This window comes from Cynocephalus volans, chromosome 8, assembly GCF_027409185.1.
Source record: "Cynocephalus volans isolate mCynVol1 chromosome 8, mCynVol1.pri, whole genome shotgun sequence".
NCBI classification, from domain to species: Eukaryota; Metazoa; Chordata; class Mammalia; order Dermoptera; family Cynocephalidae; genus Cynocephalus; species Cynocephalus volans.
Genome location: NC_084467.1, coordinates 75,534,637 through 75,655,974, shown reverse-complemented (window position 1 = coordinate 75,655,974; position 121,338 = coordinate 75,534,637). Strand labels below are relative to the sequence as shown.

The following is a 121,338-nucleotide window of genomic DNA, read 5'->3' as shown; positions in this document are numbered from 1 at the left end:
TAGATGAGAAAACTAGCCTAGAGAAGTTAGGTGACTTGCCAAAGGTCACAATCCATCAGTGACAGAGTAGATACTTAAATACCCAACAACCATCCCTCGACCCCGCCCTTCAGATTAACATATACAGGACAATTATGTGTTCGTTATGCATAAACTTTTAACCGTCATGAACTTTTTGCTGAACAATCACAGTGCTGGAGGGGGGAAAGCATTGCTGGAATCACCAATGGGCAATATTTTTTATAAAACCGATAATTAGCGAGAAGCATGCGATGCTTAAACTACTCAACTTCATATGCTGGTGTACAAATCTTAACATGAACATTAAGTAGACACACTGAATAAGATTTTTTATTTTTGCAGATAAAGTCTTGTTTTGCTTGTTCAGGAGTTTATGAACCATACCAGCTGGCTGTAGCACACATACAAAGAATTTGAGACCTGGAAGGCACCTTGAAGAACACCGTCTGGCTCCTTCATTTAACAGGCAAAAAACCTGAGGCTCAGGAAAGGATCTCAGCTACAGCCATACACTACATTTAAAACGAGGTTTCTCCCAGTCGTAAGTGCCTTTGCTTTTTCAAATCTCATCTTTAAAAAGCAAAATCAGGGCACTCCCAGGGCAAGCATCAGAAAATTCGGAATTGGCCTTATCTCGCTTTGTGGTTGAGCTGTTAATATTTTCGGCAACTACACACAAGCACTGCCCTTTTTGTAAAACAGATGCTTTAAAAAAAAAAGTTTACCCGAGAAACAAGGACGGAAACAAAGGGCCGGGCCCCGCCCCCTCACTCCTGCCGACAGCAACCACCGAGGCGCTCGCTTCCCCGAGGCCGGGCCATTGGGCTGCGCCGACTGCGGCCCGGCGGAAGGGGCGGGGCGGCCGTTGCCACAGAAGCCACTCGCCGGTTCCTAGCTCCGCTTTTGTTTTACTGGCACCTTGCTGGGCACTCTTCCACCGCAAGTAGTTCTAGGATTTCGTCCGCTCCCCGCGTCGCGTCCCTTGCCTTCTTCCTGGTCGTCCACCCGCCGCACTGCCCCCTGCATCCCGCTCCTTCCTAGCTGACGCAGGGCTGGAGGCCATAGGTACGCTTGCCGGGACTTCCACTAGCGCGGCTGAGCGTCGGCCCAGGCGGCCCCTCTGACCCCGTTTACCGCGCAGCGGCGGCGGGCTGACGTCACAGCGTCGTGCCGACGCAGCGGTGGGGGCGTGGGCGCGCCTTTTGGGCCGGGGGGCGGACTCTGTGTGGGAAGCTAGGCTGCAGGTGGGCAGTTACCGCGGGCGGCCCTTGGAGGCCTGGGGGTGGTGGTGGTCCCGGAACTGGAAGGCTGCCGCCCCCACCCAGAGCTAGTCCTCAGCGCCCTTCTGCGCATGCTCTCCGCTTCCCCCAGACTGGCCTGTACTGGGGACCGGTGGCGAGGCTTTTATTCCTAGGAAGGGTGTGGTCCCTGGGACGTCAGGGCAGATCTTAGCGCGAGGTGGGCTTGCCCAGAACGGACTCCTGACCGTGCCTTCTCCGGGCACGGCGGGGTTTCTTTCAGAAATTGAACTCTCAATCATTGTTTGGTTTTTAGGCGCCCACCATGTTATATACCAGATGGTGGGAAGCCCTAGGACTCCATAAACTCTAGGAATGAGGCGTATTCCAAATTTTAAAAGATAGCCTCGGAAGTAATTCCTTCTCCAGGATCCCTATAGGTGACCTCTTTGGTGTGTGATTGGCTTAGTGTCCTGGAAAATGCTAGAGGCCTACTTGCATTTAGTCCCAGCTCTGCCATTGATAAAGCTGTGTGGTCTTGGGCGGGTCACCGAACCTTCCTTGCTTCAGTTTCCTAGTTTGTGAAATGGGGACGATAATAATCACTTTGGGGTGGTTGTAATAAAAGGTTTAGTAAACGCAGTGCCATATAGGTAACCACCTATATGAGTGAGTGGTCCTTGTTTACTGGAAATTATGATAACCAGACTGTGGCTGGTGCTGGGATGAAGTCTGTTTTGAAGACAAAGTTCGCTATCACCTGACACGTAGTAAGGTTTCCAGTATTGTGAAATGAATGAGGTCCTTGGAGCAGTTTCGAGCACCTCTTCGTTAGTTATAGTTAAAGTAACAAACCTCAGGAAGCAGGTCTGCTTTTAAAATTAGTTCGATACTCTTCTTACAGTGAGAATATCATGATCATCATCTTCGTAATTTTATAACAGCAAGATACCCATTTTTTGCTTCTACTAATTTAACAATTGATGCTTATTTATTTGTTTATCCACAAATAAATACAGTTACCAATTATAAGGTGAAAAGCAGAAAAATTGTTTTATGATTTTATCTTGTGATAAAACTTAGAAAAGCTGTGTATGTAGTTGCCAATAGTCGACAAAGCCAAGTAAGAACTCATTTAAAATATTGCTACCATTTAAAATATTGCTACTGAATCTTATCTCATAAAATATTTTCTGCAAATTGAAGATCCCTGTCCTCTTACATTGTTTTTTAAAAACTTTTATTCCAAATATAGGAACCATTTTTCTTTTAATCCCTGAAAAGATGAATCAGGGGATGAATAAGTAAAAAACAACACTATTTATTAATTCATCCTATTCATTAGGGCTCTAAGCTTTGTTTCGTCTCCTTCAATCATTGCTTAGCTTTTACAAGGCTTTTAGGTGCTGAGGATTCAAATATAAATAAGATATTCTTAATTGAGATTCCATTCTACAGTGAGACAAATATTTAAACAAATGAATGGATGAAAGTTAAATACCAGTTCCTCTCTGGGTGGGGTATCTATTGCGTTGGAATAAATCAGTAGGTGATGGTTTTCTTGATTGCGGGTGATTTATCCAGAGCATATTCTTCTTAACCCTTAGGTTTCGGTTTTCATTTGATTTTGTATATCTGTATATTTTCAATTCTTGTAGACTGTAGATAGCTTAAATATTGGTATGCCCTAATGTTACGTATTTGGAGCATTCAAGTGGATCACCTTAGACTATGTGTAGGCTATTTAGCAGTTCTTTTTGGACTTCACTTGCTGGTATTTCAAAATTAGGAGCATATATTTCATTGGGCTGTATCCTAAATATTTGTCTCTGCAGTGTATAGAACCTTCAGACAAAAATAAGTACATTTTAATAACCCTTTGGAAGGTTTCTGAATTGCTGATTAAATATTGTGAATAATTGTCAAACTATCTTCACATCTACCCAAAGTATTAACAATTCTTGAACATAATGTGTTTAGTAATACAGAAATATAAAACTAAATCACAAAGAGTTCAATATCTAAAAGAATAAAGAAAACCTTATATATAACCTTTGATTTTTGTTTATGTGTAAATGTAAATGAAGTCAGGGAGACACACGGCCATATGTTTTTAGAGTTGTGAAAACATAGTCTTAATGGTTGCTAAAGCTCTAACTCATTATTTAAATGCAGCAGTTTTGAAGAAATTAATAAATATTCACCTTTTGAAAACATCTTCAAGTTTGAGTGAAAACAATTACATATTTAGTAAAATTTGGAAGGAACATCATCTATTCATTATCACCAAAGAATATCCTAGATTGAGCTCAGAATAGGAATAAATTCACTTTGAAATGCCTACTTTCAAAAGAATATCTTCTTTGTAGCTATGTTGCCAAGTATTTTCAAAAGTATGTTGAATTTCTACAGATTTAGGCATAAAATATATTTCTTATTGGATGGGCCTAATGGAACTGAGGACCATAGTTAACCCACGATTCTTATATGTTTTCTAGTCCTACAGGATTAAAACATTATTGTAATCCTTCAACAAATAGGCTAGTAAAAATTTCTACACTGTTGTAATTATGTAGAAAATAGCAGTAAACAACACTGTGGAAACGGTATATACAAACTGGCGATTGTTGAATGGTTGTGCTAAGCAATTTTTATACTATTTTGAATTAGTATAATAATGAGTAGCAGTTATAACTTTAATTTTGTCTTCGAAATGTTATTCTTTTATGCATTGTTAGGATCTTTGTCTTATATAGTATGGTAATGACAGAAAAAAAGAATCTCTACTGAAATAAGTTTAATTTAAATATTTTCTAGCTTTCAGCTTATGTGGAGAAGTTGTTGTGGAAGTCACCTATAAATCCACTTACTGAATTTATGGAGAAATCTACAAATGATGGAAGTCATTCAGAAGAACTATTTTCCCATCTTAAAAGTAGATCAGAGAATGATTTACCACGACATGCCAGTGAAAGTCATCTCAGCTGGTATTCTCATCAATATCAGGGGAAATCTAATTTTCTGATTTTAGGGTTTCATGTTTTGTCCATAATGAAATTATTTGAATCAAACACAGTATTCTTTTGAGAATTTTTATTTTTTCAAATCTAGTATGCATTCATTAAAATATATTTATTTAATGTGATTACAAGTGTAAGCATTTAGCAGAATTAGCTAGTTTTTTGGAATTTTAATGAAAGCAATTAAAAATGAAAACTATTAAGAATTTGTAAAGTAAGCTTTTTAAGGTTAATGGAAATATAGATAATATGGAATATCAGAAATGTAGCTTATTAGTACTAATTCACTGTCATTTGGTATTTTGCTGTATAACAAAATACTTGTCATATTTGACTTCTTTAGAGTGGGGAATACACTTGTTATTTATGTGAATCATTGTCCCCCAAAATGGCAATCTTAAAATGCCATTATTGTCACTATGGATAGTGTAGTCCAGCTTATAGTTTAACTTGTCATAAAATAAAATGATATTTTGTCATATATAATCATTCTTGACTTTCAGCATATGGTTTTTAATAAGGGACAGGTTTCATTTATAGCTGGAATCTTCTTAGGACCATTACTTTAAGCCAGTGGTGCTTAAGAATACAATCTAATTTTGACGTAGCCTCTAAGATGCTATTAATTGTTAATGAGCCATTACATTGTGTTCTCCAAAGGAAGAAAAAAGCTGCCTATTAAAGAAAGACACATGCTTTCTTATCACTGGGAATTTTAGTTATAAATATTGAAAAAGCTCCTTTAAACTTAATTATTCATAGATTTTTAATCCATATAATTCTTGTGATTCTAAGTGAAATAATTCTAAGTAAAATAAATTAGTTAAGGTATTCTCAAAATTTCTTTATACTCAAAGTCCAACTCTTTTGAGATACTTTTGGTCTCAAAGTTGTCCTTACTATTAAGAGTATTGGTGTTTTGTAGGAGCATCTTTAAATGAAATAACATTTTTTGTTGCTGGGCTCTTAATTACAATATAGAGCATGCCTGCTTTAGAGTCCTTCTTCTGGAATAATGCTAAACATTCCTACTTCAACAACTCCCTTATCCCCTCTCTATGACCCTTTGTTCCTAGGAGTTAAAAAAGTGTTGCATTTCTATCTCTGGGATATTCTTCAAAGCATTAGACATCCATTCTATAAGTTTTGGTGTGCAGACAAAGGTAACTCAAGACTGCCTCCTGGCTGACAAGGATTTTAAGAAGCATACTGATTTCAGGATGTAAAAATGTGACACCCTCGTGCCCCACAAATGTATCTTGCAATAATACATAGTAGTATCGAGGTAAAACATAATCAAGAAGGCAAATATTATCAGTTTTGTTTTGAATGATGATAAAATATTCCAAAGCCCAGGATGAAAGATTTCTCAATAGCTGGAAAGCTTTAATTTTTTGTGTTCCATCTGCAGGAAGTTTTTATGAAGAACAGTAAGTTTCAAGAAAAAGTTCGGGAATAAGGTCTAGAAAGACAAATCTTTTGGGTTTTTGGAATAAGGGAGAAGGAAGGGAAGAAAAAAAGACATATGTACATTCCCATAAATTGTTTTATGAGCCAACAAGAGGATATTGAATAACTATTAAGCATAGTACAGTTAAACATTTCTATTAATGGTCTTTGTGTTTTACATATCGTAACTTTTTAAAAACTGTCCTTCCATGTATAGAAAGTATAGAAAAATATGGAGGTGTAGGTGAAAAATGCACACATTTTCATTGACAATTTACTATTACATTTTGCCGAGCAATTTATGGAACTGTAATATTTAGTCAGGCTCTGTTATATAAAAAAGTATAATTAGTTTATGAGATAGGTTTAACTTAGTTTTATTTGTGTATTTGTAATTAGCATGAAGAAGGACATCATAAGTGAAAAGACTGAATTGGAAGCAACGCTTAAGGAAGCTGAGTTGGCAGCCTGTTCTGTGGAACTACTTTTGCCATTATTTAAGGATGCTATTGAAAAGATTAGTTTTGAAAATGTGAGTATCTGACTTGTGAACATCTAATAAAATGAAAAGCTAGTACAGAACTCAGTGTACTAACTGAGGTCTCATTTCGTAAACACATATGCTCACATGTGGGCATTTTATACACAAAATGGGGGTTTATCAGTGTTCTTTATTCCTATGTCATTAACTGCAGTTCTTTTCCTAAACGATAATCTCAGGCACACGCTACCACAAAGCTGAGCTACAATCTGTATATCTTGGTGCTTGACTTACCTGGACTTGACTTAACTAGAGTATCAGCTTTGCTCAAGAGTGAATTTAAAACTGAAATCTGAGAGATGAAATATATTTATTTTATGTAGTGTTGTTTGGAATAGAAAACTCTATTTTAAAATTTCAGCATATTAAAGTTTGAGTTAGGGACAAAAATTAGTTTGTACTCTATAATTTTTATTAGACTAAATGCTTGACGTACTTTTGGAGTTTAAGCCCTTATTTTGATTTGTTTACTTTAATGTGCTATATAACGGATCTTATTTACTATTAATGAACTTTGCAAAATTTACTATTTTTATATGCAAAAAAATGATTTTGTTACTAGGAAAAGTTATTCTTTCACAATAATAATATATTTTAGAATGTTTTACTTAATGCTGTGTCTTAAAATGTGTATGTGGTTCCTATATTTTGCCAGGCTAATCTTTCTGCATCCAATTTGAAGAAGATTTCTGAACAAAAGGAAATATTAACAAAAGAATTAGACACTTTTAAACGTGTGAAACTAGCTTTAGAACATCTTAGGAAGACAGACTACAAACAAGTAAGGCATCAACACTAAGCACTCAGTAGTGATTTTTCTTACTTGCAGGGTATATTTCTCAAATTTATAGAAATTAAAATATTGGTATATTTGAAATGGAAATAATTCTTTGAATTTTTGTTTGAAATGGCAATCATTAAACTAACCTCCACTTTAACATTTCATAAATAATTCTACATGAAAGCAGCATTTTTAATAGAAAATGTATTTTTATTTTCTATCTTAAAAACGTTCCTTATTTGCTATATTTCGTTTAGCTTACTACAATAAAATATACACTCTTAGAGTTTAAGCTCCTGTGTACCTTGTGTTTATACACACATATATTCTTTTTTTGGTAACAGCTTTATTGAGATATAATTCACATGCTGTATAGTTCTTCCATTTAAAGTATAAAATTCAGTGGTTTTTAGTATATTCACAGAGTTGTACAGCCATCACCACAATTCTATAGCATTTTTATGACTCTAGAAAGAAACTCTGTACACCTCCCATCCTACCTACCCCTCCTTAAAGGAGCTTTAGGCAACCATTATCTATTTTCTGTCTCTATGTATATGTCTATTCTTATTGCATATAAATGGAATCATATGATATATGGTTGTTTGTGATAACCTTTTTTCACTTAGTTCATTAGTACAATGTTTTCACATTTCATCCGTGTTGTAGCATGTATCAATACGTTCATTCCTCTTCATTGTTGAATAATATTTCATTGTATGAGTATACCATCCATCAATTGATGGACATTTGGGTTGTTTCCACTTTTTGGCTATTATGAGTAATGTTGCTATAAACATTCATTTATAAAGTTGTGGTGTGAATATATGTTTTTATTTCTTTTGGGTACATACCCAGAAATGGAATTGTTTGGCATACATATATTCTTGATACACACATACTTATACTCATACGCATAATTTCCCTTTGGTCTAGGACAGGGTTTCCTTTTGATTTAGGACAGTGCCACTCCACTTTTTTTCCCTGCCTCTACACATGCATAATACAATTTCAGCTCATCTCATCAAACATAGGGATAATAGAAGTGAAATGAGAGGATGTCACCTCATTATTGGGAAAAACTGATCTAGAGCTTCTGCTCAAACATAAACTTAAAAGCCTAAGAAAACTAAAGCCTAACTGTGTAAACACATGATCCGTATATTGACACAATATTGTATATTGTCAGTTAAAAATATTTAAAAGAATAAATTAGTACTTTTTTTTTCTCTGCTACTGTTTCTCATTTGTAGAATAAGGAAATTATATAAGATCAAGATTCTTGGGCCGAGCCTGTGGCGCACTCGGGAGAGTGCGGCGCTGGGAGCGCAGTGGCGCTCCGCTGCAGGTTCGGATCCTATATAGGAATGGCCGGTGGGTGCACTCACTGGCTGAGTGCCGGTCACGAAAAAGACACACACACACAAAAAAAAGATTCTTAACTTGACATTCTCAATCTGGGGTTTGCGAATCCCCTGAAATTTTACACAAAATATTGTGTGTATTGACTAGAGACCAGAATTCTTCATCAATAATTATTTCTTTGTGATTACTACTTCTTTTGAATCTTAGGACAAATGTACTTCAAGAAATCAACTTCTGTGATAGGCTGAAAAATCTTGAGCTAATGACAAAATCATTAAATTATTCTTCTGACTCCCTTTAGCTCTTTCCTATGATGACATTTTCTCAGAACTGTAAAAATTACCTAATATTAGGTTAACAGTTTTTGTCATTAAAAAGTTACATGCTCATTACAGAAAATTTAGATAAGCAAAGAAATATTGATAATTCCTTTGATATCAACACTTGGTGAAAAGTCACTGTTAAGCACTGTTAATTTTGTGTTGTATATTTCATGCAGTCTTTTGTTCCATTACTGTGTATGTGTTAGTGTATATATGCATGTCTTTTTAGAAAAATAGGGTCATATTATTCTCATTGTTTTCTAACTTGACTTTTCTACTTAACACATCGTCAATACCATCAATATTTTCTCATATATTAAATATTTTTTGAATAGGAAGGAGTCTTAACTTGAGCTCTGTGGATCCTTACAGAGTCCAAGGATGGACTTCATGAACCCTCTGAAATTGTGTGTACAATTTTCATTATATGTACATGCATATGTGCTTTTGCGTAAAAGGAATCCATAACTTTTTCTCATTCTCAACCAGGAGAATGACCCACAAAAATGAATAAACATGCTTCTATGGTCTCATTTAAAATGGTTACATAGAATTCTGTCACTAATTTGCTATAATCCTTTAAGACAATTCATATTACTAGAATTTAGGTTGTTTACAATTCTTGCCTATTATAAAGAACACTTTGTTGAGCTTCTTTTGTTTACAGGATGTTTATGATTTTTCAATGTCATTGGCCTATACTTTCTGAGGCATTCTTTTGAGATGAATTCAGTAAGTCAATTAATTTCATAAATTGTGGACAAAAAATGATTTGGAACACGGGCAAAAATCCCTCCTATGGTTAACTCTTTTAAAATTCTGAAGTGTATGTGCATAGTAGTTGTCATTATTAATTTCTTGAGTGATGCTTATTCTGTTTTTTACTTTTTGTTTAGAGAAATATAGTTTGTGAACACTGATTTATAACATCCTTTTTTCACAGACAGGAGACAATTTACCTAGCATGTTGTTAGAAAATCTAACTGATAATGCAAGTGAAAATACTGTAAGTCTTCACATTTTGTGTCCATTCTTTTGACATTTTTTATTTGTGTACTTCTTGGTTTTATAAAATTCACGAAAATTATCCAAGTTGTGAAACTTCTAACTCTTATGTTATATTTACTGAAGAGTCTGAAGAAGAAGGTGCTTGAAAAGGAGACCTACATTCAGGAACTTTCTTGTTTGTTTCAGAATGAAAAGGTAAGCAAATATTGAGTTTTAAGCTTAATTTATCATATTTTCTTAATATTGACCCCCTCTTCTCCTGGCCCCATGTCCTCAGAAATAAACACAGAAAGGTTTTTTGAAATTCTAGACTATTTGGATATTAAGTTTTATGTATCAAGTATAACATCTTAATTTTTTAAAGTTTTTTTTATTTTTTAAGAGTTGTATGGTGTTTCAGTCAAGATACTTGGCATTAATCACTACAAATTAGGAACTCTGTGTAAATTTGTATTATATTTGAATTTGGGGACAAATTAAGGAATTTTGGTGTTTGTAGGAGCAATTTAGATATACCTGTAATTTTACTTAGGAAGATAGGTGGGAGTTATTTTAAAAAGATAATTATCAGAAGCCTTTAAATAGAAGGTTGGGTGAGGAGAAAAATTCACCCTAATTGTACATGAAATACATTTGAAATAGGGGGACAGTTTATGTAAAGTAGTACTTTGCTTTTTGTCAGCTTTTTAGTTTGTGTCTAAGTCATGGTAAAGTTAAAGATACTGATGGGATATATCAAATAACGTTTTTTTGTTTTCTCTCTTCTGTTATAGGCAAATGCTTTGAAAGCAAACCGTTTCTCTCAATCAGTAAAAGTAGTACATGAACGACTACAGCTCCAAATTCATAAAAAGGAAGCAGAGAATGATAAGTTAAAAGAGTACATAAAGGTTATAAACATTTATCTATTTTTATGTGTTTTTTTTTTGGCACCTGGCTGGTATGGGCATCTGAACCCTTGACTTTGGTGTTGTCAGCACCATGCTCTACCAATTGAGCTATCTGGCCAGCCCCATTTTTATAGTTTAAGTGATAAAATTAATGAAAAACTATAAAGCCATTTCTTAATTCTGGAATTTGGTAGTTTTTAAAAGAATACAATTTAAGTGTTGCCATGGGAAGTACATATTTAAAATAAATCTTAATCTTAAGATTTCTGGCCTGCCTAAAGCTTTGGGTCCAAATTCCAATATAAAAATACTCTATCTTTTTAGTACCAATCTAGGAAGAATTTGTAGAGAATTAATTAGTTTTAAAATCTTTCTCATTATGCAGTTATGTTTATTGTGGAAATGTATAAAATATGGAAGATATGAAGGAAAAAATAACTTAAAAACACTGAAACCATTGTTAACTATTGGTGTATATTATTCTAGTTTTTTTTCTACATCTATACATAAATATTCTCACACATTTAATAAGCAGTCAATAAATGTTACTTTTTTTGTTACTAATCATATTAATTTTAAAATCAGCTTTGATGTTCAGATAATCAAGTAATCCCCTTGTTATACTACTTTGTAGCAGTATAATTAAGGAGAAGTTTTTGGTTTAATTATTTTAGAGTCAGTCACTTTGAGGTTACTACCATAATACAAGCTAACTGGACTTAGGTCGTGATTTTGCCAAATGAGAAGAACCATTGTTCCCAATTTCAGAGAAGTGTACAAAGACTAAACCCCATTGAGTGTTAGGACTTCCGGGTTAGATCTCAGTTTACTTTTGCATTCCCAAATCATAGCAGATGTCTGCAACCTATAGCATGTTTCAAAACTGCACTTGGGGTTTTTTTTTTCCCTTCAATGACAAAAAACTTTGGTCCATCAAGGGGACATTAGGTAGATTTATGGAGGATGTAAGTTTTGTTGTTTCTTCCCCCCCATATGTTCTTTTAAACACTTCCTCCCATATGTTCTCTGTGTCCTTTCCATTGATATCCTAGGGCACTGCAGATGAACTGGATTTGGTATTGCAGTGCTCTGTCTTGGTAAATTCAAGAGAATACATGTGATTTAACATTTCAGATAATCTACCCCAATTTCTCTTAAGCATTTTTTAATTATGTCCTCAAATAGCAGTTGGGAAAGTTTTTGAAAGTATTTTCTTAATTTAAAAATGAAATATTAAATGATTTTTTTAAAGGTAAGTTTAACAGTTATTTTTTATATCCATGATAATTTGGAGAAAGAACATAAGGCTAAAATCCTAAGATTTTGCTATATTATTCTCCTGTCTAATACTTTGAGATCAAATTCTTTTTAAAAAATGCTACTGTTAAGAAATGATGAAAAGAACGCTGTAGGTTATTGATTTTTCTACATTCCCTCTCATACACACACTTTTGGAATTTAAGGCATTAAGTAATTAGTGGTCATAATTTAGTTGTTTGACTTAGGTATAACAAGTTTGTTGTTGTTCTTGTAGTTGTTTCTTAGGAGTACAAAACTCAGTTTGGCAACATAAATCTGTTTTTTAGTGTTGTGGAGTCAGTTCATTGGATTGGGTCTGTTAAACATTTACATTGCAATTCTCTGAGAACCATCCCAAAGATACTTTGAACCATTTTTCTCCTATATCTTTGTAATGTAGCAATTAGAGTATTCTAATATTTTTAGAAGATATAGAGAATCATTATCTGTATAATACACAACATGTATATAGTTCTTTGGAAATAGGAAAAGGTGAATAATCAACTTTAAATATGTGTATTCATTTGGCAAATAACAGAGGGGTTTTTTATTTTGGAAGCATAAAAATAAGTTGATAGTTTCAGTACACTCCATGGTAGTGCATAAGTGTGGGATTTGATAAATCTAGTGAGAAAGACTTATTTGGAGCTTTGTTAAACAAAATTAATGTTTAAAAAGATTTTTTTCATTTAAGTGCAGCAGCTATTCATGGTGCGATGATGACACCCTGTGGCTTTTTTGAGGAATGACAGCTTTTTCCTGTGGGGTGTTCCTTTTTCTTATGTAGACTGACTTGTACTGTTCTTGCTTTTTCCCAACTATTTATTACAACCTTTCATGGGATTTTTTTTTTCTTTCTAGTTTAAGATATATTTTTAAAGACAATTTAAGAATGTGTTGCTTCTTCCCTTAGTTTACCTGGTCACTCTTCAAAGAGATCAAGTCTAAATCTTAAGATGTACTTCTTAATCTCAATTTTAGCAGAAGAAGCATAGTTTTTGTTGATCACACAGTTAAGTAGAAAAGCCCCATCTTTTACTGTGACTGCTTTGAAATTTTTTTTTTTTTTTAATATTAAAATGACTGTCTAGGGAATGGGATACTGAAACAGAAATTCTGTGATAATTTCACATTCTTTTCAATGTTACACAGCTTTCAAAATGTAAAAGCATTAAAATCTTAAGTCTTTAAATTCTTAGATACTAAATATTCAAATACTTTAAATAAAAATCTTAAAATAATTTGAAGTTTAGAGTTATCACACTAAATCAGATCCATCATCCATCCAGCCTAATATTCTGTCTCATTATGTCCCCAAGACATGTCAAGGAGATGGTCATGCCAATTAACAGCATCACACTCAATGGGTAGAAGCATGTCCGCAAACATATTTTTACTCTTATTAATCATTATTTTCTCTACACCTGTGTTTGGTCTTGGAATAATGACTTCCACGAATTTCTCACTCACTGGGTAAAACAGTACTGTACTTTTATCGTCCTTAATGTAATGTAACTCTTTCTAGTTACAGGGCATGCTACCCAATTCTAGTAAATTAAAATTTGATAAATAAGTCTATGTTTATTTAATTTATACCTTTCACAAACTATAGATTTTGGCCATATCTCCTTTAAGCCTTTATCTTTTGAACTAAAGAGTCCTAATACTTTTGGGGATCTACCAATTCCTTTGAGCTTTGCCTGTTATTTAGATAGTTTCCAGCTCAATTATGTTTTTTAAAAGTAGTTTTTTAAAACTAGTACTGTGTGTAATATTCTAGGTGTGAACTAAAAAAATGTTCTAGTTAATCACAGAAGTTTGAAGTAAGTTAGTGTTTGTATTAAATTTAATCACCAATATTAGTATCTTTAATAAGTAGCATTAGTTTTATATAGGATATACATTTTTTTATATATTTTAAATTTGGATTCTTTAACTGATTACAAAGAAGCATTGGTAAAATCACCTGTTGTCACTGTTTTGCTTTATATTAATCTTATGATCAATTGTTTTGACAAATCTGTGTGGAAGTTTATGTACATATTTTTACAAAGTTTACATAAACAATGTAGTTCTGAAATAATTTTCATTTTTGCTAACTTTTTTTAGAGTTTAGAAACCAAGATAGCCAAATGGAACTTGCAGTTGAAAACGAATAAGCATGAGGCTGTAGTGATGAAAGAAGCAAGTAGGAAAAAAGCTATAGCTTTAAAAAAAGCATCTAAAATTTACAAACAAAGGCTCGAACATTTTACAGGAGATATTGAAAACCTTATTTACCAAATTAGAGATCAGGTACGTATATGCATTCTTTTTTAAAGATATATTTTGTGTGCTTACTTTATGTAGTTAATGCTTAATAATTTCAATTTTCTCTTAATACTATTGATACTAGAAAAACTTAACTTTTTTGCTTTAATCTTTTATTTTGAAAGATTGCATAAAATGTCAGATTTGTATGTTGAATTATATCAGCGTTTTCTTGGGTACTTAAAGGAAATGTTAAGTGTGTCCCACTCAGGGAAAAAAAAAAGCTTCTATGGCCAACTCACTAAGGGTAAAACTATACATTTTACCCCTTAGAAAGTTACAGTGCATATTAACATATTAAAGGCCCTGAGAAGGCTTTCAGAAACACAGCATAATGAGGGGTATTGAACTAAAAGTTTCCCTCATTTAACCCCAGAACTCTTGTTTTACCCACAAAGTAGCTTTTGGAACTGGTTCTGAGGAACACCAGTTTGGGAAATGGTGATTTATGTTATTATACCATATGACTTTATTCAGTAATTCACTTCATTTAAACCTCTGTTTGCATTTAAAATAATACGCTGACATAAACACACCATGTGAAAGATATCTTTGGGTATTGATCAAAATTGAAAAGTGGACTTAGTGCTTCATTGTTTTTGACGAATTATTATATACAAGTATTTGTTTAGTTACCAGTTAGTAAAATATTCTTTTTAATGTCTCACTGATATCCCACCTCTTAAGAATGTATGTTAAGGCTTATAGAATTATTGGAGGCTTTTAGAAATGAAAACAGACTGGTATAAAAGCCTTCTGCAAACAAAACAACTTAATATTTTACATGCTTGTGTTAACATTTTAAGGCTCTAATATTTAGCATACATTCAGAAGAATTTAACTAGATAAAAGAATTGAAGACTAGATTCAAAGTCTAAAAGGTTGTAGACCTGGTTGAATGCCTGAAAATGTTCTTGAGTGGTAAAAACTAATGGAGAAGTTAATATTCCTGGGGTTTTCCTTTTGAAATAGCATCACCCACACCCCAGATTGTAGTGTACAAAGGCTCCTCCACTTGTCAACCTTGTGACTTCGAATAAGGAATTTAACCTCTCCAAGCTTCAATTTTCTTATCTATGAAACAGGGGACAGTAATACTGCCTATCTCATGTGATTGTTGAGAGGGATAAATGAAAAAACTTAGGTCAAGCACAGTTCCCAGCCATACATTTTTGCCATACTGTCCTCCTTTCTATTTCTCTAGTGCATGGAGTTTGTTTTGTTTTGTTTGGTTGCTGCTGCCTTTGGCTTTAATATTCTTCCCTGTCTCACAATAGCTGGTTCTTTTTTTTAATCATTCAGGTGTCTTTTTGAATTACTCCTGTAACAATCATATTAATGTCTTAAATTTTTTTCATTGCATTTATTACAATCTGATACTATCTCATTTATTTTTTAGTATACTTCTTTTTTGTTAACTGTTTCCCTCTAGAAAAATGTTAAGTCCTAGGAGGCAGGAGCTTGCTTATCCCATTCACCTACGGGTACCATTATTGTTTTAAAGCAATATCTTAAGTCCAAAACATGAACAATTCAGCAAAAAGAGCTAAATAGTCAGTAAAATGTCATCTCATACCTATACAATGCCTAAAATTTACCTACACAATGCCTAAAGTTTACCAAGTACTACAGAGACATCAAAGAAAATGAAGATTTGGAAGGGTCTGTGGTCTTTGGTAATTAGGTCACTAGTTCCTAGTTCAGGTGCAGTTTCAGTGCAGTGGGAGGAAAGGTAAAGGGGGCTTTTGCATTATGCCGGCATGTTTATAAGGACAGATGAAAGAAGAATGAGGACTTTGAAAGTGCTGGGGAGAACCAATCCTGACATTTAATGCCCAGAGGCTAGGATATTAAATGCCCTATAATTCTGCACACTGAATAATTATCTCATTTCCTTTTTTGAAAATTGGGCCTATCCTAATTTTGCTTCTTGTGGCTTAGAGGTGTCATTTCTTTAAAGCAAAGAAAAAAGGTAGGTCATCTCAAAAAGTCTTTCTAGAAAAGTGATTTCATCATTGACTAGTTCCTACATTCTAGGAATGTCATACTAATGAAGCAGGGAATAATTACACCCTAATATATAAATTCCTTTTTTTATAGGTAAAATTTCTAAATATCTTAATTTACATTATATTGTTAATTCACACCATGATTTATATTTAAATCCACTTTATATAAAATATGAAAATAGAATACTAATATTCAATATGTCAAAAATATTACTGTGAAAAAATTAAACAAAAAAAGTCTTGTACATAGTAGGTGCCCATTAAATACTTTTTAAGTGAATACATGAATGATGGAAGGAGAGAAGGAAGCACCCAATAAATGTTAACTATTGTCATTACTGTTTCTGGGTCTTCTGATTTGTAATTCTGGCACTGTCGCATTCTAATGAGTTTGCTTTTCTGTAGAATGTAGATGGGGGCACAATGGCTACAGCTCTTTAATGGCTACAGTTCTGCAGAGAGTCATTTATTGAGTGTCTGCCGTGCTCCAGGCACTATTCAAGGCCCTGGAAATACAGCAACGAGGAAAACAGACAAAAATCCCTACCTCATGGAACTCATATTTTAAATGGATAAGCCACTACTACCACTTTCGTCTTTTTGCTGAGAGTAGCAGTGTTTGAAGGCCGACAGGGGACTTGTAAAAATTGAGCTTGGCATCATTATAACAAAGATAAATGAGGCTGCATTATTAAATGATTATGGAGTTGTGGAATTGAGGGTAGTTTCTGTGTATACCATAGAGGGCTTCTTTCTCCTCTGATGTTACGTGGTTGTTAGCATCATCTGTGTATAGAATGTAAAATGAAAACTTCAGTAAATAGAAAGGAATTATCTTCATTAATTATGAAACATTGTTTAAAACTAGTTGCATTAACATACTTTAAAATGTTAAGTTGGATCTTCCACTGTGTACATATAAAATAAGAGTAATGCAGATATTTTTATTAAAGTTAACTTTAAAACTTTCCTATATTCAAAAGTTGTACACTGAAATTTTCTATAATAAAAGTATCATACTTTATTGGAAGAATGTTTCCTTGTTTATAATGTATTTGTGTTTAGGGCCCTGAATATAATAAAAACGTTTTTAAATTACAAGATAAGTGCTTTACATATTTTTTAGGAAGCCAAGTTGTCTGAAACAATTTCAGCTTCTGATGCCTGGAAAAGTCATTATGAGAAAGTTGTAATAGAAAAAACTGAATTAGAAGTTCAGATTGAAACAATGAAAAAGTAAGAAAAAAATTGAGAATCTTTTTACTATTTAGTTAAGAAATGTTTTTAGTTCTTTACTCTTTGAGTGGTTTAAATTTTGGTTCTTCTGGATTACATGTGGTAAAGGTGCTATCTATAGGATTTGATATTTTTGCTATTTATAATTCTATAAGCTTTTCTTACTCTACCACAAAAAACAGTAAAAGTGATTACTATTAAAAGTGCATTAGTGTTCACATTTTGAAATTTTGAACTTGTAGATTACTATATGGTATTCGAGTATGTGATATTTCTTTTTTAAACAGGAATGTATAAGTAAGAATATATAACAAAGTTTATAATACATAATGCTTTGAATATCCTAAAAATTGTTGTTCCTTAAAGTATCTTAAATGCATAACAAAGAAAATCAAAGAGTAAAACTACATATATATTATGCTTTGAAATTTATTACTGTTAACCTAACAATAACGAACCCTGAACATTTGCTTTTAAATGTTTTCTTTTCTGTGTATTCTCTTCAGTTTTCTCATTTAAAACTGGCATATACAATTTGCTTTTAAAGATTATAGCCGTTGTTATTGCCTGACTTGATTACTTTCTTTAACCATGTCCCTAAAACTGTGTATATGCATGTGTGGTTGTGTGTGAATGAGAGAGACAGACAGACATCCATACCTATGGATGATAGTTTAAATGTTTTATTGAGTAACAGAGTATGTGGTATAATTTTTTGTTGGCCTCATCAGGGGCTAATTGTTTCTAATCTAGGTTGCTCTGGTGGTAACCTTATAGATTACTTCTTCCTAGTTCCCCTGTTCTGTGAGTTGTATTTATATTTTATATCTTCCCTATTTGAAACAGTACACCCTATCAAAATGACTTCAGAAACACACAAAAAAATGTGTTATTTGAATGAAAATTTCTATGACTTTCATGAAATGCATCATTTATTTTATAAAGGCAAATCAATAATCTTTTGGGAGACCTGAAGAAAATGGAAGACCATGGAAAAAATTCATGTGAAGAAATTCTTAGAAAACTTCACTCGATTGAATATGAAAATGAAACTCTGAATCTTGAGAATACAAAATTAAAGGTACTACATATGTGTGTTTGTGTGGGTCTGTATTGTGTAATGATAACTTAGTCTACTTAGTAGAAGAAGATTGAAGAAACAGCATGTTTAGAGTAGTGCTCTTTTTGTCCTTTAGCTTTTCAGGGTATTATAGTATCATTAAAATAGGTAACTTCTAAATTCTGTCTATTTGTCTGTCTATTGTGTATACACATATGTAAATACATATGTGTATATATTTTTCAAAAATGGTTGTAGTTATATGCCCAGATATGGGTTAAAATTGTTTTCAGTAGTACTAAATAAGATTTATGAAGTTGATTGTCTCTTTGCCTCAACTTTAAAAAAAATTATCTTCTCTCAATTTTAGCAGTTAAGTGAATCATTCAAAATTACATTAACTTTAATGTATAAGATTATTTATAGGTGTCATGGTTACGATAGGATATATAACCTTGGGCCTGGTCTGTTTGAAACCAGAAAGTATGTTCTTGGCTGCTTCATAACCAGAAAGAATTTTCCAACTTACTGAAATCCAAGGGGTGATTGGTTTGTACATGTACCAGAGAAAAGATGGGAAAGAAAAGTAGCATTCTGAGAAAAAAGATATTTGAGTTCTTAATCAACCAGAGATACATGTAACCAGATGAGACTTAACTAAAGATGATGGTTTCGTTTTCAGTTCCATAATACTACTTTTGGAGAATAGAAAACAGAAAAGAATTTTTTTAAACCATGAGATAAAAGTTTGTGTGCACAGAATAAATAGCAATATATTTGTAGCACTATATCAGTAACATAGAGTACATTTTAGAGAAACTTGTAAAATAAGCATGTAACATTGTTTTCCTGTGTTTATAACAGTTTAATTTTATCACTGCATTTACAATTAGCTAAACAGTATACATTTATTCTATGCCTTAAGATGTCTTTTTTGTAGATAATTTGTGTCGTGCTTGAGAGAAAAGATTTATAATGTTAAGATAGAAGTGCTAATACTTTATTTTTTTGAGAGTTTTCTTTTTTTTTGCATTAGAAATGTACTTGTTTCTTTTTCTTGGAAAAGTTATAATTACTGACTGTTTAATATTATGTAGACATTATGTAAAAAATAGCAATGGGCTGTTTTTTATGGATTGGTTTTTTTGAATTTGTTTAAGAGAAAAAATATAATATTTACAAATTATCACCAAAGAAAATCATTTTTATAAAAAGATCACATTCCAGGCTTTAAGTTTCTAAATTGTTATTTAAAAAGATTATTTTCCAGAAGGAACTTGGAGATACATTCCAATGTCTTTTTACGCCTTCTAAGCCTTCCTTTATCTACATCTCTAGGATGTCTTGTACCAGAAACAGAATTTTATCCATTGTACATTTTGGCATATTTTCCCAAGGGCCAACCTATTTTTTAGGTACTGATCTGTCTTTGTGTGAAATATATGGTGTTATGCAATACAATGTTTAGTAATTAAAGGTTGCTGATTATACATGACAGAAAGGCAACAGATTGCCCAAGCCAGAAAGATTCCTACCCTCTGTTGCTTTGTAAAGTTGGTAACTTCTCACCGGTGTTCACTTTCACTTTCTTCAGTGGGCAAGGCAGGGCTCATAAATCTCAAGTCTGTTTTGTTCCAAATAGAGAAATTTGATTAGTTGTAAATGGAGGACTTGAAATTGACAGTCCCATTGCCTGTGGCCGTTTAGAAATGAGAGTAGGAAATGGCAGGAATCTAATCTGTGACACACATGACAGGAAGTATCAAGGTCCTACTTTTCTCATCTTTAACTTAGTATTACAATTATTTTGGCTACTTTTTTTCAGGGAAGAGTAAAAAAGTCAAAGTTACAACTTGTCTTAATAGTTACCTTTTTGGGGCTAGCAGTTAGCTCCCTTGGGATAGCATGGTGCTGATAGCACCAAGGTCAAGGGTTCGCATCCCCGTACTGGCCAGCCACTTAAAAAGGTAACTGTTTTTTGTTTTTTTTTTAGCAGTGATGTTCAGAGTTAGATTTTTTTTTCCTGTAAGAAATTTTGTATGTCCTTTATAGTCCTACATTCTTTTGCTTTCTTTATAAAAGAAATCCAACTAATTATTCAGTAAACATAGTTCCTCTAACTTCTGACTGTCCATTATTCAGTGTTATCTTTTGAGGGAAGAATCTATACTCATTACAGTAAACTTGGAAATTATAGAAATATAGAAAGGAAAGAACAAAATAATCCTTGATTTCATCACATTCCTCAAAGATAATAACCATATTTTGTAACTTTTCTGTTTTTTTATAGTTTTTATTAAATTAATATCTTGTTCACTTTAAAGTGGAAACATCTGTTAGAGTAATAATATTTAATATAAACTCTTCATAAGGATCCTTCTTAATTACTCTGTAATAAATATTCCCTGTAGAAGTGTTAGATAATTGGCTTAACTATTCCCTCTTTGTTGTACTTTCAGATTATTCCTAGTCTTATATACACATAATGTATATACTCTGATGAACTTTTTTGTACATGAGTTTTTATTGTATTTTCTTTAGCTTAGATTCCCATATATGGAATTACTAAGTCAAAGAATATGAACATTTATAAAATTCTTGATATGCTTTGCAACATTTCTTCTCAAAAGTATTATATCACCCATACTGCCATTAGCTCCCTATACCTCATCAGTACTGGAAATCAAATGTGTTTATTATTTGTAGTGTTTGCTAATTTGACAGGTAAAAATGGTATCTGTGGTTTTAATTTGCAACTTTTTGAGGAGCTAGTTTTAAAACTCTAAACAGTTTCTATTTTTGGTTCTTCTGATGGTTATCTGTATATCTCTAAATCGTATACCCCTCTTTCTTGATTATCAAATGTAGTTATTTATAGACTTCTTAATTAGTAGGGCACTAACAAAAATGTCGATCAATATAAATGCTAACACAACTAAAAAGTCATGTTAAATGCCTATTAAAGAAACACATAACTTTTTTTTTTTAAAGTTGAAGGTAGCTTGATGGAGGAAAGTTAAAAGGAAGAGTTAAGATTGTTATGGATGTAAGATTATGAACAGAAGGGCAATATACAATAAGCACTTCTGAAGGAGGGCTCATGAGCAAAGAGAAGAGGAAGCACATGGGATGGATGGGCTTTATGTACAGTGCTGTGTAGCTCTGTGGCTTGCTGTGTTTGGCTGTGTGAGTGCACTGTGTATTCAGCTGATGTTTTTTGATGGTGCAAACCATTAACAAGCTGGAAAAAAAATGCATGTGAACAAAAGTGACTTCTTTGTTAAACTGACATCATTCCCCTGACTATCAATACTGTAAGGTGAGCTTTACTTGACAGAAATGTGAGCTTTACTTGACAGAAATGTGAAACAACAAAATATCTCTCTTGACTTCCTATTTGGTAAAATAAGGGTATTTCTACTTCTCCCTTCCTCTGTCTCTTCTCTCCACCTTGACATCCCAATTTCCTTTTACATTGCCAGTGTTGTTAACATTGACAATTTGTTCTGTAACCGTAAGTGCTCCTTTTATAGATTGATTCTAAGCATGGACAGCAATGACTGTGTAATTGTTCTGCCAACTGCACAGTCAAATAATATATTTTATTGTTTCTCGGATCCCACGTTATTTTTCTTGTTACTTCTCATTTTGCTGAAATATATCTTCAAATAATCTTCCCTTAAAAAAGGGAAAATTGGAAGTAAACATTAAAAGTTCTTACTGTCTAAAAATGCCTTTATTCTGCCCTCATTTTGATTGATGGGTTTGGCCGGGTGTAGCATCCTAGATTGAAAGTAATTTTCACTCTGAACTTTGAAGTTTTGCTCCATTGCTTCTAGTAATCAGAGCTGCTGATGGAGCAACTCTTTTGCCAATCTGATTCTTATTCCTCTGTAATGACATTTTTTGTTTATCTTGAAATTGTAAAGATATTCTCTTTATCCTTTGTGTTTTGAAATTTCACACACATGTGTGTAGGTGTGGGTGTCTACTTGTCCATGGTGCTGAGTACAAGTCCATGGGTTTGTCCATGTACCCAAGCCCTTTACCACTGGAAAATTCTCTTGTTTTATTTCTTTGGTAATGCTTTCTCCCCTTTCCATTTCCATTTTCTCCAGTCTTTGTCTGGATGTACTTCTGATCATATTGTTGATTTGTTGGACCTCCTGGATTGATACTCTGTTTTCAATTTCTGGCTTTTGTTTAATTTTGGGGGAGATTTTCTTGGTTTTTATTTTCTGACTCTCCTTTAAAATGTTTAATTTTCAAAAGTTACTTAGTGTTCTCTGAGTGTTCCTGTCATCGAATATCTGAAGATACCTGTAGGAATAGTTATTTAAAAATTTTTTTTCAGTTTTCCAATTTATTTGTTTCCTCCTGGTTCATTTTTTTCTTTTTTCTTTTTTTTTTAATTAAAGTGATATGTGGGTCTTTCTTTTCATGTTTCTGTCTTTTGCTATAAAGGTCTGGTAACATTCAAGAATTTACAAATGAGACAATAGTAAAACTGAGACAATAGAAAACTAATCTGGACTTGTGGATGGTTTTTGTCACTTGATTGGTTTCACTTCATTTCACTTTCCTCAGCTGTTGAGAAACTAGCAATTTGCCCGGTGGCCCTAAAAAATGCCAAAAGATGTGCATCTTTTCTCTGGGTCACCAACACTATTCTCTGTCCTAGTTCCCTCCAGACGGGAAATTCAGTTTCTTTAGAGAAGAACATTTCCTGTTTTTGATCCTAATTCCAGGTGTTCTGTCTTGAGTGAGTCAGAGAGAAGTTAGAGAGAGGGTAGTGGTGGTTATTCACAGACTTGGAATTAATTCTTTTCAGCCCCAGGTGTGTCACTCTTATCCTCAGCCCTGTGCCTCTTTAGATTCTGTGGATGGATGAACTTCCTCCTTAGCTGAATCCATTCCTGCTTCATTAATCAGTCATCCGTTTTCCAGAAGCATTATGAATACTTTGTTCTTTGGCCCATTTTCTGTTCTCTTTAGTAAGTGGACTTGTAAACATTTTCATTTCTTTATGTTAGTTTAGTCTTGGGAAGAAAGGGAGATAAGCAAATGTGGTTAGTCTTAGAGCAGAAGTCTAATTTTATTTCACCCTAGGAAATTTTCTCTGATAGAGCACATTACTTAACTTTTTCTCCATTTTGCACTCTGTTTTTTTTTTCTCTCTGTATTGATTCTACATATATAATTGCATTGCAATTGATTGTTTGTATGATTTGGCTACCCCCTTGGCTATCCTTTCCTTCTTCCTTCACACACCAGGGCCAGGGATTATGTTTTATCTTCATTTTACTTCTAGTGCCTAGTACTGTACCTTGAACATATCAGGCATTTAATAAGTAACGGGAGAATAACAACAATAATGGCTACTGTTTATTGATTACCTTTAGTATAGGAGCCACTTAGATAAATGCCTTACATTCTTTGTTTCTAATTCTCAAATCAATACTATAATAAAGATGTTTTTCTCAATTATAGAAGAATACATTGAAGCTCAGAGAGGTAAAATAACTTGGACATCAATACATGGCTAATTTAGTGGAGAGCCAGGATTAGAATTTGGAGGAAGGAAGGAAGAAAATATAGGACATAAACTTGTTCACATTTTATAATTACAAATTTGGTTTGTCTCATCTTTTAAATTATGTAAACTGTGATAGAAATTGTATTGGAAACTTCCAGAGAACGAAATACACTAACAACTCTAGAGAAATATCTTTTATATTTCAGCAAGTCCTGTATTAAGAATTAGCTTCACTGTGTATCGTAGAAAACCCAATTTAAGTAGCTTAAATAAGAGCGGTATATATGCATCATGTCAAAGAAGTCCAGAGTTGGCAGATCAAAGCCTATATGGCATCAGAGAACTTAGCTTCTTTTTAGCTCTCTGCTCTGCCATCCCTAGGTTGTGACCCTTATCCTCATGAACGAAATGGCTGCTGGAGTTCAGCGATTGCAGTCAAGTTTTAAACAACAGGATGGAGGAATAAAAAGATGCATAATATCCTCTTTTTAAAAATCTCCTCCCCTGTTAGTAGACTTCCCAAAAGTCCCATGCAGTTTGACTCATTTACTTATTTAGGCACATGAGCTTCCCCACCTAGCTACAAGGAAGACTAGGGAATGTAGTATTCTAGTTATTCTGAGCTCTAGTCAGATATGAATATTCATTATTTTCTGCAATTGTCTTATGTTTTTCTGCATCTATTTCTATAGTTTTTCTATTCTTATACTTTGGAATGCTATTTTTCCAAGTATCTAAGTCCTACCTTTCTTTTAAAGTTCAGCTCAAATGCTGCTTCCTCCCAAAGTCTTCTCAGTGAATCTCTCCTTATAAACTCCTATCTTTGTGTGCACAGGGTGCCCAGGGAAGGTGTGACATATACTTGGCTATCAGTGAATATTTGTTGAATAAATGCTTAAATTGCTTTGTCCAGGAAGAGGAAACAATTTTATTTATTATGTTTATTTTCTTAATTTCCTCGATACCCTTCAAAGAGAAAGGATTAGAAGGATATTTCATTAATTATGAATCTAGTTTTTAATCATATGGTAATGGAATTAATTTTAAATTATGTAGACCATAAAAATCATTGAGATAAAGTTCACATCTTAGCATATTCTATAAACAATTAAGAAACATGTTTTTAATGCATTACTCTCTGGATTTTTTAAGGAACATATGTAGGTATGTTTGGAATGTTATTTGTGGTGTAAAATTGCCTAGATATTTGTGTTTTATTACTTCTAATTACTTTAGAATATTTTTAGATTTTAAAGTTTCAAATGAAAAAGAAACTAGTGATATTGCTTCTAGAGCCCAGTGACCTCCTCTATTAAAAACAACAAGTTTATGTGGAGGGCTTTTTGTTTTATTTGTTCATTATAGAAAGTTGGAGAAACAGCAAAACACAAAAGAAAAAATTTTAATAATCACCTGTAATCTTACAACTGAAAGATAACTAAAGTTAATGTTTTAAGGTATATGTAATTTTTGATATTATATGTAATGTATGTGCTACTTCCAGTTTTTTGCTATTATGAATTAAAAATGTGGATGGTTTTTTTGAGTCTTTTTTGCACATCTGTTGTCTTGGGATAAATTTCTAGAAGTGGAATTGTATGGTCAAAAGAGAGACCCATTTATAATATTGTTATATATTTTCAAATTACCCATCATAAGTCTGTCTACCAAGTGTAAGTGTCCCTATACTTGCAATTATAATTAGAAATTAAAAGTACTAATTTTAAAACAAATCTCTCCAGATTTGATAGATAATCTCATTTAGTCTGTGGCTTTAAATGCCATCTCTGTGCAGAGGCCTCTCAAATTTATACCTTTAGCCTAGACATTGAATTCTAGGCATATATTCTGCTGCCTTCTTAACATCTCCACTTGGATATTTAATAGGTATCTCAAAGTTATCATGTCCAAAATGGAGCTCTTTGATAGTCTCCAAAATAGTTCATCCTGCAGTTTTCCTCCATCTCAGTTAATGATAGATCTTTCTCTCACATCCTGCTTCCAGTCCGTCAGCAGATCTACCTAAAATATATCCAGAATCTGACCACTTCTCATCAGCAGCACTGCCATTTCCCTGGTTCAAGCCACCATCATCTCTCATTGTTACAATGACTTCCTGACCATTCTCGTTACTTCTGCCCTTGCCCCTGCAGGCAGCATTCAGTGTAGCAGTAGAGTAGTTCCTATAAAAATGCAAGTCAGACCATGTCACTGCTCTGCTCAAAACTCTCCAATGATATCTTGGTTAATAGAATAAACACCTACAAGGCATTATACCATCTGGTTTCCTTTCCACTACCTCTCTGATCTCCACTCCGTCCACTCTCTCCTTTGTTCTCTTCATTCCTGCCACACTGTCCTTCTTGCTGTTTTCCCCCTCACTGGCCAGGCCTCCCCCCACCAATGCCTTTTTCAGTGGGAATACTCAAAAAAGCCATGCTTCCTTTTGGTTTTTACTCAAGTCTCTCTAAGGAGGCCTTCCCTGGCCCACTCCCAACATGTCATTCCTATCCTGCTTTCATGTATGACATTTTACTTCTTATTCTTGATTTTTGTCTAATCTACTCCTCAAGCTCCATGAAGGAAGGAATTTTTGTCTTTTGTTCACTACTAGAATCTCAAGTGCCTGGAGCATTTTTTTAATGACTAGTGAATGTATTTGTTCATATATTAATTGATCGTTTATATTTGTGTCTTTTTGAATTACCTAGTTGTTATTCTTTATATTTGTCTTTTGTATTAATTAATATATAAGAACCCCTATATTAAGGATATTAATCTTATTTTTGCCAAATGAACAAATTGCATGTATCAAATTTGTCATAATTTGCTAATATTTTTTCATATTTTCCTCAAACTTTTTTTGGGGGGCTGTGAGATTTTGGAGATACATATATACATATATACATATGTTTTGTTTTTCTAATGGCTTCTGTTAAGAGAGACTCATAGTTCTGCACATCTTGCAAGCAGAGGCACTGACCACCTGTGATCCAGACTATCTTTTCAAGGATATTTGCAGAGCGAACATCCTTGGAAGATGGCAAAGGGTAGGTAGGCATGCCTAAGAGATTGGGATTCCCTAAACTTAAGTTTGCTGTCCTGTAATGCATCCCACTGCATATGCAGTTGTCACCTCGCCTTCTTTGTATTGTCCTGTGGGAACTGGGGCTCAGGAAACTGACTCAGATGCTGACGGTCTTGCTGTGAGTAATAAGTCTTTGGTCTAGGAGTCTTATGTCTTCTGCTAACACCCATGAAACTGTGGTAGGCTGACTGGTAAGATTGAAGGAGGTTAAAATCTCAGACCGTTACAGTTCTCAATATCTTCTTTTGATTTTATGCTTCGTGAGGTTTTTGCTACCTTAAAATGAAATACAGTTTTACCTGAATCTTCTTTAAAATTTTTTAAAATTTTATTTTTTTATAATTAATCTTTAATTCATTTGATGCTTCTTTAGTATTGGGTTGAGGCAGGCAATTAACCTATTTTTTTCCCCTCAGGGTTAAACAGTTGTCTTATTACCATTTACTTAGTAATCCATGTTTTCCTCATTAATTTTAAAATCCATCCTTTATCATGTACTAACTACAGTTTTTGTGTATTTTTCTTTTCCAGTGACCTCTATATTCTTGTTAGTATAATTTTAATTCTTTATATATTTTAATATTCAGTAGGTATTGAGATTCTCCACTTAGCATCCCTTTCGAAATTGTATTAGTCTTTCCTATTTAATCTTTCATAAGTTAATTTTGTCATATCCCCTCCATCTGTTATACTTTTAGTTGAAATCATAAAGTTTTAAATTAATTCGGAAAAAACTGCTATGTCAACAGTATTAACTCTTCCTATCCAGGAACATGTCTCTTTTCCAAGTCTTTTTTTGTCAGTGAATTTTAAAAGTTTTAAAAAGCATGTGTCTACATAGATCTTATTAAGGTTATTCATAAGTATTAGTCACTAACTTTTCAAAATTCCTAAATTTTAGGTGGTAATTGTATGCAATCAAAAATATTTTTTTAACTTTGTTTATAAATGAATTATGTTTTTATAATTCCGTATTCTAATGACTTATAAAATCTATTTATATATTCCTTGTTAGAGTACATTCGCTGCTTTGAAGGACGAGATTGTTTCTGTTGAAAATGAACTCTTGGAATTGCAAGAAGTAGAAAAACAACAGAAAGCTCTTATTGAAGTATATAAAACTCAGGTGATCCCTGCATTTATTTTAATGTTTTTAAAATTGGGAGACAATTTAAAACACTGTATTTGTCTGAAATCTAAATAAACAGCTGAAGAGAAATGGAGCTATCATTTTATGATATAATGTGATATATCCCAAACATTTCTTAAGGTCCCAAATATCTATAAATTGTGATTTCCTTAATTCAAACACTGCCTGTGGATGTATTAATTCTAAAAGCAGATTTAAAATTGATTACGTAGGTGTAATGTGAACCTTAATATATAATCTTGTTAATCTGGGGTTATATTTGTCATTTGGTATATTTAATAGTATTGATTTAGATTAATGACTCCCTTCTAGGGTCATTAAAGCCCAGTACTCCTCTTTTCTCAATAAATAAAGTATAATTCAGATTTATTCACATGAAAGACCTAGAAAAGAATATATGACAAAATGTATGAAATTGAACATGTCTTCAGTGGTAATTTATAGAAAAGCTTTATATTTTGGAAATGTAATAGTCAAATAAAACTTCATGAAAAATATGGGACTTGCACAGGTTCTTGCATCATGGGTAACGACTGGTTAATAAAGATCTTGATTTTATTGAAAGAGACAGTTTGAATTAAAGAATAATGAACTAAGGGTAAAAGTTTAAGAGGGGGCAAAGTGTAGGAAAGTAGGAAGGGGCTGCGTCTGGATGGATTAGATGGGAAAAGGGAGTTGTCATCCAGTTAGAATAGTTCAGTATCCAGGTCTGAGATAAGAATAGAAGCTATGTTGGACTGTGGACCCATAGTTGAGAATGGCATCAGGGTCTTGCAGCTGGTTGCCCAGGTTTAATCCCTCAGCGAGAATACTATGGATTAGTTACCATATTACAGCTGCTGGGCCTTGTATAAAATGCTCAGATATTTTTTGAGTAGATTTTGATTTGATGGGAAAATAATTGGAATGCGGGCTGGTGTAGACCAGAGACTGATTTCTTTTAAAGTGACATTTACATGAAAATAAACATCTCTGTAGTCTTCAGAGCATAAATAAAGAGTTTTGAAGTATTGATGGGGCAAAACAGGTAAATCATAACATGATTGTGGATTAGAGTAATTCTATATTTAAGGAAGGGTAACATTAGATAAACATACCAAGGGTATTGATGCAGAAATAATGATTTGTTTAAAATGAAAATTCAAACTTTTAGCCTTTTATTTCATGTTATGGTCCTAATAGTAAAATAAAACATGTTTCTCTAATATATTTTATTTTCAGGTACAAAAGTTGCAAGAAGCAGCTGAAGCAGTAAAAAGCAAATGTAAAAATTTGCTATGTGAAAATAACCTATTAACAAAAAACAAAAATAAAAAATTAGAGACAGTAAGTTTTAAATTTCAAATAAAATATTTGTATGTTTTTTACTTTATGAATTTTATACAAATTTTTTTATTTTGCTCATTTTCTATAGTTCATACGTAGAAATGGTCTGTTCTCAATCTCTGTAGAAGTTTGTTTTCTGAGGAAATAATGTTTGTTCCAGGCTTGAAATGTGTGTTTGTGTTGAGTGTTTTTTCACTTTTTCCTTCATATTTAGGAAATAGCATAAATATTTAATTTTTCTGATGTAAGAACAGATTTAAATAGCTCAAAAAAATGATTTATCACTGAACATCATTGACCATAAGTATGCAAACTTGAATACCTCTCATTTTTAACCTTATCTTTTTTTCTGGTTGTAAATCTTTTGTATCTAAAAAAGCAAAGTAAATGTTCTGTGCTGAATGCATTTTTGGAAGAAAAATAATATCTTAAAAAAATCATTTCCTTTTATTCACCCTATTGCAACAGAATGCGGGGAAGGATAGCACTGGCAAGTTAAGATGTCTCTGTGGATATTTTTAAGTTTTTAAATGAAACTACATCCCTTTTTGGGGTTTCATGTTGTTTTGGTAAGGAAACAGTGAAAGTCATAGGATGCTGACTCCTGACTGGAGAGGTCATGGGATGTTAGTTGTCATTTCCAACTGAGTATAATAAGATTACTGTCTCTGGATTGCTCCCATATCCAGAGATTGAGAAGTCAGAGTGAGGCACCAATGTGAAGAAGAGGTCGGCCAGAGCAGGCATCCTGCTTGTTAAACCGAGATAGAGAGCCCGCTGAATGCACAACTTACTACTTTTGTAGAATTATTTTTCACCTATTTTTAGCAGACCAGAGAAGACACCAATTCATGTCTTTTGGTCTCTTTTTCTCATGAGACTTACCAATGCAAATGTCTCCTCTTCTGCTAGGCAGCACTGTAAATAGGAGCCTGTTTCAAACACCTGTTCCAAAGGCAGAAAAGGCAGGAGCCTGTGTTTTCCAGACACTGAGGTCACAATGTTTTCTTACTGTTATTTCATCAGAAAAGTTTTTTTTTTTTTTTTTTAATGTTTTTTTCCCCTTTTCCACTGTTATAAGTCTTTTGATTTTCTCATGGGCCCTCAGATATGTTTTGGGGACACAGGTATGCTTTGTTCTGATTTTATCTTTTGTGATCAAGAAGGCCAGGTATTGCACAGAAACTATAGGTGTTCCCTGTCTCGGGAAAAGTCTAGGTCTTGTTTTTCCTCCTATGAAGATTCTAAATGCCACATCTGACAATTTTTCTTAATTAGCAGTGCAAACATTTCTTAAGGTTGCTTCTTGTTACAGCTCCACAAAAGTGCTACAGTGAGGAGCTGCAGCAGCCAAAGAGATGAATGTAGATAAAATTAGAGAGATTTATTTATAGTAATATTAATGATCAAATTAAAGTGGGAATTGATATTAGCTGTCTTGAAATAATATACAGTAAACCCCACTGATTTAGGCTAAGATGAGTGAAATAAGGCAGTTCTAATTTAGTTAAGTATCTGAGTTATTAGATTGAATGACTAAAAGTGACAGTTTCTTTAGAACTGATGGCTGGACAGTAGAAAACTACTATACCAGCTTTATGCTTAAATATAATAACAGGATTCAAAAAGTTTGCTTTCCTAAAGGGGTTAAACATTCTTCCTGCAAACTAATATTACCATATTCATTTGCCCAACAAAACTAGTTTTAGTTTGAAAACTAAAGTCCAACCCACTTTTTAGTTATCTGTTCTTATTTAGCAGAGTTTAAATATTTATTCATATGTACTTGGTTAAATCTTTGTTTAAAACCATTATACTTAAAATACTTATGTTACAGCATATCTAGTGTTTAAAATAGTAAAAATATTAATGCTGAATGCATGATCTTCCACTTATTTCCCCTAATGCCACAACTCAGATGAGAGGCCAGATGGAGTCTCATCTGAAGGAGTTAGAGCATGTCCGTGATTCCTTGACGGCGGCCGAACGGAGGCTTCAGGAGTGTCAGGAAAGTCTGCAGCGCTGCAAGGGGAAATGTGCAGAACAGGCACAGACCATTAGGGAGCTTCAGGGCCAGGTGTCCAGCGGTCGTTTTGAGTTTTGCTAGATGTGTTAAAGCAATGCTTTGGATTGATTTCACCAGTTGAGGGCACTCATGTCAGGGGTTGATTTTTTAATTCCCATCTAAATCAGTTCATAAAACAGTTTCATGCAGATACTGCAATATTACTTTGCAGCTATTCTTTTAGTATTTTATAGTGAAAAATTGGTAATTAAAATTGCTAATTTAGTGTATTCATACAAATCTAGACATATGAGGACACAGTAATAGCATGAGAGAAGGAGCAAAGCTGTGCTTACATGTGTGTTTCTTGATGTCAGGTTAAGGTAAATTATTATAGTGTACAAAAATTCTAATTTATTTTAATTACAATTGTGCATCAGGTTTATTGGGGTTATTTTCAGTCTTTTTTTTGATATATACTTCTTTACTTCATCAGAGTAGGGATCATGTGTGTCTTGTTAATCACCACTCAATCACCTTCTAGCTTAATGTAAGCACCCAATAAGTACATTTAAAATTAATTATTTTTTTAAATCAAAGAAGCATGTCCAAGGATAGTAGCAAGTCTTTTTCTTTACTTGAAAAACAGTATTAGGAAGGATTCCCTGTCTATCTTCCAAATATAATCTGGATTTTAATTTTTTAAATTGTTAAAAAAAATTTTTGTTTGGATTTTAATTTTGAAATGCATCCTGTTTTTAAAAACATGCAGACAAAATTTTCAGTGAATTAAATTTCTGGGAAGAAATTTTTCTAGGAAGATATAAAGTTATACAGATGAGCCTAAATTATGAATTGAAATTATGACAAAAAGTATATATATTTCTTATTATCAAAGCTTCTTAAGCTATTTAAATCAGCTTTTGAAGCAATGGGAGGAGGCATAGGCAAATGTGTCTTTGGTTGATTTGTTTATTTTGTTTCTTATAAAAATATGTTGTTTACTTATAGTGACAACTTCACAGATAATCAGTTATCAAGTGATATTTTAATACTGTTTAAAATTTTCATATTTCAACTTAAATGTCCTTTTTCAATAAAGTATTGTTCAGAATGTTTTAATTGCCATTGTCCAGAAAAATTTTCAGTTAGTGATTTTCCCACATAGGCAATATAGTTTTTTAAAATTTAACTGGAAACTTAAGAACTTGTATTTTAGCAATGTAACATTTGTTGGTGTCTGTCTCTGTAAGAGTAGTAATAATATTTATACCTTCTTATTCAATAACATACATAGATTTCTTTGGAAGTTGATTGTAAAGAAAACAACCAAATTTTGTACACAGGTATTGATATTCAAATCTGTATCCCACAAATATATATGATCAATTATGTTTCAGTTAAAAACTGTCAAAAAAAAAAAAAAAAACCAAGAAAACATTTTTATTTCCTTTTAGGTTGATGGAAATCCCAATCTTCTGGGAAAGCTTTCTCTGGAAGAGGAAAATTATCTTATTCAGTTGAAATGTGAAAACCTTAAGCAGTAAGTATTAAATTGACTTAAAATTAGTGTTACATTTTTCTCTACACACTGTAATTTAAAAATATATGTTTTCTGTAAAAAGAAAATTAGAACAGATGGAGACAGAAAATAAAGAGCTTGAAAAGAAGCTCGCAAACCAAGAAGAATGTCTTAAGCACAGCAATCTTAAGTTTAAAGAGAAATCTGCAGAATATTCAGCCTTGGCCAGGCAACTGGAAGCTGCTTTAGAAGAAGGAAGACAAAAGGTACAGGTGGCCTTCATTTAGAAACCTTTTAATTACTTTACCAAAGAATTGTCTTTTTAAACAGACAATATCTCATCTTGTCAAACTTACAATTATTGTTTTTATCCTGATGACCGTGAAAGGAGTGATTACATTTTTGCTCTTTACCTACTTTCTGTTTGGAGCAAAACAGGTATATTACTGGGCTAAAGTTACTTCACTAGATAAGTGGTGAAATGGCAGGGTAAAGGCCAGAGGTGGAAAACACTTTGAAGATGTCACAGCCCCCCCACCCCCATATATATAAAACCAAATTGAATGTGCAAATAATTGAGATTTTGGTTTTGATTAGGATCTGGAATGCTGTGAAGATAAAGTCCCTTTAGACAAATATTGTTGAATAAATACATACATGTAGGAACTAAATTCTAGTTAAATCCACTAGGTTAGCATTCAGTGAATACCTCCATGTGCATCAGTCACTCTGCTAGTGCTTGAGATGCAAAGACAAATAAGGCCTGGCTGCAGCTCTGAGGATACAGTCTGGTAGGGAGTAACATGCAAACAGACAAATGTCATCCAGCATGTAGGTGCTGTAATGAAGGATGGGTTCAAGGTACGCTGGTAAGAGTAGTTATTTCAATCTGGAGGTGAGAGGAAGACCTCAAAGAGGTAAATTTATCAAACAATTTGAAAATCTAATCTTGAAAGGATATAAGGTGGGCTTTGGAGTCCAACAGGAAGTGGATTTGAATTCTGGCTCTGACACATTGTGCTCTCACCCAGAGCAGATTATTTCTCTTAATTTTAGCTTCTTCATCAGTAAAATGGGGATGATGAGTTTCCTCATAGGATTTAGTGATGCTAAATAGTGGCTCTCAGATGTATATCTCTACCATGTATCTCTCTCCCCAGATGTATCTCTCTCCGCAGTGAAATCCAAATTCAAATATTTTGCTACTTACTTGGTATCTCCACTTAACATAGGCATCTCAAACTTAATATGTCCAAAACCAAATTCTGAATCTTTCCGATTAGACTGTTTTCTGTCCATGATCTTCCTCAAACCCATTAATGGCGATTCTGTAAAAGTCAGATAAAAATCTGATATTGAAATGTGGCTCTTATATCACAAGTGTCACATATATACTCATATTTTGATATTTTTAAACTCTGGGAAACCAATTTAAATTGATTTTGAGAGAGACATCATTGAATAAAAGCAAAATAATAAAATGTACTGCCAATGGTAGAAATGTAATACAGATTTCTCAGTGCCACCAGTCTTCAGGGGGAAAATTAGAAGTGACTTTATCTTGGGTGCTGCCTAAGTGGGCTTTGGAAATGCCAGGTGTTCTCAGATTCCTTCCCCAAAATGTTCAGAGTCTCTAGAGATATGTCTGCCTATTCCTTTCTCTCCTGCTGCAGTGGAATAGAAGGCCATCTTTAGTTTCTGCCCATGTGAGGGGGTACCACCAATTCTTCTGTCACCATTGCCCACACTGAGGGGACACTGTCAAGGGCATGGACGTTTGTCCTGAGGGTATTTCTCCCATAGCTTCAGATCCTGGTAGCATCCCTCGCACACAATCACCTTTGGAATTTATGCAGTAGATATCTTTGTAAATCACTTTATAATAACTTTGAGTCCATAGGAGTTAGGTTAGAGGACAGTCCTTTCCACTAACTCCTTGCTCCTGGACCAGTCCCTGCCTCTACTCTCGTTCTTGTGGCTCCATCCCAACATTCTTACAAGTAGGTTCCCACATATCTGAATCATTGGATGAATACTGCTAAGCTAGACTTTCTGCTAAAATAAGCATTAAGAGAAATATGAAAACTCAAATTTGGACCACTTTGGAAGTGAATGCATGGAAAACAAATCACGTGTGTGTGTGTATGTACATTGCCCCCCCCCCCAATTTTGTATATCCATATGTATAATCATCAGTTAATGAGAACATTCTATATTCCACCACCACTGTAGATACCATGGTGAATATAAATGTTATAAAAAATGGCATTTTCTCTCAGTACATTTTAAAAATATACTGTTGGGGAAAACACCTACTTAAGTCACAGAGCAGAGAGAATGTGTACACCTCTTCAATCTCAAGCTAATTTTGCATATATTTAATGCTACAAAGATAAGTACACAAACTTATACTATCTGTGCTTCTTCAAGATAGAACATCTTTAAACATTTCCTAATTAAATTGTCTAATTTATTACTTAATATCTGTTTGGAAGAAATGGGTACAGTATAACTGTATCAAAGCTATACATCATATTTTAAAGAAAGCACATTTAGTTATTTTACTCTGTTAATAAAAATTACAGGTTTCTGAAGAAATAGAAAAAATGTCATCTAGAGAGAGGGCTTTACAAATTAAAATATTAGATCTGGAAACGGAGCTTAGAAAGAAAAATGAAGAACAAAATCAGCTTGTTTGCAAAATGAACAGTGTAAGTATTAATATGAGTTGATGTCTTATCATAAAAAATACATTAGCATTTAACATTCTTACCGTGTGGTTTAGTTAAATAGTTGAAGTACAGAGTGAGAGGAATCAAGCCTCATGCTTTAACCAATATTAAAAAAACAATATAAAACATAAAAATAAAAATGTCAGGATCTTGCCAAAGAATTTATTATCCTGCCTCCTTGGTAGCATCTTTGGCATTGCCCCCAAGTCTCATCAGGCCCTTTTGCTGCATTTTACTTTTGCATGACAGCTGCTTAATGAAAGTTACAGACATGATCTACTTATTTTCTTCCTGGTATGAATTTTTCATTTTTTAAAGATAAATACAATTTAAACTATTATTATGAGTTAGATTTTTGTATCTGCCTTGAATCATGAATATTTCTTAGAAAGATATAATTTGCTATTAAATATTCAGTATTGTTATATCTGCATATGAGATGGATACTTTGGTTCACTCAGCTATGAAAAGAAAATACCAAATAGGCTGTGTTTAATTAGTCTTCTCATATTTTTTCCTGAATATTCATGAAATAGTCAATTGGCATAAGATACTCTGAAAGCTAGCATTAGTCGTGATTAAATTACGTAACAACTTTCTACTTAACAATGACACAGAGAATAATGACACTTTATTTTTTCTGGGAGCTACATACTCTATAAAAACTATTTTTTTCATTCCCAAGTATCTGACAAGTTGAAAACCTAAAAAGTTCAAAATATTGTTTTTGGCATGCACTATTTAATTTTATTGCCATCAAAATTTTCATGATAGTTTAATCAGAACAAAATATTTATCACTTTTAATTTAGCACAGGCCTTCTCTATATTTCTAAACTTTTTTTTAGTCACCATCAGAGTTTCTGATGTTATAAAATATGTGTGGTGTTCTTTGTGTAATTGAAGCCTCTGGAAAAACAAATTAAGGTAAACTAAGATCAGGTGAGATCGGCTATAATGTTCCAAGTAGTTGGCTAGAGCTATTAAACAGTTTTTAGATCTGATGTTTTGTTAAACCTGATTATTTTTGCACTAGTAAAAATCTAGAATTCTAAGCATAGATTTAGACATTGCTGAGAAATGAGTTTATGTGTTCTGTGCTTTCCAGGGGACAGTTCAGAGGGCAGTTTGGTATTTATATTATATATATGCTGTAGCCCCCATTGAATTGTAAGCATCCCGAGAGCCTGCCTCACAGTTGACTTTATCCCTGGTATCTTCCGCGGGGCCCTGACCACCCTGTAGGCCTTTTCTTATTTTCTGCTCGAGTACCCTAGTGGGGGATGGAGTGAATGCACAGGGTGACCTCAGCAGACTTACCCAAGGCTACCCTCCTGCAGCCTGAAATGTCTTTGAAGTGTTATGTATTATCCTATCATCAATTCACATTTTACGTTTTACTCTACAGTACCAGTGTGTGTGTTACTATTTTTCTCTCCAAATTGTTGAGTAAAATTGATGCTCCATAAAGATTGACTATATTCATTCTGCGACTTTGTGTAGCCCAGTCTGGCATGTTGCTTCATACCACCCCACTCCTCTGACAGGCATTGCTCAGTTTCAGGAGGTATCAGGTATCATTGAACACCTGATATGAAGGACATAAAAGATCTCGCTTCTCAAGGTCCTACGTTTCAGTTGGAAGCTGGATGTTATTTGCAGCCTGTCTTTATCTAAAGCATTTTCAGTGAACAGATCTACTTAGGAATTTATATGCAACTACTTAAGAATTTATATGCAACTTAAAAAAAGTATTGATTTTTAAAATTTTTTCCTCCTAGAACATCTATAATATTAAAAGTTCTTTTTATTTTTTAAAGGAATCTAGAAATAAAATGTTGACATTATCAAAACTAGAATTCTTTCAATTTTTAAAATAGCAAGTTTTATATTTTATGGCATAAAATATAAATGTGCAGGCAGAGAAAATGGCAAAAACTAGTGTGAAAATACGTCATGTTAAATGTAATGGAAACTGTGATGGTTTTAAATAAAACCCATTTATTAAGTTAATCATGTTAAAAATGTAATGTTCAGGGCTAAGTGAATGTGTATTATAAGAAACTATATCACAGTAGAGATCAACCATGTGTGTCCTTTAATTATTAATTTTAAAGAAAAGTGATGTCTAATATAATTTAATAATGGACACTTCAGATGTGAAGATTGTTTTAAAATATGAAAAATGTATTTTCAGTTATTATATACACATTTTATGTTATGACTTTTATCCTTTGATATAAGTGCCATTATTGACTATCTTTATTTCTTTTTTTTTTTTATTTAGAAAGCACAACATCAGGAAGTGTGTTTGAAAGAAATACAACATAGTCTTGAGAAGTCGGAGAACCAAAATGAGAGTATTAAGAATTATTTACAGTTTCTTAAAACTTCTTATGTAACGATGTTTGGATAAATTGTCAGATTTATTTTCTATAAGCAGTAGGTTTGTACTGTGAGTCTAAAAAACGATTAGGTAAAAAAATAAATGAATACACTACCATTTGTTTTACCTTATGACTTATGGGTGATAGTACTAGAATTTTTATATAAAGATTTTTGAAACATAATTTATTATCTAATTGAAACTTTAAAACAATATAGCTGTTAGTATTCTTTTTTCCTGGATAACTCTCATTTTGCTCTGATTTAATTCTTTTTTAAATTGGTTTTTAGAATATTTTTCTTCCACATATAGAAGTCAGAATCATTCTTTGTGATGTCTGTAGCCACCATTCAAGTGAATTTGTAATAAATCTAGGCCAAATATGATTTTAAATACTGTATGTAATTGTTTTATATTGTAATGTGTATAAATATAATAAAAATATTCCTGATTTTAATTTTTAATAATCGTATAATTATGTACTTTCTAAAGGTACCACGTCTCAATATACTTAATATTGCTTCAAGTATATGCTCAGTTGCTGTTATAATTTCTCTTAGGTTTTATATATAAAATTTTAAGTCATAGCTATTGAATGCCAACTGATGTGGCAGATGAAAACATGTTGGCAAGCATTGTTTCATTATAAAGAATAGACAATCAGGCTGTCCTATGTCTCTTGTTCAGTTAATATTAGTGATTATCTATATTATATACACATTCTAAAGCCCCTGAGTTAATTAAAAGATTAAAAGGGAACTTGTCCCACCCTTCCCATGACCAACTCACATGGGATGATCAAAATAAGAACTCTTAATATCAAGAAGCTTTAGGATAGGTCTTTATTATTGCAGGGAAGTTGTCCAAGTTGACCAAGAACTTGTTCCCTGTAATCTCCCACCCTATATGCCAAGGTAAGATACTCTAAAAGGGAATGGATGAATTTACAAGGGATCAAGAATATCGACTCTTCTTGGACAATGACTTGAAAGGTCTTTATTCAAAGAACACTCAGGTCTTAAAAGATCATTCAAATAGGCAGGCTGTGTACTACACAGTCCCAGCCTATGAACAGAGCAATCTCTCCAAGGTGTTTTATTCTCTTTTCTGATCAGAAATGGGGCCTGCTCGCCATTGGTCCCCTTACTCCTTAGACTGTCATATCATCCACAGGGGATTACTTCCTGATGTCCCAATTGCTTCATAGTATTTTTCTTAAAATAGCAAAATATACAAAATACAGAACGTCACAAATTGGCCACACTTTTTTGTCCAACAATTGCTGACAAGATTAGTGTTGCCTTTTTTTTTTTTTCAATAGTACTGCAAGTACTGAAAAAACATTATTAACTCTTACGGCCCTTTCTTCATCTCCTAAGGCAAAGGGAGCATTAAGAAATGCTCACAGGAAAGAAAACTAAGCCTCGAGTTATGCTCACTAACCTGTGAGCTCCTTAAAGGCAGAACTGTACCTTATTCATATTTGTATGTCAGCCCCTATACAATACATGATATATATATATAGTAGGTCCTCAGTTGATGTTTGTGGATAGATAGATGAAATTTGAAAGAGGGAGGTATTCATATTCCTGCTTTAGATATTAAAAATGTAAGCATAGAGGGATTAACTACCATGACTGCATTATAAAACTTATGTTTTTAAAGTTGGCAGATGAGCTTAAGTCTTCTGACTCCAAAATTAACGTTCTGTGTACCGTGCTGTCTTCCTATTGCATCAGCAGCAGCACCCAGCAGCAGCATTGCTATTATTTATTATTGATTGAGCACTTGGTATGTACTTAGAACAGACAAAGTTCTAAGTGTGATACATGGATTAACTCATTTGTTTTTCAGGAAACTAAGACATGGAAACAAGGTGACACAGCTAGTAAGTGACAGGCATCCAGAATTTCTGCTCTTAACTGTGACCATACTACCTCTGTAACCCTTTCATGGTAGTAGTTTCTTTTAACAGCAATGTATCCCATCCACAAACACTTTCTCTTTCTCATGTTTTTTATTTTTAATTATCATCAAAATAATTTGTCTATAGCATTTAAAAATTGGTTCCTGCAATGTTTTAGATAGACAGGAAGGAAAGACTACCAGAGTCCCTAAGGTTTATACAAAGCTATGGGAGCATGACAAAGGAAGTTGGCAGATCCTAGAAGAACTTCAACAATCTCTGTGCTTAATTCTTTGTGGAGCATGAAGCACACACATTGGGTTCTTCTGATGTGTGAACACCCAAACTTAGCGCCAGCGAGGCCCCAGAGTCAAAGTCCTGGTGTCCCTGAGTAGTGTTTCTGCTTCCAGCTTTCCACCATCCCAACAAGCCCATTTCCCCACAGTACTGAAAACGTTTGTAAGATTTTCCCTTTATGCTTGATATTCAGAGCCTAAAGCTTTTCTTAAACTATAAAAGTTTTCTTCCATTATCTGTGTTTTTATTACTTCTCCACATGTTCCTTTTCTCCTACTCGTTTGGTCTCCCGGATCTGACCTCCAGGTGACTTGGACTTCTCTCAGGGTATCTGTCACTGGGTTTCTTGTGAAGTATTTCTTTCACCTGATTTTTCTGACCACTAATGTGGTTTCCAAGGGTAGTCATTCTATTTCTCTGTTGAGTGTTGAATTTTTAATTAAGAGATTGTGTGTGTTTCAGTTTTGAAAGTCTTTTTTTTTTTAGTTGTGTAATTCTGTTACATTTTCTTATTAAAATTCTCTTCTGCCTCTTCCATTGGTCTACTTAAGTAGGTATCTCTTATTTCTGTCCTGCCTTTCCTTCTGAGCCCCAGAAGTGAGTTAATTTTCCCTGCCTACTCGTGGATGTGGTTTTCTCAACACTTGCCAGCAACCTGTCATGCATTTCTCTTGGGCAGTAGCAAACCAAATGGTGAAATATGTGATGGCTTCAGTTCCCATGGACCTGTTAGACTGTTACCATCTGCTGAGTTTCTATGAAGAATTGTTCTGCTCCCAGACTTTTTCAGTCACAAGCAGCAGTACTTTCCCAAAGTGATTGGAAAGTGATTCATTAGAGAGCCCCCTTCAGGGTTTTCTGGGGTCAGGAGGTCTGTTGTAGCAGACAGCAAGTGTAGTCCTCTTTGCAGGTGTGCCACAAGCAGGGTATGTGGTTGGAAAAATGTGCAGCAATTTAAAGAATGAATTTGATCTATATCTGCTGGCTTGTAATTTATTTGAGATTTTTCTTTTTAGGTGAAAAAGTCAAAATTATGTGTTCAGTATGTTTCATTTTTTGTAATTAAAATTCTATTTGTGTATATAAGTCCACATATGTTGGTGTGTGCATGGAGAAAGGTAGAGATTGGGAAAATAGTATCTTTTCCTCTATGTAATTTTATTTTGTTTCACTTATTCTAATGAGATTTTATTACTTTTGATTTTTTTTCTAATCAGATAAAATAAAAAATTTTAAAGGTCAGACGATGGGCATGATAGGTGTTAGGGAGTGGGAAAGTGGGATTGGTGGGAGGTTATGGTCCAAGAATGAAATATTGGAATTTGATTTTCAGAGGTGGAGTAGTTTTGGACAAGGAAAAAGTGAAGAGAAGCCTGCAAAGGGTGGAGATGGAGGTCCCATGAGTCCAGGGTGCTGAGTAACTAAGAAGCTTTGGACAGTGAAGCTGTCTAGGATGGGTTAGGTATTGGGGTAAAGCAGAAGAAAAAGTATCCTGGTTCATTGTGAGCAGATGAGTAGACAGATGACAGTGATGAGGAATGAACTTTTAAAACTCTCACACTTTCTGATTGCACTTAGAATAAAACCTGAACTCTTCAGCATGGCCCTCAAGGCCTGGGCAATCTGGGCCTGCCCACCCCGTCACCTCCTCTCCTTCTACTCTCCTCCCCACCTACCACATCTATTTGCACTTGGTTTTCTTGAAAACCAAGCTTATTTCTTCCTTCCTTTTCTCATCTTGGAATGCTCTTTTCCCCACTTTTGGCCTCACTAAATGCTACTCATTCTCTCATATAGCTTCCTCTTCTTTTCCTTCATATTTGGCAATAATTTGTGTGATTGTTTCATGTTTGTCTCACTAGATTGTAACCTCAAGGAGGATTTACTGTTCTATAATCAATATCTAACACAGTGCCTGACACATGGCAGATACTAAATACAAATATGTTGGATGCACGTATATGCTGCTGTTGGTTCTGCGCTTCAAAGCTGGGAGACAGGATTTGCCTAAGAGTGGCAGGGAAACAATATGAAGTCTGGAGGAATGATTAGCTTTCACTCCCCAGGGCTGCATGTTTCCTAGAAAAGGGGAGGGGTTTCCTGTCTGGCAGAGTTAGAGATTCAGGGTGCAGGAGACCTCATTTATAATCAGACGAGTGTTCCAGAAGCTGCAGTGGAAAATGTCATGAGAGAGTTGGCAGTGGGACTGAGTCAGGAAGGTGGAATGGGTTCCTTTACAGCTGCTTGCTTCAGATAGTTTGAGAGGAATTTCTATTTTTCGTCTACTAAGAATAAAAATCCCACGTGTTGTCTTTTCTTTTGATACTACTGAATTGGGAAAGATGCTTAAATCTGAAGTATAACTGTGTGTTTTGGTTTATTTAACATTATAACTGGTTGTGGAACTTTCAGGAAACACTTCCACAAAAGAAAAAATAAGTAGTAAAAAAGTTTAACATTTTTTTCCTTAAAATTTAAGATTTGCTTAAAACTGTAATGCGTGGACTTATTTTTTAAAAATAACCGAAGTACTGTGCTGTTTTTTTTTTTTTTTACTTCAACATAATTTGGGCTGGGCAAGGGGTAGGAAGAACTGTAAGGAACCTTGTATATGTAGTATGTTGTTGTTAGATGAAGTTAATACTGACAACAGTGAGATTGCTGTTAAAACTATAAAAATCAAACCTGTGATTAACTATCATGTATTATGTGATTAGAAACATTTTAATGGTACGGTGGCAACCACTTTTTGCAGGCCTAAAGTTTATTATTTGCAACTTTTTTGTAAAGTAGATATCTTTTCCATAATTAAAAGCAAAAAAGGAGTGCTTCTTTTTTTTAAAAGAACTAAACAGAAAGCGTATCTAAACACAAGGCCATAAGACATATGTAAATGATCTTTAAGAAAAAAACCAAGATTTTATTATAATACTGGTAAAGAAAACTTCTTGAATATCAGCAGAGTGTAACCCAACCTAAAACTTCTTTTTGTCTATTTTTAAAAGATTTGCTTTTAGTTCTACTAACACACACAGTTAATTACCTTAAAACTTCATAAATTTTCATTTTCAGGCTAAAGGTATAACTCGGTTCTATAGTTTGAACTTGTCTTATTTGAAGAGTTTTATTTTAGCATTTCTGATAGTGTTCATGTGGCAGTAGAAGCATTTCAAGAAATAAGAATTTTAGTTTCAAATGAGCTGACTCTTAAAGCACAATACTTGGTAATATAGTAGAGACTTGTATTAGTTTTCTGTTGCTTATAACAGAATACCTGAAACTAGGTAATGTATAAAGAAACAAAATTTATTTCTTACAGTTTTGGAGGCTGGGAAGTCCAAAGTCCAGGGGGCACATCTGGCATGGGCCTTCTTGGTGGGGACTCAGCAGAGTCTCGATGCTTCGTAGAATATCACATGGTGAAAGCTGAGCAAGAATGCTTGTTAACGTGTTTACTTACTCTCCTTATGAAGCCCTAGTCCACACCCATGAAAACCCATTAATCCATTAATGGATTAATTCATTCATGACAGCATAGTCCTCATGATCCAATCACCTCTTAAAGGCCCTACCTTTCAGATACCATATTAGGAATTAAGTTCCAACATAAGCTTGGAGAGGATAAATGTTTAAACCATAGCAACACTCAAAGACTTTTATCCTTTCTTTTTCCTGCCCCACATAAAAGAATTCTTACAAATTAATAAAATATGAATTTCCAACAGATAAAATGGTCAAAGGATAAGACTAGACAATTCACAAGAGAAAAATTACCAATGGCCAATGAACATGTTTACAAGATGTTCAGACTTATTAGTAAAGGAATGTAAAGGAAAACTAACCTTTTAAAATTCTTTTTGCCTGCAATAATTTCAAAGAGGCCATTGCCAGTATTAAAAAGATGGGGTAAAATGAGAATTCTCTTACACTACCAATGGAGCTTATTGTTAAATTATCTATGTACCCCATAATAGTACATTAACTATTATTCTATTGTTGGATTGTTGGGTTGTCTCCTTATGTAGTTGGAAAAATCCCCAAATGTTTGGAAATCAGGAAGATAATTAGAATAAAAACACAATTGACTGGAAGTTAAATATCTACTTATAGTGTATATGTTAAATATTAAATCAAAACACATGTAAAAATATTATGAACTGAACAATAATGAAGATATGACATATTAAAACTTGTGAAATACAGCTAATCAGTGCTTAGAGGGAAATTTATATGAATATATATGAAAAGGAAAAAGACTATAAATCAATATCCTGCAGTTCTACCTTAAGAAGCTAGAAAATGAACCAAAAAAAAAAAAAAAAAAGCCAAAATAAGTTAAAAGGAAGGAAACATTATAGATAAAAACAAAAACAAATGAATTAAAAAACATACATAAAATCAGCAAAGTCAGAAGTTGATTATTTCAAGATTAATAAATTAAGAAAAATAGAGAAAACAAATTATCAATATTCAGAATGAAAACGGGGACATTACTACAGATCTCAAAGCTGCTAAAAGGTAATGGGATATTTTGAACAACTTTATGCCAATAACTTTGAAAATTTAGATGAAATTGACAAATTCTTGAAATTATACAGCTTACCAAAATTCACAGAAGAAATAAGTAATTGGAATAGTCCAATATCCATTGAATAAATAAAAATTATTAAGAAACACCTCTCCTCCTCACCACCACAAACACACAAAATGAAAACTTAGGCTTCACTGTTGATTTTTTTCCAAATATTTAAGTAAGAAATAACATCAATCTTACATAAACACTTCCAATGAATAGAAGAAGAGGCAAATGCTTCTCAACTTTTTTTATGAGGTCAGTTTAACCTCAACAACCAAAACATGACAAGAACATTTTTAAGAAAAAAAATGCAGTCCAGTTTCACACATGAACATAGATGCAAAAATCCTAAACAAAATATTAGCATATTGGATCCAGTAATATGCAAATAAGATAATACGTGATGACCAAATGGAATTTATTTCAGGAATCCAAGGGTGGTTTAATATTTGAAAATCAATTGATTCAATTCATTCTGTTCTCCAAAAGAGGGAGAAAAATTATATAATCATTTTGATTGGTATTCTAAATAGTATTTCATACAAGTCAACATACATTCATAATGAAAAATCTTAATAAACTATAATAAAAGGGCATTTCTTAATCTCATAGAATATCTAAAAAATCCTACAACAAACATCATATTTAATGCTGAATTATTGAAAACTCTCCCTGAGATTACAAATAAGACAACAATGTCTGCTCTCATGTATTTCTATTCAAAATGGTACAGGAGGTCCTATCCAGTGCAATGAGGAAGAAAGAGAAATGGAAGGCATAAGGACTGAAATAGAGAAATAAATGCCATTATTTGCAAATGATATGACTACATAGAATATCCAAAAGAATTTGTAATCTATTAGAATTAAGAAAATTTATCAATATATTTGGATAGGTCAGTATACAAAAAAATTCGCTCTGTGTTGCAAAAGTAAACATGTAGAAAATGAAATTTTAAAAATAATACCATTGATACTAGCATCAATACAGTCAAATAGTCCACCTTTAAGTAACATTACATGAAACATCTAGGACTAGCAAAATATGTGCAAGGCATTTACACTGAAAACTACAAACATTATTGAGAGAAATTTAAAAAATTAAATGAATGGAAAGGATATACTATATTCATGAATTCTAAAGATGTTAGTCAACTCTTCCAAATTGATCTATAGATCTATAAATTCAACACAATGCCAATCAAAAGTTTTATTTTTTTAGTTGGCAATTGACAACCTGATTCTAAAATTTGCATTGAAATAAAAATGATGAAGAATGACTAATGCGATCTTGAAGAACAAAGGCAGAGGTCTTAGACTACAAGGTATCAAGACTTACTATAAAGCTACAGTTATTAGACAGAGTAGTACTGGTACAAAGATAGACAAATAGAACAATATAACAGAATAGAGAGTTCGAAAAGAAAATCCACCCACCTGATTTATGACATCTGATTTATCTGACTTGTGACAAAGATGACACTGTATACATTGAGAATGAACTGTATTTTCAATAAATGATGCTGGGTCAGTTAGATAGCCATATGGAAAAAAAAAACTTAACTCCCAGTTTAAACCATACACAAAATCTATTCAAGATAGATTATAGAACATAATATGAAAGGTAAAACAATAAAGCATTTAGTGAAACATAGACCATCTTTAATAGCTTGGGGTAGGCAAAGACTTCTTAACAGGGTACGAAAGGTGCTAACCATAAAAGAAATAATTGATAAATTGGATTATACTGAAATTGAGAACTTCTGATCATCAAAATGTCACAATTAAGAAAGTGAAAAGGTAATCCACAGAGAGGTTAAAAACATTATACAGTAAAGACTTATATCCAGAATTTATTTTATACTAACTAGGACCTAACTTTTAATTTTTAACAATCTAAGAGAATTTTAATACAATGTACAAGGGAATAAACATCAGCTTCAGGTATTGCTTGAACTGCCATCAACTAAATATTAATAAAAAATAAAAATACAGCACTCTAAAATTATAAACAAAATATTAATATGAACAAAATATTAAAGATTTATGACTTCAGAACTCCTTATAGCTTTCAAAGTGCGTTCACATTCTCACTTTAAAGATAAAACTAAAATCGAGAGATTATGACTTGACCAAATCAAAATTCATTTGAATGCTGAATGACAAGATTTGATGGTTCTTACTAGGTGCCAGGCATTGGCTAAGCAATGGAGTACCACAACAGAAGTGGTTCCTGCCAGCATCTAATTATTACTGTAAGTTAAATGCCTAAATTGCAAATTATTGTAGCAAATGACATGAATAATTTTGTTTCAATAGCCTGGAATTTTTTTGTGGCATTAGATACAATATTTTACATTCAGGCATTTATCCTAAATAGTAATTAGATGCGGACAAGTATTTGCTCATGAGGATACTCACTGCAAAAAGATACATACTATTTCACATAGTGCAGAATCCTTAGAATAGTGTAATTTTATTGCCTCCCTCTCATCGTTTTGCTATTGTTGTCATAACATTTCACTTCTATATATGCTATAAACCTCAAATAAGTTACTATTATTTCTGCTTTGATAATTATCTTTCAAAGTGGTTAAAAATAAGAAAAAACATTTCATATTTATATTATTCTTACTATTTTCAACACTATTTCTTGTTTTAGATCCGTATTTCCATTTGGTTTCATACTTATGCCTGAAGAATTTCTTTTAATATTTCTTGTAGTGCAAGTCTGCTGGAAATAAATCCTCTCAGGGTTGCTTTTTCTGAAAAACTATTTGGTCTTTATTTTTCAGCTATTTTCACTTAGCATAAAATCCTGGACTGACAGGATTTTTTTTTCCTTTCAGTACTTTCAAATACTCTCTTATCTTCCAGATTCCATAGCTTCTGACAGGAAAAATGATGTAAATTCTATCCTTGTCCCTCTGTATGTATAGGTTGGTTGTTTTTTTCTCACTACCTTCAATATTTTCTCTTTAGTTTTGGTTTTCAACAATTTGACTGTCATGACTCTAGGTTTTCCATTTTTCTTGTCATATTTAGAGTTCTATGTGCTTCTTATATTTGTGGGTTTTTTTGTCTTTTATTAATTTCAGAAAATTCTCAGCCATTTTCTCTTCAAATATTTCTCCTGCCCTGTTCTCTCTCTCTTTCCTCATTCTGAGACTCTGATTTCATGTATGACAGACCTTTTAGTATTGTTCCACTGTTCTTGGATGCTTTGTTTTCTCTTTCTCACCTTCTCTCTCTTTCTTCTCACCTCTCTCTTTTACCCTCTTCTCCTTTTTTCTTTGCATTTCAATCTGGATAATTTGTTGACTTATCTTCAGGTTCACTGATTCTTTCCTTAGCTGTGTCTAGTCTGTCGATAAGCCCATTGGAAAGGTTGTTTAACTCTGATATCATGCTTTTTATTTCTAGCATTTCCATTTACTTTTTTTTTATAGTTTCCATTTGTTTGCTGAAATTTACATTTGTTCGCTGAAATGTACATTTGTTCATGCACATTGTACATATTTTTTACTACTTTTTTAAAACATATTAATCATAGTTATTTTTATGTCCCTCTCTGATAACGTTACATGACAGCATCATCTCTGAGTCTGGATTTGTCATATCATCTCTTGAAAATGAGTTATTTTTATTCTTGCTTTTTTGTGCATCTTATAATTTCTTTTCATTAAATGATACACATTGTGGATAGAAGACTAGTAGACATATAACAGTATTTGTGCCCAGAACTAGGTACACATCTTCTGTCAGGCCATTGATATGGAGGGGTGAGTGAACCTATTCAACAACTGAACTTGCTTTGGGTTTCACTGATGCTATAGTTACCTTTAGAGCCTACAAATTTCAAATCTCTCTAGTAGTTACCTTGTGCTTATTGTGCGGTTTGGGAGAATCAGTTTTTCTAATATTCCGGCTCCACTCTCAGCTTCCAGCAGTCCCTGCACACCTATACATAGATGGATTCTTTCTCTACTCTCTTGCCCTTACCCAGCAGTAGACTATTGTTTGCTACTCAGTGCTAGGCTTGTGATGAGGACAAGTGGCTGTCTCTGTTTTGCTGGTTCATCTTCAGTCTTCATCAGTCCCTTAGCTTGGGCCTCAGGGGTGGGGGTTTCTCAGGGTTCCCCTTTTTCCCTCCTCATGGTAACCAAATTCTTCCTTGTATTTGTGTGGAGGTGGGGGTGGGGGAGAGAATCTAAGGTGGGAGCAATTTTTAGCACCTTCCCCAGAGGTGGCAAATTTCTGAATAGTAAAATCTCCCACTATGTTTGTATAATTTTCTTCCTCACTTTAATTCTTGCAGTTGTTCCTGTATCTACTTTGATCTATGTTACTGTGTGTGTACAGATTTAGATTTGCAGTGTTTTCCTATGAGTTGATTCCTCTCTTATCATTATTAAATGCTTTTCTTTATCGCTAATAATGCTTCTTGCCTTAAAACCTGTTATCTGATATTAATATAGTCACACCAGCTTTTGTTCAGTGTTTTCCATCCTTTTACTTTCAGCCTTTCTATGACTTTATATTTTAGGTATATGTCTTGTAAGCCACATATACCAGGTGTCTTCAAAAAGTTCCTGGAAACATTTATATTATCTTTTAATTCTATTTTTTCCACAAACTTTTTGAAGTACCTTCATAGCTCTTTTTATTGGTTGGTTGGTTGGTTTAATATTTTTGTTTGTTTCTTGCTTTTTAAAAAATTGTTTATTTCTAAACACACTATAATATCTATTTTGCTTTTGAAAAATCTAAATTTAGTTTACAAAATTTCGTTTACAAAATTTCATACAGCATGCAATGGAGAGAACTCGTTTTTGGTGGAAACTTTAAGCTGTTTAAGGCAATGTCCATATTTACATTATACGGTTACAATTTTCCTTCTTTTGTATTTTTTTAATTAAAAAATTTTTTAAATTATTTGTTATTAGCATATTCATTATTACAAATCATGATTTTTCTTTACGCCCTTTACCCGACCTATCCCTCCCCAAACTCCTTCCCTCCCCCCCATCTCTAGTATCTTTAGGTTTGTTCTCTCCTTCTGAAAGTTCAAAGTATTGTTGTGGTCTGTCTTTCCTTCCTTCCTTCCTTCCTTCCTTCCTTCCTTCCTTCCTTCCTTCCTTCCTTCCTTCCTTCCTTCCTTCTTTCTTCCACTTTCCATCTTTAGCTAAAACAATTACAGGTAATTGTGCAAGTTTCTAAGTTTTTTTTTTTTATGAGAATTGAAACAATTACTACTATGATTCCCCTATAGCTTGCATACATTTTCAATTCAGCTCATAAAAAATTAATCTATCATGTACTTGACAATTAAAGAATTTGACTGGGCAAACAGCCTCCTGTCATGTCAAAATATGAGTACTAAAAAAAATTATTGTATTTCCAGAGTTGTGATATTTTTTAATATATCTTAATGGAAAACGGAAAAGCTTTATGTTAGATATGAGAATCACAGATGTCAGACCATCATTTAAAGGTCTTGTGAAATTTTAGAAGTTCTTACTCTAATCTAAAATGCCTATAAAATCTAGAAATATAAATAAATTTTCTACCTGTCAGATTAAAACTTGGTGCATTTATGATGTCAGCATAATATCAGGCCAAGGCTCACACATATTGCAGCAGACACATCTGCAACATTTTAATTCTTCCCTTGAATAAAAGCTTGCTTTTTCCATTTAACTATTCTCATCTTTTAATTACAATATTTAGCAAATTTATATTTGATGTAGTTTCCAACATAGTTGGGTTTATATCTATCTTGTTATTAGTTTTTTTTTCTATTTGATCCATCTGTTTATACTTATTTTCCTTTCCTTTGATTCCACTTCTTAATCAATGAAATATTTTTTATTCTGCTTTTCATTTTATTAAGAGGCTGTAGAAGCTCCAGATATTATCTGTCAGTAGAGAGGGCATACCTTTCACCAGTGCAGATCTACTTAACAGTATGAAGTGTAAGAAGGAGCTGATCACCCTAATCCAATATTATGGACTGAATTGTGTCCTTCCAACATTCATATGTTGAAGCCCTAACCCCCAGTACCTCAGAATGTGACTGTATTAGGAAATACGGCATTTAAAGAAGTAATTAAGTTAAAACAAGGTCATTAGGACTATCAGGGGGGATGCTAATCCAATCTGAGTTGTGTCTATGTAAGAAAAGGGAGACACACCGCGGAAACAAAGAGAAAGAGAACAGAGAAAAGGCCCTGTGAGGGCACAGCAAGAAGGCAGCCATCAACAAGACAAAGTGGGAGGCCTCAGGAAAAACCAAACCTGCCAGCACCTTGATCTTGGACTTCTGGCCTTCAGAACTGTGAGAAAATAAATTACTACTGCTTAAACCACCCAGTCTGTGGTATTTTGTTACAGCAGCCCTAGCAAACTAATATATCCAATCAGCTGATTTGAAGATGTTTTATTGTTTTAATAGGACTACTTCTGGTCACCTGTGTTCCAATGACATGTTCCTTTGGGCTTTGAACTGAGAGCCTGATGGGTCTTTTGTCATCAGCACTGACAGACCACAAGTCATTCTGGTCGGCTCTTCACAGGTTTTCAGGTTAAGATTTTAGCCGGTTGCCCCAGAGAGTCTTCAGAGTTCAGGAAATGATTTGATGAGGAAATGTACTCTATGTCTGAGACCTGTCAGTCCCCAGTTTTTCCACCTACCCAACCTCTGCTGGTTTCTTTGACCCCCCCAGGAGTGGGCTTCTGCCAGTGTCCCTGCCTGGATTCTCAGCTTCTAGGCATGTCCAGAATTGGCAACTGCTTCCTTAGAAAGAGCGGCTGAAGATCATCACTTGCTCCCTCCTGAGCTTTCAGCTCTTGCCTCCTGTTTGCTCAAGAGCTTCTCCGCTTGGTAGGTCTTTGTCTTTCAGCACTGTTTGAGTCTGCATGAAAGTATGCTTTGCTTTTCAGAGATTTTTTCCTTAGCTCTTCATAAAATCTCCCACCCTGCACAGCTTCAGAATTTGACAAATATGTTGAAGGATAAACCAGCCACGTGTTTGAGTCTCCTCTGCCTCCAGTTTTGTCAGTCCAGCCACATGGGATCTCCAAAGCCTCTGCCAGTATATTAAGCCCCAGCTGCAGCCATCTGCCTGGGCCAAACCAAGACTCTTAGCCTCTAACCTCTCTAGGAAAGTACAGCTGAAAATCCTTAATTCACCTCTGAAATTCAGTTCCTTTAGTCTGTTCTTCCATAGTTCTCTAATGCCCTTTAACAAAGTTTTTGTGTTTTATCTGGGCTTTCTTTTTATCATGAATTGACCAACTAACCTGCTCTGCTTGGGACTGAGGGATTTCCTGGGATGTGGGACTTTCAGTGCTAAAACTGGGACAGTAAGGAAAATCGGGATGATTGGCCAACCTAAAAATCTGAAGGAGGACTGGACTGCTACAAACCTTTTTAATCCTACTCAGAATTGGTAGTTTAGTTAGTATGAAACGAAAAATTCTCAACAGCATTATAAAGTGTTACTCACACTGTAGCATACTCTTAGGCAATGGGAAGGAATGACAATTCTTAATCTCTATCAACTGATATACAGTAAAAGAAAGCTGTTAGCTCTAATGAGAACGATTGATGAAACAAAATAAGATATTTTGTGGCTCCATTCATATCTCCTGCTGAAATTGTTGTAGATTGTGTTAAAATAAAGCAAATGAAGTTAAAATGGGAAAATTGCTGACTTAAGTCTCATTTTAAAATTATAGTGGTGGACTATAAACCACAGTTAGAAATTGTGACCTCTGGGCTGGCTGGTTACCCAGTTGGTTACAGTGTAGTATTATAACACCAAGGTCAAGGGTTTGGACCCCCTACTGGCCAGCTGCCAAAAAAAAAAAAAAAAAAAAAAATTGTGACTTCTTTCCTTGCTATACCATCAATTTGAATGTGAATGAGGAATTAAGACATGTACTGCATCAGTCCATTATGTACCAGATCCTGTGCTTGATACCAAACCTACAAAGATAATTAACACCTCTTTCCTTTCCTTATAATAGGTATTGTCCAGGCCACTCCACTTTATAAGTTATGATATTTCTCCACATTTGTAACCCATTTGTGCCTTAAGAAATTCATTGTTGGCCTTTTATCTTGTGTTCTAGCTTTCCCCCTGACCCTGTGAATATCTCACGTCCCCAGGGGGAGAACTGGTACCAACTCCAGATGCCTTTGGATCTGAGATGACATTTACATGAGCCAGGTTCCCTATATTCTTCCTCCATTCGGGCCGTGATGCATCTAGACTACTGACAAGTTGTATGGAAGCAGAAATCAGTGCCTTGTTAGCTTGTTTGCTGCCTCAGTTTCTGTCTTTCTGTTCTCTTTCCGTGTTTCTGTCTTCTGTTCTTTTTTCATGTATTACATGTTGTCCTTATCCAGAGGAACACATGATTTCCATTACATAGAGTACAGTAGAGTTTGGCTTTGAAACAGCTGAAAAGAAGTTATCATTTGTAAAAAGAAAATGGCCGAAGCAAAATGATATGTGAACATTTCATAAAGTGATATGTAATAGTCAAATTTGTGCTTACTTTTTAACGTATTAAAGTTCTTGTTCGAAGTCTGTGGATAACTTTCATAGTGCTTCACCACTGATGAACGCAAATTCTCTATACGGGTCTCAGAAAAAAACTTGGGTTATAAAAAATGTAAATTTATGCCTAGTTCACAAACAAATGTTTTGTTTAAACTAATTTATAAAATGTTGAACTGATAATAAATTGGAGGTTTACTGTGATACTTAGTTGAGGGATGACGTGGAAGATGATCAGAATATATTCACATATGAGAGTTAAGTTGATTCAACATAATGTCCTTATATGGTAAGATAAATATGTAGAGAGAGTGTATTAGTCAGGGTTCTCTAGAGAGACAGAATCAATAGGATATGTTATAATTATATGAGAGGGATTTATTAGGGGAATTAGCTCACATGACTATGAAGAAAAGTCCCACGATAGGCCGTCTGTAAACTGGATGCTGGTAGCGTGGCTCAGTCCAAGTCCAAAGGCCTCAAAACCAGGGAAGCTGATGGTGTCCTTGGTGTAAGTTCTGGAACCCAAAAACTGAAGAGTCTCGAGCTCTGATGTCCACAGACAGAAGAGTGTATCCCAGCTCCAGTGGGGGGTGGGAGGGAGAGAGAGAGGAGGTGCCAGGGTCTTTTTAAACAACAAGCTCTCTCCTTTTGAGGGTTTCAAGATGGCGGCGGCTGCAGCGGCTGGCGCAGAGTAGCTGAGGTGGAAAAGGCGGCCACTGGGCCTCAGGCAGCCGGGAAACTTGTGGACCTTCCTCTTGCCATCTCTTAAGGGAGGACTGCTGCTGCTGGCCGGTCGTGGGGGGTGACCGCCACTTTGCCCCCGGCAGGAGAGGCTGCCTCATTTACAGACAACAGCTTTGAAGTGTGGAGCAGGAAAAGAACTGTTTCTTAGCTGCAAAAGCGAGTCTCGAAACAAGGAACACGGCGCCAGAGCTGCTGTGGATGCAGCCAGGATCCCGGAGGCCGGGGCCGCGCTGAAGGCGGCCAGCTGCCCTATTCAGGATTCGAGGTTTCAGGCCGGCATTAAAGAAGATTCCTGGGAGCGCCCGAGCCGCGCCGCGACTGAACAGCCCGAGGCGGCAGCGCCGAGAACACGGAAGGCGACAAACCAGAGACAGAGAGCGAGCACCCGACCTGGCACAGCACTGTGAGTGATCCCTGGCACAGCTCTGTTCGGGGGGTGGATGCCCACGCGGCTCCCCTGCACCACCAGGCCACTCACCGCCCTGGTGCTGCCTCCATTTTCCCAGGTGCGGGCAGCTCCGCCCTGCTTGGCCATCACTGAGCCCATTTGCTTGGCCTGGCGCGGGGCTTTCCGGACCCTGCGGGCCGGCCTCCTCTCCCACTCCCTCCGCGGTTCTCTGGCGGGGCTGGGGGCGTGGGACGTCCTTGACCAGTGCTGGGAGGGCAAGGAAGTACGGGCGGGCCGACTGTCACTCCACCACACCCTGGACTCCGGCCCCGGTAAACTTCCTGTTACTGGGAGGCAGATACCATCTCTGCGACCACCAGTTTGGAAAAAAGCCTAACGAATTTCTGGTTGGGAATAGTGTGGTAGGAGATTTCCCAGGTCCGCTTGAACCTGCCAGAGAGCAGGCTGCAGGCGGGCACTAGACTCGGTTTATACCGGGGGGATACAAAGGTGAACAAGACCCGAGAAAGATCTACACAGTGCTACAAAGGCACCCAGAGAGACCGGTCGTCTATGCCTAGCAGAAACCTGGTAGACTTCCTGGGCGAGGCGGTGCCGAGCAGGGTCTTGAAGGCCCAGCTGATAGACGAGGGGTGCAGAAGACACACCCCAGCCCAGCACAGGGTGCACAGAGGGGGGAGACGTGCGGCCAGGGAGGCGGAGACTCGACAGAAACCACACACTGCACGATCTAACAGCCTGGGCCAGAGCACATGGAACGGGGAGAAGTCCTGTACAGGAAGTGAAAGCTCAACAGAGATCACACACCCTGTGGTACGTGATCCACCAGCCCAGCAGAGTCCAAGCTGACCAGAAAGGTGGATCCCCGGAGAAGCCCAAGACCCAAGGCAACCACACACACAAGACACTAGAGGTCAACTGAGCAGTCACGGCGGGAGCCATACCAAATTGGCAACCACAGCAACATCCTAGTCAGTCATTAGTCTCAAACCGGTGGACTGTGAAACCCCCTGCCACAATGAATAAACACCAAAAAAAAGACACCAGAAATACAAAAAATCAAGAAAGTACACCGCAAAAAAGTTAATAAATCTCATACTCTAGATCCTATAGAACAAGAAGCCATTGAAATAACTGACAAGGAATTTCGAGTGATAATTCTAAGGAAACTGAACGAGATACAAGAAAACTCAGCTAGACATCATGATGAAATGAGGAAGAGTATACAGGATCTGAAAGAGGAAATATACAAGGAAATCAATGTCCTGAAAAAAAATGTAGCAGAACTTGCTGAACTGAAGAAGTTATTCAGCGAAATAAAAAACACAACGGAGAGTTTAACCAGCAGGCTTGTCGAAGTTGAAGAGAGAACCTCTGAACTTGAAGATGGGCTGTTTGAAATAACACAAGTGGACAAAAAGAAAGAAAAAAGAATCAAGGACATGGAAGAAAATCTGAGAGAGATATCAGACAACCTCAAGCGCTCAAATATCCGAGTCATGGGTATTCCAGAACGGGAGGAAAATGGAGATTCCATTGAAAACATATTCAACAAAATAGTGGCAGAAAACTTCCCAGGTATAGGAAAAATCACAGATCTTCAGATCCAGGAAGCTCAATGATCTCCAAACGTATTCAACCCAAAAAGGCCTTCTCCAAGACATGTCATAGTCAAATTGGCAAAACTCAGAGACAAAGAGAGAATCTTAAAAGCTGCAAGAGAGAAGCGTCAAATCACCTATAAGGGAGCCCCAATCAGGTTAACATCAGACTTTTCATCACAAACCCTAAAAGCTAGAAAGGAATGGGATGATATTTTCAAAATACTAAAAGACAAAGATTGCCAGCCAAGAATACTCTACCCTGCAAGGCTATCCTTCCGAAATGAGGGACAAATAGTATATTTCTCAGACAAACAAAAACTGTGGGAGTTCACTACCACACGACCACCCTTACAAGAAATCCTCAAGGGAGTACTGGGTTTGGTTCCTGAAAAATAACTACCACTGCCATAAAAACCCAAGAAAAATCTAAACCCGCTAGTACAATAAAAATGGCATTCATGAAGAGAAAACAAGCTAACAAAAACACTATCTACAACCTAAGGAACCAACAAACAAAGAAACCAAACAGTAAATCAGAAAGCAAGGAACAAAAGACACCTAAGACAACCAAACAACCAATAAAATGCTAGGAATAAATCAACAACTTTCAATAACAACTCTTAATGTTAAAGGCTTAAATTCCCCAATTAAAAGACACAGACTGGTTGACTGGATCAAAAAGCAGGACCCAACTATATGCTGCCTACAAGAGACCCATCTCACCCATAAAGATTCACACAGACTAAGAGTGAAAGGATGGAAAAAGATTTACCATGCAAACAGAAAAGAAAAACGAGCTGGAGTAGCTATTCTTATATCTGACAAAATAAACTTTAAACTAAAAACCATAAAAAGAGACAATGAGGGACACTACTTAATGATAAAAGGACTGATCCATCAAGAAGACATAACAATCATAAATATGTACGCACCCAATGTTGGAGCAGCCAGATTTATCAAACAAACTCTATTAGACCTAAAGAAGGAAATAGACACTAATACCATAATAGCAGGGGACCTGAACACCCCACTGTCAATATTGGACAGATCATCTAGGCAAAGAATCAGCAGAGAAACACAAGATCTAAACAAGACTCTAGAACAATTAGACATGGCAGATATCTACAGAACATTCCACCCAACAACCTCAGAATATTCATTCTTCTCATCAGCACATGGATCATTCTCCAGGATAGATCACATATTAGGTCACAAATCAAGTCTCAATAAATTCAAAAAAATTGGAATTATCCCATGTATCTTCTCAGACCACAATGGATTAAAACTAGAAATTAATAACAAACAAAACTCTGGAAACTATACAAACACATGGAAATTAAACAGCATTCTACTTAATGACATATGGGTCCAAGAAGAAATCAAGCAGGAAATCAAAAAGTTTATTGAAACTAATGAAAACAATGATACATCATACCAAAACCTGTGGGATACTGCAAAAGCAGTATTGAGGGGAAAATTTATTGCATTAAATGCTCACTTCAGAAGAATAGAAAGATGGCAAGTGAACAACCTAACACTTCACCTTAAAGAACTAGAAAAACAAGAACAATCCAAACCTAAAGTTAGCAGACGGAAAGAAATCATTAAGATCAGAGCAGAACTGAATGAAATTGAAAACCAAAAAACAATTCAAAAGATCAACGAATCAAAAAGTTGGTTTTTTTGAAAAGATAAATAAAATAGACAAACCATTAGCATGGCTAACAAAAAAAAGAAGAGAGAAGACTCAAATAACAAAAATTAGAAATGAAAAAGGCGATATTACAACTGATTCATCTGAAATACAAGGAATCATTCGAGACTAGTATAAACAACTATACACCAACAAATTTGAAAATCTGGAGGAAATGGATAAATTTCTGGACACACACAAGCTCCCAAAACTGAACCGTGAAGACGTAGAAAATTCGAACCGACCAATAACAATAAAAGAGATTGAAGCTGTTATCAGAAGGCTCCCAACAAAGAAAAGCCCAGGACCAGATGGATTCACAGCAGAATTTTACCAAACATTCAAACAGGAATTGACACCGATTCTTTACAAACTATTCCAAAAGATTGAAATGGACGCAAATCTCCCAAACTCATTCTATGAAGCAAACATCATCCTGATACCAAAACCAGGTAAAGATATAACCAAAAAAGAAAACTACAGGCCGATATCCTTGATGAATATAGATGCAAAAATCCTCACTAAAATACTAGCAAACAGAATACAGCAACATATACGAAAAATTATTCATCACGATCAAGTGGTATTCATCCCAGGGATGCAAGGTTGGTTCAACATACGCAAATCAATAAATGTGATACACCATATCAATAAACTCAAACACAAGGACAATATGATCATCTCTATAGATGCTGAAAAAGCATTTGATAAAGTTCAGCACTCATTCATGACAAAGACCATCTATAAGTTAGGTATAGAGGGAAAGTATCTCAACATAATTAAAGCCATATATGCCAAACCCACTGCCAATATCATCCTGAATGGGGAAAAGCTGAAAGCTTTTCCTTTAAGAACAGGAACTAGACAAGGATGCCCACTCTCACCACTCCTATTCAACATAGTGTTGGAAGTACTAGCCAGAGCAATCAGAGAAGAGAAGGAAATAAAGGGCATCCAGATTGGAAAAGATGAAGTCAAACTGTCCCTGTTTGCAGATGACATGATCCTATATATCGAACAGCCTAAAACCTCTACAAAGAAACTCTTGGAATTGATAAATGATTTCAGCACAGTAGCAGGATACAAAATCAACACACAAAAATCAGTAGCATTTCTTTTCTCCAGTAGTGAACATGCAGAAGGAGAAATCAAGAAAGCCTGCCCATTTACAATAGCCACCAAAAAAATAAAATACTTAGGAATTGAGTTAACCAAGGATGTGAAAAATCTCTATAATGAGAACTACAAACCACTGCTGAGAGAAATTAGAGAGGATACAAGAAGATGGAAAGATATTCCATGCTCTTGGATTGGAAGAATCAACATAGTGAAAATGTCCATACTACCCAAAGTGATATACAAATTCAACGCAATCCCCATCAAAATTCCAAAGACATTTTTCTCAGAAATGGAAAAAACTATTCAGACATTTATATGGAACAATAAAAGACCACGCATAGCCAAAGCAATGCTCAGCCAAAAAAGTAAAGCTGGAGGCATAACACTACCTGACTTTAAGCTATACTACAAAGCTATAATAACCAAAACAGTATGGTACTGGCATAAAAACAGACACACTGACCAATGGAATAGAATAGAGAATCCAGAAATCAACCCACACACTTACTGCCATCTGATCTTTGACAAAGGCACCAAGCCTATTCACTGGGGAAGGGACTGCCTCTTCAGCAAATGGTGCTGGGATAACTCGATATCCATATGCAGGAGAATGAAACTAGATCCATACCTCTCACCATATACTAAAATCAACTCAAAATGGATTAAGGATTTAAATATACACCCTGAAACAATAAAACTTCTTAAAGAAAACATAGGAGAAACACTTCAGGAAATAGGACTGGGCACAGACTTCATAAATACGACCCCAAAAGCACGGGCAACCAAAGGAAAAATAAACAAATGGGATTATATCAAACTAAAAAGCTTCTGCACAGCAAAAGAAACAATTAAAAGAGTTAAAAGACAACCAACAGAGTGGGAGAAAATATTTGCAAAATATACATCTGACAAAGGATTAATATCCAGAATATATAAGGAACTCAAACAACTTTACAAGAAGAAAACAAGCAACCCAATTAAAAAATGGGCAAAAGAGCTAAGTAGGCATTTCTCTAAGGAAGATATACAAATGGCCAACAGACATATGAAAAAATGCTCAACATCACTCAGCAACCGGGAAATGCAAATCAAAACCACATTGAGATACCATCTAACCCCAGTTAGGATGGCTAAAATCCAAAAGACTATGAACGATAAATGCTGGCGAGGCTGCGGAGAAAAAGGAACTCTCATACATTGTTGGTGGGACTGCAAAATGGTGCAGCCTCTATGGAAAATGGTATGGAGGTTCCTTAAACAATTGCAAATAGATCTACCATACGACCCAGCCATCCCACTGTTGGGAATATACCCAGAGGAATGGAAATCATCAAGTCGAAGGTATACCTGTTCCCCAATGTTCATCGCAGCACCCTTTACAATAGCCAAGAGTTGGAACCAGCCCAAATGCCCATCATCAGATGAGTGGATACGGAAAATGTGGTACATCTACACAATGGAATACTACTCAGCTATAAAAACGAATGAAATACTGCCATTTGCAACAACATGGATGGACCTTGAGAGAATTATATTAAGTGAAACAAGTCAGGCACAGAAAGAGAAATACCACATGTTCTCACTTATTGGAGGGAGCTAAAAATTAATATATAAATTCACACACACACACACACATACACACACACACAAACGGGGGGGGGAAGAAGATATAACAACCACAATTACTTGAAGTTGATACGACAAGCAAACAGAAAGGACATTGTTGGGGGGGAGGGGGGGAGGGAGAAGGGAGGGAGGTTTGGGTGATAGGGAGCAATAATCAGCTACAATGTATATCAACAAAATAAAATTAAAAAAAAAATAAAATAAATAAAATAAAATAAACAACAAGCTGTCGCAGGAACTAACAGAGCCAGAGCTCACTCATTTATCCCCCCTCCCCCAGGGAGAGCATTGATCCATTCATGAGGATCCATCCCCATGACTCAATCAGTTTCCAATACGGCTATTTTGGGGATCAAATTTCCACATGAGTTTTGGAGGGGACAACACATCCAAACTCCATCAGAGAGCAATGGCCTATGATTACAGCATTAATTCTTGCTGGAATTAGACTATAATTGGACAATATAATCACATAAATACTCAGATTGAGTAACTGGAATGGCCAGGACAACAAGATTCCCTAGTGCTTTACAGGCATCAGGTTGCTGCTGGTGGTGGGAGCCTTACACATAATAATCTACTGTAGGAATATTAGTAGTGAACATTAGTCAAGCAGAATGGTGTTTAATGAGGTGAGTCCATAGAAAATGGTAAAGGTCCCCATAATAAAACTTTATGAGGCCACAATATCTTCCTAATCCTAAATAGTCAGAAATGAATTAGTAGCCCCCAAATCATTGAAGGATCCAGTTATGATTTTTCAAACTTCTCATAATGAGACAATTCTATAACTATATACTGAAGTATATGATTTGGGGATTCCTAAGCAAAGAGAGATGTTTTTATTAAAATAAACAAAAAAGCAAGTTGCCTATAATAAGTTATTGATTAATAGATTGGTAAGAAAGTAGAGAATGAGGTGTATTGTAAAATGGGTAAAAGCACATTTAATGTTTAATGATTTTTAAGGCAAATGGGAGAGAATATAAAAATAGGATTTCTTTAAGTATTTGTATCTATCAGTATAAATTCTATAGTTTTCTTCAAACCGCTTACACATATTTCCTGGTAAAATTATTTCTAAGTATTTTGAATTTTTGTGTAGCTATTAAGAATTGTTAACTTTTAACTAGTGGTTAATCATGTGAGGAATGCTACAATTTTTATCTTGTATTTGGTCATATTACTAAGTAATTCTGTGTTTTCCAATTGATTCTCTTTCCTTTTGTAAATAGGTAGTCTAAGGCTGTAAATAGAAATAGTGTTTAAGCATTGATCATATTTAAAATGTCTTTTCAAATGATTTGCTCATATCAGGAGCCAAACAAAATCCACACGTTGCATTTGGTAAATATGTTCCTTGTATTCTATAACAGTTCCCCTCCTTTATGATGTTTATTTATGGAATAAATCAGATCATTTGTCTTATAGGATTTTGCACAGTCTGTACTTGGCTAATTATATTCTCATGGCATTATTTAACATGTTTCCCCTTCTCCTCTATTTCCTGTAAACCAATAGTTAGGTCCAGACATTGACTGAATTCAAGTGTAATTTTTTTTTGGCAAGAATACTTCATAGGTTGTGCTGTATGCTTTCATTCCATCACATATGGAGCAATGTAATGTCTAGTTGCCACATTTTTATTAATGTTAACATGGATCGGTGGTTTCAGGTGATGTCATACTGATTCATTCTTTAAAAAGAATTGATACACTTTTCTTGCTTTACGCGTTTGAGCAGCCATTGTTGACCATTGCCAAGATCCGTTATTTCATTAAGGAATCTCAAAATGGTCATTTTTCTAATTCTTATTCTTCCATATTTATTTATTGTGATTTTTCTATAAAAATTTTCCTTCATCACTGTTTATTTATCCTGACATATAAACTATAAGAGAAAGGTAGAATAAATGCTTGATTCAATTTGCAGAATGAGTTAGTGCCTAGCAGCCTCCAAAAGTGAAGAGTTTTGTTTTATTTTTATTTGTACTTTGGTGTATTCTTATAAAACATGGAATATACATATCTCTCTCTATATATTTGTTTCATCTACTTTAATCCGTTGCAGTACAGTCATGTGCTGCATAATGACATTTCAGTCAGTATACAATGATGGTCCCATATGATTATAATGGAGTTGCAAATTCCTGTCACCTAGGGATGTTGAAGCCATAGGAACATCTTAGTGCAATGCATTGCTTGCATTACTCATGGGTATTGTGGTGATGGCGGCGTAAACAGACCTGCTAGAAAATATGTTAGGAGGAGTGTCTAGCTTACCCATGGGGTGATCCTCTCAAAGGTAGCTCAGACCTTTAAGACTGAAAGCCAACCATTTGACACATTAGGTCTGACCCCAAGTGAAAGGGATGTTGTCTACTTTAGAATTCTTGCATTTTTAAATGATTCCCACACGTGCACATAGCAAAATAATAGTTAATAACAGCTAGCTAACACTCACTGAATGCTTGCTGAGTACCAGGCACCATCCCTACCTGTAATTAATTTTCATAACTTTGTGGGGGTGATATTATTCTAATTCCCATTTAACAGATAAGGAAAGAGAAGCACAGAGAGACTTAGTAACATAATTAAAGGGCCCACACTTACGCAACTGGTGACCAGTGTAGAATATAGGAAAATTCATTGCTGTTTTCTTTCATAACACTTGTACAATGACAAAATTGCCTCATGATACATTTCTCAGAACATAAACCCATCGTTAAGCAATGCATGACTGTAATTTATATTTTTTTATTTGAATCTGAAATATAGCTTTGGCTACTTCCCTTAAGAGTGTGTGCACAGGTTTGTGTGTGTGGTTTGCATTTTTGTTTTTTTTGAGGTTTTGGTTTGTTTTTATTTTTCTTATTTCATATATATTTATATGTTTTTCTTTTTTATATTATAATAAAAACATAGTCTTCATGATTTCTGCTGTTTGGAATTTATTAAGTATCTTTGTCTACTCCATTATTAATTTTGTACATTTTCCTAATTTTGTCTATTTTGCCTATTAAAGATTAATACTGATGTATACTAAAATCTCCTATGAAAGTGTGTTTTTGCCCATTTTTCCTTCTATATCTAATATTTTTATTCTACATAAATTGGTGCTATTATATGTGTATTATCTACCCCTGTTAAAGAGATGTCTGGGGCCATTCACTTTTTAATCTTTTTGTGGGTGACCACGAAGTTGATGATATATTTCTTTATTACAAATTATGCTATTTCAAATATCCTTCACTATCTTGTTCTGTGCTTCTTTTAGCCTGAATAATAATTTGATGATATAAATATTGTCACCTCTATATATTTTTCTTCATGTTTGCCTGATAAATTATGCCTATTTCATTGTTTTTATCCTCTTCTGTCCTTTTGTTTCAGTGACTTTACCTGAAGATACTGGATTTTCTACTTTTCTCATCCTCTCTTCCCAGTCTGGGATTATAAATTCTCATTTATTGTTTTTATAAACATAAAAATTAGTGTTGTGTCCATATGTAAAATAACCATTTAAATTTATATTTTTACTGTTAGCTGATTTCATGTTCAAGGCTAGCTCTTTCTAGTATCAACACCCAAGTCAACAGTTGTTTTTGGTTAACCTTTAATTTTTCTAAGATACGCTTTAAACATTTTATTCAGTAATTGTAGTGGATTGAATTATGTCCCCCAAAGCTCACTGAAGCTTGAATTGTGTTTGCCAAGTTTTGTGTATTAGAAACTTAGCCCCCACTGTGACTGTTAAGAGGTTGGGAAATCTTATTATGGGAATGAAAAGGTGGAGCCTTGAAGAGGTGATTGGATTGTAGGGCCATGCCATAGTGAATGGATTAAAAATGGTGGTCAGGGGTGTGGTCCTGAGGGCTTTAAAAGAAGAGGAGAGTCTGTCTCTGTCTCTCTCTCTGCTCTCTCTGCTTCCACCATCTTGCACTGTGAGACCCCTGGGCCACTGTCACCACCACCAGATGGACTTTGGATTTCCCAGCTTCAGAAACTCTAAGCAATAATTTCGTTTTTCTTTATAAATCATCCAGTTACAGGTATTTTGTCATAAGCAAAAAAAACGGACTAATACAGTAATTATCCATATTTGGTATATATTAGGGTTCTTATATCCAGGAATTTCTTTCTTGCCTTTATTCATAAGTGGAGACCTGAGCAGAAACTTGAGTGGGAGTGAAATCTTGGGGTCACAACTATTTTCCCCAAAGTTCTGTAGATGTTGTTTCCTGTCTTCTGACAGCCCATAGAAGAGATGTCTGAGGACTTCAGATTCTTATTCCTTTGTTGATAACCTAAGTGTTTTTAATGGATTTCTGTGGATCCTTTTCCACCCGAGGGGTCCCTTAAATCCAGAGTCAACACTGTATTAATGTCATTAAGTCATCTGACTGAATGATGCCCTGTCCTGCTTTTTAATGGAGATCCAGATATTTCACTCTATGTGTATTCTTTTCTTGTTTAAGTGGAATTTTAGAAGGAGAAAATGTCAAACCTGTGCTCTTGGCACCATCTTTTCCAGATTGCTGTTTAAGAAGGGACATAATATGGTCAAATTTTCATTTAGATAGATCACACTGGTGACCATAGGGGGGGAGATAAGAATAAGTGAGAAGAAAGAAGGAAGATGGGGCTGGGTAGCCCAGTAGGAGACTATGTGATAGACTATTAAGTGATAGTGGGGCAGGAGTGACAGGAGTAGGGGCAGAGGATAAAGTTATGGAATCTTATAATGTAAAATCCACATGATTTGGTGACTCACTGGCTTTTGTGGGGAGGGATGTGCAGATTGCTGATGACCAGTGAGTGCCTTATACCAACATACAGGAGGAAGAGGTGAGTTTGAGGAAAGAGACCATTTAGTTTGGGACTCCTCTTAATTTTTTTCCATAGAAAAAATAATTATTTGGGGTTTTTTTTGGTCTAATTTTAACTTATGGATTTGTCAAATAAATTATTTTCTAATGTATTTCTGTATGTTTGTTGGAGAGGGGGTGTGATGATTAATTTTGAAAAAACAGAGAATTTTTCCAACTTGTTCTTTGTTATTGCATTGTTGCTCATGTGTTAAATTTATTTTATTTCCAGTTGTCTACATTATTTACATAAAATAAATATCTATCATATATTTTTTTAACATACTCATTATATATTTTTGAAGAAGTTGTGTACTTAGGACAGACTCAGAACAGCTTCAACCTTTACAATTCTAAAGAAGTACATAAGTTAATATCTAATAATCATGGTAAAAGCTGGGAGGCTTTAAGTTAATCATACAAAAAATTACAGAGAAATCCTAAAACAGTATTGTAGAAGGTATTAGTCAAATTTAAAATTTATGTTATTTATCATAAGTTACTTCCATTGACAAATTAAAACATTCCCTATAAACTGTAATAGGGGGTCCACCACACCTATCCTAGCAACTCTGAGACTGTTAATAAAAACATGTTAATGAGACTTCAGAATTATTGTGAAAGAACTGAAAAAGACATCTTTCCTACTGTTACCAAGTCAACTGGTAGTAAATGAGAAGCAATTTTAGGTTTTCTGATTTTTTAGGTTACATTAAAAGAGAAAAACTACAAAACAGGTAATACGCAATCTTTTAAAAGTTTTCCTCTTTGGGCTTAAAAAGATCTCAGGACTGGATCTTATTGTTTTGAAACTTGTTTATTCATATGATATGTGAAGCTACTTTTCCAGTTTCAATAAAGGCAATTCTTTTACATGACTTATTTTTTAGTTTCCTCAATGATTTTTGATTTTACAAGGTTTTTGACTTCATTTTATAACTAATTAATTATGAAAGTAATAATTTTTATGTAAAAATAAATTCAAACAATACCAAAGAATATTATGTAGAAAGTATTACTCCGGCTGTTTCTCTTCTCAGATTCTACTCTCCAAGTTAACCACTATTTATGGAGGCTTAATTCCTATTGCTTAACTTTTAAAAGACAGCTTAATTCTTTAACTTTAAATAATCTAGTGCAGAGGAGAAACGGTACCTACTTCTCTTCCAAGTAACAAGAACTAAGTTTCATACTTTAAAATTTTAGTAACTCACACACCTAGATATAATGAGTAATATTGAAGATGCTTGAAACTGTTAACTCTAGCAACAATAAAAATGTGTGGTGTTGAAATGGACAAGTAAATACTTTTCTGTAATTTATTTTCTATTGTCTGTTTTGAGTAAGAGCATAAGATATACTTTCCAAAAGATTTTTTTTTACATATTTCTAATAGGTACAGAAAGTTTCACTACTCATGTCAAATCAATATGTAATTTTAGTGTATCTAGTTCTATTTAAAAATGAAAATTACGGTTCATCAGTGGTATTTAAATGTTTTTCATCTTAATGCAATCCTCTTAAGACCATACATTCCAATATCCAAGTTTTAAAGTAGTTTGTCTACACCCAACATGCAAGGCCATGACTTTAATCATTTCCTCACCAGAACTTCAATTATGCCAAGCACTTTTTAATTATCCTGCAACCCACAAGTCTATTTTTAGTAAAAAGTCTGACTTTTACAGAGGCAGTATACTTCTCTGTGGCAAAAATCAACTCACCACTTAGCAACCCCACCCATGAAAAAGCCCTGTGAATTAAAAGCTACTAAATTAAGTGTGTATTTTTAACAGCTTCAATTTTAAAGTCAATTTTGGTATAAAGGTTTAAGAGTTTTTTTTTGAAGTACAAAAATACTATGTTGGCATTTCATGGTATTTTCAGAATGCAGTTTGTTTTTTGGGGTTGTATCTTTTACAAAGTTAAAGTAAATTCTTATAACATCAATTTTTTTTTCTAAAGGGAATATATTTAATCAACTTGCCCTATCGCTTTTTATTTTTATGTTATTTAAAAAAGCAAATTCTGCACTAAGGAGAACACCGATAGGAAAAGAATTTGTGTGAGGCAGGGTTGGAGCATAGAGGCAGAGTGGTCAGGGGCACAGGGGCTAGCAAGGGAAGCAGAAAGCTGCACTGTAAGTGGGCTTAGGGTTTCATGCCCAGATCAAATCCTGGAATAAAAATCCAGAAATAAGAGAAAAGTAAATTTCATAGAATTCGTGTGTTGTTTTACTATTTTTACTTCCTCATATTCCTAGTAATGGAAAATATATTTTCCCAATTAATACAAATAAAATACAAAGTCATTTTAGGAAATGCTTGTGTAAGTTTAATGCTTTTAAGAGATACTAAACACCGAATACACTAGGCTCCCCTTATCCGCATGGGATATAGTTCAAAGACCCCCAGTGGATGATTGCCTAGAACTGCAAATAGTACCAAACTATACACATAACGTTTTCTCCTGTACACACGTAGCTATGAGAACGTTTAATTTATAAGTTAGGCACAGTATGAGATTAACAACAAGAATTAATAATAAAACAAAACAATTATAACAATATACTGTAATAAAAGTTATGTGAATATAGTCTCTCAAGATATCTTACTCTACTTTTCTTGTGATGAAACACAAGAAAATATCTTACTCTTCTTGTGATGATGTGAGATGATAAAATGCCTACATAATAAACTTACATGAGGTGAATGACATAGATATTGTGATGTAGCATTTAAAATTTATGAATTATTTATTTCTGGAATTTTCCATGTAATATGTTCTAACCCTGGGTAACTGAAACCACAGAAAGTGAAACCACAGATAAGGGAGGACTACTGTACTATATAATATAGTCATTCAAGAAATAGTAAATGAGAACCTGCTGTGTGCAAGGCCTTGTACCTCTTGTATTATCATGTAGCTCCACTATATTATTGCATCATAATCCACCTTAGAAAACCGTGGTCTCCGGAATCTGAACTTAGGAAATGTGACAGATACTGTGGGCTCAATCAACACCCATCTCCCTTCTTTTTCCTTGCTTTCATCAAATATAGAGGCTGAAATGTCTAAAATCTCAGCTTCCCAGCTTGCCTGACAGAGGTTGCAGGATGGGATCCTGACTAATGAGATGTAAAGAGAAGATGGCTAACGCCACATGTTCTCTTTCCAGTGTGCTCTGAAAGTGCTGCTGTCATCACCTAGGGTGGTGGACCCGAAAGCCAGAAGGAGCCTGGGTCCTTGAAGCTGTCTTTGACCCACCATACTAGCTGTGGACTACCTACTCTGGGACTTCTTGTTGCATGAAACAGATAAACCACTTCCTTGTTTAAACCACCATTTTCTGGGGTTTCTGTTACTCTTAGCTGTGTGTTTTACTGACTCAGGGAAAAAAACTAATTTGGCAATAAGCATGATGGTGGTGTTTGTATTCAGAATTGTGGTAACCAGTGTCCAAGATGGCCCATTATGATCCCCACCACCTTCCCACCCTTGTGTAATTCCTCTCCCCCTCTACCAGGTTCGTTTGCATGACCAATGGGATATGGCAGAAGTGAGGCTAGGCCACTTCTGACATTAGGCTATAAAGGTCTACAGCTTCTGTCTGGGGCTCTCTCTTTCGCACTCTCACTTGAATTATTCACTCTGGGGAAGCCGGCTCTCATGTTATATGAACAACCCTGTGGAGAGACCCATGTGGTGGGACACTGGAGCCACCTACCAACAGCCAGGTGAATGAGCTTGGAAGCTGATTGTGTGGTCCCTTGAGGTGACTGCAGCCTCATGAGAGACCCTGAATCAGAACCACCCAGCAGCGCTCTTCCCAGACTCCTGACACTCAATGTGACATAATAAATGTCTGTTGTTTTAAGCTGCTAAATTTTGGGATAATTTATTATTTAGCAATAAACAAAGAACTAATAAAGGATTCATTATAGTGTTTTAAATGGTATATGTTTAAAATATTCAATTTACGAATATTTGATTTATAGCTCTTTGATAGCACATTTTTGGTACAGGAAATGAGTATGTTCTGTATATATTGGTAATTCCGTTTTTCAAATTAAAATATATGGCTTTATACCTTTGCTATTAAGACGTTTTTGGACTTCTTAATGCTTAAGTGCTACTTTCTGGATCACTGAATACTTGTACTAGATGGAGTTCATTACACAAGTCAGAAAAGTCCCCCTGGAACTGCTAATCTAGTGTGGGACACAAATAATTGATCAAATAAATAAGACAGTTTCAGATAGGGCTAACCATTGTAAAGGAAATAAAACAATCTGTGGAGAATATAGCATAAAAAAGCTCAGGTCTGCTTGTGGGGTGGAGAAGCACATTCTTAATTCTTTGTAAAGAAGTTCTGTGTGGGTGGAGTTAGTGCGCATGTGCACCCATGTACCTTTTTAGTTAATTGCTATTGTGTGTTTTGCAGTTAGCAGAGCTGGCTGGCAGAGCTTGTGTCTAAAAATAGAGCATGTTTACTACTCTGCTGGAAGCTGCTCAGTTTTCAGTTTTTCTTTGGACTTTGCAGGGAGCAGTTTAGTTTCTGAGTTTTTCTTTGTACTGCCTAGCTCCTAGAGGCGTGTGTGCTGAGTAGACTCCTCTTCCTTTAACCAAGGCTCCAAGGACCTTTTTGCCAGTTACCTAGCTCATAGACCTGCGTGTGAAGGGTTTGTGAACGGGCTGGAGGGGTCTGTGAGCTTCAGACCCAGCCCTAGCTCGACACAATCACATAAACAAAAGACAGACTCAGGATAAGGGTGGCTGCACTTTTGAGAGAGTGGCTTGTTCAAAGAGGGGATATTTTTTACTGAAACCTGTATGGTTAGAAGAAGCCAGGCATGTGAAGGGCATTCCAAGCAGAGGGAGGCGAGTGTATGAAGGCAAGGAGGTGGGAATTCTTAGCTTATTTAAGCGTTAGAAGGAAGGCCATTGTGGTCTAAACATAGTGAATGAGAAGGACGAGATGAGGGCTTGGTTCGTTGAAGGTGACTTCTTGTTGCAAGAAACAAAGCAGGTGGTGCCAGGCCTTGTAGGCCATGGTAAGGTGTGCAGTAGGAAACCACTGCAGAGTTTTAGGCAGTACAGCATTTGGTTTGTGTGTTTAGAACAATCCCTGTGGCTGCTGGGTGGAGGCTGGATAATAGGGCAGGAGCACATGCGGTAGAACAGTTAGGAGGCAGATGTGCTTGGCACATAGAGGGAACTATGCGAGTGAGTGTGTGGTGAGGGAAGGAATGAGTCAATGTCGGGGTCAGGCAAGAACAATTGTAGTTTGTGTCAGTGTGATGGCAGTGCAGATGGAGTCACGTGGACAGGTATGCGCTATATTTTGCAAGTAGAAACGATAGAACTTGATAAAGGATTGGGAATATACATTTGAGAAGGCAGAGAGGGACAAGGAGAATTCAAGAAATGATATCTCCCGCCACTCTGGTTTAAGCAACTGGGTAGATGAACATGCAATTTAAAGCTTGGCAGGGATTGTTGGGGGGAGTATATGTGGGCGACAAGAGCGCCTGTTGGTTTTGAGATATCTGTAATATTTTCATGTGAAGATTGTAATCGGAGAACTGAGCTGAATATCTGACCACATTGTCTACAAAAGGGGTGAGGGCTGGGGAAATAAATTCAGGAGCCAGCACCAATTTCTCAGAGATTCATAGTGAGGGCTAGACAGACTCTCAAAACCAAACTTAATTGGCTGTGAAATTTTGCCAATCTGAGAGAAACTGTCAGAACTGAGACAAAAATGTGTAGATGCTATTGAGACCATGGCACTGGATGAAGTCCAGCTCTAGAAGAAAGCAGGGCTAGTGGAGCTGAAGGCGCTCCAGCATTCATAACGATGCTTCAGCTTTGACACTGTCGAAATAAAAGTCACTGTAGAAAAAGTTCTGAACAGTTTTCAGGGGGTTGTAGAGTTGTTTTTTGAAAGAAATTGACAGAATTTTTATCTCAAGTTCATCTTGGCTTAGTACTCTCTCCAGCATTGAATCATGTAACTTTCTGTGTCTTCTTAGAAATAAGTGTTCTCATTTCTGAGGATTGTAGATGGTTTTCTTGCAGTTACTTTTAAAACGTGTGGTATTTTCATGGAAGAATAATGCAGGAATACCATTTGTACAAGACACTGAATTGGGCATGCCTTTACTTTTTAATACAGCCAGGATACAAAGAGAGGGTACGAGAGAAAAACAAACAAAAGAATTCTGTTGCTCAAGATGGTACAACACTGTGTGACCAGTATCTGTTAGCAATAACAAGAAGCTGCTTCACACTTCAGCTATGTTCTGAACTGTCAGAGTATTTGTAGTTTCCATGTCTGCATGAAGCTCCTGTGCTTGCCCAAGTCCCGTGAGGCTGCAGGCTCTTACTGACAATTAAGAATTCTCATTTGAAAGCAGTCCTGTTTTGCAAAGCTCTAACAGTGAAAGCAACTTGCTTACTGGAAGGCAATGTTGATGCCTGGGTCACCAATTAAGAAGTGACTTCATTGACGAGAGGTTAAGCACTTATGAGGCACAGAGTTGCAGGATGGCTGGCCCGCCACCTTGCACAGGTATCTAAGACAGAAAGGCTACAAACATGTGCAATCTAATTGCAAGTCTAATAAGTCTGATAATTTCAAAGTAATGATGAGTGTAAATGATATTTAGAGAGATATCTGCAATGACAGTAATATGAGATAAAAATATCTGTGGTTACCGTTGGTGACAAAGTCACTTGTTCTGCTCATAATACTGTGAATTGCTGTCTACATTCATAACTGAAGGAAAGGCTGAGCATCAGTTAGACATTAGTAATAGTATGTGATTTTTCCCATCCACATTTATGCGTGCATTTGTGAACCCTCCTGGTTTAAGTATAAATTAAATTAAAATGATATGCTTGATAGTTCAACATTTAATGTGCTGCAGTTTGAGGGGATCAATATATAAACACCCTTCTCTTCCCCACCTGAATTTAGAACAAATTGAGAGTAACAGATGCAGGAATAAAATATATAGAAATCAAATGGAAGGCTTTACTGCTGCTAAAGTGACTTGAGCGAGCTTGCTCCCATGTCCTCCCTGAATGAAGCTGGCTTACCCACAGGCCTCCTTTGTCCCTCAGGAGAGAAAATGTCTGAGCAAGCTCTCTTTGGACAGGCGGATCCCAGAGGGGACCCAGAAGGGGCTGAGCCATCAGTCAGGAAAGCCACTTCTCCTCCAAGGGAGGAGGGAGAGGCAGGCCAGGGGGGCCATGGCAGAGGTTGTGGCGGATGACTCCAACTGAAAACAGGCACTCTGCCTAACACAACACATGAATTCATCAATTCGTTAGTCCATATCATTACCTTAAGATTTTTGTGAATGTCTATAGGACGATCTAGTCCAACTGGCAGCAGATAGGAAAAAGCATAACATAATGTAAACACAGAAAAGAGAGTTACATGTAAGATGTAGATCAAATGTTCTAAACCTAATTTGATGCTTGTGTGCGAGAAGAGGAAAAAAAGGTGTATTCAAAGGGACTTGGGTTAAACAAGATGAATATTTTCATGATAGGATAGTGGGTATTTCTTTGAAGAAAGTGGAGGAACAGACATACTTAGAGAGTCTGGTTTATCTTCTGAGGTGCTTTGCAGCCCTGTGATACTGTAAAAACTACAGATTTAACAATAACTTTAAGATAATTCATATTTCTTTTTTATGGAATGTCATTTAAAAAAAAATATGATATGTTTTCTGGTCAGTAATCATAATACCCTTTATTAAAATTGGAAAATAAAGAAAACATTTTAAAAAACCACTTATAGAGTACTGTATACCAGGCTTTCTTCCACATCCTTTAAATTTATTAACTCATTTTTTCTTCACAGTAATCTTTTGAGATATTATTTCAACCGCTTCACATTTGGAGAAGCTGAGGTAGAGAGCAGTTAGGGAATCTGCCCAAGGCTACACAGCTAGGAAGGAGGTGGCAGAGCTGGGATTTGAGCCTAGGTAGGCTAGCTGTAGTATTTATGAAGTTTTCACCACATCAAAATCGTCTGCAATCCTAACCAGAGAAAATCACCGCGAACATTCTAGTCAGTGTATAGACTCCTGGTCTCCTTTCTATAGACACTTATACATTTGTAACGTGTAATTCTGTTTATTTTTTAGCACAGCAGATCCATCCCTGCTGGCATTACAGTCCCTTAGTATCATTGCCTCTCTGATTTTTCAACACAGATGAGAATGTTGAATGTCATCTTTATTTTCTTGGTGCACCCAACTCTGTCAGTCAGTGTCCACTCAGGCAATCATAACCAAAAGAGAAGAGAAAACTGGATACAAGCATGTTAGAAGGGTTGCAGGAGCAAAAAGAAGTGTGTTTACCTAGAGCTTAGTATCATACTGGGGCAGGAGAAGCAGAAAAGAAGATGCCGCTACCCAGAGCCCACAGTCACTGGGCCCCTGAGGTTGTGGGACACCACTGCAGCTGCTTTACAGGAAGCGGGGAGTCAGCGCCCTTGTGTGCTACAGGGGTCCGGGAGCCCAGAGTTGCCAGGTGCTGGCGCTATCACAACGCAGGGGCGCTGTGCAGCTGAGGTTGTTGAGGTACCTGCTACCATGTCTGCTGTCCAAACCATGTTGCCATGTTCAGGGGCTCCGGCTTGCCTGTTGCTGCTGCTGCTCCTGCTGCCACCGCCACAGTTACCAGGACTACCTCCAGAAGAAGGGAAATCCTCCTCATTTTCAGTCTCTGCCAGTGCCTCCCAGTGGCAGATTCTCTCTGACAGATAGCTGGAAAGGGAATATGGAAAAGACTGGACTATGCAGACTTCTCCCTGCAAGAGGAAGGGAAGCTGAGAAGGGTGGAAATGGAGCCGAGAGCCAACGGCCAATGAGCAAACCAGTCTTTAAAACATTTACGTTCCCTCGAAATGTTTTCCTCCCTTTGACATGTATTCCATGTTGCTATGGTTCTGCAATTAATGGCTGCATCATTAATTGATTAATTAGTTTATAATTAATGATGCAGCCAACTAATTTAGCATCTATTAATTACTAATGCCCTTGTATGTTTATTTGCTCTCTTAGAATTGATTTTCCTCATTTAAAAAAAAAATTCAGTTTCTCGGTTCAGATCATATGGGAGTTTTCATCTCCCCAAACCTTCTTTTTTTTTTTTGACCGGTAAGGGGATCGCAACCCTTGGCACGGTGTTGTTAGCACCACGCTCAGCTAGTGAGCGCACCGGCCATCCCTATATAGGATCCGAACCCGTGGCCTCAGCGCTCCCAGCACCGCACTCTCCCAAGTGAGCCACGGGCCCCCCAAACCTTCTTTTCTATCAAGTTTTTGGTTCTCTTCACCAACTCTCCCTCCACCATCTCTAGACCAGGGTGTGGTTTTTGTTGGTGACTTGGGCTCCCATCACTTGGTTTCTTTGGAGATTTCAGAGATCCAGTCACAGCTGGCAAAGGATGACACTGTCCTCGCTTCCAGCTTTAGGAAGAACACCTTCTCTGTCACCCACCTGAGTCCCACTTGTGGCTGCCTGTGCTGCCTGAGGCTTCAGTGCCATCATATTGCTGCAGGTTATCTATTATGCTGCTTTTGAATGTGGCTATGACTTTTCATTATATTAAGAAAAATTTATTATAGCTGTGTTTACAGTGGAGGAAAGAATATAAAGCATGAAGGGTTAACTTTTATAACTGCCCTATCTGCGGTAATACACTTAGTTGATTTGCTTGGGTTTTCTAGGTAAACAATCATATTACCCGAGAATAACAACTGCAATAACTCCTTAATCAGTCCTGACAACATGGCATGTACTCTCTGCCAGGTGCTTTGTATACATGTCAGGACTCAGATATGGGCAAAGGAGATCACTGGCATCTTTCAGCGTCGTGCTGGGCATTGTCCCGTAAACTCTGAGGAGATTATCTGATTCCAGGAATTTGCACCTTGACTTCCTATTGACTAGGTTGATTTTACAACTCTGCAGAGGTAGTTGCTACCTACCTTGTTGAAAACTGATAATGCAAATAATTTTTGTTCATACCAATGCAAACAAACTTTGCTATTTGACTGGTAGGTTATAAAGCTTTGTAAGTCAAATTCTTATTTGAACAGATATGACCATCTTATTGGTCCTCTCAGTAATTTGTACAAGAGTCATAGTTATCCTTTTTAAAAAATTATACTTTAGCATACATAGTATCTTTTAGTCTTTACAACCTGAGAGGCACGTATCATTCCTGTTTAATAGATGAAAAAACTGAGACTTATTAAATGCTTGCCTGCTCAATGTCAAATTAACTAGTAAGTGGCCAAGTTGGATTTAAACCCTAAATTTTGCTATCTTCAAGACATACTCTTATATATTATTGCTTGCCTCAGAGACACTCCATTTACTCACAAATAAGATGCTTTTTAAAAAAAAATCAACAAAGCAATATTAATAACTAATATTGATTAAATGTTTATTATGTGCCAAACACCAAACTAAGTTTACATGGATTAGTTCATCTAATTAACAGATGAGAAAACTGAGTGTAAAAAGGTCCAATAATATGCTCAAGGTTTTCCATGCTGTTTCAAGCTTTTTCTCTTTTTCTCCTAATACAATAGTTCTCCATATTAGTGGCACATTGGGATGTACTTCCTAAAATAAATCAGTGTATTAGCATTTCTTAAAAGCTGCCTGTGTAGAATCACCACATGGGTGAGACCGCCTAGCATCTTGCTTCCCTACCTGGTACTTAGGAGAACCGGACAAACCTGCAACACCTGTTTTGATTTCCCTGCTATAGCTTGGAAAGGGAGTAAAGGGGCTACAGTGTGTGCTGTCCTGAAGCTCGAGTGTCTAGATGTATCCAGGGCTTAGCTAAAAGCATTTGAAAAATCAAGCTCAGCTGAAGGTCAAATCATAGTAGGAGCACAGCAATTTAGAGAAACCATCTCAGTGGTAAGTAAACGATTTTTGTATGGACTCACTTACTAAACGAATAAGATCTGCCTTGTAGTGCCAAACAATCGCACGTAAACACCAGTATTTGCTAAGAAAATATTCTCTTTCTATGATTTAGAAAATGATTTGGATGGTTTACTAATATTTGTTATAAACATCCTCATCCCCTTGCCCACAGAGGTGGACACGGGGCTTAGCTACCCAAAAGCCATTCACAACCCTTCATTCTTGCCTTTTTCTGCATCTTTTTTAAAGGGATGAATTAAGCTGCCCCTGCCCTGAATGTAGATGAGTCTCGAGATGGTACAGCAGCCATCTTTTGACCATGTGGAGAAAACTCACATGCCAAAAACGGTGGAGCAGAAAGTGAAGAGGATCCCGGGTTTTTGATGATATCACGGAGCTCATGCACCTGTCCTCCACAGCCTTGCATCAGACATTTTACTACATAAAAGAAAGGTCCTTAATTATTCAGTCAACTCTTGGTTGGGTTTTCTGTTGCTTGCAGCTGAAGGAGACCCTAACTGTACATTTGCCAAAACATGGAAATAATAACGTATTTTTTTGTTCTTATTTTATTTGAAAAATCATTGGTACACAAAAGTCTCTCATAGCAAAGTAGCATTCAATCAATTTAATTAAGTCCAATAGGGAATCTACACAGGATCAACACAGAAAAAATCTACACAGGACCTTCCTTTTTTTTTTTTAAGGTTCTTTAAAAAAATTTTTTTTAATTTATTTTTTTCATTGTACATGCTTATGGGATACAATTTATTGTTTCAATACATGCATATATTGTACAATGATCTAATCAGAATAGTTAGCATATCCCTGCACATTTATCATTTCTTTGTGGTTAAAATATTCAAGATTTTTTTTTGGCTATCTTGAAATACACAATACAATATTATTGTCACCCTAGGGCACCAGGAGTTATTCTTCCTATTCAACTGTAACTTTGTAACTTTGTACCAGTCCAGTGACCTTTTCCCGGCCCCCCCCCACCTCAGGTAATCACTATTCTACTATTTCTTTCTCTCTCCTTTTTCTTTTTAATTTCTTTTTCTTTTGACCCATGATAATTGTATATATTTATAGAATATAATATGATATTTGGGTATATTCATACTGTGACTAATGATCTTTCAGGGTGTTTAGTATATCCATCACCTCAAACATTTGTCACTTCTTTGTGTTAGGAATATTCAATGTCACCTTGACTAGCTATTCAAAGATACACAGTACTTTATTGTTAACTGTAGTCTCTTTATATTAGTATAGAACCCTAGATCCCATTCTTCCTATCTCTCTAATATTTTGTATTCACTGACCACCCTCTCTCCATTCTTGCTTTCCCAATTCCCCTCTTCTCCTTTCCCCCACCAGTCTCTAGTAACCACTATTGTACTTTCTATTTCTATGATATCAACTTTTTAAGCTTCCACATGAGTGAGAACATGTGGTATTTCTCTCTCTTAGCCTGTCTTATTTCACTTATAATATTCTCTAAGTTCACCCATGCTGCTTCAAATGGCAGAATTTCATTCTTTTTTACGGCTGAGTAGTATTCCAATGTGTATATTTACCACATTTTCTTTATCCATTCATCCACGGTAGGACATTTAGGTTGGTTCCAACTCTTGGCTATTGTGAATAGAACTGTGATAAACATGGGAGTGCCGGTGTCCTTTTGACTTATTGATTTCCATTCCTTTGGAATATATTCCCAGGAGTGGGGTTGCTGGATCATATGGTAGTTCTATCTGTAGTTTCTTGAGAAATCGCCATACTGTTTTCCATAGCAGCTGTACTAATTTACACTCCCACCAACAGTGTATAAGATTTCCCCTTTCTCGGTATCCTTGCTAGCATTTGTTATTTTCTGTCTTTTGGATAGTAGCCATTCTAATTGGGTTGAGATGATCTCTCATTGTGATTTTGATATGTATTTCTCTGATGATTTTCGACACTGAGCACTTTTTCATATGCCTGTTGGCCATTTGTATGTCTTCTTTCAAAAAATGTCTATTCAGTTCCTTTGCCCATTTTTAAATCAGATTATTTGTTTTCTAACTATTGAGTTGTTTGTGTTCTTTGTATATTATTGATATTACTCCCTTGTCAGATGCATAGTTTGCAAATATCATCTCCCATTCTGCAGGTTGTTTCCTTTCTTTGTTGATTGTTTCCTTTGCTTCTACACAGGATCTTCTAAGTCAGATATTTTTTTTTTCTTTTTTTTTCAAGTTAGTCATGTGTGGGGTTGTTTCCATACCCTAATTAGTTTCTATACTTATTTCAAATTGGGTGATAAGTTTTAACTAATAACATATACCCAGTATCTACCTAAGCACAACTCCTATTTCTTCCTCTTTAACAATAAAACATTACAAAGCCTAACACTTAATAGAAACCAACTTTCTTATCTTAGATACGATTGTAATGCAAAAATCTAGAAACAGGATCAATTGTAAAGTTCTGTAATAAAAAAACTCCCAGGTAACTTTCAGGCCTTTAAACATCTCATCGTGAGAAACACTGATCAAACATATAGTAGCATTGTTAGAAAAATGTGTCCTGTTTTTTTGGAGCTTCTTACTGCTTTCTTTTTAACCTTTCCATATAGTTTCTCTACAGTTGTTCTACCCAATTCTTAGCCAGTCTTGTTCGTTCATATTTCAGACTAGTACTGTGGTAAAGTCTTATTTGTCCTCACAGAAGAATAGTTTGATCAATAGAAAATCTGGATTAAATCTAGAATATCTAGATTAAAATAGTGAGTTGGAGATAATAAGAAAAATACTATAATGGCCCTATGTAATTATTAGATAATTAGTATAATGTACTAAAATTCTAATATTTTTCTGAACATAATACAATCTTTCCTTGATTCATAGTACATAGGCTTTCTTACCTAGCAGAGCTTAATTTGCTTTTAATAAAATTTCCTTTTATAATTGCCTGTAGGTCAACAATTTCAGCCTTTTCATAGGAAGAGCGAATTTACTTCTCAAAACTGAGTAAATTATTAAATCAAACTCATTCTATTCTATGTAGATTGTCCTTATTATCTTTATTATTAATGGAGAGAAACACAAGCATTAAGAGTTTCTCAAAGGAGATGGAGTTTTAAAATATTTAAGGTGTGGTCAGGTGTTTTAGAATGAACATGTCATATCTGCATAAGAGTTTTATTAAACATGTTCACTAATGTCTTGCACCAGTGGAATTTCATATCTGTCAGAATCCACGATCCCATCCAGTCTATGTGAACTATAGACTGTGAACTATAGGTTGACAATATCAATGCTGCCAGAAGGGACTGTTCATAGGATTTTTTTCTTCCTACTACAGAAATGTTTTTCCTCAGCTTCATCTCTCAGTGTAAGTTTTGCATAGATTATGAACCATTTGTTATAAAATCTTTTGATAGAGAGCTCACTTATGTATTGCTTTTAATTTTTTGAGTATATATTGCTACCATTTTAATAGTTTAGGTCTTCCCAAGTCCCAGGAAAACACAGGCACAAAGCATTACATTGTACTGAACACCTTTTGGTCAGCAGGGAGGACCAGGCAGTGTGGGAGCCCAGAGCAGTGACCCACATGAAGAGCCTGACTTGGGGGTGGGCAGGCAGCATCAGGCCAAGGTCCAGGGGGAGCCCTAATTCCAGTAAAGTCTGGCTGTGTGTGCACAATCAAGTGAGTCGTACATAATCAGGTGAGTGGGACACAGCCTTTGGGGCACGACTTCACAGAGAAAATAGAAGAATGAGATGAGAACTGTTCAGCTTTCTTTCATTGCACCCATGAGCTTATCCACGCCAACTCATCCTTCCTTCTGTCCCTCTCATCACACTCTAGGTCACTCTGGATGTCACTATCCCTCCCCTATTTGAACCTAATCCTTCTCCTGTGCCCTGAATCCTAGCCCTCCAGTGCATGCTCAGACTGTGCTCAGGAAATATCTTTCCTCTGTCCTAAATTTAAACTTCTCATGCTCTACAATATTTACATGTATTTTAGGTTTTTCAACCCCATTTCTTGGTTCTCATTACTATCCCCTGTCTCCTTTCTAAAGTGAGCCTTCCTCAAGCATTTCTGAGCACCTGTCTCCACTTTCTTGCCTCCCCCTCACTCCCCTACCCAATGGGACTGTCCTCTGCCACGGGGCCCCACTGCGACTGCTCAGGCCACACCAGCTTCACCAGAGACCTCCCCACTGCCAGCCTCTACGGGTTCCAGCCTCTGCTCCCTCTCAGCCTCATCTCCTGCGCTAACCCTCACTCCCTGTCATCCAGATCCTCCAGCCACCTTTCAAGTCTTCAAATCCCCCAAGCCCCTGCCCATCTCCAGACCTTTACACGTGTTCTCTCCATAGCCCAGGATTCTCTCCCCCAGCTCTCACGTGGCTAGTTTATTTTCATCCTTCATTTCTTGGCTCAGATACCCATTCCTCAGAGAGACCACTGAGTATGTGATATGTGACCTTGGAAACATCACTTAACTTCTCAGTGCTTCAACTTCTCATCTATAACAGAGGAGACAATTGTACCTATCTCCCAGGGTTATTATAAGGATTAAATGAAATTATAGAGAGGTAATATTTAGAACAAGGCTTGACATACAGTAATAATTTAGGATGAATTATAGATAACTGCATGAGCACCGGCATCATCTTGTCTCCCTGCCTCTTCCTTTGTGGCACTTCTCATGAGCTGTGATTACATTGTTTATTTGCTCACTGACTGTGTGCAGCATGCGTAGCCCTGTAGGATGCAAGTCCCAAAAGGGCAGGGGGTTCCTCTACCTTGTTGGTTTCTCTACCCTTTACATCTCCTTGGAGCCTGGAGCATGGTGGGCTCAATACAGGAGACATTTTCAACCATTCTCTTTACCTCGGGCTACATTTGTCATTGTTGACCATGCCGTCGTTCTGAAAACCCCCTCTTTTTTCTTTCCCTTCTTTGTCTTCCTCTGCTCCTGCCTATATATGCCAGGAGATGTGTCTGTAAGAGTGCAGAACCGAGCAGGAGCATGGAAGTGAGTGGATGAGACCTGGGTGAGATGCTGCTGCCACACAAAATGAGCTGGGTTCCCAGCTCAGCTCTGGTAAGAGAAGGGAAAAACGAACGGGGCTGCTGATCGTAACTAAAGAGGGGAACCTTGGACAACAGGGCAGAGTTGGGCTTACTTTTAGGTTAAGCCTCTAGGTTAATTCAGCATGGATCAAGACCCCCAATGTGTCAGCCTGAGCTTTAGATATAAAAATATAAACAAGATATGGTCTCTGCCAACAAGGACCTCAAAATATAGGTAGACAAAATATAGATAAGCAAATACATGTGACTGACTATAGGAACAGCTATGCAGAGTTGTGCCCAAAGTGCTATGTTGGCAATGAGGTGGGCACTATCAGCTATCTGGGGGCCCTGGAGTAGAAAGAAGAGTAGAAATGTGAAATGAGCTTTGAATTTATCAAACCAACTGGGGAAAGAAAGTTTTCAAGCTAAGGAAGTAGCATATGCAAAGGTATAGAAAGATTTCTGATTAATATTCAATATGGTGGTTGGAGCTGACATGAAAGGACTCACCTCTCACTGCCCCACCCCCAGCTCTGTCCCCAAACACGCAGAAATCTTTAGCATCCCTGTCATTATTATAAAGTAGATGCAACTTTTGGAGGAGAAGGTTTTATGTACACTTTAAACTAATTTTATTTTGGAGTAAATCACTTCTCTAATTCATGGCTTGATATGATATATGGAGCTACTACTTAGTCTTGAAATTTCTGAATATTGAATTCCTCTTCTTATGACAATGTCAGTTTTAGAAGGGAGAGAGGATAGATGGGGGAATGGAGGGGGTATAGTTGAGTTGACTGAATGGGCAGGTGGGTAGCTGGGAGGCTGGGAGGCTGGCAGGTGGGTGCCCAGAAACCCAATAGAGGTTTGAGGGTAGTACTCCTTTATTGAAGTCCTGCTTGGACAATGTACCTGGATGAAATGGTGACCTGGGAAAGCCATCATGTGTTCCTATTTTCAGATTTTATTGTCATAATAACAGTAGTCACTGAGTATCTACTACATATCAGACATCATTCTAGGTTCTGTTCATTTTTACCTGTTCCCTGGAAGGACAGTTTGAGGAAACTGAGACTGGGAGAAGCTAAATTACTTAACCAAGGTGACACAGAAATAGAGATACAGCATGGATTCAAACCTCCATCTACCTAAACCTAAAGCTCATGTTTTTCCTACTACATTATGACAATTACTACTTTCTTCTGCACAAGGACACACTTTACTAATCCACCCACTTTCAAACCCAATCACTGGTCTGCTTCAACAGTATTCTCCTGTTCTTGTGGTATAAAGGGCAGCAGAGAATGACACTGCTATTTCATTCCTAGGAGGCCTCTCCTTAGCACGAATGATTTTTCTTCTAGCACTGAATGCCCTTCTGCAATATAAAATGTTTTCTTTTGTGCCTGGAATGGTGACCACTGCCACAGTCAATTTAATTCTAGCATCTTTCTATTTCATGCCTCTCCAGAGAGAATTACCAGTTGTAGTTTCTGTTGTTTGCAATTGAACCCTTCTTGTTCGGCTAAGTATAAAGGAAATAACCAGCTGTTAGATGGTTTACAATATTATTGGAAGGGCTCAAAGGGCAAGCTCCAGGCTGAGCTTCTAGGAACAACTCCTAACTTCCCACATCACTCAGCTTTTGCATGGCCAAGATTCTCACAGCCTCTTCTTGGCGTATTTTCAGGAAACAGATGACAGAGGAACTGTGATGCTGTTGTTACAATCAGCAGGCATCAAATGAAGCCTCCCACCCTTTCTCTCCACTCAGGACCAGCTTCATGAGCAGGTGCCCTGGGCAGTGTTCAGGCCTGAGCTCAGCAGGGCCCCACTCTTGGAGTTTAAAGTATCTTGAAATTCTTAATTATTTGTCTGTAAGTTTGGGTTTTGTGAGTGACATCCGTTGGGACAATGGGGTATGCACTCAGGGCTGGGCACTCCAGCTCTTACCTCCTGCCACTTCCCTGTGACAGGGTCTCAACCAACAGCTCCCCTACCCCTTGGTACCCTAGGTCTCCCTTTCTCAGCCACTTTCCAGTGACCACTGCCTCCCTCTGCCCCTAATGGAGGCCTAGGCGTGGGTGCGAAGATTGGGGTTGGTTAGAGTCAGGTGTGTGCGCTCTGGGGATCTCCAGGCAGGGCAGTGGGCCATCCTTGCTCCAGGCTGGTAGTATCACAGAGGCACTTGGTAGGTGACCTGATGGGGGCGAGCTTCTTACCTTCTTCCAGGTGCCTAGAGTATCTGGGTGTTGAGGTGGCGATACTCTTGGGGATTGCCCATCCACTCAGGGTTGGGTGGTGGGCCATGGGAGGGAAACCCTCTAACCACTAGGCTGCATGTATGCTGAGTCATGGGCACTGGTGAGGGTCTGCACTCATATCTGAGTATTCCCGTGTTCTGGGAACACAACATTAAATAGCACAAAACAAAACAAAACAAAAAAACACCATCAAGAGACTGTGAAAAAGACCAGGGGAGGAACAAACCTCCTGCTTTTGTACAGGGGACATAACATTTTCATTTTATACTGGGCCCTAAATGTTATGTAGCCAGCCATGTCTCCACCTAATTTAGCTAGAATCCAAGTCTTTTATAAGTGTATCTAATTAGTGGAATCCAAAACACATCCTAAAGTTTGGTTATAAGGGAGTTTGGAAAACGTAGTTTCTAGCTTTCCAACCTCAGCAGTACAGGAAGGAGGCTGGAATGGATGTCGAGTAAGGTAGCCCACCTTATCTGCCACCATCACCTCTGTCATGACTCTGGCAAGAGTGGCACTTTAGGTTCCATGGGAAAGGGGCTGTATCTGACTCATTTCCTCTATCCCCAGCTCCAGATACAAGGCCTGTCACATATATAATCACAGTATTTATAGAATGGAATTTCACATTACCCATGTTTAAAGGCTGTTGTTACTAACCTACACATTTAATGGTATACTCTATCTTGCCATAGTTCGTATTAGTTGGAGATCTTCCTTACTAGTGACAAATTGGTATATAAAATACAGTGAGTTGGGGGACAAAGTAGATATATGGATTTTACTTAGTGATTTCTTTTCATGTACTGGGCATAGCTAATACAAACACGGTACCATATGTCTACTGTGCTTAGGAATTAAGTCACTTACTAGTCCAGAATGAAAACATTAATAATGTTTATCCAGTCACAGAAACCACCAATATGAAATTACATTCCTTCTAGTCTTCACCTTTCAATTTTCACAAACTGGAACTAATTTCAAAGGGAATATGTCTGGCTGAGGTATATTAAGAGTGGGCAAATTGCAGAATATTCTATGGAAAACTTGGTTTGGTTTAAAACAGGAATGCCCTGAGCAGAATTAAACTTTTCTTATACTTCTCACCATCTCCCAAATAGAAATAGAAAGTAAGAATATTTCTCCCAAAATGTTTTAATTAAAAAGACTTTTGGAATATATATGTGTGTATAAAAAAAAATGTCTTTTAATTACAAAGATATAAATGTAAAGCGTTTACCTGAGATGTAATTAACAGTCTAAATTGTATAGCTATGAATTGGATGTGAGGACAGTTGGGGATTTTTTGTATGGTCTTATCATTCAAAGCAAAGCTGCGCCTCTCAGAACTTCCCTGACTGTCCAAGAAGTGGTGTGGGATGGAGGGCTTGCTCCAAAAATTCTTTAAATGTGATAGGATGAAAGAGGTCTTGGGAATCTCCATCCTTAGAGGCTCTGCTCAGAGGCCGCATGGCAGAAATCTTGCCTTACAATCTGATGGGTCCCAAATTAGATCTAATTATATCAGAGGATACGAGTTACTTAATGGGAATCAATGAGCCAGTTGTGTGTTGTAACTGGTTGTGATGGCCTAAAGTCCCTGAGCCAAAGAAAGTAGTAAGGAAATTCTGGGTTCATTCAGGAAACGTGGAATGGAGAATGTTGACTTTTATTATCAAGGTAATCTTGTCTTCCACATCAATTTGACTGCAGGATTTACCCTAGTCCATTTTGCTTCTAAGTTAAATAGTTGCATTTACAAAATGTAACTATAATACAATTATAATATATAACTACAGTAAAGGTAGGTATCCACCTGGATAAACCAGGGTAATTTTCCCATCTCAAAATCTGTAATTTATATCTGCAAAGTCCTTTTTCTTTTTTTTTTTTTTTTGCCATATAAGATTACATTCACCAGTACCAGAGATTAATGAATGGATATCTTTTGGGGGAGCTGTTATTCAGCCTAACACATATGCCATCTGAAAATGCACTAAATCCCAAACCTAATTTCTACCTATTTTCTTTTTGATTTGCTATCATAAACCTAGAGTGATATATTCAATAAAATGTCTTTAAAAAAGTTTATTTTAAAAGAGAGTTGTTTTGGCGAATATTGGACAACACAATTTGTTTTTAAATTTCAGACTAATTTACAAGTCTTCAAAAATCTTGAGGGTAGGATTTGATTTATATTTTATTGCGGTCATTTTGTATATTTTATTGAACTTCCTAAATTATCATATGTTTATGCATGTTTTTGATCAGCCATGTGGAAGCTATAACCTTGAATCTGGTATGATTTAACACTGTTTAGTTTCTGTTGCCCTGGGACTGATAGGTTACACTTTAAATTAGATTATGGCTGAATTAATAATTTTTTTTTGGTGGATTTACACCCAACAGGATATCTAACATATCCTAATTGACGTTGAGCATAGTTATTGAATTATTATTGCTGAAGTTGAAATGGAAAGGCAGGTAGCTTGTTTCAGGGTCCAAACTTTAAATACAAGGACTATTGCAGCTTTTTTTCTTGTGACATTCTGAATACCATGTATCTCACTAGACAGTTTTAAATTTGTCCTTTTTTGCTAAATAAGTTAGTGAATTAGAAAATGTAGCCTTCAGAGTTCATAAACTTTCTTGGACTTGGAATATTTTCTCCATTGTTTTAAATGTTGTAGACACCTGTGGCTGTACTTGGGACTTGGAGTTCAAGTTCTTTCGTGGCAACATGTCTGTAATACACCTAAAACTTCTATTGAGCACAGACTCTATGGCAGCCATGATGTGAGGGGGGCAGGATGGATAAAAAGATATCTAAGACTTAGTCCCTGGCCCCTATAGACTGTGAGCTCTAGACTGGGGCAGGGTCTTATTTAACCCCAGTCTCCAGCATCTGTTCCACTCTCTGGCACAGGGTAAGCTCACAGTGCCAGCTCACAGTCGGCTCACATTTATTCATTAAACAGACATTTGATTAACAAAAGAAAAATTTGTTTATTAAGTAATTGTTGAATGAGTAAACACTCTAGAAATTGAGCTCCTCGCAATAGTCAAATAACTAATAGAAAGTTTATACCTTTAAATCACTTCTGAGTGATATAATGAAGGTATGAACATGGTGCTTTGGGATCTCAGAGAAGGGAGCCATCAGCTCAGCCAAGGAGAGCCAGAGAAGTTTCGCAGAAAAAAAGACCTAGAGGAAAGGAGTCCAATTCGCTGATTATACACTTCTCTGAATTTACTCATGTCTTTTCACTGTTTAGTTTTGATGGGATGGTTCTCATTTGCTCTCCATAACAGCATTTGAAGGAATGTTGGGTTTGTCTCTGCCCCAGCTTTTTGCTGCTTGCACGGGAGGAGCAGGGTGGAGCGGCTATGTGGGGAGAGACGGGGAGCAGAGGCGGTGCACAGCATAGCCCTGGCAGGGAGGAAAGAGACTAGGGAGCAGGGAGAAACAGGGCAGAATGTCAAGGAAACAGAGAAAGGGGGACACTGGGGGCAGCGTCTTATTTCTAAGAAAAATGTATTTATAAAAAGTTACTATATTTGAGAATATATGCTTTGCGAATATATGTTCCATGAAAGTGTCCTTCTTCTTATGACCCACATCTTCCCTCTCTCCACAATCAGAAACATGTGCTGACACTCCTCTTCCTCTTGCCCCCAGTAGAGGTCCCCTCTTTCTGTCCCAGCCCTTTCCAGCTGCAGCAGCAGGAAGCTGGGTAGAGACAAATTAAACATTCCTTCAAATGCTGTTATGAAAACAAAATGAAAACTGGTCAACTAAAAGTTTACATAAATCTTTAAAAGCTATTAAAACTATCCCATCCGATGTGACTCTCTGTAAACTTTATAAATAGTTCTAAAGAACAAGAAAATTTGGCAAATTGGCCTTGTGGAATGTTGGCTTTCTACAGTTGACTTTTGGTGAATTGACCCAAAACAAGTGTTGAAGAATTAATACACATATTTCACTTAGCAAAAATGGGAAAGTGTGTTACAGGTACAGAGACTAGAACAGGAGAAATAAGTTTGTTGGGAATAGGTATATCTTCTTATTCACCAAATGTATTAGAGCACAAAACCTCCCTCACAAAGTGAGCAATCCAGCCCATGTGAAGTTTATGTTGTTCCTTTTTGTATAAATGTCTGCCAATTATTGGTTTTAAAACACACACACACACACTCTAGAGAGAAACTTTTTAGATGCTGGATATAAATTGTAACGGTTAGGGAGATACTACAGATAAAACACAGAATGTTGTAATTGAAATTAAATAAACTAAGCATTTATCTGAAGAAACTAGAAAAAATCCAAGAAATTGAACAAAACTGCAATAGGAAGATAAAAGCAGAAATTATTGAATAAGAAAGCAATAAAACAAACAAAAATTAATAAGTACCATCAAGAGTCAATTCTTATAAAAGTCCAATAAAATAAATAAAACTTTGGCAAGTATGATAAGAAATAAAAGATAAAGAACAGAAATGCAAATATTATGAATGATAAAAGTTATAGAAACATAGGTAGAGATTAAAAGTATAGGTAAAATGATCATGTATAACTTTGTCATTCAAGAAAAATCTAGATAGAATGGATTGTTTAAGCTAACCAAAACCAACTTAAGAAAAGGACAAAAATCTGAATAAACCAATAACCATAATAGAAATTTAAAAGGTTTAAAAATTATTTCCTTAGAGGCACCAGATCCAGTAAATTTCTCTGGTGAATTCTGTAGATGATCAACAAAGATGGCATAAAAATATCAAAGTATGTAGTGCAGTCTCAGTTATGGTAACGAAAAAATCCAAAATAAACAGATGAAATGTATCAAATCCAGAGCATCTAAACAGAATAATAGAATATGAAAATAATCTGTAACTTAGTAGGGTTTTCCCTCTATGAGGCAAGGAATAATTCAAAGTAGGAAATCTATTAATACAATCAACTATAGTAATAGATTAAAAAGGAAAAAACAAGCACTTATTTCTAAAGATATTAAAAGATAAAATCTGTCACTACCTTTCTAGTGAAAACTCATGGTAATAAAAGATAACTTGCTTAATATGATACAAAATGTCTTTTGCACAAAGCAACAACTCTAAAACCAAAAATCAGTTCTAAGAGTATTTTTGTAGAATCTTTAGGTTTTTATATATATAGGATCATGTCATCTACGAACAGGGACAGTTTGACTTCATCTTTTCCAATCTGGATGCCTTTATTTCTTTCTCTTGCCTGATTGCTCTGGCTAGTACTTCCAACACTATGTTAATTAGGAGTGCTGAGAGTGGGCATCCTTGTCTTGTTCCTGTTCTTAAAAAAAAAAAAAAAAAGCTGAAAAACTGAAAGCTTTTCCCATTCGGGATGATATTGGTGGTGGGTTTGTCATATATTGCTTTTATTGTGTTGAGACATTTTCATTCTATACCTAGTTTGCTGAGAGTCTTTATCATGAATCAAAGTATCAATGAAATTCTTCACAGAAATAGCAAAAACAATCCTAACATTCATATGGAACAATAAAAGACCCCAAATAGCCAAAACAATCCTGAGCAAAAAAAAATAAAGCTGGAGGTATAACACTACCTGACTTCAAATTATACTACAAAGCTATAGTAACCAAAACAACATAGTACTGGTATAAAAACAGACACTCCAACTAATGTAACAGAATAGAGAACCCACAAGTCAATCCATGTACTTACAGCCAACTGACCTTCAAGAAAGGTACCAAGAACATACATGGGAAAAAGACTGCTTCTTCAATAACTAGTGCTGGGAAAACTAGATATCCATATATAGAAGAATGAAATTAGACCCATACCTCCCACCATATACAAAGTCAATTCAAAATAGATTAAAAACTTAGATTTAAGACCTGAAACTATAAAATTCCTAAAAGAAAACATAGGGGAAACACTTCAGGAAGTAAGATGGACAAAACCTTTATGAATAAGACCCCAAAAGCATGGGTAACAAAAGAAAAAAAATAAACAAATAGGATCATATCAAACTAAAAACTTCTGCACAGCAAAAGAAACAATTAACAGAGCAAAAGACAACCTAGAGAATGGGAGAAAATATTATGCATCTGACAAGGGACTAATATCCAAATTATACAAGGAACTCAAACAATTTAACAGTAAAAAAATTCAACTAACCCAGTTAAAAAATTGGCAAAGGAGCTAAATAGGCATTTCTCAAAGGAAGATGTACAAATGGCCAACAGACACATGAGAAAATGCTCAACTTCACTAAGCAGGGAAATGCAAATCAAAACCACATTGAGATATCATCTCACCCCAGTTAGATTGGCCATTATCAAAAAGACAGAGGATAACAAATGCTGGTGGGGATGCAGAGAAAGAGGAACGCTCCTACACTTTTGGTGGAACTGTAAATCTGTGCAGCCTTTATGGAAAGAAGTATGGAGGTTCCTCAAACAACTACAGGTAGAACTGCCATATGATCCAGCAGTTCCACTGCTGGGTGTATATACAAAGGAATGGAAATAATCATATCAAAGGGATAGCCTCATTCCCATATTTATTGCAGCTCTATTTACAATAGCCAAGAGATGGAACCAACCTAAATGTCCATCAACAGATGGCTGGATAAGGAAAATGTGGTATATATACTCAATGGTATACTACTATGCCATTCACAGCGATATGGATCAACTTAAAGAAAATTATGTGAAGTGAAATAAGCCAGAAAGAGAAATACCATGTCTTCACTCATGAACGGTAGCTAACAAACAAACAAACAAACAAATAAATAAATAATAAAGATACACCAATCACAATAATTTGTTGAACTTTCAAAAGGAGAGAACAGAACTGAGGCCACCAGAGGTGGGAATGGAGGAGAGAGAGGGACATTTGTGAGAAATTGGAAAAGGGCCCCCCAAATGATTACATTGTGCAATGTTGAATATACTACGTATCCTAATTTGAATTTCACATATTGCATACAGGTATTGATATCCAACACTGTGTCCCTCAGATATGTGCAATCAATTATGTTTCAATAAATAAAAAAAAGAAAAAGAAAGAAAACAAAACAAAACAAAATCATGCCTGGTACTAAAACCTAGAGACACTCTCATTAAAGTGAAGAACAAGATGAGGAAACAGTACGGCTATTCAGAATATTTCATTTCTTTTCCTTCCAGGCATTTGACAGGATTGGACTATTTTTCATCCCTTTGACGTTTACATTTGATGTGACTTGTTTTAGCCAGAGTTGCAGCTGGAAGTGATGTGACTCCTTCAAGGTCAGAGTAATTATTTCTGGCTGGAGATCTCTGCTTCCCCTGCTGTAGTGATGTGGCAACATATGTGGAGACATAGTTTCCATCAGCCTTCCTGTGTGACCATGATGAGCACCCATCAATCTGTGTTGCACATGTACTCATATGTGAGGGAGAAATGCATCTTTGCTGTAACAAGGTGCTGAAATACTGAGGTTGTCTGTGTTACTGCAGCACAGCTTAGCCTACTCTGACTGATACAGGAGCCTATCACTACTGTTAATTGATATTATTCTGGGGTTATCAGCAATGTAATGAGATGAGGAGAATAAATTAAGCACAAATATTAGTAAGGAGAGAGAAATGTCAGATTATCTACTTAAAAATTTTAAGATAATGTCTTAGCTCAGGCTATTATAGCAAAAGTACCATAGACTGGGTGGCTTATAAACAACAGAAATTAATTTCTTAGCATTCTGGAGCTGGAAGTCCAAGATCAGGTGCCAGCATGGCTGGGTGCTGCTGAGGGCCCTCTTTTGGGTTACAGATTGCCAACTTTTCATAGTATCCTCACATCGCAGAGAGTGGAGAGTAGAAGCAAGCTCTCTTGGGACTCTGATAAGGATACTATACCATTCATGACGTCTGCACCTTGATGACCTCATCTAATCCTAATTACTTCCGAAGAGCCCCACATACTAATACCATTACAGGGGTGGGGGGGAGGGGTGAAGGTTTCAAATGAATTTTTTTGGGGGGGTCACAGACATTCAGTCCATAATAGATAAGAAACCAGAAAATAATTCGAACCAATAATTGACTTAAGTGGCTGGATACAAAATAAATAAAAGTCGGCAGTTTTCAGAACAGTAACAGAAGGTTGGGATATTGAATACATATCTTATCAACAATAATAAAATCAGAAAGTACCTAGGAATAAAGTAAATAATGAATGTTTAAACTCTGTATGACATGAAAGAAAGAAAAGAAAGAAGGGGAGAGAAAGGAAGGAAGGAAGGAAAAGCACTATCAAAACTTTTCTAAGGAACAAAATTAATAAATGGTGTTACATACCATACTCCTAGATGAGAAGATCTGGTAGGGTAAAGTTCTCCCAAATTATTCAGAAGAATATGGAGTCCTGCAACCACAGGACAGACAATGGCTAGTTTGTGCTAAACATGGTGAGAATAGAGAGTAAAGATTAAAGGGATAAGAAGCAAGGGGTTTTCTGAAGTACGTAATTATTTAACTGCAATATTGGGGAAAGGTAGCAATGAAGTGTTCTCTGAAAAGATGTGTGAATGACAAACTGCTTTTTAAACAGCTGCCAAACTGTAAGCTGTGTTGCTAGAGTGAGAGAAAGCATATTGATCACATGAAGATGATGTTTTTCCTTTCCACCCTCCTTGTGCCTACAGTTTACTGAATGTAAGTAACAAAATGACTCTCGAAGATCTGTTCCCCGGATGGTGCATTTCTCCCACAATCTTGTGTTGGCTCTTGGGGAGTCACTCTTAACACACAGGCAACAGGGACGGTAACAGGTGAGAAAAGAGAAGAAAATTTTGAAAAAAATGTAAAATGTATACCCTGAGAGGATTTACCTAGTAGTATAAAAACATACCATAAAACTTTATTACTATTAGGAGTGATCTTCAAAATATTCATGGAAAAATTTGTTATCTTTTAATTATATTTTTCCATGAACTTTTTGAAGTACCTTCATATTTTTCATTATGTTTATTGAAGGCTTACTGTGTGCCAGACACTGTGCTAAGTGTTTTATATTCTTTACCTCATTTAATTCCTCCCCAAACCCCATGAAGTAGATAGCATTTTTAATATTCAGTATTTAGAGGAAGAAACTGAGGCCTAGAAAGGATATATTTGCCTAATATTAAAGAGCTAGTAAATGAAGAAGTTGAGATTCTAACCTAGACAGTCTAAGTCCAAAGCCATTTTTATAATCACTATCAATGTAGTTTTGGCTACATAGAAAAAGAAGAGAAAATAGATGAGAGTTCAAACAAACAAACAAACAAACCAAAAAAACCCCAACCCTCCACACCTATGAGATTTTACTGTATGATATACATGACACTTAAGTCAATTTAAAAATTATTACTGGACAATTGGCTATTCATTAAGAAACAGTTTTACATCTCATACCAGAAAAAAGATGTAATTTAGCAATTTCATTTTTAAAAATTAAGGTAAAAAACAGAAATCGTACTAAAAATTATAGAACACACAGCAATCCCACGGCCATAACAAATCAGTCAGAGTTGGCACATAAGTAGAAACCCATTTGCTACCCCTTCACCATAAACTGAGAATGAGTGAAGACAAAAAGTTTTCAGTTAAGAAGTTTCAAGCTTTGGTAGAAGAGAGCTAAAACATTCTCCAAGAAGCATAAGAAGAAAGAAGTGTTTATTGGCCAGTGCTAATTCAATCATTTTATTTTATTATTAACATCGTTTGATACATAAGGATAAGGAACACTGCATTGGTTAGAATCAAAAGAGACAGTTCCTGAATGGCACATGATAAGAAAAATAAGTGAATTAGAATAACAAACCTTTGATTAGAACATTTTGATCAATGATGTCATTTTTAAAAAAAACTGTATTGCCTGTATTACCTTGTGCTTACAAAACCATGGTCAGAAAGGATGTGGGAACTTCTACTTCTGATAAAAGTGTAGTAACAGAAACCAGATTCTCCTTACCACCTGTAATGACCAAAAATATTTGTCAAAATACAGGAAACAATGGTTTTCAAGACACTGGACATTAGGCAACAAAGGACAGTGATCCCTGAGAGACAGGAAACAAACGAGATGAGCCATACAATTGGCCCAGCTTACTGTCTTGAGAGCATTTCCAGGATGAAGCATTTCCTGGCAGAGGGAATTCAGGTGAATACAAGGGGACTTTGTGAGCTGAGGAGATAGAACTGAGAGTCCCGGGAAACTAAGATAACCAGAGGCACAGTACAGAGTACTGGAGAGCAGAGTTCTGCAAACGGTTCCTCTCAATATTCAGCTTAGCACTTGCCTGTGAGGAAACTATCTGAAGCTGAGGAAAGAAATGCCCCAACATATGAGAGGTAGCTATGCTCACACAGTGCTGGGAATAGTGCTCCTTCTCATCCAAACTGGAAAACCCCCTGATTCACAGGACTTTGTGTATAGTACAAAGAAGAATATTGCCTCATTGGTAGGGAATAAGAGCTGTAGACTAAGCATTTGCTCTGGGCCAGTCTAATAAGACCTAAAAGAGTAAAATAGTTTCCAAGTAATTTAACTGTATCTTGGTAAAAAGCTTAAAGATATTTATAGGAACACAAAAATATCCAGCACCCATTGAATTAAAATTTACAATGTCTGGGTAGTTAATAAAAAGTTACAAGTCATGCAAAAAAGCAGCAAAATATAAACCATATTTGGAAAATTAATCACTCAATTGAAATTAACTCAGAACTTATACAGATGTTATGATTATCAAACAAGAACATAAAATAGTTATAATCACATTACATATGTTTATAAAGTTAAGGAAAAACACGGAAGATCTTAAAAATAAAATGACCAATTGAACTCTAGAGATAAAAGTCGCAGTGTGTGAGAAGAGAAATATATTGAATGGGACTAACAGCAGATTAGACATTGAAGAAGAAAAAAGGAGTGAACTTGAAGACATGACAATAGTTAGGATCCAATATGAAGCACAGAGAGATAAAAGAATTAAACAGATGAACAGAACATCAGTAGGCTGTGGGACAACACCCTAATATATGTCTAAAATATTTCCTAATATATTATCCTAATATAATTGGAGTCTCTAAAGGAGAGGAGAAAAGGGGAGGCAGATAAATGAAAAAACAGAGTCTTAAAAATCTCCAAATTTTCTGAAAACTCAAAACCCACAGACTCAAGAAGCTCAACAAACCCCAAGCACAAGAAACACAAAGAAAACTACATCAAGGTGTGAATCATATGCAAATTGCTCAAAACTAATGATAAACAGAAATCATGAAGCAGCCAAAGAAGAAAGACATATTCATACAGAGAAACAAAGATAAGGATGACAGCATATTTGTCATTAGAAACAATGCACGTGAATTTACAGTGAAGCAACATCTTTAATTTACTGCAAGAAAAAAGGTGTCAACCTAGAATTCTATATGTAGAAAAAATATCTTTCAAATACCAAAAATGAAGTAAACTCTTTCTCAGGCATAAAAAGCTAAAATAATACATCACCAATAGACCAGCAGCACTATAATAAATGCTAAAAGAAATTCTTCAGGCAAAAGGAACATGGTAACTATATGGAAAAGGATACATCGTAGTGATATTAAATGATAATGTATCAAAGGCTGCTGCCCAGCCAAAGGTCTGCAGAGGCTGCAGGTAAGCTCCAAATGTTCCCCTCTACAAGAAATTCTTTTCCTTTAAAATAAGAAATAAGACAAGGATGTCCACTCTTACCACTTCTGTTCAGCATTGTGCTGGATATTCTAGCCATTGCAGTAAAGCAAGAAAAACAGTAAAAGGCATACAGACTGAAAAGGAAAGAGTGAAACTGCCTTTTTTCACAAATAACATGATAGTTTATGTAAAAAATCCATTGAAATCTATATCATTGGAATCTAACAAAAACTTACTAGAGTTAATACATTCAGCAAGGTCACAGGATACAAGATCAATACACAAAATATTGTACATTTCTACATAGTAGTAACAAATAATTGGAAAATATTTTTTTTAAAAAATACCATTTACAATAGCATCAAAACTGTAAACTACTTAGGGATGAATCTGATAAAGGCTGTGAAAGACCTGCACATTGAAAACTACAAAACAATGTTGAGAAAATTTTTTTAAAACCTAAATAAATAGATATATCTTGCTCATGGGCCAGAACACTCAACCCCCATCTCCCACAAATTGATCTATAGATTTAATGCAATCCCAATCATAATCCCAGAAGGCTCTTTTGTAGATACTAATTAAACAATTCTAAAATGCAAAGGACCTGAAAAAAGCCAAAACAACTTTGAGAAAGAAGAACAAATTTGGAGGACTAACACTACTTGACTTTAAAGTTTATTAAAATGCTAGAGTAATCAAGACAGTGCAGTACCAGTGTCAAGATACATAGACCAATGGAACAAAATAGAGAGCCAGAAGTACATCTAGAAATTTATGGACAACTGATTTTAAATAGTCTTTTTAACAAATGATGAAAAAAAAAGGAACCTCAATCCATACCTTAATACCATTTACAAAAATTTACTCAAAATGGATCATAAACCTAAATATAAAACCTAAAACTATAGAACTTTTCGAAGGAAACATAGGAGAGAAGGTCTTTGCTGCCTTGGGTGTGAAAAAGATTTTTTAGATATGACATTGAGAGCATTATCTATTAAAGAAAAAAATGATGTATCGGACTTCATCAAAGTTAAAAGTTTTCATGCCTAAAAAGAAAGAGAACGCAAGCTACAGAGAAAGTACTTGCAAATCATATATCATAGAAACTTGTATTCATATATGTATTTGGATGAACTTATATTCAAAATATATAAATAATTCTTAATGCTCAATAATAAGAAAACAAATGAACCAATTAAAAATGGGCAAAAGATTTAATCAGATACTTCAATAAAGATAATATGAATGGAAAATAAACACATAAAAAGATATTCATCATCATTAGTCACTAAGGACATGTAAATTAAAACCACTGCATATTATTAGAATCCCTAAAATTAAAGAAATAGTATTACACGTTATTAGAATCACTAAAATTAGAAGGAATTACCAATGTGAAGGAACTAGAATTCTCATGCATTGCTGCTGGAATGTAAAATGGTGCAACCACTTTGGAAAACAGTTTCTCAGTTTCTTTTTACCTCTCAGACTTTTAAATTTTCACTTTAAAAAAGAGTTAAACATATGCCTACTATATGATGCATTATTCCACTCCTAGGTATTTACCCAAGAGAAATAAAAGTTATGCTCTCATGTACTAGTTTGCTAGGGCTGTCATAACAAAATACCACAGACCGGGTGGCTTAAACAACAGAAACTTATTTTCTCAAAGTTCTCAAGGTTGGAAGTCTAAGATAAGGCTGCTTTTCTCTGAAGCCTCTCGTCTTGGTTTCTACATGACTATCTTCTCTGTCTTCACATGGTCTTTCCTCTGTGTTTGCACATCTCTGGTGTCTCTATGTGTTTCCAAATTTCCTCTTCTTATAAGTTCACCAGTCAGATTGCATTAGGGACCACTCTAATGGCCTCATTTGAATTTGATCACCTCTTTAAAAGGCTTATCTCCAAATACAGTCACATTCTGAGGTATCTGGGGCTAAGGCTTCAATATATGAATTTTGGGGGAACACAATTCATACGACCATACAAACACTTTAATATAAAAGTTCATAGCAGCTTTATTTGTAATAGCTAAAAACCAAAAACAACACAAATGTCTATAAGTAAATGAATAGATAAACTGTGGTATAGTCATATATTAGAATACCACTGAGTAATAAAATGGAATGGATTATTGATATGCAATAGTGTGAATAAATCTCAAAATAATTATGCTGAGTGAAGAAAAGCTAAAAAAGAATATGTACTATACGATTCTATTTATTTAAAACTCTAGAAAATGCGAACTAATCTAGAGTGGCACAAAGCGGTTCAGCAGTTTTCTGCGATCTAAAATCGGATTACAGTGGGGTTTGGGGAAACTTTTTGGGTGATGGACATGTTCATTATTTTGGTTGTGAAAATGGTTTCATAGATGTGTACATATGTCAAAACTCACCAAATTGTATACTTTTAATAATAATAATAAGAAGAAGTTGAACTTCTAGAAGGAGAGAGAAGTGTAGTTACTAGAGGTGGGAAAGGGGAGGACAAGAGGGCTAGTGAGAGGTTGGTTAATGGACACAAAATTGCACGTAGATAGGAAAAATAAGTTCTACTGGTGTACAGTAGTGCTAGGCTTCTCTAATTAACAATAATTTATTGTATGTTGTCAAATTGTATACTTTAAATGTATGAGTTTATTATATGTCAATTCTATCTCATAAACTGTTTTAAAAGCCTGTCTAAAAGTATAGAAAAACCACTTTCTTTTGAAGGTCAGATTTCTATAATCAGGAACCCTCTGGTGCATAGATATGCACCCAAACATTTTTTTTTTGAAGCATGCTGAAATGACTTTGACAAAGCCACAGCACTCTGGCTAAACTACTTACTTCCTAGGTGAGCTTTTATTTTTTATTTTTCTCAGCAGCTGGCCGGCATGGGAATCCAAACCCTTGACGTTGGTGTTATAACCCTGTGCTCTAGCTAACTGAGCTAGCTGGCCAGCTCTTAGGTGAGCTTTTAAACCCTCATTCACAGGTTGCTTGACTTTATTTGACATACCACTTCAAATAAGCTTGATAAGTTATAAACAATACATTTGAAGAGAGAAGGTGACATAAATATACTTGATGGAATTCCAATGAAAATGATTATCAATACTATAGGAAGGAAAAAGAACTTTGAGTTGTAGTTAGAATTTCACTCTGTAAAGCATTATCTAGTGATGAATATTCATTGAGATAACTGAGATATTATCTTCTGTTTAATAATATAGAATATAATGGTTATAATGTAAGAATATAATGATTATAGAAAGATTTCTGTCAAAAATAAGATGAAAAAAGTTTTTAATACTGAAGAGATAAATTTTAGTTAAGTGAAAATCTTTGAAGGTGGCACATCTTGTTGACCCACAATGAAGTGCCTTTGAGGAAATTCCTGAAAATTACAGAAAGCACTTGGAGTCAAATCAAGTAAAATATTGGAAAAAATACAAAAGAATATTCCAGCATTAGAAGCAAAATAGACAGAATCACCCTAATCTTTTTTCCTTTACAAATGTGCATGTTTCTTTGGTTTCCTAAGGTGCTTTTGGTGTTTAAATTGATGAGAAGGAAAAGAACAAGTCTTAATGACTTATGGCTCCAAAATCTGGTTTCCAGTCAATTCACATATAGCTCAGAATGTTAATGATGGAAAGTTGATCTATTTTGATTGCTTGCCAACTTTATGACTTAAACTCATTCTCTGACCATAAATCTTGTCCTTTCAGGGACAATTCTGGGACTAGGCTCAGAACTGTGACAGTATGACCTTCTGTTACTGAAAGTTACATTCACTGTTTAAAGCATTTTATTATGCCAAACCTGTAACAAAAAAACTTTGAAAGATCAAATATCTAGGAACTCTTAAAGAAGAAATAGCCCATTCAGCAATATCACTGAGAGCAAATGAAAGCACCAAACACTCCAACAGACTGAAGTGAAAATATTTCACAGGAGACACTGATACCAGAAAGGAAAGAGACCTAAGAAGATCAGTACAGTACAGTCAGAGACCACCCCGGCATAATCCCAGCTCAGCCTGGCACAGCTGGAGTTCATCCTGGCATGGCCCAAGCCCATTCTGGCATGGCCCAGAGAGGCAGGAGTCAGTCAAACTCCATGGACAGCTGCTGTTCTCCCCTCACAGTTCAACAAGTCAGCATACAACCCAGGGAAGCAGATGATACTGATGAAGTGTTCTGTGTAGGGTACTGGCAACAGTGAGATTTCCTCTGTAATAAATCTGCAGTGAGCCAGATGTTTCTTCTGGCTACATTGCTTCTGACCATATATAATCCAAAATTGTTTCCTTGCATCCCAAAAAGTTCCATAAGCTACCTAATGGATGACAATAAATCCCTTTCTTCTTAAACTAGCTAGAGTGGATTTTGTTCTCTACAAAATAGATTCTGCAACAAAGAACCCCACCAATATTTGTTGCCCTTATTGGGGAATAAGCTAAGCCACTGTTAAAAAAAAAAAAAAAGCAGGTGCAAGCAAAGAGGCTTAAATATTTTAGAAGCTTATTTCTCTCTCATACAACAGTTCAACCCGGGTACCTGGGCTGTTTCCCCCAGTCATCTAGGTACCCAGGCTTGTGGGGCGACTCTGCCATCTTCTACACTTGGCTTTTCTCTCTTAGATCCAAGTTATTTGCTCTGCTTGTCTTCAGCTGCACTATATCCACATTCCAGGCCACTGGACGGAAAACAGAAAACATAGAGAGCAAACAACTTCATTTCAGAGGACATGAAGCAGAAGTTGTTGCTAAAAGCTAGACGCTGAAACTCACAGACTCATAGCCTCACCAAGACTGAAGAGATGGAAAAGTAATCTCTAACTGGAGTGGCCGTTACCCTAACCAAAACTTGATGGGTATGAGGAGTTCTTATAATAAAGAAGGAGAGGAGAATGGATATGGGCAAATTTTCACAACTTTATTCAAGAGGACATCATCACACACTTGAGACCTCAGAAGTCCCCTGCACATAGGTTCACACTACCGCTTTCTCCCAAAGCAAAGGTACCTGTAAGAAGCAGCACAGCAGTGGGAAGATCAGAGAGCATATTTCTGAGTCCCTCTATCTAAGTGGCAATGTGATGGCTATAGTTATTTTGACCCTCTTAATAAAATAGAAATAAAGCATCTACATTTAAAAAGATATCAACTCCACTCACTGTAATGGGTATGTGTCAACACTGAGAAACAGAAGTAAACAAGGCACGATGCTTACATTCTAGGATGGAAGATGCACACTGAGTAACTTATTAGGAGCTGATTATTTAACTAATTATAATAAGTGCTTCTAGGAAGTACAGGTGGATATAAGTATGTAACACAGGAAACTGATTTAGGTTGCAGAAATCAGGAATGCATTTTCTCCTTAAAGTGATATTTTAGTACTAAAAAACTATGGACAGATTTACTAGTAAAATAAATTTATCTCTGCTGGTTAGCAAACCATTTACTCTATAGACCTTACCATTTTACCCTTTAGTTATGATTATATTAGGACTTTTGTCATTTAAAAATATGTATTAATTTTTTGAGTAGGTATTCATTTGCCTGGTTTAAACACTAAAAAGTATAAAAATGTATACAGCTAAAATTTATCCTCACATTATTGACCTTCATAACTCCACAATGAGTGATTACTCTTGTTGGTTTCTTATTTATTCTTAATAAGAATTTGTATTTATATAAAAGCTAATAAATCTATATTATCTTCTTTTAATTACTGAGGCTTCATCTGGTAGGTGAAATCACCCTTTAGGGCTCTCCTTTTGCAGAAATTTCCTGAATGTTTTGTTTCTATTTCCCTATGAACTTTAAAATTCTTGGTATAGTTCTGAAAAAAATAGCAGATTTTGTTTACATTGGAATCACATTAAGTTTATAAATGAACTTAAGGAAGAGCAACATCTTTATGATGTTGAGTCTTTCTATCCAAAATGCCTTTTTGTTTATTCAAGATTTCCTTTTGTCTTTCAGAGATGTTTTAACAGTTTTTTTTTTTTTCTTCAAAATACTAGGCAGTAAACATCTCTTTTTAGGCTCCTTACCTAGGAATGGGATCTTTTCTTCCATGATATTTTCCATGAATACATAAAAAATTTGTATATATAAAAAATTTGTATATTAATTTTGCACCTTGCTAATTTACTGAATTTTTTTGTTTGCTTTTAGTAGGTTTTTAGTTGACTTCACTGGGTTTCCTAGGTATGTTATATAATCTGCATGTAATGATGCTTTTATCTCCTTGTTAATTTTCACATCTATAACTTCTTTCTCATTTGTAACCGCATTGGCTAGTACTTCTGGTACAATGTTAAATAATGGTGGTGATAGGAACATTCTTGCCTTGTGCCTGAGTGGAGATGTTCTAGTGTTTCCCACTAAAATGTAATACTGATTTGGGAGCTGAAATAAATATATTTTAATATTTAAAGATGTATCCGTTGATAATAACTCTGTAGGAATTTTATCAAGAGTGGATATTGAATTTTGTCAAATGCCTTTTTAGCATATATGAAAGTAATCGCATGATCCTCCTTATGCATACTAATTGATGGATTATATTAACAGATTAATAAATTTTCTAATATTGAAACTCCTTTGCAGACTTGAAGTAAATCCCACTTTGAAATAATATATAGATTTTCATTGGAGTTTTTCAAGATGGCGGCGGCTGCGGCGGCTGGCGTGGAGTAGCTGAGGTGGAAAAGGTGGCCACTGGGCCTCAGGCAGCCGGGAAACTTGTGGACCTTCCTCTCGCCATCTCTTAAGGGAGGACTGCTGCTGCTGGCCGGTCGTGGGGGGTGACCGCCACTTTACCCCCGGCAGGAAAGGCTGCCTCATTTACAGGCAACAGCTTTGAAGTGTGGAGCAGGAAAAGAACTGTTTCTTAGCTGCAAAAGCGAGTCTCGAAACAGGGAACACAGCGCCAGGGCTGCTGTGGATGCAGCCAGGATCCCGGAGGCCGGGGCCGTGCTGAAGGCGGCCAGCTGCCCTATTCAGGATTCGAGGTTTCAGGCCGGCATTAAAGAAGATTCCTGGGAGCGCCCGAGCCGCACCGCGACTGAACAGCCCGAGGCGGCAGCGGCCAAGAACTGGGAAAGGCGGCAAACCAGAGACAGAGCGAGCACCTGACCTGGCACAGCACTGTGAGTGACCCCCTGGCACAGCTCTGTTCGGGGGGTAGATGCCCACGCGGCTCCCGCCTGCACCACCAGGCCACTCACCGCCCCGGTGCTGACTCCATTTTCCCAGGTGCGGGCAGCTCCGCCCTGCTCCGCCATCACTGAGCCCTCCCACTTGCTTGGCCTGGCGCGGGGCTTTCCGGAGCCTGCAGACCGGCCTCGCTCCCACTCCCTCCATGGTTCTCTGGCGGGGCTGGTGGCGTGGGGCGTCCCCGGCCAGTCTCGGGGGGGCAAGGAAGTATGGGCAGGCTGACTGTCACTCCACCACACCCTGGACTCCGGCCCCAGGTAAACTCCCTGTTACTGGGAGGCAGATACCATCTCTGCGGCCACCAGTTTGGAAAAAAGCCTAACGAATTTCTGGTTGGGAATAGTGTGGTAGGAGAGTTCCCAGGTCCACTTGAACCTGCCGGAGAGCTGGCTGCAGGTGGGCGCTAGACTCGGTTTATACTGGGGGGATACAAAGGTGAACAAGACCCGAGAAAGATCTACATAGTGCTACAAAGGCACCCAGAGAGACCGGTCGTCTGTGCCTAGCAGAAACCTGGTAGACTTCCTGGGCGAGGCGGTGCCGAGCAGGGTCTTGAAGGCCCAGCTGATAGACGAGGGGTGCAGAAGACACACCCCAGCCCAGCACAGTGCGCACAGAGTGGGGAGACGTGCGGCCAGGGAGGCGGAGACTCGACAGAAACCACACACCCGGTGGGGTCGCCACTGCACGATCTAACAGCCTGGGCCAGAGCACATGGAACAGGGAGAAGTCCTGCACAGGAAGTGAAAGCTCAACAGAGATCACACACCCTGGGGTACGTGATCCACCAGCCCAGCAGAGTCCAAGCTGACCAGAAAGGTGGCTCCCCGGAGAAGCCCAAGACCCGAGGCAACCACACACACAAGGCACTAGAGGCCAACTGAGCAGTCACGGAGGGAGCAATACGAAATTGGCAACCACAGCAACATCCTAGTTAGTCATTAGTCTCAAACCGGTGGACTGTGAAACCCCCTGCAACAATGAATAAACACCAAAAAAAAGATACCAGAAATACAAAAAATCAAGAAAGTACACCACCAAAAGTTAATAAATCTCAAACTCTAGATACTATAGAACAAGAAGCCCTTGAAATAAATGACAAGGAATTTCGAGTGATAATTCTAAGGAAACTGAATGAGATACAAGAAAACTCAGCTAGACATCATGATGAAATGAGGAAAAGTATACAGGATCTGAAAGAGGAAATGTACAAGAAAATCAATGTCCTGAAAAAAAAATGTAGCAGAACTTGCTGAACTGAAGAAGTTATTCAACGAAATAAAAAACACAACGGAGAGTTTAACCAGCAGGCTTGTCGAAGTTGAAGAGAGAACCTCTGAACTTGAAGATGGGCTGTTTGAAATAACACAAGCAGACAAAAAGAAAGAAAAAAGAATCAAGGACATGGAAGAAAATCTGAGAGAGATATCAGACAACCTCAAGCGCTCAAATATCCGAGTCATGGGTATTCCAGAAGGGGAGGAAAATGGAGATTCCATTGAAAACATATTCAACAAAATAGTGGCAGAAAGCTTCCCAGGTATAGGAAAAATCACAGATCTTCAGATCCAGGAAGCTCAACGATCTCCAAACGTATTCAACCCAAAAAGGCCTTCTCCAAGACATGTCATAGTCAAATTGGCAAAACTCAGAGACAAAGAGAGAATCTTAAAAGCTGCAAGAGAGAAGCGTCAAATCACCTATAAGGGAGCCCCAATCAGGTTAACATCAGACTTTTCATCACAAACCCTAAAAGCTAGAAAGGAATGGGATGATATTTTCAAAATACTAAAAGACAAAGATTGCCAGCCAAGAATACTCTACCCTGCAAGGCTATCCTTCCGAAATGTGGGGCAAATAGTATATTTCTCAGACAAACAAAAACTGCGGGAGTTCACTACCACACGACCACCCTTACAAGAAATCCTCAAGGGAGTACTGGGTTTGGTTCCTGAAAAATAACTACCACTGCCATAAAAACCCAAGAAAAATCTAAACCCGCTAGTACAATAAAAATGGCATCCATGAAGAGAAAACAAGCTAACAAAAACACTATCTACAACCTAAGGAACCAACAAACAAAGAAACCAAACAGTAAATCAGAAAGCAAGGAACAAAAGACACCTAAGACAACCAAACAACCAATAAAATGCTAGGAATAAATCAACACCTTTCAATAACAACTCTTAATGTTAAAGGCTTAAATTCCCCAATTAAAAGACACAGACTGGCTGACTGGATCAAAAAGCAGGACCCAACTATATGCTGCCTACAAGAGACCCACCTCACCCATAAAGATTCACACAGACTAAGAGTGAAAGGATGGAAAAAGATTTACCATGCAAACAGAAAAGAAAAACGAGCTGGAGTAGCTATTCTTATATCTGACAAAATAGACTTTAAACTAAAAACCATAAAAAGAGACAATGAGGGACACTACTTAATGATAAAAGGACTGATCCATCAAGAAAACATAACAATCATAAATATGTATGCACCCAATGTTGGAGCAGCCAGATTTATAAAACAAACGCTATTAGACCTAAAGAAGGAAATAGGCACTAATACCATAATAGCAGGGGACCTGAACACCCCACTGTCAATATTAGACAGATCATCTAGGCAAAGAATCAGTAGAGAAACACAAGATCTAAACAAGACTCTAGACCAATTGGAATTGGCAGATATCTACAGAACATTCCACCCAACAACCTCAGAATATACATTCTTCTCATCGCACATGGATCATTCTCCAGGATAGATCACATATTAGGTCACAAATCAAGTCTCAATAAATTCAAAAAAATTGGAATTATCCCATGTATCTTCTCAGACCACAATGGATTAAAACTAGAAATTAATAACAAATGAAACTCTGGAAAGTATACAAACACATGGAAATTAAACAGCATTCTACTTAATGACATATGGGTCCAAGAAGAAATCAAGCAGGAAATCAAAAAATTTCTTGAAACTAATGAAAACAATGATACATCATACCAAAACCTGTGGGATACTGCAAAAGCAGTATTGAGGGGAAAATTTATTGCATTAAACGCTCACTTCAGAAGAATAGAAAGATGGCAAGTGAACAACCTAACACTTCACCTTAAAGAACTAGAAAAACAAGAACAATCCAAACCTAAAGTTAGCAGACAGAAAGAAATCATTAAGATCAGAGCAGAACTGAATGAAATTGAAAACCAAAAAACAATTCAAAAGATCAACGAATCAAAAAGTTGGTTTTTTGAAAAGATAAATAAAATTGACAAACCATTAGCATGGCTAACAAAAAAAAGAAGAGAGAAGACTCAAATAACAAAAATTAGAAATGAAAAAGGCGATATTACAACTGATTCATCTGAAATACAAGGAATCATTCGAGACTACTATAAACAGCTATACGCCAACAAATTTGAAAATCTGGAGGAAATGGATAAATTTCTGGACACACACAAGCTCCCAAAACTGAACCGTGAAGACGTAGAAAATTTGAACAGACCAATAACAATAAAGGAGATTGAAGCTGTTATCAGAAGGCTCCCAACAAAGAAAAGCCCAGGACCAGATGGATTCACAGCAGAATTTTACCAAACATTCAAAGAGGAATTGAGACCGATTCTTTACAAAGTATTCCAAAAGATTGAAATGGACGCAAATCTCCCAAACTCATTCTATGAAGCAAACATCATCCTGATACCAAAACCAGGTAAAGATATAACCAAAAAAGAAAACTACAGGCCGATATCCTTGATGAATATAGATGCAAAAATCCTCACTAAAATACTAGCAAACAGAATACAGCAACACATACGGAAAATTATTCATCACGATCAAGTGGGATTCATCCCAGGGATGCAAGGTTGGTTCAACATACGCAAATCAATAAATGTGATACACCATATTAATAAACTCAAACACAAGGACCATATGATCATATCTATAGATGCTGAAAAAGCATTTGATAAAGTTCAGCACTCATTCATGACAAAGACCCTCTATAAGTTAGGTATAGAGGGAAAGTATCTCAACATAATTAAAGCCATATATGCCAAACCCACAGCCAATATCATCCTGAATGGGGAAAAGGTGAAAGCTTTTCCTTTAAGAACAGGAACTAGACAAGGATGCCCACTCTCACCACTCCTATTCAACATAGTGTTGGAAGTACTAGCCAGAGCAATCAGAGAAGAGAAGGAAATAAAGGGCATCCAGATTGGAAAAGATGAAGTCAAACTGTCCCTGTTTGCAGATGACATGATCCTATATATCAAACAGCCTAAAACCTCTACAAAAAAACTGTTGGAATTGATAAATGATTTCAGCACAGTAGCAGGATACAAAATCAACACACAAAAATCAGTAGCATTTATTTTCTCCAATAGTGAACATGCAGAACGAGAAATCAAGAAAGCCTGCCCATTTACAATAGCCACCAAAAAAATAAAATACTTAGGAATTGAGTTAACCAAGGAGGTGAAAAATCTCTATAATGAGAACTACAAACCACTGCTGAGAGAAATTAGAGAGGATACAAGAAGATGGAAAGATATCCCATGCTCTTGGATTGGAAGAATCAACATAGTGAAAATGTCCATACTACCCAAAGTGATATACAAATTCAATGCAATCCCCATCAAAATTCCAAAGACATTTTTCTCAGAAATGGAAAAAACTATCCAGACATTTATATGGAACAATAAAAGACCACGCATAGCCAAAGCAATGCTGAGCAAAAAAAAATAAAGCTGGAGGCATAACACTACCTGACTTTAAGCTATACTACAAAGCTATAATAACCAAAACAGTATGGTACTGGCATAAAAACAGACACACTGACCAATGGAATAGAATAGAGAATCCAGAAATCAACCCACACACTTACTGTCAGCTGATCTTTGACAAAGGCACCAAGCCTATTCACTGGGGAAGGGACTGCCTCTTCAGCAAATGGTGCTGGGATAACTGGATATCCATATGCAGGAGAATGAAACTAGATCCATACCTCTCGCCGTATACTAAAATCAACTCAAAATGGATTAAGGATTTAAATATACATCCTGAAACAATAAAACTTCTTAAAGAAAACATAGGAGAAACACTTCAGGAAATAGGACTGGGCACAGACTTCATGAATACGACCCCAAAAGCACGGGCAACCAAAGGAAAAATAAACAAATGGGATTATATCAAACTAAAAAGCTTCTGCACAGCAAAAGAAACAATTAACAGAGTTAAAAGACAACCAACAGAATGGGAGAAAATATTTGCAAAATATGTATCTGACAAAGGATTAATATCCAGAATACATAAGGAACTCAAACAACTGTACAAGAAGAAAACAAGCAACCCAATTAAAAAATGGGCAAAAGAGCTAAATAGGCATTTCTCTAAGGAAGATATCCAAATGGCTAACAGACATATGAAAAAATGCTCAACATCACTCTGCATCCGGGAAATGCAAATCAAAACCACATTGAGATACCATCTAACTCCAGTTAGGATGGCTAAAATCCAAAAGACTGTGAATGATAAATGCTGGCGAGGCTGCGGAGAAAAAGGAACTCTCATACATTGTTGGTGGGACTGCAAAATGGTGCAGCCTCTATGGAAAATGGTATGGAGGTTACTTAAACAATTGCAGATAGATCTACCATACAACCCAGCTATCCCACTGTTGGGAATATACCCAGAGGAATGGAAATCATCAAGTCGAAGGTATACCTGTTTCCCAATGTTTATCGCAGCACTCTTTACAATAGCCAAGAGTTGGAACCAGCCCAAATGCCCATCATCAGATGAGTGGATACGGAAAATGTGGTACATCTACACAATGGAATACTACTCAGCTATAAAAACGAATGAAATACTGCCATTTGCAACAACATGGATGGACCTTGAGAGAATTATATTAAGTGAAACAAGTCAGGCACAGAAAGAGAAATACCACATGTTCTCACTTATTGGTGGGAGCTAAAAATTAATATATAAATTCACACACACACACACACACACACACACACACACACACACACACACACACACACACAAACCGGGGGCGGGGGGGAAGAAGATATAACAACCACAATTATTTGAAGTTGATACAACAACCAAACAGAAAGGACATTTTTGGGGGGGAGGAGGGCAGGGAGAAGGGAGGGAGGTTTTGGTGATGGGGAGCAATAATCAGCCACAATGTATATCGATAAAATAAAATTAAAAAAAAAAAAAAAGAAATAATATATAATTCTTTTAATATGCTGCTAGATTTATTTAGGAGTTTTCTTCAATATTCATACATGAGGTTAGAGATGGTCTTTTTTATATACCTTGTCAGATTTTACCATCAGTATCCTGCTTGCTTCATAAAAATAATCTAGACCTCTTTTTTATACTTTAGAAAAGTTTAAATAGCATCGGACATATCTGTTTTTTTGAAGATCTTGTGAAATTCCCCTAAGAAATAATTTCTACCTGGTGTTTTTGCGGGGGAAAATGGGGAAAGGGCAGCATTTCTTTAATGAATTTCTCTGTTTCTTCTATGGAAATTGTGCTGTTTAGATATTGTCTTTTCTAGGATCAGTTTTGGTATTATCAGTCCCTAGAAAATAGTCCAATTTATTAATATTTTTCCATTTTTGTGGTTGTTTCTCTCTTATCACTTCTCATTTTATTAGCACATTCTTCATTTTTTTCTTGACTAAGTTAGCTAGCCGTTTATTTACTTTATTGAATTTTTTTCAAAGCACCAGCTTTCAGTTTTTGTTTTCCAACTTCTTAAGTTCTGCTTTTATCTTTATTGATTCCTTCCTTTGGTTCTCTTTCATTTTGTTTTGTTTCTTTTCTAACTTCTTAAGTTGAATGCCAAATTCATTTATTTTCAGTTTTCCATACAGTAGCATTATTTAAGGCTACGATTTCTTCTCAGTATTGCTTTAGTAATCTGTAGTTTTCTTATTATTGTTTCTTAGATGCTTTTCAATTTTAGTTTTGTATTTCCCTCTTTGATTCAAGAATTAAGTGAGATCATTAAAGCCAAGAGATATTGGCCTTGTTTTCTGATTTTCTTGTTAATTTCTAGTACTGTACAGTGATCAGAGAATGTTGTCCATATCATTTCTACTTTTTGTAATGTATTGAGGTTTTCTTTGAGTCTTAGAATATCATCAATTTCTGGAATATTTTATACATGCTTAAACAGAATTTGCAGTCTCTTTTTTTCAGGATACAGACTATGATATTTACAATTAAATCTGTCTAATTAATTTTGTTATCTGGGTTATCTATATCCTTACTTTTTCTCCTCTTGATCTGTCATGGCGTGAGAGAGTTGATTGAAGTTTCCTTCTGTTAGTAGGCTTTTATTTCTCCTGTATCTCCTCTACTTACTCGGAATGTAAATAGTCATAACTGTTTTATCTTTATCGTGAATTTCCCTTGTTATTACAGAGTGCCTTCTTTGCCTCATTTAATGCTTTTTAACGAGTTCTGCCTTGTCTGATATTAGATTGTGACCTTTGCTTTCTTCTTCTTTTTTTTTTTTTTTCATTTGCCTGGTATACTATTTTTCTATTTGGGCCTTTCTGATATACTTTATCTTAGAGTGCACTGTTGAAGACAGTGTAGAGTAAGTTTAATAAACTAATCTGAAATCCCTTTGTAATTGATTTAAGCCCACTTATTAATATGACAGATATGTTTGATCTTAGTTTTACTATTTACTTATATTTCCTGCATTTACAGTTTTTGAAAGTTTTTGATTATAAGCCCTGTTTTCTGTTTTCTCTGTTTTCCTTTCTATATGGGACTCTACTGATTTTTTTCCCAATCTGTTCTTCAATGAATTTTATTGAATTAAAGGTAGCATTCCTTTAAAATAAATTTTAAAAAACTAAAATGAAGTTGTACAAGCATGCATCATGAGGTAAACCAGTGATGACATTTGCTCAGACTATACCAGAGCAGACAGCTGTTCATGACATGGTCCACATGAAGGTATTTTTATTCACTGCAGAAGGACAGTAACAGTGGCAACACAATGGTCACAGAATGAGGCCGTAAATACACTTGAACTTTTTGTGAATTCTGAGTAGGTTCTGACAAGCCTATCATTCTTTTCTCACCAGTCAGGTCAGCAGAACTCTTCTGCTAATGCCATAAACTTTAAAGCTCTTAGTCCAGCTGGAAATGACTACAATTGAGAACCTTTTTTGTAGCTAGCTGCTTCCCTAGATTAGAATTGTCTAGCAGGTTAATTTCAGCATAACAAAAGGTATCATCTGGCTAGCTGCATCATGCACTGGTCACAGGATCAGGTTTAGTGAGTTTTGTGCTCAGATTGCTGGGCCTCCTGACTGGTCTTGTCCATCTCTGCACCTTGGTCCTGAACATTCTGAGCTGAAGATAAAAGGGACCTACCAGCCAGTCGAGGGGACGTGTTGTTAACATGTTAATTCATCACATCATCTAAAGATTCCTTCATTTTCTGCAGTTTCCTTTGGCTAGAAGTGAGGAAGCCATGAGATACTTCCTTAATAGAGGCAGCATTGCAGAACTAAGTAGATGCCACCTGCCATCACTCAAAAGTAGTTGGCCTGACCTTGAATGTTCTGTAGTAACCCTTGGATGTTGAACTAGAAGGTATGGCACATGGTCTGGAGCTGCTGAGTCAGCTCACAGGCAATAGCAAGAGTATGTGACAATGTGCTCAGCACAATGGGATTCGCTGGTATTATCATGGCCAATGCTTCTCTTCCACTCCACCCATGAGAGACAGAGATTATCCTGAGCATCTGGAATCCTCTGGTTGGCACTACGCACATTCTTTCCAGGAAATTCAATCAGGTGAACAGTAGAATGGAGCTGAGAAATGGTCTCTTGGCTTTTTTGCTTAGCTTCTTTAATCCTGCTGAGAGCCTGCTGGTAGGCACGTGAGCGGAGCTTGGTAGATGGGGATCCCAGTCTAACATAATAATTTGGCTTCTGAACCATAACAAATCCTTCAACTTTTTTTGCTTTTTTTTTTTTTCTAGTCCTTCCTCAGTGAGAGGGAGGTGCTTGTCAACAAGCAGCTCTGATATGGTGAGTGCATTTTCTACTCCAGTACTCACCAGCTGCATCATCCGACTTCCCAAGACCATGTTAGTGCTGCTGTTGACCACATTGGTCTTCTCCACATTACCTGTCTTTGGTCTTATCCATCACCCTTTTGATTGTGCTGTCCATGGAATACTTGGCCCCTCACAGATGTTCTCACAGTATATTTTGCCCTGGTCAGGGCACATTTGGCATTGGCAACAACGTGGTTTGTTGGCTGATTCAGAATAGACAGTCTCTCCTCAATACTGTCTAGCCCCTTACAGAGATAGATATTGGCAACTGAAGTTTGTGGCTCTAGCTTCTGGGTGATGGGCAAAGCACTCATCATGGCCACTGAGGTGACGGTCTTCATGCCCTTCTCTGCCATCTCACACACAGGCTTCAAGTGGGGATGCTGTTCTTTGAACTGATAGAGCTAAGGACATGAGGTCATATGTGGGAGCTTACCAAGGGTAGGTTAGCCACCCTAGTCACCACACGTGGTTGTGGATCAACTGCAGTCAGTGCCATTTTTCTTCCTGGAAAAAGAAGAAATTGACTGACAGCAGTGAAGAGGCAATAGGCAGGCGAGTCCCACAGCTGCCTCCGGCAACCCTGACACATTCTTCTACTGATTTTAAGAAAGATTTGCAGTTTTGTTCTCACCATTACTTGTGTAACTATAGCTTATTAAATATTTTTATTTTTCATAAATCTGTATTAGTAAGGGTTCTCTAGATAAACAGAACTAATTCTTATCCAGGTAGATGGATAAGAAATTGGCTTACACAATTATGGGGGCTAAGAAGTCCCAGGATCTTCAGTCAGCCAGGTGGAAACCCAGGAGAGCCAACGATATATTTCTAGTCAAAGCGCAAAGACCAGGGGACCACTGGTGTAAGGTCCACGAGTCCAAGTCTAAAGGCAAGAGAAGACCGATGTCTCAGCTCAAAGACAGGCAGAGAGTAAATTCCCCCTTACTCTTCCTTTTTGTTCTTTTCAGGCCTTTTGTGGATTGCACACAGACCTCCCACACTGGGGATACAATCTGCTTTACTCAATGTCCTGCTTCAAATGTTAAAATCATACAGAAACACCCTCTCAGGCACACCCAGAATAATGTTTAATCAAACGTCTGGGCACATCATGCCCAGTCAAGTCGACATAAAATTAGCCATCACAAGTCCACTCCTTGTCAACTTGGGACCCATATGCATATCCTTCAACCATACTTAATCTTCAGATAAAGACAATAACAAGGTCATAATTTTTCCTAACATGATACAACTATACTGTGTACAACCAAAGAAGCACTGACGTCTTCCCCAGAAGAAGAGTGAAGTCCATGAGTGATGTTTACTTTTTTCCTTGATATCCTGTACTTAAATACTGTGATGTAAAATTAACAATATTTAAGTACTACAATATAAAGTCAATACATTTTTCTTTACATGATAAGAAAATAAGAGAGGGAAAAACAAAGACTATAAATATATACATATAAAATATATATAAATATTATATATGTGTTTGTGTGCATGTGTGTGACCACACATAAAAATTCATAACAAAATAAGGAGGAAATACTCATGATAACTACAGTCCTTGTTTCTTTAACTGGTCACGAGGTTGCAGCTGGCATTTATTACCACCTTTTTCCACTACCTACTCTGTATTCTCTTTGCCTTCAGCAAGCACCTTCGCTGGTCATGGGTTCTATACTTGGTAGAGTGACCCAAATCCTTATTCGTGAAGGGTTTGAGACATTAGTAATCCTGACTGGATTGGGTTGTAGTTTTCTGTTGACCTTAATCACAGGGCATGGTAAGACTAAGAAATGCCCTAAAGGCTCTCCCGTATTCCAGACATACTCTTCCTTATCTTCCTCGTGGAGTAGCAGTTTAATTTCCCTTTGGTAGTCAGGATCAATCATCCCATCCAGCATAGTAACTCCCTTCTTTGCCTGTTGATTCAAGGACATGAGGAGCCCAAAGTAGCCAGGCAGCAGACTTAACTTCCAGTTCAATAAAATTATTGTTGTGTCTCCTGGTGGAAGTATTTCTCCTTCTGGAACTAAGACCTCTAGGCCATCAGAGCATAAGTTTGCAGGAATAGAAAGCAAAATTTTTGCTAGTGGGTCACTAGGGCAAATAGTGAGTGGTGCCACTTCCATTTCCACCCCTTGATTCTGAGACCCTTGAATCCCGGCTATGGGAGAAACAGCACCATATATTGGACACTGATTCAGAGCACACAAGGTCATCTGGAGAACACTGCCCCAGCCCTGCAAGGTGTTGCCACCTAGCTGGTGCTGTAACTGAGTTTTCGGAAGGCCATTTCACTGTTCTGTCAAGCCAGCTGTTTCAGGATGGTAGGAAACCTGGTAAGACCAATGAATTCCATAAGCATGGGCCTTTGCTGCACTTATTCATCTGTAAAGTGAGTTTCTTGATCAGAAGCAAAGCTGTGTAGCATATCACAATGGCGTAAAGTCAACAGATGGCAGTTTTGATAGAAGCATTGCATACAGGGAAAGCAAATCTATATCTTAAGTGCCAGTAAGAACAAAATGTTGCCCTTCTATGATGGAAGAAGTTTAGTGTAATCAACCTGCCATCAGGGAGCTGGCTGATCACCTTGGGGAATGGTGCCATATTGGGGATTCAGCGTTGGTCTCTGCTGCTGGCAGATTGGGCACTCTGCTGTGGCCACAGACAGGACAGCCATGATGAATGGAAGTCCATGTTGCTGAGCCCAGGCATGACCTCCGTCCTTGCCACCATGGCTATTTTGTTCATGGGCCCATTGGGCAATGACAGGGGTGACTAGGGAATGAAACTAACTGGTATCCATAGAACTTGTCATCCTATCCATTTGATTAATATCCTCTTCTGCTAAGGTCAGCCTTTGGTGTGCATTCACAGGGGAATATAAATACCTTTATGGTGTGCTATGGTTTGACCATTCAGAGAGGTCTATCCACATACCTCTTCCCCAAATTTTCATGTCAACAATTTTCCAATCTTGCTCCTTCCAAGTCTCTGACCATCTGCTAAACTGTTGGCCACAAGCCTTGAAGCAGTATATAATCACACATCTGGCCATACATCTGGCCATTTCTCTTTCCAAGCAAAGTGCACAACGAGGTGCACTGTCCAAAGTCCTGCCCACTGGGAGGATTTCTTTTCACCACTGTCCTTCATGATGTCCCAGAAAGGGTCTGTAGTGCTATAGCTGTCCACTTTGGGGTAGTGCCTGCATGTCGAGCAGAACCGTCTGTAAACCAGGCCTGAGTGTTCTCTTCCCCTGTCAGCTGATCTTAGACAGCTCCCCAGGAGGCCACAGGTGTGGGCTGGGAGAAAGAAGGCAGTGTAGCATAAGGCTTGTCCTCTGTTGTCTTCATTTTGTTTTCTGTATGTGCTTCTACTGATACTAAGAAATATTTACAATTTTGTTCTCACTGTTACTTTTATAATATAGCTTTATTTAACATTCTTAATTATTCATATCTTTAGACACTATTTTACCTAATATGTGCAATGATAAAATCGAGATTGTTTCTAGTTTTCCTCCTTTCTCTACCTCATCTCCATCACCTAGTTTTCGAATTTACCTTTGCATTTTGAAATACTTATACAGACATTACTTAGTGTCATTTAAAAATTTTTTTATTTTTTCCAAAAAACCCCAAAATATTTATTTTGAGATTTGAGAATTATGGGAAACCCAAGTAATGGGAATCGGAAGCACCACCCTCTGCTGCAGCTCGGTGCTTCTCTAGTTTAGCAATCAATTGTTTTGCTGGATTGAAGACGCCGTTGGTCTGCTGGTCACAGACAAAGCAGCGCGGGGTGGTGCGGAAATGCTGCAGGGCGCAGCTCTCACAGAAATAATGCCTGCACTTGGTGACAACTGGGTTTTGGAAGGTCTGGCGACAGATGAAACACTTGAATGGTATTTCCTCGTCATCGCTGCCCACTTCATAGTTTTCGTCCTTGCAGACACCATAGCGACCCTCCTCAAGCTCACGTTCGATCTGCCACCCGTGCTTGTAGTCTGAACGGTCATGGAGGAATTTGCAGCTGTCTCCGAAGCCGCAGAAGCCAGTCTCCTTGTAGTCCTTACAGATGTCGGGCTGGTAATCCCAGCGCACGGTGGCACGGAGGTGCTCGGGCGCTCGGAGGGGACCCTTCCTCCCCATCCCGGAGGAGGCGCCGCCCACAGTCGCACCCTGGGGCTTCGCGTATTTCTGATAATTATTGATGCCCCGATAGATCTTGTCGTCGTCCTTGCCCCGCAGCTCCTCCCGGATCCTCTGGCTGCGCTCGAAGATGGCCTGTGCGTCGCGCTCCTTGTCCGTGTCTAGCGCGTAGACCGCTGTGGCGCCCATGTCCTGCGGCCCCGCGGGCTTTGCTGAGCGCGTGGACCTGTAGGCCAGGCCGAGGCTCTCGGGCTCGTGCTTCCCCCCGTCGTCCTCCCCGCTGCCCAGGTCGCCGAGAGCCGCCTTCGGTCTACCCCTGCCGCGGGTCTCCTGGGTCATCGGGTCGCGGGTCGGCCGCCTCCTCTCGGGTCGAACCACAGAGCTGCCCTCGTCACTACTGCCGCTGCCGTCTCCGGGCTCCGGGTCGCAGGCCGGGCGCTTTCTGCGGCCCGCGGCCCCTTTCCGTCCAGGCTTTTTGAAGTGGAAGGGGCACACCCGGTCTGCCGTCTTTTCTGGGGACAGTCGCTCTGCCATTGTCGTGTCCCGAGCTCCCAAACGGCTGCGGCGTGCTGGCTCGCGCGTCACTCTTCTGCTCGGCCGCGACAGGGAGCGCCAGAATGGGTCACTTTTAAATGACGTTCTTTTACGCTGGGTTCTACACACGGAACAGTCACTGTATTTTCCTCTCACTTTCCCATTCCTCTTCCAATTTTTTTTTAATGGTGTAATTTCTACCTTGTTAAGCATACAATTTTTATGTTCTCTTATGTCATTCTAATCTCCACATTTTAAAAAGTTCTACATTTTATAAATAAACCTGCATTTGTGTCATGCATCAAGTCATACATAGATGAAGTTATGAGAATAATGTAAAGACATTCAGTTCTATATTTGTTTTAAGCAAAATTAAGCAAAAACATCAGGAAATTATAAACTCAATAAAACTAGATGGAACTCTTAAATCCAATGATTTGAAAAGAAAGATGGACTAAAACATTTTTCTGGCAATAATCCTTTTCATTTGGACTTTTCTGTTCTCTTTCCAACATGCAAAAAAGAAAAAAAAATCAAGCAAGAAATCAAAAAGCAGCTATACAGTGTCATCAAATCCATGTAAATCCACATATGGTTTGGAAATATTTGAGACCTAGCCACATATAAGCAAAGGCAGATGCTTAACTTTTTATTTTTTCCGTTGACAGTATCAGTGTTATTAACTCTGCTGGATCATATTGGAAGTATTCTCAGTTCCACCCACTTAAACTCATTGTATCTTGACACAACACCCCAGATCTGATAGCCTTTTTATCTGTTCAGATCCCAAGAGCCAGCCCAAAGTCTGCTGGTCTTGAGTGGGCTTCAAGAGGAGTGGGCTCCAGAAGCCAAATATTATTCCTTGTACCTCTGGAACTGATCTGACCTCCAGGGGTCTGAGGCAAAGGTCTCTAAATGTTTGATGAGTTCCAGCGTGGTAGTCATCAGTTTTGCTGATGCTCTGACAGTTGGGGCACTTCAAAAAGAAGTCATAGTTTATTGTTTATCCCTATTTTTGCATAAGTCACTTCGCCTTCCTTAGCTTCTAAAATGTGAATAATAATGCCTCTTTTCTAGTTTCACAAACTCCATTTCCTTTGGATGTGAGGAACAATGCATGTGGAAGTACGTTATAAGCTGTACTATACTAAATGAACGTTTGGTGGCAGGTAGAAGGGAGAAGACAGCACAAAACCACTTATCCTGTAGTCTCAGTGATAGAAATCAGTGGAAGAGAGCACATAGTAAGATTCTAAAATTCTGCTTAATTTTCTTTATTCAGTTTCATATTGCAAGTTCACACTAATTATGTATCAGAGCTGGTAAGTGTAGCTTGACATATGATCTACACACCTGGCCTGGAGAGAATATCAGTGCCAACCATATTCTTGGACTTGCTTTCTTGGAAGACTTTTATCAACACATTGGTACCAGCTGTGGCTACAAAACCATTCAAATTACCCATATTTAAATTCTTTAAAATCTTGTGAATAGGGATTTTATTGCACCTAACAAAACTATTGCCAAATGGGACATTTAATAGTAGGGGCAAACTTTTGGACAAATTTTTAAACACAATGGTGTTTAAAAGTTTGTGAGTAGTTTTTTTTGATCTTGTGACTTTGCATAGTTTGACTCAATGTGTCTTTAAAACTTTGACTCTGATTTTCAAAACTAACTAGGTTATTTAAACAGGCCTAACAGTTGAGTGAAATTTTTCTGTTGCATTAGATTTGGTCTCCAATGATTGGGGTTTGAATGCCTGCTAAGTTTCTGAGAGAATGCCCTCAAGTGGGCAACCCTCTGTTCCCCATTGAAGGTGTATGGAACCCATGTTTTAGAACCAAAGGTTAATGTACAAAAACTAGATCACGAACATTGAATTGGAGACTGCAAATAGAAACTGGGAGTCCTGCAGTGTCCTAGCTTTTAAAATTTCTCTTCATATCTTTCATCAGTGGGGTAAGAGTGGGACAAGGGGTCTTCTAGTTCCCAAGGCTTTTGAGGCCTTTGGACTACGAGTCACCAGCAATCTCTTTGAACCATACATGAAGGTGACAAAGACAACTTAAACTGACTATTCAGTCACTTGTAGTCTATAATTAAAATTATTGATAAAAATATTTTGATAACACTGCATTTACTATGATGAGCTAATCAGCATACTAAGTATTGGCATACATTATCTTATGTAATCTCATAACAATCCTATGAGCTAAGTATAATTAGTCCATTTCACCAATCAGTAACTAAGGTGTAGAAAGCTCAAGGAACTTGTTGAGGTCTATCCGCAAAGCTTGTGTTCTTAATTATGATGTCTCCAAATTCTTTCATCTAAGCATGATATCTGTTTTATTAAATTTTGGCTTTGTAATATTGTAGCATGGCAGAACTTCATCACTTTTCTTTCAAAAATTTAAGAACAATAAAGATTTGAGTAAATACATATGGACAATGTGGACATTTGGAGAACAAATGTTGATTTTCAGACTCCCTTTTGGCATTTTACTTGAATAAGTGTTCATATATATGTATACATATGTGTGTATATATATATTCATCCACTGAAACTGAAATTAGGTCGAAGTTGAACTTGCCTGATGTCCAGTGGATGATGACATTTTACAAACATCCATTTGACACACAAACGTGCTGAACTCAGGATAATATCTAACATAAAAAAATGTGGAAAAAGAACCATCCCAAGTTTACACTGACCCGATGCAGTTGTTTATTGTCATCCCATCAAACCAAACATTCCTTCTGGAAATGCAATTGATTCTTTAGGTGAAGAGAATTTCCAAAGCCTGCACTTGAATCAGCAGTCTCTTGGAAGATCTGAGAAATCTGTTTGCTCACAACTCATGCAGAGGTGGTTATTTTGGTCTCTGGGTGAGCTTACACATTTCTAATCTTGTGTATATTGAAGGTAATGTGAGTTTTAAAACTAATGTCAGTTTTACTAATTTTCTATTTGAAAGGGATATAAATTAGTAGTACATGTTTTATTAATTTTTAGTCTTATAGAGTTTATCTATTCCTACCATGTAATCTTATTGGCTTGAAATAAAATTTCCTGTAGATATTTAATTTGATTTGATCTACCACATATTTTTAGTTTAATATAGACATCTATTAAAGTTCACTAGTCACATGGATATATGCAGACATATTGTTGCGTAAGGCTGAGTATATATGAGACAGTGGCTCAGTAAACTATAATGCATTCAGTCAGAGGATTTCTTTCTTGAAGTTGGAACAAGAGGCATTTCTGAGCTCTATTAACATAGACATGTTAAACATAAGGCTCATACGACTTGTGTAGTCATGGAGATCATGAGTTTCTCTAATGATTAAAATATGATTGCATTTCAATAGGTACTTTCTATACTATTTGTGATAAATAATATTTTTGGTTATCCATTTGATGGACAGGTCATCTTACTCTCATAACTAATTTTGGGAATGTAAGGGATTCTGTCACTTTTTTAGGAATACTTGAACTATACATTTTCAAAGTTACCATATCATTGAGTCTTAGGCAAACATGCTATTTCTGGCAATAGACAATGGCTGTATATACCAAAAGCAATACATGAAATCAGAAATTTTGTTGTTGTTGTTTTTAAAAGGGGGTAGATTAAGAGACTTATCCTGATAAATTATTAATCTCTGCAATGTTCCTTGCACACCATCCCCTTCTCAGAGGATCAAGAAGTGTGGAGATTTAAGAGGTAGAACCTGTAAGCAAGTGGTTGGCTTCTTGCTAGAATTCTTTGGTATTGTAGGGAGCCTCCGTGTCAGATAGTGCCACTTTCTGCAGAGATGACCCTGCTAACATGGTGTTCCTCCTGGGCAAGATGAAGAGGAGCTAAAGGTACAGAAGCCCCATAGACCAGGCTTCTGCCACCCTGTATGTTTCATAGAATTTCACCTCAGGTGAAGAGATGTCACTGGAAAAATATGTTATTGACCCTCAACAACTGCCAGCATTAGAAGAACTAAATTAAGCTTTCTAAGCCTCAGTTTCCTCTTCTGAAAAATGAGGTTCATGGTACTCACACATTTTTACCATAGGGCTGTTTGAGAATTGCGTAAAACAAAGTATGAAAATACGTAACACAGTGCCTGACAAACTTCAAGCCTTCACTAAGTAATCATTCTTTATATCTTTAATGAAGATATACTATGGCTCAGAATGTGAAATATTTGTTCTTGCCAGAAAGAGTCAAGCTGGGGATTATTTATTTGGTTGGGCATGTGTCAAATTTGCTCTGGGGAAAAAGTTTCAGAACACTGTAGTGGTGCATCAACAACAACAAACCCAAAGAAGCAATATGCACCGAATTTTCATCAATCCACAACCTCTCTTGGAAAGTTTTTACTCGTGGCATATCTTCAACATAGTTAAATGATAAGTCATCTATGCTAGAAAAAAAATTACCTGTTATCTATAAACTTATTTCATAATTTATCTCACCTTTCATTGCCTTTTCTCTAGAAAATAGCTTCAGAAAATGTTTTTTTTTTCCTCTAAAGTTCAGTTTCAATTTACACTGTAAAACTGTAAACAGGGAG

At 36.4% G+C, this 121,338-nt stretch overlaps 2 protein-coding genes and 1 pseudogene across 2 annotated transcripts; 1 reads left to right on the top strand and 2 right to left on the bottom strand.

The window, feature by feature from the left end:
- Nucleotides 1–938: 938 nt before the first annotated feature.
- ODF2L (outer dense fiber of sperm tails 2 like) lies at nucleotides 939–38,369 on the top strand. The gene is made up of 16 exons (XM_063105003.1): nucleotides 939–1,086; nucleotides 4,077–4,246; nucleotides 6,128–6,260; nucleotides 6,925–7,050; nucleotides 9,682–9,744; nucleotides 9,870–9,941; nucleotides 10,520–10,636; nucleotides 14,045–14,230; nucleotides 17,381–17,490; nucleotides 18,436–18,571; nucleotides 28,190–28,300; nucleotides 29,546–29,650; nucleotides 33,113–33,198; nucleotides 33,281–33,443; nucleotides 35,763–35,888; nucleotides 38,196–38,369. Exons 2-16 carry the CDS (start codon nucleotides 4,137–4,139, stop codon nucleotides 38,322–38,324), a joined length of 1,773 nt encoding a protein of 590 aa, XP_062961073.1. The 5' UTR covers nucleotides 939–1,086; nucleotides 4,077–4,136; the 3' UTR covers nucleotides 38,325–38,369.
- Nucleotides 38,370–111,264: 72,895 nt separating this feature from the next.
- LOC134382990 (perilipin-2-like) lies at nucleotides 111,265–112,556 on the bottom strand (annotated as a pseudogene).
- Nucleotides 112,557–115,740: 3,184 nt separating this feature from the next.
- On the bottom strand, nucleotides 115,741–116,760 carry LOC134384195 (E3 ubiquitin-protein ligase RNF113A-like). Its single transcript, XM_063105786.1, has one exon. It carries the CDS (start codon nucleotides 116,758–116,760, stop codon nucleotides 115,741–115,743), a length of 1,020 nt encoding a protein of 339 aa, XP_062961856.1.
- Nucleotides 116,761–121,338: the final 4,578 nt, after the last annotated feature.

Bases quoted from the DNA above. Each gene is read 5' to 3' on its own strand.
- ODF2L (XM_063105003.1), top strand. From the start codon at position 4,137: ATGGAGAAATCTACAAATGATGGAAGTCATTCAGAAGAACTATTTTCC. The intron at 10,637-14,044 runs GTTATAAACATT...AACTTTTTTTAG, and splicing joins AGTTAAAAGAGTACATAAAG to AGTTTAGAAACCAAGATAGC. The intron at 14,231-17,380 runs GTACGTATATGC...CATATTTTTTAG, and splicing joins TTTACCAAATTAGAGATCAG to GAAGCCAAGTTGTCTGAAAC.
- LOC134384195 (XM_063105786.1), bottom strand. From the start codon at position 116,760: ATGGCAGAGCGACTGTCCCCAGAAAAGACGGCAGACCGGGTGTGCCCC.